The 144179-nt window shown below is 39.5% G+C and overlaps 3 protein-coding genes, 3 long non-coding RNA genes and 1 pseudogene across 6 annotated transcripts; 5 read left to right on the forward strand and 2 right to left on the reverse strand.

Moving 5' to 3' along the window:
• Positions 1 to 37279: 37279 nt before the first annotated feature.
• On the forward strand, positions 37280 to 39406 carry LOC126599608 (uncharacterized). Its single transcript, XR_007615207.1, has 3 exons — positions 37280 to 38166; positions 38272 to 38570; positions 39161 to 39406. It is a non-coding gene; the product is annotated as an uncharacterized LOC126599608 (long non-coding RNA).
• An 11884-nt stretch (positions 39407 to 51290) lies between these two features.
• LOC126599602 (uncharacterized) lies at positions 51291 to 55968 on the forward strand (annotated as a pseudogene).
• A 4982-nt stretch (positions 55969 to 60950) lies between these two features.
• Positions 60951 to 62446, forward strand: LOC126599609 (uncharacterized). Its single transcript, XR_007615208.1, has 3 exons — positions 60951 to 61149; positions 62130 to 62240; positions 62351 to 62446. It is a non-coding gene; the product is annotated as an uncharacterized LOC126599609 (long non-coding RNA).
• Positions 62447 to 67243: 4797 nt separating this feature from the next.
• LOC126599605 (uncharacterized) lies at positions 67244 to 72418 on the forward strand. Its single transcript, XM_050265995.1, has 2 exons — positions 67244 to 67800; positions 72274 to 72418. The coding sequence occupies exons 1-2, from the start codon at positions 67294 to 67296 to the stop codon at positions 72352 to 72354; spliced, it is 588 nt and encodes a 195-aa protein (XP_050121952.1). The 5' UTR covers positions 67244 to 67293; the 3' UTR covers positions 72355 to 72418.
• Positions 72419 to 76442: 4024 nt separating this feature from the next.
• Positions 76443 to 77838, reverse strand: LOC126599607 (uncharacterized). The gene is made up of 2 exons (XR_007615206.1): positions 77074 to 77838; positions 76443 to 76928 (listed from the first exon to the last, which is right to left on the reverse strand). It is a non-coding gene; the product is annotated as an uncharacterized LOC126599607 (long non-coding RNA).
• Positions 77839 to 89728: 11890 nt separating this feature from the next.
• On the reverse strand, positions 89729 to 92760 carry LOC126599603 (uncharacterized). The gene is made up of 3 exons (XM_050265994.1): positions 92570 to 92760; positions 91552 to 92229; positions 89729 to 91459 (listed from the first exon to the last, which is right to left on the reverse strand). Exons 2-3 carry the CDS (start codon positions 91865 to 91867, stop codon positions 90876 to 90878), a joined length of 900 nt encoding a protein of 299 aa, XP_050121951.1. The 5' UTR covers positions 91868 to 92229; positions 92570 to 92760; the 3' UTR covers positions 89729 to 90875.
• A 155-nt stretch (positions 92761 to 92915) lies between these two features.
• LOC126599601 (protein ROH1) lies at positions 92916 to 94639 on the forward strand. The gene has a single exon (XM_050265993.1). It carries the CDS (start codon positions 93082 to 93084, stop codon positions 94258 to 94260), a length of 1179 nt encoding a protein of 392 aa, XP_050121950.1. The 5' UTR covers positions 92916 to 93081; the 3' UTR covers positions 94261 to 94639.
• The last annotated feature ends 49540 nt before the right edge of the window (positions 94640 to 144179 follow it).

A 144179-nucleotide genomic window follows, 5' to 3' on the forward strand; every position in this document is an offset into this window, starting at 1 on the left:
CCTCTGTGCAAGATTCTTCCTCATTTTCCTGCTGGCTGGTAGAAACTTTCCCCTGCCACTCCTGCTCTTCTTTATCCAAGAGCTTTTCTTCCTGTCTTCTCCCCTTTCCATACACCAACAGTCTTTTAATCAGGGATCTGACTGCCATGACCTGATCTTTCTTCTTTTGTTCGATCATTGATGGTATAGAGAGTTTGGTATAAGACAGGGTCTCTCCCACTCCTCCTTGGTAAGGAGCATCCCTTGTTCTAGAAGCTTTCGGGCCGTCACCTTGGTAGGGCGGCCGTTCTCATCAGCTCCTAAACATTTCAAAATTCCCACGTTGGGATTGTAGAAATTTGCTTCTGCAACATTAGCTGAGGGGAGGAACTGCCGTGATTCAGCCTCTACCAACTCCCAAAAGCTTGATCCTTCAGTACTTGCCTCGTGGTATACAGCCACTTGTTGATGAAGAGTAGAAGGTATGGCTAAACTTTGATGAATCCAATCTCTTCCAAGTAGGGCCCCGTAAGTGGAAGTGCAGTCTACTACAAAGAACGCCAACATTATTTTCTTGGACCCCAGATCTACCTCCAAAGGTAATATCCCATGAGTCCTAGTGATGGCACCTGAAAAGCTCGAGACTGTAAGGTCTGTGGGAATAAGATCTTCAGTGCTTCTCCCCATCCTCTTCATCTGCTTGGCTGGCAATATGTTAACAGCCGCTCCTCCATCAATCAAAATTCTTTTGAAAGGTACACCTTCCAGATGAGCTGAAACGTATATAGGCTTCAGGTGGTTGGCCAACGAAATTCTTGGGCGGCTGAACACCATTTTATCTGTGTAAATCCGTAGGGGACCACCTTTAGGTACTTTTGAGGATTCAACCTTGCCTGAGTCTTCCTCTGTAACTACCTCCACATTGACGTGAGCCATCATCGGCTCAGTTGTTAAATAATCACCTTCCATGGTAGCGGGCTGGTCAGGCCTGGCGCCAAACATGGCGGATAATACATACGTCATGTTGATGTGGAAGTTGCTGGGTTCGAGCAAGTCCTCCTTCTTGCTCCCAATGTGATCCATGAACTCGTCTAACCAGGCCATTGCATCGGCTGGTAGTAAGGGCTCTGGTATCCCTTCCTGTTGTGGTTGATTCATGTCTCCGTACAGCGCTTGCTTTGGAACTTCACCAAACGGATCCAAAGGCAAAAAGGTTGGTCTCCTCTCAGATGCAACAGTTTCCTCATGGGTGGGCCCTGGCCTCCAACCAGGTGTTGGCATCATAGTCAGATCTTCCTGAGCCCTTCTTAAGATCCTATACTTGCCAGGATGTTGGCTTTGTGGCATATGATTCCCCATACCCTCCGTCTTGCCGTTGGTCCTTTCTACTTCCTTCTTACTTCGCCAACGAAGCTGACTACTACTTCCAGATGTTGCCCTCTCTGGCTTTTGATTTTTTGAGGCTTCAGAGGTGATGGGGGTCATCAGGGAATTCATGTAGGTTTTGTGTTGCCTTTGAACCCTTCTGACCATGGATGCTCCCATTGGTCTGGTGGGCTGCCCATCTTTTCCAACTACATACCATTTCCGCCCACGATATGCAGGAGTTGCTTTCTTAACAGGATTAGCTATCCCATCAGTTCTTCTGACTTCCTTCCCCTTTTGGCCATTTTGAAGCTACTCTGTACTTCTTTGGAGTTTGGCTTCCATGTCCTCTGCCTCGTCAGAAACCTCATAGTTTCGAAACTCGTCAGAAACTTCATAGTTTCGAAATACTTCTGACAACGCCTTGGGTTGGGAATCACCTCCTAAACGTTGAAAAACGCTTCGGGAAGTATTTTTTCTTGTTGCCTGCTTAAGCCTTTCGCGGGCTTCTCTTTTAATTAACTCGTGATCAATAAGGACTCCAGCTGGGGGAATCTCGAGTTCACATTCACACTGGCATTTACTACACATAACCAGCCCTTTGATTATGGCAGACTTTGGGTACTCGGATGGTTTGCCTATCCCTTCCGTAGGTCGTTTGGCTAGTTTCCCTTCTTCTTCTTCCCTTATAATTTTCCCTTTTCCTTTCTCTGCCCAGGTCATGTTGAGCATGTTTACCGGGGCTTCAGAAAAGGGCAACACAGGGTTGACTATGACTACCTCATCTGGTTGGGTAGTCCTGTGTCTTTCTCCTTTGGGAGGAGCCAAACCTGTCTCATTTCTAGAGCCTAGGGAGGCTTCATTCAGTCTCTGTAGCATTTGAAACAATGTATTCTGTAAATCTTCTGGCATGTTTATCTTTATCTTCAGATCAGAGGATCCCACCGGGCGTGCCAAAACTATGTTCGTCGCAGGAATCTCCTGGCGGACGAGCACACAGCTCCCCTGGGAGAATGGCGTCGGTTGAGGGTATCTGTCGTACTTCTGCTTTCTTCTTGGGCTCGCTCGGGCAAGCCTTTGTCGGGCAGATCTTGGTCGGGCAAGACACACTTCGGGCAAGGCTCCTCGGGCAGTTCTGAAAGAGAAGGACAAAGTTAATTTGAAAGGGTGCCTTTGTGGGGCCTTAGGTGTAGGCCTTAAGGCTCACAATCAAGATTAACTTTGTCGTGCTCAGGCGTGCCACTGCCATCTTCAGTATGGCAGATGTTGAATGGGTGTTAAGCTTTGATTGAATATGTATACGCCCGAGAAACCAAGTTAGATATAACAGGTGCCTTTGTGGGGCCTTAGGTATAGGCCTTGAGGCTTCCTGTCAAACTAAACCAGCGCTTGGATGTATCATATTTGGTCTTTTATGGTTGCCAGAGTCTTATCACTATTATACCTTTGATTATCTGAATCCAAGAGGTAGGACGAACCCAAATGAGTGCCTTTGTAGGGCCTTAGGTATAGGCCTTGAGGCTTTCTATCAGAATTCACTCCATGCTTAAGCATTTTCTACGAATCAAGATATAATAGCAACAAAACGGAGAAATAGATTGATTACTTGCGCCCCAAGTAACTTCGGACTTCTCGCTTATCAAGGATTGTCGTGGATGGGTTGAGTCCACATAGAGTTCTTTTTTATGCCTTGAGGCCAAGGACTTTTAAACTGATCTTTAAATTACAAGCCCGCCGGGCTTAAGACTTAGATCTGATTTGAACTCTGACGCGATTCAGATCGGATTCAAGTGCTGAAGACTCATTTTCATTATGACTTTGCTAGAAATAACTTGTATATAACTGGGAATATATAACATGTTATTGTGCTTTTAAAAGAAAGAAAAGACAAAGACAGAGCAGAGATAGTCGGGTAAGTTTGAACCTTATTGGCCAAGGCTGAACTTCTTACAAAATCTATCTTTGTGGCTCTGTCAGAGGTCTGAAAGCTTTTAGAGGGGTTGACGGGGGAGAAGAGGATACAAAATGAATCGATACCACCATGAACAAGGTAGCAGAGCTATTACAGGGGTTTGGGAAGGTTTATCCCGAATAGGATGAAGGCTTGTGCTGACTACAGCTTCGTTGAAGGCAAATCTGGCTTGAGCAGAGTTTTTTTGGCTTTTGTTTGTTTGTTTGAGTGTCCCTAATTCTGTCTTCTCTTCCTCCTTTTATAGACGACTTCAGCTTGGGTTCCTGTAGCAATAGCGGTGCCCGAATGCGGTTTGGTGATGACTCACTAGCTTTTTTACATGAATGCCACCAATAAAGTACTTTATTGGGCTGTGTAGTGACTGAATAGCCTACCCCCTGTGGTCTTTGAGCAGGTAAGCAGGTGGCCTTTGTAACTTGTGCCCAGCCGAAAGCCTCTTTCCTGCCTCCTAAGTTTTCCTCTGGGCCTTGGGTTTGGGCCGACTTTCTCTCTGGCCCAAAGTTCAGATTTTATCCCAAACATTATTGATGTCCAATATGTATATATAACAATGTGAACTTATGTATAGATCAAACCAAAATTATTCGCTCCCACTCATTTGGCCAAACTTAAAAACAATAATGTTAAGCTCAGTTAACAACAAATTCTTCTAACATTCACATTACTGGAACACAATGAGTAATAATTCAACCAATTGCTTGATCAAACCACAATTCAATTTATAAGCGTCAAAATGAATTATAACCTTACAAGAGACATGAACCAACTACAAAACTAAACTAAAATTTGTTTGCTACCACTCATCCATGCCAAACTCAGTATTTAAAAAAAAAAAAAAAAACTTAGTTCCAATCCTCTTATTATTCAAAGATAATGAATAACATGATCATCATTCAACCAATTGCTTAAACAATGAAAAAGATCCATAAGCAACACCAAGAATGATTATATTACAACTCCACCAACTGCCTTATCAAAACAGAAACTATATTAAAGCATCGTAAGACCATCTCTAATGGAGATGTCAAATTAAAATGGCAGTTTTTATTTTTATAGCTAATGTGGTAAAATAACATTTTGTAAAGTCTTCTATCCCAACTGAGATGTCAAATTAAAATGTTTTTCAGTTATTTATAAATCAAGTGGGTTAAAATTTAATAATTAAATAATCAACTAGTGAAAAAATAAAGAAATATGTAGGCACATCATTAAAAAAAAACTTTGGCCTTGCCTTCAAATTTGGCAGCAAAGTGGAGAATGTCAATCCATGTAGGATTTTGCATCTCCTTAGGAGCCAGAAAACCACATTTTTTGTCAAAATAGTCCACGTGGGATTTTTGACATTTCCTCTAGAAATACTCTAAGAATTATAATTGAAAACTAGCTGGCCTAAATGCCCTCATACTTATGCTCACATTCGAAAATTTGATTCTCTCACTTGAGCATAAGTTGTAGGTTCCACACAACCTAATGATAATGCATAATCTCAATTTGAAATAAACAAATCGCACACCACGATGCACACAATTTATGTATCAAAAGATAATCTCAATCCATTTGAAAAAAAATCTTATCTCACATAAATTCATAAACTCAAAATCACTAGTTTCAACGATCACTAGTAGAAAAAACAGCTTGCGCAACGACATTTTGTGCGATGAACAATAATTCGTTGCACAAGAGGCACTTGCACGACGTAAAAACTTATTCGTCGCGCAAAATAGAAAACATATTGAAAAAAAAAAATTGTGCGACGAAAGAAATTGTTGTCATCTCATAAAGTCAGCAAGAAAACGCGGGGTAAATTTTTTTGCATCGGGAAACTTGCGCGACGAAAAGTGCTTTTGCACGACCAATTTTTCTCGCGCAAGTTCCAGTCTGCTTTGACCATTTAATACAGGTGAATCAGATGACATTTAATACAGATGTTTGCGCGACAAAGCCTTCGTCTCGCAAAGATCTTAACTTTGCTATAAATAGGCGCTTCTATTGTCCTTATTCTTCACAATTCTGTTATCCTTATTCTTCATAATTCTATTCGTGCTAAGATAGCGGATAGAAAGAACGATAAGAGTGTGCGCGACGACAAACGCATGATTTGAGAATAATTGCCCCACTGCCGCATTTTGAGTTTGCTTATGTTATTGTTGTAGCTATGGGGAATAATTGCCCCACTGCTGAGTGGCCTTCTTGGAAAGATGTGCCTGGGAATTTGAAGATGGATCAATATTAGTAAGTATATTATTGATGGATCAATAATGAAGTTTGTGAAATTTTTAGTTATATGTTGGAATTAATTATTTGCATATATGTGTAACAGTGTAAGTATGTTTTTGATGATGAACCGAAAGAACAATTGATGTTGGTGGAGGATGCGTTGGAGGGAGGTTACAATCGGTGGCGTTATGAAGTCTTGCGGAATGGAGCAAGATCATCGAAATAGTAGTTTAAAATTTACGTTTTGTATGACAATATTTAAATTTCAGATTTTTTTTATTTTTATTTTATTTATAATTTATGTATTTGGACTTAATTAGGTTTCAATTCCTGTTGGGTTTTTTTATTGAGACCTAATGTAAGCACCATAGGTATCCTCAGTTTATATGTGCTTTAATCTTTAATGAATATCGTACTTATGTTGAAAATAATTGTATGGAGTAAACCATTAATTATTTGTAGAATACATATTTAAGGTATTAACTATTTATAGAATAATATTTTAGGTATTAATTATTTATAGAATAAATATTTAAAGTATTAATTAATTTTAGAATAGATATTTAAGGTATTAAATTGTTTGTGAATATTTGTTTGTAATTATAAAGTTTACGTAAACATAGATATCTAGGTTTATGTAAATTTTGTAATTACAGTTATAAGTATCGTCGCGCAATATATTGCGAGACGACACCTTCATGCTCAATATATCGTGCAACGATACTTCATCACGTAAGATATATTTGCGTGACGAACACATGTTTTTGTCGCCCAAAGCATGGTCAAATTGCGTTCAAACCAAGCAATTTATTGCGTATTTTTGACCCATTTTGCGCAACGAACTTAGAGGTTTGTGCGACGAATAGTTCATCGTGCAAAGGTGTACTACCGCTATATAATCATAGTTTCAGATGCGTAGTTTTCAAAATTTTTTTTGTTTAAAAAAGAATGGCCGATTCTGGAGAAGGTTATGGCAAAAAGAAAGTTGTTGTGTGATTAGAGAGGTATAGACGGAAGCAAGTGCCGTACTTTGAACGCAAAAATATGTCTGAGGCGTACGCCGAATTTAAGTATGACATTGGGAATTTGGTGTGGAGGGATTGTTCTGCCGAGTTTGAGTTGAAGAAGTCCATGCTGGGAGAGTTATCAGTAAGTTTGTGGTACATAATTAACAATTATTTTTGTTAAAACGTAATATTTTTTTAAATACTAATTTATTGTTATTGGCATTAATGCAGGTTTATTGGGATGTTGATGAAACCGATGAGAAGCAATGGATTTATGGGGATGGGCTTTTCAAGCAGAGTTTCCAACAGTTGAAGTTTGATGTGTTGTGGGCGAGGTAGGAGTGAAGTTAATGAGAGTTGTTTTTTATTTTTTTTAAATAAGATTTTGTGGACTGTATATTTAATTTAAGGGGAAACTTGATATAACTCCAATTTTTTGAGCCAATTGACACCCCCCGATCCTAGAATCAAGGTGTGTTGGCCGTCACATGGCTGTGACGTAACCAAAAGTGCGACGCGGAAGCAATAGATAAGAGAAATACGAAGGAATAAAAACCAACTACTAGCAATAATAACCAACTAGCATACTAGAGTGAATTTAAGTGTGAAACACACATATTCAGAGCATAAGTACTCGGTGCAGTCAAGTAGGAACATAACTAAATTACAACACCCGAAGGTGAGTCCTACATTTATGTAGCCTATCAGAACGCCGTGGGAATCCTCGTGAGCCACCACACCGCTAACTGGAACCTAGAAGGGCGCAAAACAAAATTGAGTGGGTCAGTAAAACAAAGCTTTTCGAAAACACTTCAATTAATAACATTTCTAACCCCTCGCTGTAAAAACTGTATACTTTCCCAGAAAATAACATAATATGCATATAAATCTTCAAATATCTCAAATCACCAATCTTTATCAAAAACCAGAAAGTATGCCATGCAATAAGTGTTAATAACAGAATAAGGGTGCAACATTATAACAAGTGAAATAAGGAATCAACCGGAGACCCTGCAGTTGGTCCTGTACGGTTAATTCAATAGCTCAATATCCAACCAACCGGAGTCACCACAGTGACCTGTACGGTGCTACTCTGCACATACATCAGAATTACCTTAAGTAGTCTGTACGATAAGAAAGGTGTAAGAATACGTTGTAGTGCTTCTCTCATCAACAGCTGTATAATAATATAAAATCATCTACAAGTCGGAACCACCTCTCATGGTCTGTACGACATGTCGGAACCCTCTAATGGTCTGTACGACATGCACCTACTTGGATTCAAGGTGAGCGTATGGTGTGGGGTGAATAATATAAGCACTAACACCAGGGGTGTAGGTTATGAGCTCTCAACACAATTCACATCACAATAATTTACATGACTAACATAAAACTCACATGATACTCACCTATGCGTCCACAGCACCATTTAACATATATATGCAACAATTATCAATTCATATAATGTATGCATGGCATTTTAGAACACATTTAATTTAATTTCAATTTCTGGGAAAAACCAATAATATATAGGTAAATAAAGAAAATATTGCCCACTCACTGGTATGTCAAAGGGTCATAACCCCAGTGACGTCCTTGAATGCGCTCGTCCTTGGGATAAGTATCACCTATATGCGAAACAACTATAAAAACGTTATTTAAAGCACATAATCGATAATATGTAATAACTTCTCATATGATGCTCAAATTGGGTATATGAATATACTACAGTGACCTACTCAACGTCACGGACGTCGAGGTATTTTTAGAATTATTTTTGGACCTGCCACGCACCCCCACGCGCCGGGATAGGCACGGATCCACGCGCCCCCCACGCACATCATCTCTTTCCTCCAGATGCCGGAAAACTCTTCGACGCCGAAAACTGGGCAGACCTGTAATCAACCTTTTCTCGTTCGATTCTCAACCATTTTCCATGAAATTTTCACCAAAACTTCACAAATTACGAGAGGAAGAAGGCTATACCTTTAAAAACTTCCAAATCCTTTGAAATCACGTTTGGAAATTTCACCCAAAACTGGCCACCTTGGAACCTTGTGATCTCGACGTCCAAAACCTTCAAACGAATGTCCCCGAGCTTCGTGAGAACCTCTTAAAGCTCACTGTGAGCTTAGATTGTCCTAAAAACCAACCATCACAAAGTTCGTGAACATTGCTCAATTAGGACCTTGAGGTTTCAACGTGAAATCGAAAGATTTCTTACCTGAAATGGGTATGGGTGAGTTCGCAGGGTCCTCACGAGTACAGTGGTGCCTTCAAAACCTTCAATCCATGTTTGGAGGTTCGATGGTGAGTGTGTCCGTACGGTTCGAAGGGAGAGAGAGAGAGTGAACTAAGATTGAAGAGAGAGACACGGGATAGGAGAGAGAGAGGTTTGCTTTATGTGTGTTGATGTCCTCCTAAGTCCCTAACCACACAATTACATACAATTTCAATCCCCATAATTTATTTTCCAAGAAATTAGGAGCGTATGCATTTATTCAAATAGCATGTCACACGTACCTTAGTAACCGATGAGGGTAATTCTGTCATTTCACATCCACTATAAATAAATTCCGGGACGGGCTGTGACAATCTCCCCTCCTTATAGAATTTCGTCCTCGAAATTCATACAACACTCAATCCACTAATATTCATAAAATAACCTTGGATACATCTCTCTCATTCGATCTTCCGTCTCCCAAGTAGCTTCTTCCACTGAGTGGTTCCTCAAAATACTTTTACCAAGCTCACTGTCTTATTCCTTAGAACGTTGTCTTTCCAATCTAAGATAGTCACTGGTTCCTCATCATATGTCAAATCCGGATTAATCTCGAAAGGTTGAGGAGGAATCACATGTGAAGGATGTGAAACATAATGTCGAAGCATCGAGACATGAAACACATTATGTACCTTAGATAATTCCGGAGGCAACTCCAATCTATAAGCAACTTCACCAATCCTTTCAGTGATCTAATAAGGTCCTTGTACCTAGGACTTAGCTTGCCTTTCTTTCCAAACCGTACTACACCTCTCCAAGTTGATAATTTCAAGAATACCAAATTACCCACATCATATACTCGATCAGTAGCATGTCTATCTGCTAAACTCTTTTGTCGATCCTGGGCCGCTTTCAGGTTAGACTTAATCACCTGAACATTTTGAGTAGTATCATCCACAATCTCTGGGCCCTCTAACACTCTTTCGCCAACCTCTGACCAACATAATGGCGTACGACAAGCTCTTCCATAAAGTGCCTCAAATGGTGACATACCAATGCTCGAATGGAAACTATTATTGTAGGCAAATTCCATCAAGTCTAGGCGATCATGCCAAGAATCACCAAACTGTAACACTGAAGATCTCAGCATATCCTCTAACGTCTGAATAGTCCTCTCTGATTGTCCATCTGTTTGAGGATTATAAGCAGTGCTGTAAAGCAGTTTCGTACCAAGAGCTTCCTGAAAAGCTATCCAAAACTTAGAAGTAAATCTTGGATCTCGATCAGAAATAATATTCACTGGAACTCCATGATACTTCACGATCTTTGTGATGAACAACTTAGCCAATTTATTCAGGGATACTTTTCCCTCATTGGAATGAAGTGTGCTGACTTGGTAAGCCGATCTATAACCACCCAAACGCCATCAAATCCATTATGTGTACGAGGAAGTTTATAAACAAAATCCATAGTTATATTTTCCCATTTCCACTGAGGAACTGGAAGTGGTTGCATCTGCCCAAAAGGTTTCTTTCTTTTAGCTTTGACTTGCTGGCAAACAATACACCTACGTACATATTCTGCAATTTCCCTTTTCATACTCGGCCAATAATAAAATGGTCGAATGGTATGATACATCTTAGTTCCTCCTGGATGCATTGCATAAGCCGAACAATGTGCTTCATCCAAAATTTCTTTCTTTAATTCCTCATTATTTGGCACATACATTCTGTTCTCTTGCATAAGCATGCCATTTGATTCACAAATCCTGAGGTCTTTCTTTTTCCATTAATTTCTTAGTTGGATCATTTCCTGGATCTCTTCATCCACCATCTGAGCTTCAAGTACACGATCGACTAAAACTGGCCTAACTTGGAAACTAGCAAGAAAAGCTTCTCTTCGTTCTTCTAACTCCAACTTTACTCCAGTAGCTCTCAAATCTGCAAGAAGAGGAACACGACAAGCATACAAAGCATTGAGTCGACCTTGAGGTTTCCTACTCAGTGCATTAGCTACCACATTTGCACGACCCGGATGATACTCAATAGTGCAGTCATAATCACTTAATAACTCCATCCACCTTCGTTGATGAAGATTAAGATCATGCTGAGTAAAAAGATAATGAAGACTCTTATGATCTGTGAAGATCTTACACTTCTCACCATAGAGATAATGCCTTCAAATCTTCAAAGCAAAGACCATGGCTGCCAACTCAAGATTGTGAGTAGGATAATTCCTTTCATGGATCTTCAACTGTCGAGAAGCATAGGCGATCACTCTATTATGCTACATTAAAACACATCCCAAACCATTCAAAGAAGCATCACTGTAAATCTCAAAGTTACTGCTATCATCAGGAAGTACCAATACTGGAGCATGAGTGGGGCAATATTTCAGCTGCTGGAAACTTTGCTCACAATTCTGGTCCCACTTGAACTTAACATCCTTCCTGGTTAACTTCGTTAGTGGTAAAGCAATCATAGAAAAATCTTGAACAAACCATCGATAATAACCTGCTAGACTAAGAAAACTCCGCACCTCAGTGACGGTTCGTGGCTATTCCCAATTCTCCACTGCTGCAATCTTTTGAGGATCTACTTGAATTCCTTGTGCCGATACTACATGTCCCAAAAATTCCATTTGATTCAACCAAAACTGGCATATGCTAAACTTAGCATACAACTGATGCTCCCTCAATTTCTTTAATACCAAGTTAAGATGTCGAATATGATCTGCTTTCGACCTAGAGTACACCAAAATATCATCGATAAAAACAATGACAAACCTATCAAGATATTGCTGTAATACTTCATTCATTAGCCTTATGAAAGCTGTTGGTGCATTAGTCAATCCAAATGGCATCACCAAAAACTCATAATGTCCATAACGGGTCCTGAAAGCCGTTTTAGGTACATCTTCATCTTTAATCTTCAACTGATAATAGCCAGATCTCAAATCAATCTTAGAGAACACACATGCACCCTTGAGTTGATCAAACAAATCATCGATACGAGGCAATGGATAACGGTTTTTAATCGTTACCCGATTCAATTGCCTGTAATCAATACATAATCTCAAAGTTCTATCTTTCTTTCTTACAAATAACACCGGAGCTCCCCAAGGTGAAGTACTAGGTTGAATGAAACCTTTATCAGTTAATTCTTGTAACTGAATTTTCAACTCTCTCAGTTTAGCTAGAGCCATTCTATATAGAGTCAAAGATATAGGATCCGTACCTGGAAGCAAATCAATCGAAAACTCCACATCTCTGTCTGGCGGCAATCTAGGCAAATCATCTAGGAATACATCAGGATAGTGCCGGACTACTCCAACTTCCTCCACACTGCTAGGAACAACATCATTTAACACCACATGTGCTAAGTATCCTTGACAACCTTTCGATAACAACTTCTTTGCTCTCATGGAAGAAATAACACCATGTCTCACCCCACTTCTTTCACCCACAAAAGTAACCTCTGGTAGTCCAGGACGATGAAAAGTAACTGATTTCCCGTAACAATCTATATGGGCACGATTATAATGCAACCAATCTGCCCCTAAAATCACATCAAAATCCACAATATCTAACGGGATAAGATTAGCTGGCATAACTACACCATCTACCATCACTGGACACCCTGGATAAACACTATCAACATAACATTTGTCCCCTTTAAGCATAGCAAACTCTAAATCAAATCCTAGAGGTGAAGGGTGAGGTTGTGTCATTTGAGCAAATGTATGAGAAATCACAGAATGGGTAGCACCACAATCAACTAAAACTCTAGCAAAATGACCAAGAATATTTAACGTACCCATAATCAAGTCTGGATGATTCTGAGCATCTTGCAGTGATATGTGATTAACACGTCCTTGAGCTTGCTGTCGTCCACCACGACCTTTGTTACCTTGGTTACCTCGTCCCTGAGAAGTACATCCCTGACCTGTCTGGCTAGACTGGCTAGACGATCCTGCACTACTAGCAGCAACCTCTTCCTGTCGGGGCTGACCTCCCTGATACCATTGAGATCCACTAGCTGGCATGGAAGGATATGAAATATACCCTCCAGGATCTTGGGAATACCCATTCTGAAAATAAGGATCCTGAGAATACTGATACAGTCCGGGAGCATAGGGAGCAGCATCACCCTGATAGTGGTAAGCACCACCACGACCCGTCTGACCATAACTGCCTGATCCAAAGTTCTCTTGAATCGGCACTGGAGGTGGCATAGCAGACTGCTGAGATCTTTGATGACTCTGGGGACACTGAGCAGCTCTATGTCCCATTTGTCCACAAGTGTAGCAACTACCACCACTTCTCCTACATTCTCCATAATGTCTGAAATTACAACGGCGGCACAACGGAGCACCAGAACCACCAACACCATCAAAGTCTCTCTGCCTCTGAAACCTGGGTCTACCAGTAAATCTTCTACCTCCCCTCGGACCTGTGACACTAAATCCTCCGCCGGAAGAACTCGAGCTCGCTCAACTTTTCTTGAAATTCTGTGTCTTACGAGGTCCCTGAGTGGAGATACCTTTACCTCTGTCGTCTTTCTTCTGATTATCATTCTTATCTTCATCTTCCTCACTATCACTATGCAGATTTTTGGAATCCTCCATCCGAACCAAAATCTCAGAAAACTCATGGTAAGTGGTGCAAGGAATCGCACTAGCAAAAGTTCGCCATTTCCTCTTAGTTCCCAGCTTAAAATGGCAAAGCATTTCTACCTGATTACCAGCTGTATCAGGATCATAATGAGATAAGTCTGTAAACTTCCTATAATACTCATGCACCGACATATTCTTTTGCTTCAATTGAGTGAACTTCTGCTTCTTACGATCAATGTACTCCGGGGGCACAAATCTTTTCTTAAAATACTCTTTGAATACTTCCTAATCGGATGCTGCTTCAGGTGCCATAAACTGAGTTTGATTTACCCACCAAGCTGCTGGCTCTCGTCCTAAAAACCAAGTAGTGGTTTCAACCCATCTACTAGCAGGAAGATTCCCTTGACTCTGCATCACCTAAAAAGTCTTCTCAATATGGTCTAACCACTTTTCTGCCCCTTCATGACCTTCATTACCCATGAAGCGGTCTAATTTCAGATTATACATAGTCTCCAGGGGTGTCCTCTGAGGAGGAGGATGACGGATTGCATTCTGAAAGGCATGGGCCATCGCTTCCCCTAATTAAGTTATGTCAGGGAAATTAGGTTCAGAAGTACGACGTGATTCCCTACGAGGCGGCATAGTTCTGACAGAAGACATCAAAAGATCATTAGAGCAATAATTATACAAGACTGCAAACCTAAGATCTGATACCAAACTAACACCCCCTGATCCTATAATCAAGGTGTGCTGGCCGTCACGTGGGTGTGACGTAACCAAAAGTAGGACGCGGAAGCAATAGATAAGAGAAATACGAAGGAATAAAAACCAACTACTAGCAATAATAACCAACTAGCATACTAGAGTGAGTTTAAGTGTGAAACACACATATTCAGAGCATAAGTACTAGGTGCAGTCAAGTAGGAACATAACTAAATTACAACACCCGAAGGTGAGTCCTACATTTATGTAGCCTGTTAGAACGCTGTGGGAATCCTCATGAGCCACCACACCGCTAACTAGAACCTGGAAGGGCGCAAAACAAAATTGAGTGGGTCAGTAAAACAAAGCTTTTTGAAAACACTTCAATTAATAATATTTCTAACCCCTCGATGTAAAACCTGTATACTTTCCCAGAAAATAACATAATATGCATATAAATCTTCAAATATCTCAAATCACCAATCTTTATCAAAAACTAGAAAGTATGCCATGCAATAAGCGTCAATAACATAATAAGGGTGCAACATTATAACAAGTGAAATAAGGAATCAACCGAAGACCCCGCAGTTGGTCCTGTACGGTTAATTCAATAGCTCAATATCCAACCAACCGGAGTCTCCACAGTGACCTGTACGGCGCTACTCTGCACATACATCGGAACTACCTGAAATAGTCTCTACGATAAGAAAGGTGTAAGAATACGCTCTAGTGCTTCTCTCATCGATAGTTGTATAATCATCTAAAATCACCTACAGGTCGGAACCACCTCTCATGGTCTGTACGACATGTCGGAACCCTCTAATGGTCTGTACGACATGCACCTACTTGGATCCAAGGTGAGCGTATGGTGCGGGGTGAATAATATAAGCACTAACACCAGGGGTGCAGGTTATGAGCTCTCAACACAATTCACATCACAATAATTTACATGACTAACATAAAACTCACCTGATACTCACATGTGCGTCCACAACACCATTTAACATATATATGCAACAATTATCAATTCATATAATGTATGCATGGCATTTTAGAACACATTTCATTTAATTTCAATTTCTGGGAAAAACCAATAGTATATAGGTAAATACATAAAATATTGCCTACTCACTGGTATGTCGAAGGGTCATAACCCCCGTGACGTCCTTGAATGTGCTCGTCCTCAGGATAGGTATCAACTATATGCAAAACAACTATAAAAACGTTATTTAAAGCACATAACCGATAATACGTAATAACTTCTCATACGATGCTCAAATTGGGTATATGATTATACTACAGTGACCTACTTGACGTCACGGACGTCGAGGTATTTTTAGAATAATTTTTGGACCTGCCACGCGCCCCCACTCGCCGGGATAGGCATCGGTCCACGCACCCCCCACGCGCGTCATCTCCTTCCTCCAGACGCCGAAAAACTCACCAGCGCTGGAAACTGGGTAGACCTATAATCGACCTTTTCTCGTTCAATTCTCAACCATTTTCCATAAAAATTTCACCAAAACTTCACAAATTACAAGAGGAAGAAGGCTATACCTTTAAAAACTTCCAAATCCTTCGAAATCACGTCGGGAAATTTCACCGAAAATCGGCCACCTTTGAACCTTGTGATCCCTACGTCCAAAACCTTCAAACGAACGTCCCGGAGCTTCGTGAGAACCTCCTAAAGCTCACTGTGAGCTTGGATTGTCCCAAAAACCAACCATTACAAAGTTCGTGAACAGTGCTCAATTGGGAAGATGATCCAAGACTTAGAAAAGAAGTCTGACATCAAGAAAGGAGATAACAAAAGAACGCCGGAGAAAGGAGATTCTATGGCGACATTTGTCAAAGTAGACAAGAAAAGTGACAATGTAAAAAGAAAAGAAGAAACCAAGGGGACGATGAGGCTTTCGCTTAAGGAAAGAAAAGAAGTTAAATATAGTTTCGATGATGAAGATGTTGGAACTATCTTCGATGAACTCCTTGCAGCAAAGATGATCACGCTTCCTGAACCAAAGTGTCCCGCTGAAGTAAATAAGACCGATGATCCAAAGTATTATCGGTATCATTGACTCATCAGCCATACGATAGAGGACTGTTATATCCTTAATGATATAATTCAAGAAAAAATCAACAAGCATGAGATCGAGGTGGATTAATCTTCAAAACATCAAACGGCAACGTCTAATATGATTGAAGGAAAATCAACACCCTCCTCTCCATTACCAGAAAGGGCAATCCCTGTAGGATTACATGTTGATAATGAAACCATAGTTGTCCATGCTTATCCTGACATGCCTCATTCCGGAAATCCAAAAATTCCAACTCTGTACGAGCTCATGACAGCACCAAGTTTTGACGTCTGGGAAGATTCGTCGGAGTCATCACTTGAGTTCGAAGACGAGTGGCAAATCGTCAGTGAAAAAAAGGTGAAAAAGATTGCTAAACGTCTTTCTTCTACAAAGCAATCAAAAGGAAAATTATGGAGTGGACGATCCTCGAAAGATGGAAAGAAAAAGAAGAAAAGTACTCAGAGAAGACCTAAGGTCTTTCAAAATGATGAGTACAAGCAGCCTTTCAGAGCACCAATAACCCTTGGAGACTACCTCCCTCCAAAACTTTTTAAGGGAAGCCAGGAAGAAATTGGAAATTATCGCACAACTTCATGTGAAATCCACAACGATGATGAGGTAGATGAAATAACTCTACACTCTAGCCAAATGATCCCGTCCGCGGACAAGAAAGAAAGAAAAGAAGTAGTTGATTCAGTCAAACATTTCGATCAATCAAGTGCAAGACAAGTTCCAGTCATTAGCACTGTAGAGCCTGCGATAGAAATTTCGGTCTCAACCACAAAAGCAAGTACCTCTAAGAGACATGCAAAAGATGTATTACAGTCCCAAGATGGCAAATATGACATTGTTGACCATCTTAAGCACATTCCATCTCTTCTCAGTGTGTACGATGCTCTGAAAATGTCAAAAGAGCTTAGGGAAGCACTCATTACGGCCTTGACAAATCCTGAAGTATTTGAAACAAACTTCAAATTTGCAGAAGTAGATACAACGTCGCCAAAGTATTGTGCTTGCTGCCTCGCAAGTATCACATTTGATGAAAATGACCTTATACTTGGAGACGAGTATCATAATCGACCTTTGTACGTCAGTGGACTGGTGGGGGATACATCGATAAATCGAATCTTGCTTGATTGTGGATCAGCAGTAAACCTGCTTCCTCTTCGAACCCTTCGAGCCTTGGGGATGAATGTTCGTTAACTAACACCTTCAATGCTAACTATTCAAGGCTTCAATCAAGTGGGACAAAAAGCAATGGGAACGATAGCCTTACAAATGGAGATAGGAGAGTTGTACTCCGACACCCTTTTCCATGTAATCGATGCTAACACATCTTACAATGTTTTATTAGGGTGTCCGTGGCTTCATACATATGGTGTTGTTCCTTCTACACTCCATCAGTGCTTCAAGTTTTTGATAAATGGCGAAGTCAAGACAGTTCTAGCGGATACTGACCCATTTAAGGGTGAAGAAGTGAATTATGCAGATGCAAAATTCTACAAATAGTCAAAGGTCACTTTTTCACAACCAACAAAAAATGAAGTAGTGCAGAAGGAATCACAATCACCAACTGTGGAAATGGCAAAACCGTCAAGGCTGGTCAAAATTACGAGTTCTATGACTCCAAAATCTAAAAAAGTAGTTCTCAATCGCTCGTTAAAAGATCAAAGAGAACCTAATGAGAAAGCAATGGAACAAATCCAAAATGTATTTGAAACACTCGTGACCAGCTACACAAAGCCTCTACGCAGAATTAACCAATCAATTCCTGGAAGCAATTTGATAGTCTCAACAAATTTAGAAGGGAATAATGGTCGACATGGTCGCATTGTTTCGTTCAAAAGAAATGAGTCCTCGTCAAAAGTTTCATTAAAGATAAAAACGAAAAGGCATAAAGCTAAAAAAAGTGCTATCAATGTCACAGTGCACCAAGGAAATGGAATGCTCAAAGCATTTGTCTCGGAAACCAAGAATCATGAGTTTGAAGGCTTTACTAATCTCGAGAAAGCAATGTTGACTGAAGAAGGGTCCAACAGCAAGCCACCTCGAGTCTCAGTCTTTCAACGACTTGGTAAAATCACCAACTCTCAGCCTAAGAAATCTCATAAAAGCAAAAAGTGGAGAGTTAAAAGCCAAAAGGTGAAGATAAACCAAGACAAAAATAATGATGCACAAGAGGAACAAGATGTTGTTCAAGTTAGCATGATCGATAGCAAAGAAAAAGGTAAGGAGTCTGATAACGAGCCAATTGAGCCTGCTAGGCAATTCCCCACCTGCTTTCCTGTCAAAAAGAAAAATGGGCAAAGTCGTGTTTGCGTAAGTTTCAGAACCCACAACAATGCATCGCCACTTCTAAGTGAAGCCTATAAAATGGATGAAGAATCAAGCACAGAAGAGGAGGTTCATAATGTTGCTCAAGTAAACTGCATCACCATTGAAGATAAAAAAGATAAGAATGGTGATAACTCAACCGAGTTTATTGACAACGCTCAACTGGCACCACCTCAAATAGAAAACGGGGGGCAAACCACTGTGGATGAACTCCGAGAAATTAATCTCGGAACAGATGACGAGCCAAAGCCTATATTTGTAAATGCCCTACTAACATCGGAAGAATTAGAAGACTATAAATGTCTTCTCCAAGATTACCACGATGTGTTTGCATGAGGCTATCAAGATATGCCTGGTTTAGACACTAAGGTGGCAGTTCATAAGCTGGCTGTATCAAAAGAAAGGCGTTATGTTAAACAGGCACCTCGATGTTTTCGACCTGAGCTTGAAGTACAAATTAAGGCTGAAATTGACAAACTGATAGACGTTGGGTTTATCAGGGAAGTACAGTACACTACATGGCTCGCCAGTATCATACCGGTAAAGAAGAAAAATGGACAAATTCGTGTCTGCATAGATTTCAGAGATCTTAATGATGCATGTCCAAAAGATGAGTTCCCACTTCCAATAACTGAATTATTGGTAGACGCCACAACTGGTTTTGAGGCTCTATCTTTCATGGATGGATTTTCAGGGTACAATCAAATTAAAATGGCACCTGAAGATGAAGAACTTACAACATTCCGCACTTCGAAAGGAATCTACTGCTACACTGTAATGCCGTTTGGACTAAAAAAAGCAGGGGCCACATACCAAAGAGCCATGACAATTATTTTGAGTGATATGTTACATAACACCATCGAATGTTATGTGGACGATCTTGTCATCAAAACAAGAAAACGGGAACATCATTTGAACGACTTAAAGAAAGTCTTTGACAGACTCTGAAAACATCAATTAAAGATGAATCCTTTGAAATGCGCATTTGGAGTGACATCTGGAAAATTTCTTAGCTTTGTGGTAAGGTACCGAGGAATTGAAGTCGACCCTTCAAAAATCAAGGCAATCATGGAAATGCCTCCTCCTCGAAACATGCGAGAGCTACGAGGTCTACAAGGAAGATTGGCGTACATCAGAAGATTCATCTCAAACTTATCTAGGAGATGTCAACCATTCACAAGGTTGATGAAAAAGGATGTGCCTTTCATATGGGATAACACATGTCAAAACGCTCTCAGTAGCATTAAAGAATATCTTTTGAAACCCCCAGTATTGATGGCTCCAATCAAAGGGAAACCTTTAATTTTGTATATCGCAGCACTTGAACGCTCACTGGGGGCAATGCTTGCACAAAATAATGAAGAAGGAAAAGAAAATGCGCTTTACTAATTAAGTCGAACGCTCGTAGGGGCAGAGCAAAATTACACCCCTATTGAGAAGGTTTGCTTGGCCTTAGTTTTCGCTGTGCAAAAATTACGACATTACTTACTGTCACATAGCATTACTTTGATATCTAAAGCGGACCCACTCAGATACTTGATGTCAAAGCCAGTGCCATCCGGTCGTCTTGCAAAATGGTCTTTGTTACTATCGAAATTTGAAATTAAGTATGTCTCTCGGAAAGCAATAAAGGGACAAGCACTAGCTGATTTCTTAGCAGCTCACCCTGTTCTCGACAACATGGAGTTACCGAGCGACTTGCCAGATGAGGAAGTATTCTCGACATACATTTCTCAATGGCAACTTTATTTCGACGGAGTAGTAAAGAAAAAAGGCGCGGGGGCAGGTATTGTTTTCATTACACCATGTGGAGGCCTAATCCTGTATTCATTTTCGCTTATAGAGTTATGTTCAAACAATGTGGCAGAATACGAGGCACTCATCATCAAACTTGAAATTGCACTCGAACTACATGTCGATTGCCTTCAAGCTTATGGTGATTCACAGCTAATCATCAAACAAATGAATGGTCAATATGTTGTGAAAAATGAAAATCTAACCTTGTATCATGAAAGAGCAAAACACTTGGTGTCACAATTCTAAGAAATCAACATTGCTCACATTCCAAGGTCTGAAAATAACAAAGTCGATGCACTAACAAAGCTCGTGGCATCTTTAACTCTCCCTGAGGAACGAGAAGTTAAAATTACAGTGGGAGAACGACATTTACTTCCTTCAACACTAGAGCGGATTGAAGAAAACCATGAAGTCAACGCGGTTACAGTCCTGGAAGTAGATGAATGTTCTGATTGGCGGCAATCTTTGATTGACTATCTTCAATATGGAAAACTACCAACTGATCCCAAAGGAAGAGTTGATGTACGAAGAAGGGCCAACCGATTTGTGTATATGAATGACACACTATACAAAAGATCGTTTGACGGCATATTGCTAAGGTGTTTATCAAAAGAAGAAGTGACCTATGCTCTCTCCGAAACTCATGCCGGTATTTGCGGAGCCCATCAATCTGGACCTAAGCTTGCAGCTCAATTGAAAAGACTTGGGTATTACTGGCCTACAATGGTTCAAGACGCGATGAAACATGTGAAGTCATGTCGGGCATGTCAAATACATGAAGACTTCAAGCACCAAAATCCATTGCCCCTTCATCCAACCATCTTGTCTTGGCCATTCAATGCATGGGGTTTAGATGTGATAGGCATGATAAACCCAAAATCATCCCTTCAACATCAGTACATCCTAGCAGGCACATACTATTTCTCAAAGTGGGCTGAGGCAATACCGTTAAAAGAAGTGAAAGCGGAAGATGTTGCAAATTTCATAAAGAAAAACATAATCTATCGCTATGGAGTCCCGTCCAAAATAATCGCGGACAACGCTTTCTACTTCAAGTGTAGGGCTATGGTCAATCTTTGCAATAAGTACAACATTCAACAAGCCTTCTCCGCAAGTTACAACCCAACCGCCAACGGTCAAGTAGAGGCTTTCAACAAAGTGTTGTGCAACATCCTTAAAAAGATGGTGGCAAAGAACAAAAGAGATTGGCATGAACGCCTTCCAGAAGCATTATGGGCCTGTAGGACCACCGTTCGTACATCCACCCAATGTACTCCATATAGTATGGTGTATGGATCAGAAATTGTGCTACCTTTGGAAATTCAACTACCTTCCTTAAGAGTAGCCACACAACTGACAAATCCCGAAGAAAATGTAAAAATCAGGTTAGCGGAACTTAAAACACTTGATGAAAAACGACTTGCAGTGCAACAAAGACTTGAAGTCTATCAAGCTCAAGTGGCAGGTGCATTCAACAAAAAGGTTAAGTTTAGATCGTTCTCTGTTGGAGATTTAGTCTTAACCGTCCGAAGACCCGTTGTCATCACCAGAAAGGTGCAAGGAAAATTTGAAGCCAAATGGGAAGGACCGTATGTCGTCACCAAAGTTTTCACCAAAGGTGCCTATGAACTCTCCAACGCTAATGGGAAATGCATATACCCATGCGTTAATGGGAAGCACATGAAGAAGTTCTACCCATAAACAATGTGAAGCGAACTCCGAGAGGGAAATAAGTGCAGAGGAAGCAAGTCAAGGAAACAATCCTTTCCTTTGAACTACGTATGACTTGATCCCTCAAAAAAGGGTACGTAGGCAGCCTATCATTAAAAATGGGTGCAGTCATAAAAAAATCAAAATCAAAATCAAATCCCGAAAATTAAGGGGTGAACTACGTTCGGCTTGATCCCTTCATAGGGTATGTTAATAGTCTAGCTTTATTACTAGATACAGCCGTAAAAATCATTTTCCCAAAATCAAGGGGTGAACTACGTTCGGCTTGATCCCTTCATGGGGTACGTAGGTAGTCTAGCTTTATTACTAGATACAGCCGTAACAATCACTTTCCCGAAATCAAGGGATGAACTATGTTTGGCTTGATCCCTTCACAGGGTACGTAGGCAATCTGATTCCCAAAATTAGATGCAGCCATAATTCATCAAAAATTATATTTTTCAACGGAATTAGCATTTATCTGAACTGCCACATGCTAACATTTTCAGTAATTCTCAAGGCCAAAAGCCACAAAAAACGATTTTAAATTGAGAATGGCAAAAACATTTGTTCAAATAGTCATATGCTAGAATTCATTTGAACTTTTCCCAAGCAAAAGTTTAAGGACAAAACAGAAAGTGATTTTCACTTATGTAGAGTGATAAAAAAAAAAGGGATGAACTACGTTTGGCTTGATCCCTTCATGGGGTACGTAGGCAATTTGATCCCAAAAATTAGATGCAGCCATAACTTATAAAAAATTATATATTCTTCCAATGGAATTAGCATTTGTTTGAACTGCCATATGCTAAACGTTCTCAATATTTATCAAGACAAAAGCCACTCAGGGTGATTTTTAATTGAGAACGGCAAAAGCATTCGTTTGAATCATCATGTGCTAGTATTTGTTTGAACTCTTTGCAAGCAAGAGTTTAAGGACAAGGCGTGGGTAAATTTTCACTTGTATAGTGATAAAAAAAAAAAAAAAAAAAAAAAAAAGAGTGGAGTGCATTGAAAAACAATAATTGACATGCATGCTTGACTATAAAGAAGCCAAGTCCAAATACCAAAACTATAAATTGCTCATGGGTACTGCACAACAGCGGTACATGGCTAACAAAGGGTAAAGCAGCAGCAGCAGCAACCTTGTCATTTCCTGGAATTCCGCCAACAAAAGGAATCCCTGAATTAGCATCATCATCATTGCAGCACCATCGCCGTTAACAAAGGGAAATACTGAGCACCAGTCAATGGCCCGCTGGACACAAATTTGGCCATCTGCATTCATTCTTTGAAATATAAAATGCAGCATTGGTCATAACCTCAGTATACGATGTGGTCATATCAAGCCTTATACGCTCAAAAATTTTTCACGCATAAGCTTGAGGGGGCAATCTGTTGAGCAAAAAAAAATAATAATAATAATAAATAAAAGGAGGTTGACTCCTCGAAATAGGCACAACAATTTCTTTTGTTCCTTGTGGTACAGTAGATCAATACTCATTGCTTCCTTCCATACAAGTATTGTTGAAACAAAAAATAACATACAAATAAAGATAAATGGAAGAAAGGTTGTACATCAAAACCAAAGAAACAAAAAGAGTCATGCTGTTTTGTACGAAGACATCAGGCAAGCCTTCAAAAGCAAGGGGTCACCACCAAAAGACACCTGCAACAAATCAAGAACAAAAAAAATATATAAAGTTACATGAAAAAATATGAAGCTTTACTTACCGTTCTTCTCTCCAAAAAAATAACGAACAACAAAAATGGTACAGGAGAAGCTTGTGCAGAAGAACTGATCGAAAGAAATTCAAAGAGGGTTTTGGGAGAATGCTAAAATAGGGGGATTTGAATTCCCTTCCCTATTAACTAGCATGAAGATAAACCCCTATACTAAAAAAAAAAAAGAGAAGAAGTTTGCGGCAAACAAACTCCTCAAAAGAAAATAGGAGTGCTGCCCACGTGGAAAGGTTTAGACTTGGGAATCCAAGTCCACAAGGAAACAGGAACCAAAGATAAACTAAAATAAAAAAAAGAGAAAAGAAAACACGTTTCTTCCTACAAAAGGGGAGAGAACGTGGAGCAAAACTCCCCATCTTCTGCAAAACGTGGAAGGTTTTCTGCAAGACATGGGAGGTTACACAGTTAGCGGGAGAGGGTGGCGAAAAATAGGGCCTCTATCTCCCCCACGTAAAAGCTCCAGAGGCTTCCTATGATGCCTATAAATAGGCATCAGTCGCAGAGAAAGGAAGAATAAAAAGGAAGGAGACCCTGCAGAAATTAGGAGATAAATTGAGAGATCTCGCCAGAGAAGAAGAACGAAGGAGGAGAGCAAAGCGAAAAAAGAAGGAAAAAGGAGACACGGCAAAGGAAAGAACCAAAACATTTAAAGGTACATATCTATCTTTCTAGATTTCTTTGTTTGGTTTCTCTCAGTTCTACAGGAAAAGAAAATGAAGCAGTTGGCTTCGCTCTCCATCACGGCGATTTCGAACTAGAGAATAAAGTCGTAGGCCTATGTCACCTTTCTTTCTCCATCAGTGAAGACACTTGTAGCACCATCACGGACGTCAAACGAAAGCCCAAAAGGATGTTGCAGCCATGCCGTGACCTCTCTACCCATCAAGTTCGTCTATGCCGAGTAGTAGTCCGGGCCGTTGTAGTTAATCCCATGAATTTCTTCGGGGTGGTCTAAACCACCCCGTGAAGTTCCAATCAAATTCAAGACGCTGCAATGGCTCTAACACCACCGTCGCTGCGTCTTCACTGTCATCAACAACCTGCAAAGCCTGTGTAAAAAACAAACAGCCGTGGTCACATCTTCAAGGACAAGCCCGCCTCCCGCATTCTAGAATTTATGGTGTTATGCACAACGTTCCAGCTGAGAAAGAGAGCCATAAGAACTTTCAAGGAATAAAAAAACGCTTACCACCGTCGTTGTCTTGAAGTGAAAAAAATGCCTTAGAAGGAAAGGACGTGCTGCTCACATAGAGTACCAAAAATGGTGTGAGCTGCTGTCTAAGTTGCCAGGAAAAAGAAACCGAAGTAGCTGCCGAAGTCAAAATGGATGCTACTTCAAAGTTAAGGACGTGCCACTGCAGTTATTCCCATAAATTTCTTCGGGGTAGTCTAAACCACCCCGTGAAGTTCCAATCAAATCTAAGTGATCTGCCACCGCCGCACCAACACCTCTGAAGCACTACAACTTTTCTAAGCTGCTCAAACGTGCCAAGGAAAATATGGCATCAAGGCTGACGATGGTAGCAGAACCATTGTGATCAAGCCCCTAGAGTTGCAGAGCCTCGAAGGCAGCCACAAGATCGTATTTGGAAGAGCCACAAGATCCTATTTTGGAAAAGAAGTCACACAAAAAAAAGAGAAGGATGCTTCCACCAAAAAAAAAAAAAAACAACAAAGAAACCCATCGCAGCCGTCGAGTGAAAAAGAAAAAAAGAAAAAAAGGCTGCTGACGATGAGAGGAAAGGGTAGCAAAGTTCCATTCGAACTTGGAAAGTTTAATTCACAAAAAAGGGGAGAATAAGGCTTGCTATCGACTTCCTTTGAGAAGACATTCTCGCGAAAGACAAAAGGGGAAGGCCATGGGATCCTAACCTTTCTCAAAATTTATTGGGCAAGACATTACAAAAGAAGGAAATGTTGCTGCCGCTTCATCCTTCGAAAAATGTTCCAGGAAAAAGAAGATAGTTTTATTCATCATGTAAAGTGTTGTAGCAAACTTCTAGGTGGAAAAGTCAAAAGAAAAAAGATGTTTTCCTACTATTAGAAAAGTCCCAACAAATGTACACTTACAATAATGAGGCTATTGGCTCTACAAGAAACAAGACAAAGATATGGGCAAGTGTGCTGGGGCGAAATCAAAGCTCCCTAATCCTTTCACGTGATGAAGAGCAAAACAAGTTGCGAATCCATGCAGGTGGTTCTCTAGAAAAAGGGACAAGTTTGCTACAGAACAAAAATTTGCCAGAGAACAATTGATATAGGATTTGAACCCCACCAAAGGAAAGTTGCGGCAAAGAGAAGAAAAAATAAAAAGAAGGGGTGGATAAAGCTTCCTGAAAATCACGAACCCACGTGGGAAGTTGTGAAAACTTAAAAGCATGAAAAAAGTAAAGTTTGTTTTGTGAAGGTTTGAAAATTCAAAGTAGGTTCAAAAGAAAAGTATGCATCTCACGTGGGGAAGAAGTGTGGTTATTGAAATGGGAAGTCAAATTATTGAAATTGGAAGACAAGTCCTATTGGAACTTGGAAAGCTCCGAAGCCACATCAAAATTCAAATGACATGAAGCCACACCAAATCCAAACAAAGTAACAAATCTTAACGAACTACGCCGGTTTGATTCCGTTAAGGATACGTAGGCAGTCTAATATCAAGTTTTAGACACAACAGTGAAACCGAAACGAATCCCTGGTTTATATAAACTAAATTTACTCCTACTATCAAATACCAAAATGGCACGAAGCCAAAGAAAAGTTTCAAAGGGCACGAAGCCGTATCAAAGTCTCAAATGGCACAAAGCCGAAAAAAAGTCTCAAATGGCATGAAGCCATATCAAATTTTCAAATGTTCCTTGCCCGCATGAGCTGAAACTGCATAAGGCACTATGCTCCTCACCTGCATGAGCTGAAACTGCATAAGGCATCAAAACCCAAACACCATGAACTACGAGTGACTTGATCCCTTAAGAGGGTACGTAGGCAATCTAGGGTTCGGCCTAGGTGCAGTCACAAAATCAAACAAACACCAAAATCCTCAAGTTACATTTTATTCGAATTGGAATCAAAGGGTATTTCTTTCCCAAAAGAAAGGTTGTAATTAATAGGAGCGTAGCCTAGAATGGGTCGAACTCGAATTAATAAAACCCTCTTCGAAAAAATGAATAAGGGTGAAATTGTGTCGAGTGAATTATTTGTTTACATATTATGTACAATTTTTGCTCAACACAACCTATATCACAGGTTAATTGTATTTATCCTATATGACAGATATTTTTTCATAGTTAACCTATCACAAATTAATGTGTCTTGCTTGTAGGTATATTATATTTTTTTTTCTGCCTTTTAGTTAGGTTTCATATGTCACTTATAGGTATAATATACATTCATATATTTGCTAATTGAGTTAGAGTAGAATGTTTTGCAGATAGATTTATGTTAGTATATTAAAAAAATTTTGTTTATAAGATATTAATTAGATATTTTAGAGTTGAAAAATGCATAATATTAAAAGATTTTAATTAATTTTTAATATTTTTAGAAAATATAAAAGGAGTATAAAAGAAATAAAAGCATATAATTAGATAACTGGAGTCACTCCTAAAAACACTCTATGTTTTTGGACCTGGATCTAAAAGCCCCTTAATTTAATGAATAAATATATGTTATGTGGATGAGTATTAATATTTGCATTAATTATAATTTCTATTTGGGATAGTAAATTAATTTTGTTAATTAATTTAATGTTTAATTAGGTTTGAGCTTTTGATTTATAATAAAATAAAATTTTACAATACATACAAATAAAAAAGAAAAACATAAAAAAATAAAAAAAAACAAATGGATTGCGCGACGAATGTTTGTCTTTCGTCGCGCAAAGATATCTTACACGACGAAATACGTAATTTATCTCACAAAATCGTTCGTCCTTTTTAATGTAGATTCAGCCATATGCAGAGGCAAACTACAAAGATATTGCAGATTGTGCCTCTGCACTCATCCCTTCGATTTTGCTCAATCCGGCATCCATCATTTCCATTTTTTCTCAATTTCATCATCTAATACTCCCTCCATCTTCTTCTCTAGGTTGATCGAGCTATCTCGGTGTGTCTACTAAGCATTTTTTGTCACTACGGTAAAAGTATTAATGTAAATTCATACTAACGCCATTAATTTCATTATCTATAGGGATATTGTGCATGATTAGCGATTGGTGGAGAACGATTGAGAAGGTATTTTGTTCATTTTATTTTTTAAACATATAAAATTAATTAAATTATGTTGAACTTAGATTATTATGTTTATATTGTGTTCTGAAATTATATTTATATTATGTCGTTAAATTTGTACGTAAGGTACAAATATGTGTTGTGATGTACGGAGTTAATTGAAATTAACTTCGCACTTGTTTTTTTATTTTTAGTAAAACTTAGTTTCGCGTTGAAGGATTAGTTCGATTTCTCGCACGGATGCCAAAGTATGACTACGGTCCAATTAATTCTTGAATTGTCCCATTATTTGGACATTTTGGGAATGCACAGTTATGACTCGTAGTTTATGGTTGAAGGATTAGGTTTCGGTTGTGGGGATTTCGGTGTCATCCTTGTAGGTTCTTCAGGTTGTACACCCGAAGAACTGTATTGAGATGCTGCCGAAATTCATGCACGTCGAAATCATTTAGTAAGGAATGGAATGATTGAGACATATAATACTTGGAACCATCATGGGGAACAATTAGACAATGCTTCGTCTTCAAACACCACAATAGTGGATAATGTTGAACCTATTGTGGATCTTAATGAACAAGTCATGGATATTATAAATGATGATTTTCCATTTGCATCGACAAACACCAATCATGAAGGGGAAGATGATGCGCCTACACCAATGGACAATGCAGAGTTCAAACAATATGAAAAACTATTAAAAAATGCCAACCAAGAGTTATACCTAGGGTATAAGAGCTTTTCTGTTCTCACGGCCATTGTGAAACTAATGCATGGAAAAATAAAGTATCGTATGTCGAACTAGAGTTTCGATTACTTTTTAGGGGTTTTCAAGAGAATGCTTCCGAAGGACAATTGTTTGCCGAAAGACCATAGACACGCACAAAAGGTGTTGAATGGTCTTGGATTGAGTTATGAAAAAATTCACACTTGCAAAAACAATTGTATTTTATTCTACTATGAGAATAAAGCATTGGATAAATGCCCTGTATGCAATGAATCGAGGTTCAAAATGACATCCCAGAATAGAACGACTAAGATACCACAAAAAGTTATGTGTTATCTGCCCTTGAAACCTAGGTTGCAGCAATTGTATATGTCGACGCATATTGCCACAGACATGAGATGGCATAAGGCAAAACGAGTAGACGACGATGTGATGCGGCATCCTGCAGATGGGGAGGCATGGAAAGAGTTCGATCGAACCTTCCCCGAGTTTGCTGCTGATTCTCGTAACGTTAGATTGGGACTTGCCACTGACGGATTTAATCTGTTTAGGGTTTTAAACCAACACCACAGTACTTGGCCAATTTTCGTATTTCCGTATAATTTGCCACCATGGAAATGTATGAAAAAAGAATACATGATGATGACTCTATTGATAACTGAAGATCCTGGTAGGTCAATTGATGTATACTTACTGCTGTTGGTGGATGAGCTAAAGATTTATGGACACACGGTGTGCGTACATACGATAAATGTACTGGCATGATGTTCATTTTGCGTACTGCAATGATGTGGACTGTGAATGATTTCCCCGCATATGCAATGGTTTCCAGGTGGAGCACTAGGGGTTATAAGGCATGCCCTGTATGCAAGGAAGACATAACATCTAGTTGGCACGCCAAAAAAGTTTGTTACCTTGGTCATCGAAGATGGGTTCCTTGGGACCACGAGTGGCGATAGAAGGATAAAGAGTTTGATGGGGAGAAAGAGCATCACCTCTGATCCAGACAATGGTCTAGTGCTCAGATTTTGGAACAGCTTAACCGTTTGGATTTTGCTCCTTTTAGGAACAATGTCAGTAAGACACGACCTTCTACACATATGAACTAGATGCACAAGTCTATGTTTTTTGAGCTCCCATATTGGTCCAAACTAAAATTGAGACACAACCTCGTTGTTATACATGTTGAGAAAAATGTATTTGACACATTGGTCAACACAATTCTAGATATTGAGGGCAAGACAAAGGACACGATCAAAGCTCATCTTGATTTGGAACGAATGGGATTATGACGGGGTTTATGGATGAATAGGGACAACGATAAAGCCAAAAGGGATCTTGCATTTTTTTCAATGAAACCGAATGACAAGAAAGAATTTTTAAAGTTTTTATCATCTGTAAAGTTTCCTGATGGGTATGCTTCAAATATCGCGCATTGCGTAAATGTTGAAGGGGGCAAATTAGCTGGCCTAAAGGGTCGTGACTGCCATGTGGTTCTGCAACGCCTACTTCCTGTGGGTATTCAACATCTCTTACCAGCCGATGTAGTGAAACCAATCATGTTGTTGTCCAGTTTTTTTTCACAATTGACGTAAGGAAAGTTGCGAAAAATGTACTTTAATTAATTGCGCCATGATATTGTGTAAGTTCTATGCAAGTTTGAGAAGATATTTCCTCCAGCTTTCTTCAAAAGTATGATACATGTGATGGTTCACTTACCAAATGAGGCATTGCTTGTTGGACCAGTCAACTTTCGATGGATGTATCCAATAGTAATATGTGTATCATATCGTTTTCTTTTGGCAGGCTTCTCGGAGACTTGAAGAAAAGTGTACGAAACAAAGCGAAGCCCAAAGGATCCATTAAACAAGCTTGAGTGGCATATGAGGTGCTTACATTTTGTGGAATGTATTTAAATGATGTTGAGACAACTTTCAATCGTCCTCCTCGCAATAATGATAGGGGTGTGAGAAAGGAGAAACTTTCAGTTTTTGTCCAAATCGCTCAACCATTCGGAGATCCGATTTATGGCAAGTCGTTTTCCAAGAAAGACATGGATGTAGCACATTGATTCGTACTCAACAATTGTGACTAGACACTGTCATACCTAGACGAGCATGAAAATATGATGAAGCAGGCACATCCTTCATATTTGTATGCCAAGAAACATCATGAATTGTTTCCGCAGTGGTTTCTCAAATATGTAAGTTTGAAGTGTTTTGTATTGGACATATATATTGTACCAATTAAGTTGCTTGAACTAACAAATTTAAATGTTTGTCTAATATTAGGTGAATCAACTGAAAACATCGAATTCCCCCACGTATAATGAAGAGTTATATAACTTGGCGTTCAAATCAATTCGCGTTGAATTGTACTCGGGTTGCCATGTGAACGGCATCAAGTTCTTAGCGGGTGCATGAGATGACAAGTTGTGTATGAAAAACAGCGGTGTTCATGTCCCCGGGGGAGGCGAAAGTACATACATTGAATTCTATGGTAAACTAACAACTGTCGTGCAATTGCTTTACAAAGACCGGTGCCAAGTGATCCTACTTAAGTGTCGATGGTTTGATACAAACCCAAATAGGCATGGAAGTGTGAAAAGAGATCATGGATTACTATCATTGAACACTATCAAAACTTGGTACGATGACGACCCTTACATCTTAGCAAGCATGGAAAAAGAAAGTGTATATCTAGATGACCCTAAAGCCGGGAGGGGTTGGAAAGTTTTTCAGACGATGGATCATAGGAACGTGTATGCTATACCAGAACAAGACCATACTGACGACGGCATTGACAATGTTGCTGACCAACGTCTTGAATCTTTGATGGAAAGTGGTGCGGAAACACTCCAAGATACTAACCTTATCCAAGAACCATTTTAGATAGAAGGAGTATCTTCAATCGAAATACCGATTCAGTCGATCACAATTGACCTCAATAATATTCCACGATACGATGGTCTAGTGCGCACAAATGACGATGGTGACGTACCTATCGATGATGAGGAATGGGACACTGAAAATGATGATAGCGACGAAAGTGAAAATTATTATAGTTCGGATGAAGATTAAGGCAATTTATTTGTAACTTTTTTTGTAAAACACATGAAATGGTTAATGCGTGATGGAAAAAATGGTATGAATGATTCCCATTTTATATGTGAATTACTTTCTAAATAAATTCGGTATGCTTGTATTTTATAATAAATTGTAAACAAAATAAAAAAAAATTAAAACCATTTTAAAACATAATTGCGTGACGCATAACAATTTTTGGTCGCGCATGCTAGGCCTGGCAATTCCTGACACGACCCGAGAACCCGACACGACAAGCAAAATATTAATTTTATAATTTTATAACCCTAAAAAAAATTACTATAATAATTATATATATTAATTTAACAATTTTATACCCCTAAAAACTATAATAATTATATATATATATGTATATATATATTAAATTAAATTAAAAAAAATTGGTGACCATTGGATCGGCTTAAATATACATACCATTCAACTTCTTAAGTGTTATACTTATACATACAAAATAAATAAATTTAACTCTACTTATTAAATATATATTGTATATGGTTCGAGATCACATACGCCAAAAATTGCAAAAAAAAAAAAAAAACATTCAGATACGAAGTAACGGGACAAAACTTTTCGATAGTTAGAAACGAAAAATCACTATTTAACGGTTATTTTAACTCCGATTTTGATTATTTTTTACAACTACACTCCTTGACCCTATATCAATACAATGAATGAATTCGATCTTCAATTTAAACTATTTACACTAGTGGATACCACAAAATCTTATGGTTCGAGATTCCATACGCTAAAAATCGCAAAAAGAAAAACATTCAGAGACGAAGTAACGGGACAAAACCGTTTGACAGTTAGAAACGAAAAATCACAATTTAATGGTTATTTTAACTCCAATTTTGATGATTTTTTTACAGCTACACTCCTTGACCCTATATGAATACAATGAATGAATTCGATTTTCAATTTAAACAGTTTACACCAGTGGATACCACAAAATCTTATGCTATACTTAATGAAAGTATAAATAAACTCTAAGTGTTAGTGAATCTATCTTTTTTATGGGATATGCATTCTACGAAACTAATTTGAACGTGATCCAACTATCAAACTTGTTTGTATATGGTTCGAGATCGTATACGCCAAAAATCACAAAAAAAAAACAAACATTTAGACATGAAGTAATGGGACAAAACTTTTCGACAGTTAGAAATGAAAAATCACGATTTAACGGTTATTTTAACTCCAATTTTGATGATTTTTTACAGCTACACTCCTTGACCCTATATGAATACAATGAATGAATTTGGTCTTCAATTTAAATTATTTACACTAGTGGATACCACAAAATCTTATGTTATACTTAATGAAAGTATAAATAAACTCTAAGTGTTAGTGAATCTATCTTTTTTATGGGATACGCATTTTACGAAATTAATTTGAATGATCCAACCATCAAACTTGTTTGTATATGGTTCAAGATCGCATACATAAAAAATCACAAAAAATAAACTGTGAACACGGAAAATTCCTGAAACGAAAGAGACAAGAACAACGTGCACAAACAAATATTTGTATTTGATGATTTTGGGTTACAATCTCTCACTATTTTGATCCTCTGATTCGATCTCCGTAAGGTGTTGATTAGTGGATGTTTCGTTGATCCAAGGGGCGTCGAGGCTTGATCTTGGATAAACAGTTGGAAGTTTCTTCAAAGGGCCGTGGGCTTGATCTTTGAAGGTGGATTTGAGCGGATCTTCAAGGGCTTTTGGGCTTGATCTTGAAGAACAGTGATGAACGGATCTTTAAGGGGTTTTGGGTCTGATCTTGAAGGACGGTTGGATGTGTGGATTTGTCGACGTTTAGTGATCCAGAGGGCTGTTGGGGCTTGATCTTGGAAGAACGATGAACGAAGAACACTTTCTTCAAGGGTCGTCGGGGCTTGATCTTGAAGGTGGATGATTGTTGATCTAAAGGGCCGTTGGGGCTTGATCTTGGATGAACGGATGATGAACGATGGTGCTTTCTTCAAGGGCCGTCGGGGCTTGATCTTGAAAGAGCGATGGACGAAGAACGAAGAATGAAGAGAGCTTTCTTGATTCTTCGGGAACTTGGATGCTTGAGAGCTTCGGAGTTTCAGAGCTTCAGAGCTTCAAGGTGTAATATGAATTGGTCCCTTTAAATGAATGAAATGGGCTTGTATTTATAGAATTTTCCAAGGCCTAATTTTGAATATAATATTCCAGATGAAATAAGTCGTTTCTGCCAGGTGTAGACACGTGTCCTATTTGATGACTTTTCCAACTCATTTCAATTTTCGTTGAGTCACACGCTACGTGTAAAATTTATGTAATACATGAGCGTTGACACTTTGATTTATCGGTCAACATTTATTTACGAAATTTCGATGTCTACAAATGCCCCCACTTCAAGGCACGTCGTATACATGTGCTTGTCACGTGTATGAGATGCGTTTTGAAGTCTCTTACTGTAGATGTCGATCCAAGGGCCGTCGAGGCTTGATCTTGAATTGGGCTGGAGATTTCTTCAAGGGCCGTTGAGGCTTGATCTTGAATTGGGCTTGAGATTTCTTCAAGGGCCGTTGAGGCTTGATCTTGAATTGTTGTTTGAAATTTCTTCAAGGGCCGTCGAGGCTTGATCTTGAAGGTTGAAATTGGACCACAAGGAGCTTCATGTGGTAGATGATCTTTGGCTTTGGTAGTGGGTGAATCGACACGTATTTTGTTGCGATTTGTTGACTTTCCACAGCTTTGATCTTGAACTGGGTTGAAGGATTTTCTAGATTCCTCCAATTGTTGATTTTCCACAGCTTATTCTTGAACTAGGTTTTGATTCAAGGGTGGTAGACACTTAATCTTGAATCGGACTTGTGATTTCTTCTAGGGCCGTCGAGGCTTGATTTTGAATTTGGCTGGAAGCTTCTTCAAGGGCCGTTGAGGCTTGATTCTTGAAGGTTGACTCGAACATATTGCAAGCAGGCACGAGGTGAAGGTGACGACTTGTTTGCTTTGTTCAATCTTTCTAATTCACACCTGAGCAGTTTGGTCAGCGGTATGATCTTCAAGATTGATGGGCTATTCTTCCAGTTGGTGACTTGATCTTTAAGGATTTGATTCAAGGGTGGTGAATCGGCACGTGCAGCCCACAACGCCTAGTAAGTTGACCCAAGAATTTGAGGGTCAAAACGAGTTCTTCATCTCAGACTCTTTCTGCCGAGTTGACTGTGCATGCTGCATTCTTCTCTGCTTGTTTCTTCAGGCAGATATGGCAGCTTCTCGAGTTCCTCAGTTCGGACTCCTTCCGCTGAGTTGACTGTGCAGACCGCATTCTTCTCTGCTTGTTCCTTCTGCACCTTGTCTCCACATGCTGCAAGGTATCATTTTCACTTGCCTTATCTGTTCTCCAGGCAGATGTGGCAGCTTCTTTGGAAGTACAGCAGCAATGGGAAACGAGTACTCGAGAGCAGTGCTAGGTAGGCAATCAGGGAAGGGTTCCAAGCAGTCGGTTCCTTACCCAAGTTTAAGTGGAAGTTCTGGCATATTGTTTTCTTTATCCTTGTCTTTGTAGGTAAGAACAAGGACAAAGGAAAGGACAGGGAGAACGCATGATATGAGATACTTTTGCTTTCTACCCTGGTGATATGAGATACTTTTGCTTTGGTGTCATTTGTTTGTTGAGGTACCCCAAGGAATAAGGAACACTGAGTGACTCGAGAGGTTTCGTTGGGAAGGCATTCTCGGAGATGAAGAAAGGTTCCGTATGTCTGCCTTGCTATGGAGGGCGAAGGTGGACAGTTATAGGGAGTTCCTTAATACCTGTAGAGGTACTGTTCTTTCACTCGTGTCAGTAGCCAATGCGTGATTGATCAGTATGGCTTCACGTGCTTTCTTCTTTATCAGCAATCTTCGACAAATTGTCCGTAATTTCCGCCAGGCTGAGTGTGCATGTGACAGGTGTTGACGTGGCTGAAGAAGACTGGCGCTTCTTCAATAACTGGGATCGGCGCTTCGACAAATTACCCGTGATTTCCGCAAAGCTGAGTTTGCGTGTGATGGGTGCTGATGTGTCTGGAAAAGACTGGCGTCTCCTCGATATCTAGGATCGGCGCTTCGACAAATCACCCGTGATTTCCGCAAAGCTGAGTTTGCGTGTGATGGGTGCTGATGTGTCTGGAAAAGACTGGCGTCTCCTCGATATCTGGGATCGGCGCTTCGACAAATCACCCGTGATTTCCGCAAAGCTGAGTTTGCGTGTGATGGGTGCTGACGCGTCTGGAAAAGCAAGATGCCTCTCCGATTTCTGAGCTTGCCTCTTCGATTTTTGAATTGGCCTCTTCGAATTCTGAGCTTGCCTCTTCGATCTCTGAAAGCCCGTTGAGTGCTGATTTTTATAGAGGCACGCAGTTCGTTTCAAAGCACACTTGAATTTTCGCTTGCAGAAACTCCCTTTTTGCACTTCTAAGATCTTGATCTGTCTGACCTCTTCTTTCTTCAACACCTTTGAAAATGTCTGGACCCTCCGACCGTCGTTTCGATTTGAACCTTGGTGAAGAGGCAGTCCCGCCTTCTCCTGACAACATATGGCGCCCATCATTCATATCCCCTACTGGTCCTCTTACCGTTGGGGATTCGGTGATGAAGAATGATATGACCGCTGCGGTGGTGGCCCGGAACCTTGTCACTCCTAAAGATAGCAGACTGCTTTCCAAGCGGTCTGATGAGTTGGCTGTTAAGGAGTCTCTGGCCCTTAGTGTGTAGTGTGCGGGTTCTGTGTCCAACATGGCCCAACGCCTATTTGCTCGAACCCGTCAAGTTGAATCGTTGGCGGCTGAAGTGATGAGTCTCAAACAAGAGATTAGAGGGCTCAAGCATGAGAATAAACAGTTGCACAGGCTCGCACACGACTATGCCACAAACATGAAGAGGAAAATTGACCAGATGCAGGAATCTGATGGTCAGATTTTACTTGATCATCGGAGGTTTGTGGGTTTGTTCCAACAGCATTTGCCTTCGTCTTCTGGGGCTGTACCGCGTAGCGAAGCTCTGAATGACCAACCTCCGATACCTCCTCCTTCTGTGGCCCCGCCGACTGCTGAGGCTCCGCCCGAGCAAACTTCGTGAAGGCTCTCTCTCGTTTGTTTATTTTTTGATTTATGTATATGTACATATTTGTAATTTATCGAAAACATTAATAAATGAGCTTTATTTCACTTAGCGTCTATATGTACATCTTTTCTTTATTTTTTATTTACTTTATTTTATTTTTTATTTTATTTATTTATTTATTTTATTTTACCAACTCTCTCTGTCTCTTGGCAGACAAAATGAACCGTAATCATAAATTTTTTTATTTTTTTATTTTTTTTTTTTATTATTTTTTTTTATCTCTTTTCCTTTTCCTTTTCACTTTTGCTTTGCACCTCTGCCTTTGCTTTTCTTCAGATTTCGAGCGTTTTGAGTGATGTCCGATCTCCCTTTGTCTGACCACTCAGAAAGTATGAACAGATAAGGGAAAATGGATGCATGACCTGAAAATGTATGCCATGGAGGTGGCGGACCCAGGAACAGCGCCAGCACACATCATTTGAATATGGCCTCTTCAACATACTTAATCTCTGTGTCGGTGAGCTTGGTGCCGTCACCGTCAGCATCATTCTTAAGCGACAGCGACGCCGTCAGCACGTCCACGTGCTTCTCGTTCGACTAAGATGGTGAGCGCCTTCTCGAACAGATGCTCCTCATGTCCATGTCGTAACAAAGAAGTATCTATGCTGTCGGTTTGTAGCTCATGCAGTATGGCCTTGCCTTGTGTATCGTCTGCTTGATCCTTGAATCTGGTTGTTTTGATCTTGTCGTCCGGATCAGAATAAGAGGCCACTGAGGCCAAAAGATCAACACACGATGTGCTGACACCAAGCGGCCATTAGATATCCGACGGTAGGAAGATGACCTACGTGGTGATTATTCCATCTCAAACATACAGCTAAAGCTGTATGTCTTTGTTTTTTCCCCAAATATGCTGCTTGCTGGCAGGTAAATATGGGCGTTTAAAGCTTTTCCAGCTTTAACAAAAGATTGCTGCATGTGAGTATCATCATTCGCGGCATGTGTTCTGTAATGTTGGTCTGTTTTGGGGTGTATAAGTAAGCCTTTCTGTAAGGCTTTTAGGCACCAAAGCTTGCAGCTTCGTATTTGCGCAGGTTTGCTTGCTTCTCTGAACACCCCAACTACGCAACAATTTCACGGCCGATTGTGCAGCTACTGCATGCTCGCTGCCTCTTACTGTTACTGCCGAGCCATTGCACAACCACCATCCTTGCCGCATCACCTTTGTCATCCTTGCCCTTATCATTGAGCACAGCCGCCATTCTCCAAGCACTCGCATCTGACTGAGCAGATCATCACTGGTTTGTTTGTTTTGTTTTTTTTTTTTTTTTTTTTACGTGCACTTGTTGAAGGACCATGGACCGTGCCCCCTTCCTCTTCCTCATTTTCATTTGAACTTTTTGCAGCCGCTGCTACTTTGAGCCACAGAGACCAGAGAGAGAAAGAGAAAACACCCATTGGAGACAACATCAAGTTTCTTCTGGTCCTCTCCTTGGATATTAACTGCACCCTGAACCCCAATCAAGTTGGAAATGTTGGCCCTCTGCAGCAGGGAGACGGTCGTGAGGACGACAGCGTGGATTCGTTTGAGTTGGTTTGGGTGCGCAGAGCAGGATTACAGGAGGGCGTGAGCATTGTTGCAGGCTGTTCTTGATCGAGATCCCCTTGTCACCTGGATCTCTGCATGCATATATATATATGGCTGGTACTTGGCCTGTCCCGTCGTTTGCATGCATATATATATATATATATATTTTATTTGCTTGCTTATATATATATATTTTTTATTTGCTTGCTTGTACATATATATATATTTTATTTGCTTGCTTGTCTTGTCATCCACATGCATGTATATATATATATATGCATTTGTTCTTTGATGCCGTCCATTGTATGCATATATATATATATATGTTTGCTTGTCCCATCACTTGTCATCCGCATGCTGACTTTCCATATGTACATGCATTTGTTCCTTTGGTGTGGCGTCCTCTGCATGCATATATATATATATATATACATATATATACATATATATATATATGTTTGCTTGTCCCATCCCTTGTCATCCGCATGCTGACTTTCCATATATATATATATGCATTTGTTCCTTTGGCTGGCGTGGAGTCCTTTGCATGCATATATATATATATATATATGTATTTGTTTCTATGTCCCGCCATCTGCATGCATATATATATATATATATATATTTGTTTGTCCCAGTCTGCACATATATAAAATTTCTCATAATGTGCGCTCCTTCACTGATGGATTTCTTTGTCGTAATGCTAGGGATCTTTAATTACGAAGCTTTCAGAGGCGTGGTATTTGGAGTGAGCAGGGTGTGAGCATATTTGTGCCTTCTGCTGCCTAGGGTTTGCACAAGGGACTGCAACGGGGTTTCGTTGTGTAGTGCCTTTTGCTGCCGCTTGGAAGGGCAGTCTCGTAGCTACCCGCTTTGCCATGTTGCTGCTGATTTATTTATTTATTTTTTTTTTCGAGGTCATGGTATTTTTTAAGTGCTTTAAGGGCGGCACCCTTACCATTCTTGCGCAGGCCGGTGACTTGCAAGACAGAGGAACGACGTTGAAGCTTTACGAGCCACTGACCGGTCCTAAAGCTCTTGCTCTTCCCGCGAAAGATAACTCCATGCATATTAAGTCGTGGTCTTCCGAAGTATCTTGGGATGTGGTGGATTCTGTCCAAGCATATACGAAGAAGAAGGCGCGCATCTCGAAGATTCTTATCTTGAATCCGTCGCACCATGCCGGTGACAATCATTCGGCCTCATTTAAGCTTCTTGGTGATCACATCCGCATCGGAGCCAAGGCTTGGAATGGTACCTTGTCTACTGCTGGAGAGGCCGTTTTTGATGAGTTTTATTGGGAGTGGCTCGAAGATGTCTTAAGCCAATCTAAGGATGTGCTCACTAAGGTGGACCTTTACCACGCTGTGTATGCGTCTTTGTTTAGTTACGATCGCCATCCTTCCGTTATTCGTGCGTTCTTAGAGTGTTGGTGTTCGGCCACCAACACACTTCACACAGCGCAAGGGGAGATGTCAATTTTACTTTGGGATCTTCACAGGATAGGAGGTTTGCCGATCCAAGGCAAGTTTTACGACGAGGTTGTTCCCAGCGCAGAGGACCTTTCTCTTTGCAATAACCGAGGATTGCCTGCCAGTTGCCGCTATTTGTTTTGGGCGTATCACAGGCTTTTCCAGGATGCTCGAGGTAAATCAGGCGTGAGGATTTCCTCATGGATCCGATTCTGGTACTGGGAGGCCATGAGGTATAAGAAGCCTTTGAAGAGAATTGGTCGTAACAAGACCACTAGGCCAAAGGGCGACTCAGACCCGTCCGGTGTTATTGGTGCAACCAGGCGTCGCTCTTCTGACGAGTTGAGAGCATTTGAGGATCTTGGCATAGCACCAGAGCATGTGGAGGAGTCTTACCTGGCTGCTTTCTTAGCTTGTTGGCTTTGTAAATTTGTTTTCCCCGCAGGCGACGTCAACTTAGTTCGTCCTGGAGTTTTCAAAGTTGCTAGCAAGATGGCTGCAGGTGAGTCTTTTAGCCTCGCTATTCCGGTCTTAGCCAACATTTACAATGGCTTGAGCATGGTTTCTGACGCGGCAAGCACTGAAGATCGTGTTGCGGTGCTTCCTTACCACTATGTGTATGGTTGGTTGGGTGAATATTTTGGCACTCATTTTTCTCTGTCGACTCTGGATAAGTCAAGACCTTCCTCATCGACTGGAGCCAAGCTAGGGCCTTTGATGACGAAGTATTCTGGTGTGCTCTCCGCGAAGAGCCTTGACAATTTGCAAGCGCGAGCGCTTTTTAAGAGTTGTGAAGACTTGAGGATGGACCCCTTAGCGAGAGTTGGCTCGGTGCGGCGAGGCATCGTAGACAACTCGCATCTCCGCTTCTCGGACTTGTCTTATCTTATAAGCCTTCGCTCGGGGTTTGTTTCTTTGCGGCAAGAAGACCGATGTATCATCCAGTCATATAGACCCCACCGTTTCAGCAGGCAATTTGGTTTTGTCCAAAGCGAGCCAGGCAAGTTGAAGGAAAGGAACCCATCGGTATCCCTGCAAGCCGTGTACATGCATTGGGAGTCTTGTACCCGTTCATGCACAAATGTTGTTATTACGCTGCCGGCCAATGATGAGTTCAGGAGTAATCCAGTGACCCGTGTTTACGCACGTTGGTGGTCAAAGACACATTATGAGAACTCGGGGACTGCAAGTGGCGCCAATTCTTCTCACTTAAGTGATGATACGTCGAGAGAGGGTTGTCCTGTGGTTTCTATGCGAATGGTACCCCTTGATCGCGCGAGTGCGGCTCCCTTACAAGATAGACCTGTAGCTTTAACTCTTCAACGTCCATGCTTGTCTCCTCGACATCCGGATGCTTCTGAAGAGGCGGGGGATGAAGGTGACTCGCACGAAGATGGATTTATTTTGCAGCAGCGTCCACAAGTTTCAAACAAGCGACCACTTGAGGATGCTCAGGCTGACAGTGATGTCAATTTTCGTCACAAGAAGAAAGAAGTGTTTAGAACTCCTCAATTCGATGGTCGTGAGCCATTTGAGAGAGATGTATATCCTTTATTTTCTCTCATGATTTCTTCTGCTTTTGTCGTTTTGGCGTTTATTTCTAACATCTTTCTTTGTCTTTTTTTTAGGTTGGGCCTTCCCGTCATTTTGATTTGGCAACTGCAGATGTTTATTCCTATACGGAGATGCTATTTGCAGGTAACCTACCTACAGACGGGGATATCGGGGATCCTCCTGGTGCAGAGCTTGTTCCGAATCCGTCGAACTTCCCGAGTTTGCCACGTGTGGGTGGGGGTATGCGAGAACCCGTCATGCGTCCAACGCCTTTGCCAGCTAGCTCTGAGATCTCTTTGAGAGGACCGAATCTTAGCGGTACTGAGCGACTCATCCATCGCATAAGTCTTGGTGCAGCAATGGAGATCAAGGGCCATATTGAGGCGAGGATTTCTAAGTGTCCACTGGAAGACCTCCCGTTGCTTAATGAGGATTTGTCGAAGTTTGTTTCAGTGATTGACAACCTTAACGTTGATTCCTCCTCCTTGAAGATCAAGATTGCCGAACTCATGGCCGCCTCGACTGAATATTCTTCCTTGCGTGCTATTTCCTTAGAGAAGTTGAGTCCAGATGTCAGAGCTCATCAGCTAACCATGATAGACTCATCACTGGCTCAAGTCCGGTCATTTCAGCAAGCTGTTTCAGGAGATTATCAAGTCACGAAGGCTTCGTTAACTTCTGTCCAAGGGCGTCTAGATGCATTGGCGTGAGAGCGAGAGCAGTTGATAGTCGAGGCATCACAACTTGAAAGTGTCCTCGCAGAGCAGGGAACTGCACTTTCTCAGTACCAAGAAGAGATTTCACGCCTAGAACGAGAGAAAAGCACGACTATTGAGTTACCCGTCTTGTCTCCCACTGAGGTAGAGACTTTGAAGACCTTAGAAGGCTCGCTTGGAGATCGCCTTCGTGGTTTTAGAGACATAGTTTTCAAGTAATATTTCTTGTAATAAGGCCTTGGAGCCAACTCCTTCTTTCAAAGAAATAAAGCATTTATGTTCTTGATTTTGCTCTTCGATCCTCAAAGTGTTTACTTATTATTATTATTATTTCTTTTAGATGGTGTGACTGTACTTGAAGTTTTGACACTTCGAGTTGCCTACGTACCCTTTGTTGAGGAGGGATCAAGTCATAACGTAGTTCAAAATACACTTTTTTTTTTTGTGTACGCAGTTTATGCTCTTACGGGCCAGGAGCTTTGGTTCATGCAGTTTAGGCTCGTGCAAATAAAGAGCGGTAATTTGTTGCCTTTCAAGGGTAGTAGCGCTTTAAGAATCTGCCGTTGATAGGGCCGATCTTCAAGCCGTCTTCCACCATGATTAAGTAGGCGCCGTTGGTGTAGACTTCTTGTACTACGTATGGTCCATCCCATTTTGACTTGAACTTGCTCTTTGTCTTGTGAGTTGTGATGATAGGCCTACGCAATGAAAGGACGAGATCTCCCATTTGAAAAGACCGAGGGAGAACTTTCTTGTTGAAGGCTTTAGAAAGTCGCGCTTGATAACACTCCAGGTGCTGCTGGGCTTCGAGTCTTTTCTCATCCAGTGCCTCCAGTTCTTGAAGACGCAGCTTTGCGTTCTCTTCGTCAGTCAAGCCTTCTTGTATAGCCATCCTTAGCGAGGGGATTTGACTTTCGAGTGGTAGAACAGCTTCTGCGGCATATACAAGAGAATAAGGTGTGGCTTGGGTAGGCGTTCTATATGTTGTCCTGTATGCCCATAAGGCTTCGCCTATTCTTTCATGCCAGTCTTTCTTTGTTTTACCGATTACCTTCTTCAGGAGGTTGCACAATGTCTTGTTGAATGCTTCTGCAAGACCGTTGGCCGGAGCATGATACATGGAGGATTTGCGCTGCTTGAACTTGTACTTCTCGCAGAGCTCGTCCATGAGTCGGTTTGAGAACTGCTTTCCGTTGTCGGTGACAATGTAGCGAGGCACCCCATATCGATGGATGATATGTCCCTTGATGAAACGGACGACAGTTTCCTTCTTGACTTCCTTCAGGGGTATGGCCTCAGCCCACTTAGAGAAGTAATCCGTTGCAGCCAGGATGTAAGCCTCCCCTGTTGATGACTTTGGCGCAATTGGTCCTACGACATCCAATCCCCATGCATCGAACGGCCATGAAGTAGCTGTGGGGTGTAATGGTTCAGGCGGTTGGTGTATGAAGTTGGCATGAAATTGGCAGGCTTGGCACCTTTTGGCGTATTCTAAGCAGTCATTTACCATGCTTGGCCAGTAATAACCCATTCTTTTGAGCTGGAAATGAAGCTTTGGTCCGGACTGGTGCGCTCCACATATTCCTGAGTGTGCTTCTTCCATGGCTTGATTGGCTTCTTCCTCGCCTAGGCATCTCAGAAGTACCCCTTCAAAAGATCGCCGGTAGAGTGTCCCTTTGTAATAGAGGAAGCGATGTGCTCGTCGACGTACTTCAGAGCGGTGTTTCGGATCATCTGGAAGCATTCCATGCTCCAAGTAGTTGATCAGAGGCTGTCTCCATTCTTCAACGTTGACCGGAAGTATTGAAATAACGTTTGTATCACTTAGTACTATTTCAGTGACAAGTGGGATTACCCATCTTTGGCAGACTGGCACGTTTGTAGCTTCGTCTTCTCCTAATGTCATGCTCGAGGCTAGGTTGGCGAGAGCGTCTGCCATTTGATTCTCTTTTCTTGGCACGTGTTCTAGTGTTACGGCCTCAAACCTTTGTAGCAACTGCGTTGCCAGCCGGAAGTATGGGACAAGGTCGTCTTTCCTCACCTCATATTCCGTCAGGAGTTGATTGATTATGAGCTTGGAGTCGCCGTATATGTCAAGGGCTGCGATTTCCATGTTGATTGCCAATTGGAGTCCGAGGATCAGTGCTTGGTACTCAGCGACGTTGTTGGTGCATAGTTCGCTTAGCTGGAATGAATAAGGTAGTACTTGCCTTCGTGGCGACATGAATACTACTCCTGCCCCCGCTCCGTCTGCTCGTGCAGATCCGTCAAAGAACATCGTCCATGTCGGGAATATGTCGATGCAGAACACTTCTTCGTCGGGCAGGTCGTCTGCGATTTTCCAATCGGCTGGGATTGGATGGTCGGCAAGGAAGTCTGCTAGCGCTTGTCCTTTGACGGCTTTAGCTGGGACGTAGATGATCTCGTATTGATTGAGAAGTAATGCCCATTTAGCTAGTCGCCCTGTCAAAACTGGCTTAGACATGACGTATTTGACCGGGTCAGCTTTAGCAACCAAGTGGATGGTGTAAGCATGCATGTAATGTCTGAGCTTCTGGATGGCAAACATCAAGGACATGCACATTTTTTCTATTGGGGAGTAGTTCAATTCAGCGCCGATAAGCGTTCGGCTGAGGTAGTAGAGCGCTCATTCTTTCTGGGCCTCGTTTTCCTATGCCAAGAGTGCTCAAACTGAACTTTCCTGAGCAGCAATGTACAATATGAGCGGTTTCCCTGGTACAGGTGCCCCCAGGACAGGTGGACTTGATAAATACTTCTTTATGCTTTCAAAAGCGTTGTTGCATGCTTTGTCCCATACGAACGGAACATCTTTCTTCATGAGTCGACTGAACGGTTGACAACGCCCTGCAAGGTTAGAGATGAAGCGTCTAATGAAGGCTAGCCGACCTTGTAGACTTTTCAACTCGTGCAGGTTTCTTGGCTCGGGCATGCTTTGAATGGCCTTGATCTTTGATTGGTCTACTTCAATGCCCCGATGCTTGACAATGAAGCTAAGGAACTTTCCAGATGTGACGCCAAATGCACATTTTAACGGGTTCATCTTGAGGTTGTATTTTCGCAACCTTTCGAACACTACTCGCAAATCCTTCAAGTGATTTGATCTTTTCTTTGTCTTGACCACCACATCGTCCACATAACATTCTACGTTCTTGTGTAGCATGTCATTGAAGATCTTCTGCATCGCGCGTTGATATGTAGCTCCAGCATTCTTCAGACCAAAGGGCATCACCTTATAGCAGTAAATACCTTTCGGAGTGCGGAAGGCTGTTAGTTCCTCATCTTCAAGAGCCATGCGAATTTGATTGTATCCAGAAGAGCCGTCCATGAATGACAGTGCCTCATGGCCAGTGGTTACGTCCACCATGATTTCGATGATTGGCAAGGGGAAGTCATCCTTTGGGCAAGCATTATTGAGGTCTCGGAAGTCCACGCAGACACGTATTTGTCCAGATTTTTTAAGGACTATGACGATGTTGGAGATCCACTTGGGGTATTGCACCTCTCGAATGAAGCCTGCTTCGATCAACTTGTCGATCTCGACCTCGATTTGTGGGATGAGCTCGGATCGATAGCGTCTTTGAGTTTGCTTTATTGGTCGCGTTCCAGGCTTGACTGCAAGATGATGCACCGCAATGATAGGGTCGAGGCCGGGCATTTCCTTGTAGATCCAAGCAAAGACGTCCTTGTACTCTAATAGCAGCTGGTAATACTTCTCTATCTCGTCCGCACCTAATAATGCACTCACGAAGATGGGCTTCGGTTCCTCACTTGTGCCTAAGTTGAGTTCTTTGAGATCGTCAACCGTGGCTTGCCCCCCATCTTCGAGTTGTGACGGTGCCGCCATGACATCTTCCTCGAGGATTTCTTCTTCACCTTCTTGGATTGTGATGTGGAAGACGTCTTGGGCTTCTTCTTTGGTGTTATCCTCTCGAGCTAGTTGGCATGAAGATTGTCCAGTGCGAATGATGGTGCGCCTTTTCACTTTTAGTGGTCCGACTGTGTTAACCTCCAAAATTGCTTGGCGCTTCATTCTTGAAGGAATGGAACTTCGGACGTCATCCTTTTCCACCAGGCGATCGATCTCTTCTGCTTCTGGTGTCGTCTTTCTCCTTTTGGAAGGCTCTTTGGCTTCTCCAAGTCTTTCCATAACTGACTGTCGTGGAGGGGAGCTAGTCTTATTGCTTTGCTTTTTAGGTTTCGATAACCTTTTAAAAACAGAGCCTCGAGATGCTGACGTTTTGAGCTTTTTGAAGACGGAAGTTTTGTTTTGACCGCTCATGAGTTTAGGTGCCGAAACTCTGGCATTTGAACAGTTCATTCTATCGAATACTGATGTTCGGGGGGCAGGTTGAGGCTCCTCTTTATCTTGTATAATGCTTACGCTGATGTGTTGAGCGCTAGCATTTTTTGCCTTGCTGGAGATCTTCACCGGTGCATTTGGTGTGAAGCCAAGTCCAGCTTTGTTGTTGCTAACCCCGTAACCATGCTTCTCCAACTTCTTCTGAGTTTTAGTGAGATCACGTTCGTTGTCTTTGACGGTGTTCAAGTCATTCTTTCCCAAATTTGCAGAGGAGGTGAAGTTATACCCAGCTTTCGACATAAGTTTGTAGGCGTTTGGATCAAAACCTTCTTCGGTCCTTTTGGTTGGGAGAAAGCTTGGTTCTACCCCCTTTGGCAGGCCTTTTATGAAGCCCTGTGATGGTTTTGCAACCTTGGCGTCGCCTAGCTGGGTCAGAGGCAAGACTGCATTCGTTTTGAGCAACTTTACATTATTTATGTGCCGCCGTGCATTGGCTTTGCTCGCTGCAGTTTCAAACAGGGATTGACCATTCTTTCTTCTCGACGTCGGGATGTACCGGAAGACGGGTACGCTTGGTCCATTTGAGGTCGTCCTACTTCCTCTGGTCGTTGCAGGTTTAGAAAGCTCATCGTCGTTTTTGCTTGAAGATGACATAGCTTCTTCTTCTTGCTTCTTGGGCATAGCCTGCCACTCCTGTTTTTTAGGCGCTGCTTTGCTCATGGATTTAATCTCTTTTGGAAGAGTTTCGGGCACCGTGTCTTCATTCATGTAGAACTTGGCGTCTGCGAAATGTGATTCGGCTTCGGTGAATGGCTTGGTGTCGCCATAGATCACCTTCACTCGTTCTTGGTAAAATTTTAAACATTGGTGAAGGGTGGACGATACCACTCCGTTCGCATGGATCCAAGGCCTTCCTAAGAGCAGACCGTAGGAAGTTCTTGCATCAATCACGTGGAACATCACGCTTGACTTGAGTTCACCAATGGTCATCTCCACTCGGATCATGCCCATCGCTTTTTGTCCTCCTTGGTTAAAACCTTGGATTAGCAGACGGCTTAGGGATAGTTCATCCACCTTGATGCCAATTGCGGTCATTGTTGACTTTGGCATGATATTTATGGCTGACCCGCCGTCCACAAGCATGCGGCTGACTTTATGCTCCCTTACGTACCCAGAGACGAAGAGAGGTCGGTTGTGAGGCTTGGATCCTAACAACAAGTCTTCGTCGGCGAAGTGGATTGTGTCCTCGGTGGCACAGCATGTGGCACACTCGTGTGGCCGAGGCCTCAAGCCTTCGTTCTTGCTTTCTTGCACTTCGTGGTCGTTTGGACTCGCTAAAACCGTTGCCAATGCCCTTCGTATCTTCTTTGGCAATTGTAGCGCTTCCTCGATGCTAAAGTGTATTGGCAGACCTTCTTCAGGTGTCGGAGTATTTTCTCCCTCAGCGGCGACAATTTTGCCCTTTGAGGGTTCTTCCATTTTTACTTCGACCACGTGACATGCGGTGATAGTGCAATGTTGGAAAAAGTCCTCCGGGAAGTACTCGTGCAATGAGACGGGAATGCGTGGCTTTTGCTCCGCAGGTTCCCCAGCATATATTGGCTTAGCAGCTCTTATGTTTCTCTTAGGCTTCCTATTACCGCGACGGCGGTGCTTTCTCCCTTGTTCCCCCTTTTGCTTTATAGCTTGCGGTTTTGGTTTCCTCGTCCTCTTATAGGTCACCAATGTCCATCCTTTGTCATCGTCAGTAGGTGCGTCCTGGTTGCTTGCCCCCAGTGACGGTGGTGCAGAATGTGCAGTGTGGTTTGAGTATTGCCGAGCATGGTCAGGCATTTCTTGAAGAAACACGGGATCAAAGGATCCGAACATGACCGTAGTGGTGTGCGTCACAGCTGTGTCTTCTAGGTCGAGCTCAATCCGTCCTTGTTGTGCCAACTTCATGATGAGTTCTTTTAGGATGAAACATTTGCCCACATGATGACCCACGATACGATGGTACTTGCAGTACTTGGGATCATTGATGCGATTCATTTCTTCAGGGCGTTTGCATTCGGGTAACTCAATCACCTTCTTCTCCAGTAGGTCGTCCAGCATTGCGTCCATGTCGGAGTCCGGAAAAGGGTATACCTTCTGCTCCAATTCCCTCAAGGTGTTTTTGTACCTATCTTGGGTGTGGGAAGGCTCACCTTTTTTTATCTCCCTTGCTTTATTGAAAGAGATTTTGACGGGCGCGGACGAGGTCTTGATAGGGGTGGTATTGGTGGTAAAAGCTTCTTTGGCGGGCTTTTTCCCATGATTGTCTGCTCTTGAAGTGAACACCTTATCCCTTTTGAAATCGGTGATTGGCTCCTTCTTTCCATGGTGGGCGAGGCTCAACTCCATGTCGTGGGCACGGGTGGCTAATTCTTCAAAAGTTCGTGGTTTGATACCTTGAAGGATGTATTGTAAACCCCATTGCATGCCCTGGATGCACATCTCGATTGAAGAAATCTCGGAGAGTCTGTCCTTACAGTCGAGGCTTAGATTACGCCATCGGTTGATGTAGTCCATGACTGGCTCGTCCTTCCACTGCTTTGTGCTTGTTAGCTCTAGCATGCTCACAGTGCGGCGGATGCTGTAGAAGCGATTGAGGAATTCCCGCTCCAGTTGCTCCCAACTGTTGATGGACTCAGGCTCCAGATCCGTGTACCACTCAAAGGCGTTTCCTTTCAGCGAGCGCACAAACTGCTTGGCGAGGTAGTCCCCTTCGGTTCCTGCGTTGTTGCAAGTTTCAACGAAGTGGGCGACGTGCTGTTTCGGGTTTCCCTTTCCATCAAATTGCATGAACTTTGGTGGTTGATAACCTCTCGGCATCCTTAAGGCGTCGATCTTCTTTGAATACGGCTTTGAATACAACCCGGAGGTATATGAGCTCCCTTCGTACTGTGCCTTGATGGTGTTGGTAATCATCTCTTGCAGCTGCTGGATAGAAAGGGATCCCATGAGTGCCGCTGCTTGGTCTGGTTTCGGCTTCCCATCGATTTTCTTCACCGGGGGTTCTTCGTCTCCGCCAGCTCCTCCCTTTAGCGGATCATCCTCTGGGTCGGGTTTCTCACTGTCCTGCGCCTCCAGTCGGTTGACTAATGCCGCGATTTGCAAGTCTTTTTCTTCCACAGTTCGAGTTAGTCTTGCGATTGCTTCATTCATTTGAGCAAGCTGTTCCTCGACTGAAGTTGCTCCAGCGGTCATGACTTGCATGGCTGAACTGCCGCTTGAATCGTCATCGGAGAGCATGGATTCGGAGTATTCCCTTGGTCTTTCCTCCTTTGGTGCCCTTAGTGAGGCTAAAGTGATCACAGGCTCATGCCTCGGGTACTCTCGTTCCCCTGGCAGAGTTGATACAGAGGTGAAAGAGGTGGCAGAATTAGCTTTTGCTTTGCTTCGAGTCGTGACACCCAACGTGACACCACTTGAGACAAGGGCGCCTTTGTTCTTTGCGCCGGTTATGGGAACAGCTTGAGCCTTCCTTGACGTCATTGATTTTGGAAGTGTGCTTATATTCCTTGAACGGAGGAAGAGATGAGAGGTAGAGATATCCCACCGGGCGTGCCAATTTGTGAACACGGAAAATTCCTGAAACGAAAGAGACAAGAACAACGTGCACAAACAAATATTTGTATTTGATGATTTTGGGTTACAATCTCTCACTATTTTGATCCTCTGATTCGATCTCCGTAAGGTGTTGATTAGTGGATGTTTCGTTGATCCAAGGGGCGTCGAGGCTTGATCTTGGATAAACAGTTGGAAGTTTCTTCAAAGGGCCGTGGGCTTGATCTTTGAAGGTGGATTTGAGCGGATCTTCAAGGGCTTTTGGGCTTGATCTTGAAGAACAGTGATGAACGGATCTTTAAGGGGTTTTGGGTCTGATCTTGAAGGACGGTTGGATGTGTGGATTTGTCGACGTTTGTTGATCCAGAGGGCCGTTGGGGCTTGATCTTGGAAGAACGATGAACGAAGAACACTTTCTTCAAGGGCCGTCGGGGCTTGATCTTGAAGGTGGATGATTGTTGATCCAAAGGGCCGTTGGGGCTTGATCTTGGATGAACGGATGATGAACGATGGTGCTTTCTTCAAGGGCCGTCGGGGCTTGATCTTGAAAGAGCGATGGACGAAGAACGAAGAACGAAGAGAGCTTTCTTGATTCTTCGGGAACTTGGATGCTTGAGAGCTTCGGAGTTTCAGAGCTTCAGAGCTTCAAGGTGTAATATGAATTGGTCCCTTTAAATGAATGAAATGGGCTTGTATTTATAGAATTTTCCAAGGCCTAATTTTGAATATAATATTCCAGATGAAATAAGTCGTTTCTGCCAGGTGTAGACACGTGTCCTATTTGATGACTTTTCCAACTCATTTCAATTTTCGTTGAGTCACACGCTACGTGTAAAATTTATGTAATACATGAGCGTTGACACTTTGATTTATCGGTCAACATTTATTTACGAAATTTCGATGTCTACATAAACATTCAGAGATGAAGTAACAGGACAAAACTTTTCAACGATGAGAAACAAAAAAGCACGATTTAACGGTTATTTTAACTTTACAGGGGAATATTGCGCGATGAACACATATTTTGTCGCACAAAGTATATTTGTGCGACAAAATATTGTATTTGTCCCGCAAGTGTTTGAAATTTCAATTAAGGCATTTTTTTTCAGCGGAAATTTTAAAAAACTTGCGCGACGATTTTTAGCCTTGTGAGACAAAGGCTCTGTCGCGCATATTCTATATTTTAACCCCAACTCTCCTTCTTCCCCTCACTTCCCTCTTCTTCCTTTTTTCCTGCTTGATACCCTCTTTCTCCTTCCTCTGTATCTCCATCTGTCTCTCCGGCCGTTGCGACTTCGTCTCCAAGAGGTAATTTCCTCTTTAGTTTTCATTTTCAATTTTCTTTATTTACAAATTGGGGGTTCGAATTAGGGTTTTTTTGGTTTTTTTTTTTTTTTTTTTTCAAATTGGGGGTTAGAATTAGGGCAGTCGGGTTAGATTTAGAGTTCGTAAATTGCGGGTTACATTTAGGTTCTTAAATTAGAGTTTTTAGGGTTCTTAATTGGGGTTAGATTTAGGTTTTAAATTAGGAGAATGATTTTGGGCAGTGAGGTTAGATTAGGTTTTCTTAATTTGGGGGTTAGATTTAGGATGCTTCACTGGGGGTTAGATTAGGGTTATTAAATTAGGGGTTTTTTAGTTTCAAGTACAGGGTTCGAATTAGGGTTTTTTTTTTTAATTTAAGTATAGGGTTCTTAAATTAGGGATTTGTTAATGTTTTCCTATGTTCTATGCATCCACAACATTGCACTTACACTTTTCCATATGCAACAATCCTTTTATTTATTTATCTTTATATTGTATAATTCACCTTTTTAATTATCTTTTTATTACGATTAAATGAAATATATTTATGTTTGTGGTTTGTATGTTGGAATTTAAGATATTGTAGGATGTGTTCTCAATTGTAGGTTTGAAAGAAAAAAATTGAATTACACTGTACATTTGTGGAATAAGTTTTTAGAGATTTGCATTGTAGACTGCCACGATTTCTTGATATATAATGGGGTATTAGCCTTTGTTGTTGCCTTATTAATATGATAGACGGTTGCGTTGCTTGTTGAATTCGGCCTCCCAATTTTGAAGTTACATTTTTAGGAATGTCATGAATGGATTCTTTCCTGGGTCTGGCTATACTTAATTCACCAAGAAGGACAAAAAATGGGAAATTTATATGTAAAATATGTTTTCAGCCATATAGGGCAATGTCATGGTGATTGGGTATAACAAACCAATAGGAACACATTAAATCAAATGAAATCTGTTTGTGAACTCCATTATGATTATTATTCAAAGATATGGGAACCCACATGATATAAGCAAATATGGATTTTACTAGTAAATAATGATATGCTCTCTCTCACATTATTAGTTTGTTATGAGGTCGTTATTTAAACATAAGGTAGTAAGGATATCCAAGGCACCTCACGTTTGTTTGGTTTTAGGTAGTAAACTTGTAAGGATGTCCTTTATGCTAGTTTCTTCTTATAAGTTATAATTGTTGGGTCTATATCCTATCTGAATTGATTAGTTTGTGTATAGTATATCAATTTTAAGTTTAGTTTCTGCTAAACTTGAATTGGGTTTAGAATTAGGGTTTTTAAATTTCGTTTTAAATTTAAGTTTAAATTATTAGCATGTGTACGACAAGTTAAATCTTTGTGTACGAAACAAATTGATTTCTAATTTTGTAGATGTCACACCTCATTAGAACCCAAAGGGCGATGACTTATACACTTAGTCCAACGGCTACACCTAGTCCGTCGACTACACCTACTACTGCCGCCACTACTCCAGCAGAGATGGACCATAGACCGGTCAATCCGATTGACCCAGTTGGTCCTCTAATCCCACAAGCGCAGGCATCGTTGACTTCTTCAGTGGCGTTGCCTGTTAGTGCCTGACTTACTCACCAGCGCCCCCGCAGTACGGACCAGATGTCGCCATCGGGATCCACAACCGATGCCTTAGGTACACAGTCAGGTATACAATCCTAATTCACTCCCTCATTCCCATGTTAACTCAATTTTGTTATTTTAGGTTCAATTTGTTATGTCATGTCATGTAAGGATTAAAAAGTTTCCATTGTTTTCTCTTTTTTTGTTCGTAATTTCTTCGCTTTCAGAAATGGGTTTTGTCATGAAATCGAAATTGTGTGTATTTCATAATTCATGTTTGTTAATTTTTATGGTTTTGCAATTTTTTTTTTGTTAATTTATGTGTCATTTCTTAGTTACTCAAATGGGTTTCTCACGGAATTGAAACGATAGTGTTGTGGAAGAGATTTGACGCTGAGGAAATGACAAAAATGTTTAACTGGGAAATGAAAACCTTGGTAATTATCTTGAAGCAAAGTTTTTAGAGTCGTAGAAGTTTCGATTGTGACTGTCAGAGTCTTACAAATGTCAATGTGGAAGAGGTTATATGGAACTGTTTGCTATAGCAGCTTAGAATTCTTTGCCAAGCCTGTTGCCAGCAATGTTTTCAAGCCTGTGTATACAAGCTCGAAAATTGGCTGTCTTGGATGGCAGTTGTCGCCATTTTTAGAAGTTTGTTGTGGTATTTCAAAACGCTTAAATTGGAAATCATATATACTTAAACTCAGTTTTGGAGCATTGTGGATGACCAGTGGTCTTACGTTTTTGCCCTTCTATTTTTGCTTTGTTTGCCTTGTTGTTTTCTGTTTGCTGCAGTGAAAAGTCGATTTTGCCCATTCGCTCCGCACGTCCGTCATCCTTGATTTGTTCCCTTCATTTGTGAAGTTTCTTTTCGGCTTAATCCTCTGCTTCTGCTGCTCTCTCTTTCTCTTATCCCTTCTTTATTCTCCCTGCTTATCTCCAATTTTTTGCTATTCTTAAATATTATGTTGATTGCCTCGAAAAATATTAGGGGGAAACTTCCTGATTTTCATCTTTTAAGCTATCTTATTTATGCTATCTGACTTGAGGAGGGTTTTACACCTAGTATGTTCTAATTAGGAGAAAGGAAATAGTGGCCTTAACCAAAGAAGTAGCTGTGATGCTCAATAAGTAACTTTCAGGAGAAATAGAGGAAGAAAATGTATGCGAATGTTAACTGATCAATTTTGTTATTTTAGGTTCAATTTGTTAAGTTATGTCATGTAAGGATTAAAAAGTTGTCATCGTTTTGAACCTTTTGTTAAATTGTTGTGATCAGTGTGTTGGATACGTATATTGTTTATGTTATTTTCAAGGTTTTGGTAAATATTTTAAGTATAGGGGAGGCTATGCTGAAATTTTAGTAGGATTTGTTATTAGTTTTGGGTTAATGATTTTTTTTTTCATCTCTTTGCAGCAAAGAAAAACATCCAGAGACCTTGCCGGCAATTGAAGACAGCGAAGGTCACCCGGGTGACCAACGATCGTATCCCAATCGGATACAATGAGCGACATCGGGTAGCACCAATGGTAGAGTAGCATAGTGCATTGGCCCACGACATTGGGCATGTCGTGCGGACCTTTTTCCCTATGCGGTGGAAGTCTTGGAAGGCGATTCCGGAGGAGATGAAGAACACGGTGCGCAACCAATTGTCTGTAAGCAGCGTCGCCTTTAATGCTTTTCATGTAAAATTTATATATTTCTATTTATTGCTGTCTTTTATTACTAATACTTTCAAAATATTTGTTACATTGCAGACAAACTACAATTTGGTGGACATGGACGATGACATGTTCGCGTACCTCAATCGGCTCTTCTCAGAAGGCTACAAGCAATGGAAGAGTGACCTGCACCAATGTTTCCAGCAATTTGATGATCCGTAGGTTGCTCTAGAGGAGGGTTGTTCGAAGGAGTTGGAGGACCGACACGACAATTGGGTTTGGCTTTGCGGTCATTTTCAGGAGCCGAGCTATGTGGTGCATTTTTAATTACGACTTATTTCATATTTTACTCTTTTTAATTTCTACAAATGTTTATTATTATTTTTTTAATTTTCTTTGAGTATTACAACTAATACATTTATTTTTTTTATAACAGAAGAAGGCGAAGACGAACAAGATAAATCGGGAGAAAAAGACTATTCTCCACCATTCGGGTTTGAAGCCTTTCTCCTATAGGATGGAGGCGCGACGGAAGGTAAATATTACATCTTTCACTTCCAATTTTAAAATGTCACTAATATTTTTTTTTTCTTACTAACATTTTCCTTTATCTTTTTCAATTTCAGGAGGGTTCAAAATTTCCGGAGATCGACGTCTTTTGCTGACGTTTATGTTCGGCCTGGGAATGAGTTGACTGAGTCCCTTCATGTAAGTAATTTCTTATGCATTCAACATTTATACTAATTATTTCAAATTGTTTTCTATTAATAATCCTTTTTTTTTTCATAGGCCACTATGGTGGAGAATAGTCAGTCGGTGCTTCAAGTGTCTGCCTCCCAGCTTCCCTCGGACATGTCGATTGAGTCTGTGGATCCTCTTGAGGATGCAGGGTTTCACATCATCACAGAGACGTTGGACCAGACTTTCGGTCGGAAGCCAGAGACTTATTGTCGGGGGATGGGAAATGCCAGGAGGTAGGAGAGTAAAGCCTCGTCATCCTTGCAGTCAAAGGGTCAGGTTACGGCTTTGGCGCAAGAAGTCACTGGCCTGAGGAGTGAGCTGGCATCGTATAAGTCTCAAATGTCGATGCTTGTACAAGCCCTCAGTTCCTCCAGAATACATCTCCCTGGTTTTTTTGCACCATTGCCCTCACAACCCTTCCACATCGAGCAAGCACAGCAATCAGGCCCGTCAACCTTTGACCCCGTCCCCGACCAACACCAAGATCATTCGAACGACACTCCTATAGATTTTTCCGCCTTTTTTTCATAGTTTTGTTCCTGCTTTCTTTGATAACTTCATATTTGTACGTACATTTTTATTTATATTATAAATAAAAATTGTTTTTTATTCATTAATTTGCTTTTTTTTTTGTCATTAGTATGAAATCTTTTTTTTTTTAATTTTCCTTGTATTCTATTTATTTATTTTTAATTAAAATTACACTTGCGTAACGTCGACTAGTTGTCGCGCAAAATTAAGCACGTCTTATAACTTCGTCATGCATTACCATGAGCCTGTTATATTTTTCGTCGCTCACACTTTTCGAGATGAATTAGTCACAAAGAGCACTTGTACCCCTTTATATCGTACGACGAAAATTTTCGTCCATATTACTTTAGCGAGACGAATAGTAAAGCGTCGTGCAATTTTTTTTTGCATGACGAGTTTGAAATTGTTCATCGCGCAATGTCTTTTTTTACGACCTTTCCGCGACAAAATACGTGCAATAATTTTCCGGTCGCCATAGTTTTTGTGCGACCTAATATTGATTTGCGTGATAAAATCTCCATTGTCACGCAAACTGTTTAATTTAGTAGTGGATGACCAAAATCAGAATAGCAAACACAATATTTTTGTATTCAATTTAATCACAACTGCCCAAATCACCAGTTTTAACAGAATAGCAAACAAAATATTTATGCATTCAATTTGATCCTAACTGGTTCATTATCTTTCGAACAAGAACAACCAAATTTTGATAATGTCTAGATATCACAACAATATGTCTTGAAGAAGATGAGAAACCAAGACCACTAATTCTTCTGCAAAACTCAAAATTCATCTTCCTCTTAATTTGAAATTTCAATCGAAACAAAAAGCGGAAGCATGCATCATATAAATTGAAATGCCTAATTATTTATTTTCATATATACACCGTGAATGATATATGCCAATACTAAATCATAATCCATTGATTATGGAAAGCAAACTCATATACGAGTTGAATTCGTAATGCCTCGTATTGACGTGCGTTAAAGCCTGTAAGCATGTATATGTTAGCTCTCAAGCCCAAGGGAAGAGCCCAACTCAAAAGACTAGCCTGATAGGTGAGAGGACCCCTAGGACTTAAGAACCACTACACCATTTCTGGTGTAGCCGATGTGAGATCATAACATTAAACCACCCTTCGGAAGTCGACGCCCACGACGGCCCTTACTCTGGTGACTTTCACTCTTAACGGCGGCGCACCCTTTGGTTGTCCCGTTAAGGTAGCCATTTCCAGATCGCCCCCTCCGCAGCGTCGAGAACCTAGGCTCTGATACCAATATTAAGATCTTGCTCTACGTCTTCCTTGGTTCCATAGAGAGAATACTAACAAACATTTATATATTTCATAACTACCTTCCTTTTGATACAAGCTGACTATTTGTAGTCGGTTCTCTACTAACCTCCTAACTAACCAACTTCTTACAACAATTACCAATCAAAAGATGGCACCTATCAAAGCATCCTAACAGTATATAGCAGCAAAAGAAAAATTGTGCTTAAGAATATATATGCCTATATATTATGTTAAACATCATATTTCACAACAAACTGATTGATGTATATGAAACAATATGCATAAATATGAATATTAAAAGGTCCGGTTCAATCCATACATATCAAACCCTAAATTTATAATGAAAAATCATAAAAGTTCACATCATGGCTCAGATACCACATGTTAGAAATATATCAAAACTTTAAAAACAACAAACAAGATGAAGTGGTAGCTAACTTCAATAATAAACTTCTCCTCTCTTGCAAAAACAATATATTTGACTTACAATAGGTCTAAGTCCAATAATGAACGTGCTATTTTGTGAGAGCAGTGGCTTATATTAAAATATATGTTATGATTTCCCTATTAAAACCCATGTGAGAAACTGACACAATTCCAAACTAACTATGAGTGCTTAATATCAAATCATTTAATGTTTCAAATCCAAACCGACTAAGAAAACTTTAAACTCTTTAATAAAACATTTATAAACCAATATGAACCACTATGACCGATTCCAAATTCTCATTATGATACTCACATTCTAACAATGACTTCTTCAACCGTCCAAGGAACTAATGTTAATTATTATATGGAGTTATGCATGTTTACAATAGTAGATATGAGTACAAATTAAAACAAGAAGAGCTACTTAATCCTACTTGCTAATTGGCTACTGGATTGGTATCTAATAGTTATGATTTATTTAGTGAAAATTTGCTTGCCTGACATGGACATATGGGTCAATTTCAACTCCCAAAAAATTCAGGCGAAGACTCGATATATAAGCAACTGGTGGTGCTTGGCATGACTGATCGGATCCACATTCAGTGATATTTTTTGAATTTAATTTTTAATACAAGTGATATTTTTCTTTTAAACTAGTATAAAGGGAGGAAAAGATTATTTAAATCCAAAACAAAATGGGTTAAAAAGAAAGATTCTAACCACTATAGTTAATAAGAATTTCTGATATAAAAAAAGAGAGATTATGACGGTTAGTGAGTTGCTCATTAGTTAATTAATTAACGTTATAATTTTTTTAAATGCTAAAATCAAACGGCCGTTAATTTCAAATTAATCTAACTCAATTTCAACTAGTCTGCATAAAACATTTAGTGAGAAGTATCTCAATGCGTTAGGTGCTAGTTTGGCGGCGGGTAAAGCCCTAGTGCCTAAGCACCTAGGCAGAAGCAGGGGGCTATAGGCGGTTTTTTTTTCTGTTTTTAAGTTGACTAAATTTATTATAAATAAATGTCAGCTTATAGTTAACAAAATATAGTTGTATTTGAATACATGAATTCAAAAGAGAATGACATAGAAATTATAAAGTATTGGAACATATTGAAACATATAAAACAAGCATATAATAAGTGTTCTTCCAAGTATCCAACAAGTCTCTTACAATTTATTGAAAAAAATAATGTCAAATTGAAATTATCTATTTTCTAGCTAAGTGAGAGTCACGACTTAGGTAGTCTAGACGGGGCACCTAACACCTACGCCCGGTCCAGGCGCTCTTTATTATTATTTTTAAATGTCTAGAGATTAATTGTGGCGATGACTAACTGTCTAACACCTCGACGGGTCCTAAGGAGGATTAACCAGAAAATTTTAAAACAGCGGTTAATCTTTTAAAGTTCCAATATTAATATTAATCACTTTTGAGAGAGAGAGAGAGAGAGAGAGAGAGAGAGAGAGAGAGAGAGATTCTAAGGTCACGGTCCACAACCACGAAATCACTTTGATTTTCATGTTAGCGGATAATAATTTCTTTTAGAGCAAGTCCACTTCTAACAACCCTCATGTGCAATAGTCAATTCAATCCACCTAAATTAATAGTAATTGATTGCAATAAATAGTAAATATCTAAGTACATCTTCACCTCTAAACTGAACATCCAGGTTAATTCAAATTAAAATATTATTAAATTTTTTTATGAATTAAAATATTATTAAATTTTTTTATAAAAATAAAAAATAATTTTATTTTTTTTCTTTTCGGATATGATTTTTAACCAATCTTGTCACGCTTTGTATCATTACCCGAAAATACAATTTTTGTGGATAGATTTTTAAGTAGCATTTTAACCAATTCTGTAACTCCAGATGTCATGATTCTGTAAGATTTTATGGATAGATTTATGATAAGATTTTGGACCAATCCCATCATGCCACCTGACATTATCTACTACCTCATCCTTTTTTTTTTTGTCCATATAAATCCTACATCCATCCTAAGTCATTCTTCATGGTTTATAAATCTTGAGTTCTTACAATGTCTTCTTCAAGGAGATTGTTAGAAATTGATGAGCAAGAGAAAAAATTGTTTGAGGAAGATGAAGAATTGTTAAATCTTAAGGATGGTGTAGATGAGGTGTTCGTAATGGAAGTGGAAGAGGATCATGAACTTAGAAAGTAGAGAGCTTCGTCGTGTCATGCAAGTTATGAGTGAGATTTCCAAACCCAGGCGTTCCGCAAACTTAGATGGAAAGAGGGGAAAACAAGGTAAGAATCTCTTGGAAGATTTTATTTTATCCCAACAATGTATTCCCTGTCGATGCTTTTAGATGTCGTTTTAGAATGCAACGAAGTTTGTTCAACAAAATCATGATTGCTGTTTGCAACCATGATCCATACTTTGTGCAAAAAAAAAAAAAAGGTTGTTTTTCATGTTATAGGTCTCCTTCTTGAGCAAAAAATTACTGCTGCCCTACGGATCTTGTATATAGTGCACCTGTAGACCAAGTGGATGAGATTACGAGGATGGGAAAATTAATTTTTCTAGAGTCCTTGATGAGGTTTGCTATGCAATCGAAGCTATCTAAACCAATGAGTACCTCCGTAAACCCACGCCAATGGACCGATGAAGGTTTATGAAGAAGGGTGAGTGCGAGGCTTTCCTGGCATGATTAGAAGCATTGACTGTATGCACTGGACCTATAAAAACTGCTCAAGTGCATGGCAATGAGCTTATGGTGACATAAAAGGAACCAAAAGTATCATTTTGTAAGCAGTGGCATCATTTGATACATGGATTTAGCACGTTTTTTCGGTGTTCTAGGAGTTCAAAATGACCACAATGTCCTTACCCAATCTTCGGTGGTCAACGAGGTACTACAAGGAAAAACACTAAATGTTACATATTGGATCAACGGAACTAAGTATGAGGGAGCATACTACTTAATAGACGGTGTTTACCTAAGGTTCACATCGTTTGTCAAAACAGTGACATGTCCACAAAATGAAAAAGAAAACACTTTGCAAGATGTCAATAGGGGTGTAGGAAGTAGGGGTGGGTTGGAAAAATCGAAAATCGAATCGAGGCCGAAAAAATCGAACCGAGTAATCTGTTAAACCGAACCAAACCAAATCTGGTTAGGTCGGTTTCGTTTTATGGGGTCCAAAAACCGAACCGAAGTTCTTCAAAACAACGTCGTTTTGTAATTATTTTATTAATTAATAATTCTATTCTAGAAACAACATCGTTCTCCCCCAAGTGTAACCCTAAAGCCTTTGTGTATTCCTCTCTCCCATTTTCCCAGTTTGCACAACCTGATCCTCCCCTCTCTCAGTCTTCAATCACTCTCTCAGACCCTCAGTCTCTCATTCCCAGCGGTGACCTGCTACCATTGTCACTCTCAATCTCTCACACCTCGCCATCAGTCTCTCATCTCGCCCTCAGCTTCTTCTTGCCGTTTCAAGTCTTGACATCAAAAGGTTAGTATCACACTCTCACTTCTCTGCGTTTAAATTTTTGTTCTATTTTTCTATTCAAATTGGTTCTGATTGGACAAATAGTGGCATTTACAGATTTTCAATTATTAATTTGCATTTTCAGTCGATAAAGATTAGATATGTATTCATACTTTGCATTTTCCATCAATCTGCCGATTTTTTGGGTTTCTTTATTCAACAATATATTATATGTGTAGTGTGGTCTTGAGAATTTGAGATATTTTGATATATTGTAATTTTAGATTTTTCTGGGAGGGTTTTAGTATTTTGCTCACTGCCAAAATTAAAAGGTAAACCTTTTGGCCGTACTGGGTTGGTTTGCATGCCATCCAACTATATATCTGTAACTTTGTAGATTGTAGATAAGGGGAGAGAGAGAGAGTGTGTGCGCGAGAGAGGGAGGGAGGTCCTTGGAATGTATTCTTTTCTGCAACTATATGTATCTCCAACTTGTTTTCAAATGTATTGAGTTTGGAAATGAGTCCAGAGACATTAGGTTTCAGCAAATGAATGGACAATGTTACAGATTGAAAGCTGTACTAATGTTTTCCTATAATTTGATGCAATATAATGAGAAGCAAACGTTATCTTTGATGCAATATATTGAGGCATGTGTTGGCATAATGCTTCCTCTTTTCATCGATAGTATGTCTTAGTACCTACACATGCTTATATCAGTGTGTTATAATAATCTATTAGCATCAGGTTTTCTCTCACTTCCTCTTTATCTGTATGCATTGCATAATCAAAGAATAATTTTTTTTTTGTGGTTATACGGTGTAGCTAACTCATTATGCAAGTTCGGATTATCATATTGTTGTTATTGTTTTGGTGTTATTAGAGTGAATGTTACAGTTTGCAATCAAGATAGTGAATGTTACAGTTTTAATTAACATTCACTTTTGTATAAGTTTGTAGTACTAATTACTATCCTCTTAATATTTTGTGTGAATTAAATGAAGTCAAAGGCGTCAAAGACCTCAAGGGCCTCAAGCTCAAGTTCAAACTTAATGAGATCAAAATCAAATAGCCCTCATGATCAAACAAACTCATCTTCAAGTATACCAACAGAAGTAAGTAGTCATATATTTCTATTACTTTAGCCCTTATGTTTAATAATTAATTCATTAATTGTAATGATTCTCTTATTTGAATAATTAATTGTATGATTCTCTTATTTTAGATGGACATTGTTGGTGTATCAACTCCACCTCAAAACACAGTGGTAGCACCTCGACAAACTCCTAGTTCTCTTGGTGGATCTGGAAATCTCTCCATTGCAACTCCTAAAGAAGGTGACTCAAGTGACCTAGTAAGTAAAGAAGAAGCTCTTTTGGAATCATTAAAAAGTCATGAAAGGTCTACGGTTTGGGATCACTTTGAAAGAAAAATTGAGGGTAGTAAAGTTAAAGGGTTGTGTAAGTATTGCACTGAATCATATATGGCCGACCCGGATAAAAATAGTACAATTAATTTAAGAAACCATTTAGCAAGATGTAGAAACTATGGTCCTAATAGGAAATAATTGCCACAAATAGGCAAAAGATCTTAACTTTTGCCGGTAAGAAAGATAAGTTGGAAGCTATAGGCTTTACTTAAGAGGAAGGTTTTCGCTTGTGTTGAGATGATCATTATAGATGAGTTGCCTTGTACTTTTTCCAGTAAGAAAGATAAGTTGGAAGCTATAGGCTTTACTCAAGAAGAAGTTAAGGCTTATGTTGAGATGATAATTATAGATGAGTTGCCTTGTACTTTTGTTAAGGGAAAAGGTTTTCGCTATTTTTGCAAGCAAGCATGTCCTATGTGGAGAGTGCCTAGTCGTAAGACAATTGCTAAGAATGTATTTAGCTTGTTTTATTCTGAAAATGATCAATTGAAGACATTAAGGGTGTGTCTAACAACGGATACATAGACTTCTATTCAACAAACCAATTACATGGTTCTCACCACACATTTTATTGATGTTGATTGGATGTTACATAAAAAGATTTTGTACTTTTGTGTCATTCGAAATCATAAAGGAGAATCCATTGCTCAACTTTTGGAGGAATGTTTAGTGGAGTGGGGTATAGAGAAGGTGTTAACTATTACGGTTGACAATGTTTTCAAAAATAATTCCAGTTTAAGGGACTTGGTGCACCGAATAAGTGGGTGAGGGATTCCTAATGCACTATTGCATGATGGAAAATATTTACATATGAGGTGTGTTGCTCATATCCTCAATTTGGTTGTGAATGATGGGATAAAATTGTTGAACAAGGCTACACAAAGCATTTGTAATGCAGTTAGGTATGTAAGATCTTCCCCTCAAAGCTTGGAAAGCTTTAAAAGGTGTGTTGAGAAAGTGAGACAATCACGGTAATATGAGGGAGGGGCCACCTTCGATGGATGATTGGAGTGAGGCGGGGATATTTACAATTTTTTTTAGACCTTTTTATGAAGTCACTTTAAAAGTATGTTGTTCTAATACTTCAACAATTCATACTACTTTTGGTGATTTATTTAAGATCAAGAGTCTCTTGCATGAAAACAAAAATAATGAATTTGTCTATGATCTCCATGTTGATGCAAGAAAAATATGACAAGTATTGGGGTTCAATTGAGGACATGAATCAATATATATTTATTGCAGTTGTGCTTGGTCCTCCTCACAAATTGGAGAAAGTTGATTATTTTGATATACTATTTGGTGAGGATGAAGAAAAAGTTGAAAGTGCCACAAATGCGGTGAATGACTTGTTGATTGATCTTTACAAGATTCATGAAGATATGTCTTTTGGTACACAACAAAGTATGAGTAGTGGTGGTAGTTCTCAAACGACAAGTGGAGACACTTCATCAAGCATGACCGAAATAGAAAGAAAGTTGAAAGAAAAAGGTGAAATGAGAAAAGCAAAGAGAGCCCGGGTTGTGCATAATGATGTGGACAAGTATCTTTTGATTCTAATGAAGGAGAAGAAGAGAACTTTGATATATTAAATTGGTGGAGGGTGAATGCGGTTTCCAAGTACCTTATTTTGGCATGTGTTGCAAGAGAGATCCTAGTTATTCCCGTATCAACCATTGCTTTGGAATCCTCTTTTAGCACAAGTGGATGGATAATTGATCCATATCGTAGTTCTTTAAGTCCAAAAATGGAGGCTCTAATATGTACTCAAAATTGGCTTAGAACTATCCATGTTGCATTACATCGTGAGCCAACCATTGAGGAGATTGAGTTTTGTGAGGAAGTTGAGAAAGATAATTTTATTTATTGCATTTGATTTTGTTAGATTATTTTCAATAACATTTTAATTAGTATCCTTTCTTTTATTATTTGTATGTAGAAATGACAACTGGAAGTTCAAAAGAAAGGTGCCATGTTGCCCTTTAGGCCGCCCAAGCTTTAGCAAGTAAATTGTCATTCAAACTTGAAATGGTTAAGCGTTGATCTTGAGAACTTGAAGAAGTATGTGCAAGGCATCGAACTTTGGATGTTTACTTGAATTTATGATCTTAGTTGTAATGGTTATAACTCCGCCATGTAAGTTTATCTTACATTGCCAGTCCCAAGCCCGGATAAAGGAGGAGGGGGAGGGCGTCAGGTAGTCGACAGCCGGCACTCCATGATCACGTCGAATCCTTATGAAAATGAATCCAGAACGAAATCGCGCTAAAGCTAGGGCGTCACCCGTAAGTGGCGCGCTGTGTGGCCTGAGCACAGTGATAAGTGAGCAAGGGTCGCTGTATCTCCATCGGCACCCGGATGCAGTGTTAAATGAGCAAGGGGGCTATAGAAACTTCTTTTCGAACGACTCCACTCAAAGTTGTTTGGGAGCATATGCTCCTATCAACTTTACACGGGACACACAAAAGAAGTACTTTGATCCTATTAGACGGGGAAGGGTGAAGAAGCTAGGACAGAAGGGTAGAGTTCAAGAGAGCAAAATGCGTTTAGGAACGTGGAATATAGGAACCTTGACGGGAAAATCTATGGAAGTAGTAGAAGTTATGGTGAGGAGAAGGATAAATATTATGTGCCTACAAGAAACTAAGTGGGTTGGTCGTAAGGCAAAGGATCTAGAAAACTCAGGGTTTAAACTATGGTATTCGGGCACAAATAGAACGAGAAACGGTGTTGGCATCATCGTGGACAAGACCCTGACACAAGATGTTGTAGATGTCAAGAGGGTAGGAGATAGAATCATGGCAATCAAGATTGTAATAGGACAAGAACTTATCAATGTGATTAGTGCGTACGCACCTCAAGTAGGGTTGGATACGAGTTCGAAGGAGAAATTTTGGGAAGACCTTGGAGACTTGGTGCAAGGAATTGCTCAGACGGAGAAGTTATTTATAGGAGAAGATTTAAATGGACACGTGGGCAGGGAGACAGGCAACTATGGAGGTTTTCATGGTGGCCATGGTTTTGGGGAGAGAAACGAGGATGGGGAAGCTATCTTGGATTTTGCAATGGCATATGATCTCTTCTTAGCCAACACCTTCTTTAAAAAGAGAGAAGAACATGTGATCACCTACAAGAGTGGGTCGTCAAAAACACAAATAGATTTTCTTCTAATGAGGAAAGGGGATCGTATAACTTGTAAGGATTGCAAAGTTATACCAGGAGAGAGCGTGGCTAATCAACATCGCTTGTTGGTGATGGATGTACATATCAAAAGAGTGAGAAAAAAGAACAAGACTTGGAAGTGCCCAAGGACTAGATGGTGGAATCTAAAAGAAGAAAAACAAGCCATTTTCAAAGAGAAAGTAATCACCCAGTGTGTGTGGGATAGAGAGGGGGAAGCTAACCAAATGTGGGATTCCATGGCTAGTTGTATCCGAAAAGTAGCAAAAGAGGTATTAGGAGAGTCCAAGGGCTTTGCCCCACACCAAAAGGAATCTTGGTGGTGGAATGAGGAGGTACAAGCAAAGGTGAAGGCTAAGAAGGAATGTTGTAAAGCCTTATACAAGGATAGGACCGATGAAAATGGTGAAAGGTATAGAAAAGCGAAGCAAGAGGCGAAGAAAGCTGTGAGAGAAGCTAAGTTAGCGGCTTATGACGATATGTATAAGCGACTAGATACCAAAGAAGGAGAGTTGGATATCTATAAACTAGCTAGAGTAAGGGAAAAGAAGACAAGGGACCTAAACCAAGTGAGGTGCATCAAGGATGAGGATGGAAAGGTTCTTGCTACAGAGAACGCGGTTAAAGACAGATGGAAAGGTTATTTTCATAATCTTTTCAATGAAGGACATGAAAGGAGTGCTTCTTTAGGGGAGTTGAGTAACTCAGAAGAGTGTAGAAACTACTCTTTTTATCGTAGAATCCGGAAGGAAGAAGTGGGTGTAGCTTTGAAGAAGATGAAGCATAGAAAAGCAGTAGGCCCAGACGATATACCAATCGAAGTGTGGAAAGTTTTGGGAGAGACAGGTATAACATGGCTCACTGACATTTTCAATAGGATTTTGAAAACGAAGAAGATGTCGAATGAGTGGCGAATGAGCACTTTGGTGCCTATCTACAAGAATAAGGGCGATGTACAAAATTGCATGAACTATAGGGGTATTAAGCTAATGAGTCATACAATGAAGCTCTGGGAGAGAGTCATTGAGCATAGATTGAGGCAAGAGACACCGGTTTCGGACAACCAATTCGGGTTCATGCCAGGGCGCTCAACCATGGAGGCAATCTATCTCTTACGAAGATTGATGGAAAGATATAGAGATGGGAAACAGGATTTACACATGGTCTTTATAGATTTGGAAAAAGCGTATGATAGGGTCCCAAGAGACATTCTTTGGAGGATTTTAGAGAAGAAAGGAGCACGAGTAGCATATATCCAAGCTATACAGGATATGTATGAAGGAGCAAAGACTGCCGTAAGAACTCATGACGGACAAACCGAAAGCTTTCCCATAACTGTAGGTTTACATCAAGGCTCATCCTTAAGTCCTTACCTTTTTGCGTTGGTAATGGATGAGTTAACAGGACATATTCAAGGTGATATTCCTTGGTGTATGCTTTTCGCAGACGATATAGTGTTGATAGATGAAACTCAGGAAGGGGTAAATGCAAAGCTTAACCTTTGGAGAGAAGTGTTGGAATCTAAAGGTCTTCGCCTAAGCCGATCAAAGACAGAATATATGGAGTGCAAGTTCAGTGCAAATGGAGGCCAAAACGAGTTAGGGGTGAGGATCGGAGATCAAGAAATACCAAAGAGCGACCGTTTTCGTTACCTAGGATCTATCTTGCAAAAGAACGGAGAATTAGATGGAGATCTCAACCATAGAATACAAGCTGGATGGATGAAGTGGAAGAGTGCATCCGGCGTGTTGTGTGACCGCCGTATGCCACTGAAGCTCAAGGGAAAATTTTATAGGACGGCAATAAGGTCGGCGATGCTGTATGGCACAGAATATTGGGCGGTGAAGCATCAACACGTACACAAAATGGGTGTAGCGGAGATGAGGATGCTTCGTTGGATGTGTGGGCACGCGAGAAAGGATAAGATTAGGAATGAGGATATCCGGGGTAAAGTAGGAGTAGCCGAAATTGAAGGAAAGATGAGAGAAAATCGGTTACGGTGGTTTGGACATGTGCAAAGAAGGCCCACTGACGCTCCGATTAGAAGATGCGACTATGGGACAGAGGTTCAGGGCCGAAGGGGCAGAGGAAGACCTAGGAAAACTTTGGAAGAGACCCTAAGAAAAGACTTAGAGTACTTGGATCTAACGGAGGACATGACACAGGACAGAACACAATGGCGTTCGAAGATTCATATAGCAGATCCCACTCAGTGACTTGGATTTTCCAAGTCTCCAACCGAGAAGTTTTCCTCACTTGGGAAATTAAGGGAACACTACCTCAACCTATATGCTCCACTCACAAAGCTTCAACATACAAGCTTCAACAAAAGAAAATTCAAAGAACTTAGCGAAGAAGGCTTTGGTGTATTTAACACAATACGTTGAAATGAAGGAAAGCTTATTTATTGATATCCCCGATAAGTTACAAATATGTACATATACTTGAGTCAAAATAAACAAACAAGAGGGAGCCTTCACAAAGGTTGCTTAGGGGAAGTCTCAGCAGTCGGTAGAGCCCCAGAAAGAGAAGGCACCGGAGGGGGATCATTCGGAGCCTCAGTACTGGACAAAACCCTAGAAGGAGGAGGCATCAGAGGTTGATCATTTGGAGCTTCATTACGCGATACAGCCCCAGAAGACGAAGGCAATAAATGCCTTTGAAACAAACCCACAAATCTCTGATGATCAAGTAAAACCTGACCATCAGATTCCTTCATCTGGTCAAGCTTCCTTTTCATGTTTGTAGCATAGTCATGTGCGAGCCGGTGCAACTGTTTATTCTCATGCTTGAGCCCTCTAATCTCCTGTTTGAGACTCATCACTTCAGCCGCCAATGATTCAACTTGGCGGGTTCGAGCAAATAGGCGTTGGGCCATATTAGACACAGAACCTGCACACTGAACACTGAGAGCCAGAGAATCCTTAACAGCAAACTCATCAGACCGTTTGGAAAGTAGTCTGTTATCTTTGGGAGTGAGAAGGTTCCTGGCCACTACCGCAGCGGTCATATCATTCTTCATCACGGAATCCCCAACGGTAAGAGGACCAGTAGGGGAGACGAAGGATGGGCGCCATATGTTGTCTGGAGAAGGCGGGGCTGCCTCTTCAACAAGGTTCAAGTCAAAACGACGGTCGGAGGGGCCAGACATTTTCAAAGGTGTTGAAGAGAGAAGAGGTCGGATAAATCAAGATCTTAGAAGTGCAAGAATGGAGCTTCTATTGGTGGATATTCAAGTGTGCTTTGGAACTTAATGTCAGCCCTTATAAAAATTTGCACTCGACGAAGCTTCAGAAATCGAAGAGGCGCCTGCTCAGAAATCGAAGAGGCGTTTGCTTTCTCAAAAGCTGGGCTGCTCAGAGACCACGAGGGTCGATCTCAGAAATCGAAGAGGCGTTTGCTTTCTCAAAAGCTGGGCTGCTCAAAGACCACGAAGGCCGATCTCAGAAATCGAAGAGGCTTGCTTTCTCAAAAGCTGGGCTGCTCAGAGACCACGAGGGCCGATCTCATAAATCGAAGAGGCACCTACTTTTCCAGCCTTGTCAGCACCTGTCACACGCACACTCAGCTTTGCGGAAATTATGGACATTCTGTCGAAGATTTCTGGCGAAGTAGAAAGCACATGAATCGTACTGTTTAATCACCCACTTCCCACACGCAACAGTAGCTCATGGGTACCACAGATAACTTTGCCAAAGTTCTCTGACAAAGTTGAGACACGTGAAGCTTGCAGCTCCCACTACATCGCTCTGACCAAGAAGGGTAAAAGAATTGCAAAGAAACAACACTAACAAAGTTTAGACACATAAATTTTGAAGGTCTAGCTACCATATTATTACCCACAAGGGTAAAGGAATAGTACCACTGCTGGATAATTGGAAAGTCCCGGTGTGTCAACCTCTGTGCTTCGTGGCAAGGTAGACTAGCAAACATGCCCAACCTTTACTCACATTCGAGAAAACACTCCCAACAAGATTGCTTGCTCCAAAATCGAAGAGGCACCGCCCTCCGAATCTCGAGAGCCAGACTCCCAACATGATTACTTTCTCAAAAATCGAAGAGAAGGTAAAGGAACAGTACCACTGCTGGATAATTGGAAAGTCCCTGTGTGTCAACCTCTGTGCTTCGTGGCAAGGTAGACTAGCAAACATGCCCAACCTTTACTCACATTCGAGAAAACACTCCCAACAAGATTGCTTGCTCCAAAATCGAAGAGGCACCGCCCTCCGAATCTCGAGAGCCAAACTCCCAACATGATTACTTTCTCAAAAATCGAAGAGAGGGTAAAGGAACAGTACCACTGCTGGATAATTGGAAAGTCCCTGTGTGTCAACCTCTGTGCCTCGTGGCAAGGTAGACTAGCAAACATGCCCAACCTTTACTCACATTCGAGAAAACACTCCCAACAAGATTGCTTGCTCCAAAATCGAAGAGGCACCGCCCTCCGAATCTCGAGAGCCAGACTCCCAACATGATTACTTTCTCAAAAATCGAAGAGACACCGCTCTCCGAATCTCGAGAGCCAGACCCCCAGCAGGATTGCTTTCTCAAAAATCAAAGAGGCATCGTTCTCCGAATCTCGAGAGCCAGATCCCCGACAGGATTGCTTGTTCGAAAACCGAAGAGGCACCACTTTCCCAACTTCAAGAGCTGGATCTCCTTGGATAAAGCTTGTCTGTAATCTTCACACACAACATCAGCTTTCCAAATACCACATACCACTTTTTCAAAGTGCTCTGACAGAGTTAAAACATGTGATAAGCTGGCAGCTCCCACTACCGTGCTATAACCAAGCAGGGTAAAGGAATAGCATTATTACTTGATGTTAGGGAGACTCCTATATATGTCGACCTCCATCCCTAACGGATAGGCAGACCTGCAAAAATGCTCAACCCTTTCTCTTATCTGAGAGGGCACTCCCAACGAAGCCTTTCGAAATATTCAGCTTTCTTTCCCCCCGATAATACCTCTATAAACAAGCTATACTAGAGCAAGAATATCTCATATCATCAGGGTTAAAAGCAAGTGTATCCCATATCATGTTTTTTCCCTGTCTTTTCCTTTGGCCTTGTTCTTACCTGCAAGACAAGGAGAAAGAGAGCAATCAGTCAGCACTTGGAATCAAGCTTCCAGCCAGGAACTGACTGCAGGGAACCCCTTACCTGATTACTTACCTGGCATTGCTCTCGAGTACTCATCTTCAACATCTTATGCTTCCAGGAAAGATACCGCATCTGCCTGAGGAACAGATAGGGCAAATGAGAAGGATACAAGGAAGCATGTGGAGACAAGCGTAACAGCACACGTGCCGATACATCCACTACTCTGTTAAAAGCAAAAGTATCCCATATCAGCAAGGTCGAACGTACTCTAGATTTGATGGACTTGTTTTGACCCTCAAATTCTTCAGTCGGCCTTATACTCTGGAGGAAACCAGAAAACCCTCCAGCCCAGTTCAAGAATAAGCCTGTGGAAAGTTACTTCTTCAAAAGCAAAAGTATCCCATATCATCTCTCCTCATTTTTCTTCTCTTTATCCTTCATGCTGCCTGCAAGATAGGGAGAATGTGAACAATCAGTCGGAGCTCTGATTGCTTACCTTGTCTGTCACCTCTTTCAGCAGATCCCCTAGCTCGGCGACTTGGGGGACTCCTACTACATGGTTTGTATCGCGCTTGACCAAGCATGAAACTACAAGTAAGCTTCAAGTGAAATTGATACATTACCTTGTGCATCTCCACCAGTTACAGATACCACCCCTGGATGGAGGAAGAGTACTTCCAGAGAAGATGCCACATCTACCTATGAGACAGATAAGGCAGGTCAAGACGATACCACACTCCGGTACTTAGAAGTTTCGTGGCTACGAGATCATTCTCCCACAATATTTCCTAATGTCATTTGTACTAAATCATTCACTTGTACTCACTAAAGGAGAGCTTGAACCTATGTACTTGTGTAAACCTTTCACAATTAATGAGAACTCCTCTATTCCGTGGACGTAGCCAATCTGGGTGAACCACGTACATCTTGTGTTTGCTTTCCTATCTCTATCCATTTATATACTTATCCACACTAATGACCGGAGCAATCTAGCGAAGATCACAAAAAGTGACCGTTTTCGCTACCTAGGATCTATCTTGCAAGAGAACGGAGAATTAGATGGAGATCTCAACCATAGAATACAAGCTGGATGGATAAAGTGTAAGAGTGCATCCGGCGTGTTGTGTGACCGTCGTAGGCCACTGAAGCTCAAGGGAAAATTTTATAGGACGGCAATAAGGCCAGCGATGTTGTATGTCACAGAATGTTGGGCGGTGAACCATCAACGTACACAAAATGGGTGTAGCGGAGATGAGGATGCTTCGTGGGATGTATGGGCACACGAGAAAGGATAAGATTGGGACTGAGGATATCCGAGGTAAAGTAGGAGTAGCCAAAATTGAAGGAAATATGAGAGAAAATCGGTTCCGGTGGTTTGGACATGTGCAAAGAAGGCCTACTGACGCTCCGGTTCGAAAATGTGACTACGGGACAGAGGTTCAGGGCCGAAGGGGTAGAGGAAGACCTAGGAAAACTTTGGAAGAGACCCTAAGAAAAGACTTGAGTACTTGGATCTAACGGAGGACATGACACAAAACCGAGCGCAATGGCGTTCTAGGATTCATATAAAAGCCGACCCCACTTAGTGGGAAAAGGTTTTGTTGTTGTTGTAGTTGTAATGGTTATTTTAAGTCGAATGTTTATTTAAAGTTTGGACTTTGGAATCTTTACTTTAGGTGTGGAAAATTTGAACTTTGATGTTTATTTTAAGTTTGGACTTTTGGAAGATTTGGACTTTGATGTTTATTTTAAGTCGAATGCTTATTTTATCGATTATGTTGAAATGGGACTTTGACTTTATTTATACTCCTTTGGAAGATGTATTACAAAATGGCTACAAACTTTGTTTTCTTAGGAAATTTTTTGCTATTGAAAAAAAAAACGAACCGGGTTGAAATTGAACCAGAAAAAACCAAATAGAAGACAAATTGACAGAAAATTAAACCGAACCGAACCGAACAATAATTTTGGTTCAATTTCCGATTTTGGAAAAAAATCGAACCGAACAAAACTGTATCCACCCCTAGTAGGAAGGATGTGGAGTGTTGTTTTGGTATCCTTAAAGCTCATTGGGCGATTGTCAGGGGTGCTGGTAGATTGTTTAATGTAAAGATGCTTCGATCCATCATGATGACATGTATCATTATCCACAACATGATTGTGGAAGATAGGTATGATTATGATGCCATCGATGAATTTGAATCGGACACGCTCAACAATTCTAGAACACGTATATATTATGCTTATGACAACACCAAAGACCCCGTGAAACGCTAGCCATTGGAAAGGGATGGATGTTACAATTAAAGGGTCATTAAACAGTATACTTCAATGCAAGCTCCATACATGCACTTAAGCCGTCAAAGTGACTTGATTGAGCACTTGTGGGGATTGAAACAAGGTGAGGAAACTTAAAACAAGCTTGTGGTGGAAGAATAAAGTTCTTAGTTTATTTGGTGTGTTTTTTTAAGTTTATTTGGTGTTTTTTTTTTTAAAAAAAAGTTTACTTGGTGTGTTTTTGTAATTTTATTTTATTTTATTTTATTTAAGTTAAGCCACTAATATTGCTTGCATAGTCGCAGCTTTAGCCTCATCTCTAACCGCCTCCCGCGCCAAGTTTAGTTCACCTTGGCGAGCAAGTTCTTCCATATATTTTGTATATTCGTTCCTGGAAGAACTCATGTTTTCTTTACAGCCTTTTTACCTTGAGGCCTTAGGGACTGACGAGTCGATTCTGACACTCCTTCAGGGATTGCTTCAGGCACTTCAAATGTGTCGTCTTCTTGTTGGTGCGGGTCTACTTCTGGCGGAGAGTGTTGAGGGATACCGTGCATGACAACTCTTGGACTGACTGTCACAATTATGTATTTGGGACAATCTTTGACAACATTCCAACATTCCCAGGGGTTGAATGATTTGTTTTTATTTTTTGCATTGTACCAAGCTTATGCTTGAAGTGTCTATAAAATGCGGGAGAAGACAATATTATAATCAAACTAATTAATGTCAATTTGGGTGTAATACAAATAATTAAATAAAAATATTGTCAACTAATATGCTAAACTTTTGCCACTACTCTGATTAGAAATAACTTTGGCGAGGGCATTTTTCCAACTAGTAAGCAATTGGTTAAGGTTCTTCCAACGACCTTGAAGAGCTTGTTCCGTTCTTTTGCCGCCACACTTCTCGCACAACAAAGTACAAACCATATTCCAAACTTCTCGCAAGTGCATCTCATTACCCATAGTCGGGTCATGAGTAGCTTGAACCCAACATTCACACAACGTAACATCTTTGATGACCTACCAATTCGAACGTGCTTCATTAGCCTTTTTTTTTTTCTTTTTGCAAACAAAAGTATATGAAAACTTTGGTTGAAAGTATTGAAAATATTGAAATGTGGTGTAAGGTGGAAGATGATGGTTAGGTATTTAGTAGGGTTGGCAAACAGGTCGTGTTTGCTATATTCGTGTCGTTTTCATGTAACACATGTTATCTTAATGGGTCGTGTCTTGTCACACCCATTATCTTAATGAGTTCTTAATAGGTTGAGTCATTTTACCTAACAGGTGAAATGACCCCGCCCGTTATGACCAATTAAGAAAAACATTTTTTTTCTTCTAAATTTGCACATACTACATTGCCACATAAATATTACTTCAAAAACTAATTCGAAACGAAAATCTCCAAATTGAATAAATGAAACCAATCTTAATTTGAAAACTAATTTGAAGAAAAACCCTATATTTTGAAAGTAATTCAAAATAATCAATAATTACCTCGATTAGAGTTCGAGATTTGCTCGATCCAGAGAGAGAATTGGAGACAAAGATAGCAGATCAACTGGTGGTGGGTTACTAGGCCGCTATATGGTGCCATTGGTGTGGTGGAGGGAGATTGGAGAGGGTGCTCATGGACTCATGGCTGGCCGGAGTTGAGGTTCGAGACTGGGATTCGAAAGTTTAGTTTGAGAGAGTGAGAACATCTACTTCTATTTAAGCCTTCGAGAATGAGTTAGTATTTGATTTAGGGCTAAGAAAAACATTGGACGGCCGAGATTAAATCTCAGCCATTCATCAATTTTCTCTCTCTATATATATATATATATATATAAACTTTCAGTTCAATTCGGGATTAAATCCTACTGTTGTTAATTATAGTATTTCTTTTTAGTAGTATAAAATTATTAAATTAATATTTTTCTTATCATGTAATGTGTTGCCCACGTGTATACATAGATTGACCCATTATCTTAACATGTGCTTATCGGATTACCCGATAACGACCCGATTTGTTATCATGTCTATCCAAAAACCTATTAATTTCGTGTCATGTCGTGTCATGCCGGGTTAACAGGTCATGTCAGAAATTGTCAGGCCTAGTATTTATAGAAAAAAAAAATTAATTTTTCTTTTTATTTTTTCTGTATTTTTAAACAATTTTTATAATTTTTTTTATAAATTTTTATTAAGTTAATTAATCTAGACCGTTGGATTTCAAAAAGATTGAAATCCAATAGCCCAAAATTGGACACTTGACCAGCGGTAAGATTTTTGATATATTTTTTAGGCCGAAAAACCTGGATCGTTGATCTGGAAATCGAAAAGTCCAGATTTTGCACACCACTGGTTGGATTTGAATTTCAAAAATAGGTTGGAGTGGAGTGCGTTGAAGACGATTGGAACACTTTTTCCATGTGATTTTGGTCATCTTATACTTAGTCAAATGACCATTTGAATTTTGTGATTTGTAGCAATGTAGGAGATTGCCACCCGTGATTTAAAGAAGATTGCTACAATTTTTCCATGTGATTTTATCTTATTCTTAGTCAAATCAGGAACCTCCGATACTATTATGCGACTCTTAACTGATTATTATGTGTTGGTGAAGATACTTGAAGTTTCACTATAAAAACCCTCATTACGTGTGGTGGGTTTCTAAGCCTAATATGTGGACAATACAACTTGAGTGACGTGAAGCACATGTGACTGTTGGGCTTCACACGTGGGACAACCTGCTTTGATACCATGAAGACGGTTGAGGTTCCACCATCAAGCCAATTAGAAATATGAGGAGTTGCCCAACCTCTTATAAGTTCATGCAAGGTCCCTCCTCTCATCAATATGTGAGATTCATTCTCAACATTTGGATCATTAGAGACCGATTCTTCTCTAGATCCGCTAATTGTTCTCCATTAGTTATTATTTCCTTTTATGGTTTTAGGGTTTGGTTATGCTAAATTTTTTTATACAACGATATAATACTATACTGTGTTGGGTCTAATTAGTGGCGCCGTTGCTGGGGATTGTTGTAATTAATTTGTGTTTATCTTATTCTTAGTTAATTATTATTTTACATACATATATATTTTTTATTTAATTGCTGATTTTATTTTTCAAGTTGGTCTGTTGATTTTGGGAGAAATTCAACAATGGGGTGGGAACTACCACCACCAGGAGGACCACCTATATGGGTTTCTTTCGCAAAACAGGGTTTTTATGGATTTATACCTACAGTTTGTGCCTTTTGTTGTTCAAATACCCAAGAAATTTTGCAATGCCTTGATGAGAAATATTTTCTAGACTATGTGAAGGCACATATTAATATGAGGAACAACTCAAAAAGGCATTGGGATGATCCCACTTTTGATTACTACGCTCCAGATTTGAAAAAGCATCCTAGTTTTAGATGGGCAGGTACTAAACAGCCTTTTGAGCATCCTAATGTGCCACAAGATTTAGAGGAATGGTGTGTAATTCAAACACCCCAATGTGCAATGAGTTATGACTATATGCAGGAAGACGCCATAATTGAAGAATCACCAGGCAATGACTCTAGCCCAATGGAGGAAGTTACTGATCCTGCAATTTCAACAGAATTTGCCGCTACCCAAGTCTATATACCACACATTCTCTTTCAAGAGGCTGCAATGAAACCCACAAAGTTGCGGGAAAGCTTTGAAACTGACAGTGCACCAGCAAAGCCAATCATAATTGCAGAAATAGAGTGCAAGTCCATCGAGCAGGCTACATTCTACAACGGGAAGAAGAAAAAGCTTAACGGTAGCCCAATCCTTCGTCCAGACATTCGACCTATACATAAATTATGGGTATTACATACAAGATTGAAGTCAGCTCAAGGGAAACACAAGCATCAATGGAGGGGACCCTATTTGATCACAAAGATTCATTCACATATAAGGGCAATTATGAAGAATTCAACCAACTCGTTATGTACCTACTATTGTCGTATGATGCTATCAAGGAGTGATTGATTTTGAAGGAACAAGTGACGTTATCATCAGCCTCATTCACATCTATCTAGTTATAGACGTTAACTAAAGCACTAATTGGGAGGCAACCAATTTTTCGAAACTCTTTTCTTTTTATTTCCGTTCATTTCATTTTATTTTTCGAAGCACAATTTGGATTTGTGCACCCGTGCCAATTCTATGTTTGCGCCTCTTCTTCTAACCACGAATGGGATCTGCATCAAACCCAACTCACATGCATGAGGAGTCCAGAATCTTTTTCAGAATAAATAAAGCACTGAGAACATATAGTGAACCAAAGAAAGATCGTGTACCTTTTTTTTTTTTTTTTTTTTTTTTTTTTTGAGAATCGGTGAGCTGGGGCTGCGGATATGGCTTCGAAGTTCTGGGTTTCATTTCTCAAATCCGAAGTTTGGGGGTTGCAGGTTGTAGCTTGAATATGAGATACGAATTTGGACAAAATGGCTATGGTGGCACGACTAGAAAGTAGAGATGGGATGAAGGTTAGAGATAAGGAGTTTTGACGGCTCTGGACTCGAGGCGAAATGCTGGAGGGTGTGAAAAATGAGGCAATGAGCAATGGAATGCTGAAAAGGATAAATAGGGTTTCTCTCAACACGTGTGGCTTCGTCAGTGTTGTCCGTGCGTGTTCCGTGTGTGCCAGCAAGCTGGCAGGTTGCGGGTTCGACTCTCCAAAGCACTGAGATGGTCATTTCTTTTTCATTATTTTTCTACCGCATATTCTCCCTGCACCAGGTCACCGCTTCGAATCCAGGTGCCTCTGTTTTCTTTTCTTTCTTTACTTTTCTGTTTTATAATTTCTTATTTGCTTGTTTTCTTTCTTTTTGTTTGCTTATTTATTTTTAGTTTTTATTAGTTTTCTTTGGTAGTCTTATTCATTTGAGTTATTTTTATAGTCTTATTTTATTTTTGTCATGTTTATTTTATTTTCCACACCTTGAGGACAATGTGTGATTTAAGTTTATATTGGGAAATAGAATTTCAGATTTTTAATTTTTGAGTCAATAAAAAAAATTTCATTCTTTTGAAGTTAATATCCATAGATTATTTTAAACATTAGAACAAATGGACATGGTGAAGATTAATCCGACAGTAGAGTCTCTTCTATTTATCGTTGCTTAGACACTAATCCATGAGTTATACTTTGAAAATTTTCACGTTCACACCAACATGGTTTGTGGGGGAGTGAGTTTGAAACACTTACTTGTAGTCTAAGTGTATTTTAATTTTTGTTCTTAGTAAAGTAAAGTTTAGTATGTGTTACTAATAAAGTAATAATTGTTCCACCCAAGGCCTTACTTAGAGTCAGTCATGCCTGATCAATAGTGATTCTCACTTCAAATGGTGTAGTTTTGGCATGGGGCAGTGTGGTTAGTTGGTTTTGTAGCCTTTTTAGCTCAAGTTAGTAAGTCCTTAGGGGTGTTCTACACCGATGCCCTAAAGCCTTATGGTTTGGGAGTCACTGACCTAAAGCTCGCTACATAGGTTGGATATAAAGCTTAAGGAAACTGGCATTGCACAACCACCGCTATTACTAAAAAAGAAATTAAAAAAATATAAAAAAAAGGAAAAAAAACGTATGAGATGTTAATATGTGTGAAGTATTAAATAAGGAAGACGAGTGGTAAGGGTTTTAGTCGAGTCTCCTTAATTATGTTGGTTTACTTTACACCGAAGGAAGTTTGTGAATTCTTTTCTAATTGATTCTAAATGGCTTAGACTTAGTGGTGGGATTGGTTGGAACTTTTGAAAATATGTTCTAAATTTTAACGTTTTCTGTGGATTGCAACTTGAAAGTGAAAATTGTCTTAGTTAAGTTTTGTTTAAGTTTTTAGTTTGTTAGCTTTTGTTTTTGTTTTCTAGTTTTGTTTTGCTTGAGGACAAGCAAAAAGCTAAGTTTGGGGGTATTTGATGAGGTGATATTATACCATATATTTTACTCTATTCTTAGTTATAGTTTATTGGTTATTTTGATACTTTATTATGTAATTTCAATGTAGGACATTCGACTTCCTCCAGAGAAAAACGTGATCAAACAGATGAATTTTGGAGTGATTATAATTGGAGGATGTTCTTGATTCTTTCAAGATGATTGTTCAAAATTCTAGATTTTTCTACCAAGCCGTTTGACTGTGGCGATGAAATAAAGGCCCAGTGCGTAGCTTTCCCAAATTAACGTTTCTAGAAGTTTTGAGTATTTTAGAGGTCAAGATGGCATATTTTGAGGAAGATTCCTTCTTAGGATTTGTTAGGGACGTCTTAAGCTTTAAAATGAGACATTTTGGGACCAAATCAACTAATTTGGTCGGTCAAAAATCTGATTTTGTGAGAAGTCTGAATTTTAGTTTAAATAGGAAACCTTTTATTTCCTAGTTATCTTATTCTATTATGTTTCCTAGTTTTTAGAAGACCTTTTCTAAGTAGGATTTTATTTTGTAGTAGAATAAAAAAGGCTATTTAGCCATTAGAAAAGGGGAGCATGCATCAATTTGGAGAACTTAGCTAGACTTTGACGATTTGTATTTCAAGGTGCTTTCTATCATTTTTCTATTTCAATAAAATTCCTTTTGTTTTATGGTTGTTCGTAACTAATTTCCGTTTGCTAGGGCGATGACTTGAGATTTAGCATGAATATATAGTCTTTAATTAATTGCTTATCATATTATGAATGCATACTTTGAATTATTAATCACTGTGTTTAAACTGTCTCTATATCTTAATGCTTAGCTACCATTAGGATGCTTAGATAAGTAATCAGATGCAATTCGATCGGAATGCCATCGGAGGATTAAGTATTGCTTCTTGTGATTGATAGTTGTAAGTTCACCAAGGGCGAATGCCACGTCTTAGGGGTTGCTTCAAAGAGTTTTTACAAAGCGTAATGAGTCAAGCATGTTTATATTTGATCTGAATGCCATAGACGGATTGCATGTTTGATATACGTTCTAGCTTGAATGGCACAAGTAGAATATGCATGTGTAATTCACAAGTAATTGGTAAAATTGAATAAGATTGTTAAGTGGACGGCGAAACCCTAGTATTATTTTATCACTATTCTCTAAGATTGTTCTCTTTTAAATTGGTTTCTTTAATTGATTTAATTTAAAAATCGTTTTTAATATTCTAGGTCATAAAATCAATTTTTCCGAAACTTTGTTTTAAATAGTTAATAAAGAATTAGTTTAAATACAAATTATTCAAACAATCCCTGCAGAAAACGACTTTACTTGAGTTGTTATACTATGACTACCTTGTAATCTTGTAAGTATTTTTAAGTGTTTTTATCCTTATTTTTGCAGGTGTTAAAAATCTCTATCAATTAGCATTGGACCATATTGCACTCCGCCAATCCTCTCTGTCACCATCAAATCATGGCTAATTGCCTTTGGAGTCAGTCGTGATAAGCTAATTAAGGTTGTGTGAAGTCTGTTCCACTGCTGCTGTGAAGAAGTCCCAGTGCAGATTAACCTCTGAAGTTGATAAGTCGTAGTGTAGTTCAAACTCTCTTTGATAATATTGTTCAGTATTTATGTTTATCATGCACTCTATTAAACTCACGTATATAATCTGCTATATTTGTAATCCTTCTCGAAGGTATTCGTATGATAATATACAGACAGAACCACACACTCGCGAGTTACCAACACAGTTCAAGATAATTCCATTTTTTTTTTTCTGCCATGGCATCCTCTGGTTCTTCGTCTTCTTCTTTAATCAACGTCTCCAGCTAAATACAAAGTCAACTTGATTGTACATAATTCAAACATCAATACACAGCAAAACCTAATGGCTATTTTGCAACTTCCTTCTCTTATGCAGTCTCTTTTTGTGCAATTTCATCAGCAAGTGCAGTCTCTCTTTTTCTGCAATTTCTTCTCTTGCTGATGAGACGCGAGGATGGTTTGGCGTTTAATTATTAGTTTTTTTTTTTAATCAGAAAAAGGGAAAAACATATGATATTTATTTGGATAAATGACAAGTCTCTGAAAATATATCAAAATTCACAAAAGAAATCCATCACAATCCTCAAAAGTTCATTTTGATTCTACAAATCCCATCAAATCTACCGCTTACAAGTGTCTTTTAAAATCGTGCTAAAACCTAATTTGGCTAAACATGGCTTCTACAGGATTTTGGGGAGTAAATTGATTACAAACTCATTATTCTCGATATTCAAATCTAAAAACTCTTACTTAGTAACGAAGAAAAACAACACCAAACCATATAATAGAGTGGCATGTGATGGGAATTTTAACCCTTAACCCTAAACCCAAGTCCTTTCGGTTTTATTATTTAATTTGTTTATCACCCACATTGGTTTTCTTAACTTTCCTTCTCATTTTACGCCACAATTAACGATTCATTGTCATTCACATCAAATATCGTCATGATGGAGATGGGGCAACCCCCTATCCTAATCTCTTTTATCCAAGATAATTGAGTTGAATAAATCTATGGCAATGAGGCCCTCTCTCTCTCTCTCTCTCTCTCTCTCTCTCTCTCTCTCTCTCTCTCTCTCTCTCTCTCTCTCTCTCTCTCTCTCTCTCTCAAACGTGGTGCCCAATAAGAGCAGCTCCAGTATAGGAAATGCCCCTAGGGCAACTGCCTATTGAATCCCCTTCAGTGAACAGTAACTGTCCTTAATGAACAGTAATTGTCTTTTACATCTTCACCCCTAAATTGAATAGTCATGGCAATATTCAATAAAATATTAGTATTTTTTATTTTAAAAAATAATTAAAAGTAATTTTATTTCAAATTTCGGATATGATTTTTAATCGGTCTCGTTGTACCACGTTTCATTAAATAAGAAATTACAACCCAAAATATTTGAGAAAATATAAAATGGTGGTGTAAGGTGGAAGATAATGATAAGATATTTATACAAAAATTAAATCTTTTTTTTTTTAATTTTTAAAATTTTTAGGATTTTTTATTAATTGTTTACATTTTATTAATTTTGCACATTTTTTTATTAATTTATAATGTGGCTGACGTCTCATCCTGACGTCAACCTTGCATCAGCTTGCCCTAAGGCACTCAAGCCTGAGATTCGAGCCCGCCCTCTCACTTGAACCCCCCCCTCAGCCCAATCGCCCTGGTCCACCGAGCTATCCACAACGGTGGAGCTGATCTAAAATACGCTTATTTCTTGACATGTTCCCTTTTGGCAACTGGACATAAGCCCTAAAGAAAATGAAAGATTATATAAAAATATTATGAGGGCCACGAAACTCCAATGATATCTACAACTAGGATTTATAAGATAATTCTTGATAAGTTTATGTCAAACTAAAGCTACTTTTATGTTGGGTTTAAGCTTGTTGGAATTGTCACTTTTATACAAAGTTGATAAGAAAACTAGAAGAAAATCATGTGTGTCGTCGAGTATATTCCACTATGTCTTTATGAGTCATGAACAATAGCATACAACTTAGAATTATCAGAGAGATGGGTCAAAGATCCACTTTCAACAGTGTTGATATTATCCTTAACTTGTTAATTACTATCTGCATAGTCTAACGAGTGTGAGGTTTCACACAAAAGATCTCGGTGTTAGTTGGAGTGGAGTTGGGATATTTAAACTCTTCTTTTCTCAAAGATACAACGTGGGACCCAATTAATAGGTCACACGTAGGAGATCCATACATTGTCAAGGAGACTCACCCTACATGTAGATGGCCAAAGGGACCCACCCTGGCTCTCTCTACGGGCCCTCTCCCTGGCTCTTTTGATACCATGTAAAATTATCATAGAGACGGGTCGAATGCCGACTACCAACAACACCATTAATTGCCACTTGCACAGTTCGATGAGTGTGGAGTTTTATCACAAAAAGTCTCAGTGTTAGTTAGAGTGGAGTTAAGATATTTAAACTTTTCTATTCTTAAAGATACGATCGATGTAGAATATTTTAATAAAAATTTGTTGGTATACATTATTAATCAACATATTAATTCAATAATTAATCATCAAAAAGATTATGGGAAACCTACACTTATAAAGCAAAACCAACAAAAACCATACTAAACAAATCCAAATAAATCTAGATATTGCGGCAAAATAAAAGGTGGCGAAAGCGAAGGAGGGAACAGATGTGGATCGTGCTGAAGCGTCGTAGGGTATCGCAAAGGGATCGCTTGTCTAAAAGCCAAAGCAGAGACAGAGAGGGAGGAAAAGCAAGACCCGGTCAAGGCTGGCTAGGGCTTTTACTTTTTCCTTTTTTATTCGGACAAAACCATGACCGTCTATTTGTCACAGAACAAGGATCGAACCGCGTACATCTCCATCTCTATCGCTTCTCCTAGTTCTTATTTCCTCTACGTGATTACATCACTCAACCTTCTTCGTACCCTTCGTTTGCAAGTAAATCTCCAAACTGCCATTACACAAGTATATACGTGGAATTTGCATTTCTCTAATGAAAATTGAGGATTATTGCAAATTCTTTTCCCACATACTTAACATTAACAATCTGGATGACATAACGTGTTGAAGAACAAACTAATTACCTAGGAGAGATAATAGCTCAAGCTTAGCCCACGAACATGCTCTAGACTCGAACTCTAGAGATGTTGCCTTCCCAGCCTGTGTCTTCCACCAAGATATCCTTGTACTAGTCCGTATCGTGTTTAGGTAAATCCGTGATGTAAGCACTCCACAAAAGACTACACCTGGACTGGAAGAAGTAAAGGGTACCTGAGCCCCTCCTCATAAGAAGTAAAGACTACACCTCGACAAATTGGTGCTTTCATTGAGAGCTAATTCAAAATACTCGAAAAAGCCTCTTGCATTAGTTTCTTGAATTTTTTGTTACATTGAATTTCTTACACGTCATATCAATTAATTTTTCCTAGAGAAGTTTCTTGATCAATCCCTAGAGAAAGGATACAATGGTAGGAAATTCAAAACTACAACGAACAAAACCTCCTACGTGCAAGGATTTGGACCAGAGAGTGGAGACTAGGACATAGCCCTACAACGGAGGTCCTTAAGGCTCAACACGACACCAGGAGGAGCCCCACCGCCGTGGAGCCATGCCACCACTATCACCACCGTGACCCAGCAGCCACGGCAAGGCCATCAGGCCACGGCTCCACTCACACCACCACTGCCACTGTAGTGCCACACCCTACCAAACCCTAGGCAGAAGGCCCAGGTCCATTTCCAAGCCCATGGCAGGAAACCCAAAATGTAGCAGCTGCTGCTAGCCAGGCAACTCAGCTGGCCCAAGCCTACGCCATACAGCCAGCAAGTCGAGATGTGGCAGATCAACAACCAGGAGGGCCCACGGCTATGCAAATCTAAGGCAAACAGGCGCCGACCCAACGCGCTTAGCAACCCACTCCGATGACTCGGCCCGTGGCCCTATCCATTCCAAGGCCACCTCCAGTGATCCAGATTCCGACCATAGGTCCTGCGATAGATTCAGGGTTACTTACACCCTCACCTTTCTGCAGGAATGCCCGCTTTGGGCTCAAGCTTTGTACCTGCAGTCCATTATACTTACACCACACTTGGAGAAGCCCATTTTCCATGCTTTTCCAATCTAAACGGTGAGCACCACCTGCCCCAGCAGGTAGCCATTTAGACGAACACCCTCACGCAGCAGACTACCTTGGTGAACCAACTCCTTGAGCGCATCAAGATGCAGTGCGCCCCAAATGAGGTGTCCTGAAGCAGGACAAGGGCGGAATAACGTGACTTATTCCAGCTGCGTCCCGGCAAAGAGCCGCTCAGCCCACCATGAACCTTACGTTCGGGTAATGTGCACTCTTGTTTGGACCCTCGGGGAAACGTCTTCTCCTGCCTAAATGCACAAAGAAGCGTTTATTCCTGAGTCAACTCACGAGTCGGTGTGCATTTGAAGTTGGGTTTACACTCCGACTAGCACTCATGACATTCCAGGAGAAACGTCTACACGAGGCTAGGCCCACAAGGAGATCATTTTATAAAGCAACGGAGTATGCAGCCGCATGACACCCCAAAGGAGAGCACGAGAGCAATCTAACTTGAGTTCCACTGGCGGCCCTCGCCAAGCACGATGGCGAGCAGCACAACATGAACCGTACTGCAACCGCAGCATAGACGAGCAAGACATGCCGAAAAGTAACGTGGATTGGTAGGTCAGCACTAGGGGCAGCTGGAGGCTCCGCTGCCCTACCAGGCTCAAAATCCAAAAAGAAGTCTTTCGCCCCAGTAGTAGCAGCTGAAGTGCAAAATGACGACTATACCTCTGCTAAATAGCAATTACAGCAGGCAGGTCAAGAAGATGGTGTCAAGATCGACAATGCCCTGGAAGATGAATCAAGATGGGAACCCGAAGAAGACGCCAAACATATCTTCCTTGACGCTATGAAGCGATCAGACTACACCGAATAGGCATCCAAAAAAGATCTAAGCGATCCTGGATATGAAGTCCCTCACCACTTTGAAGGAGATCGAAAGTCTGACCTGACATTACCTCCTCTATTATCCAAGCCAGAGGCTGCGAAGGATCTATGCATCTATATGGCGGTATCTGAAGCAGCAATAAGCTTTAACCTCATACGAGAAGAGTTGGGGGCCGACCACCTGTATTACACAGTTCAAAAGCTCTCATTGATGCGGAAGCCAAATACCCTAAAATCAAAACTTTGATTTTGACGCTAGTTGTTGCAACCCGAAAGCTCAAGTCGTACCTTCAGAAGTATACAGTCATCATCATGACACGATATTCCACACAACCTAGACGCACGACGTTAAAGGCGTGAAAACTAGTAGACATTCCGACGAGTGCAGCAAGTCAACCTTGAAACGCCCCAGAGGCAGCCGAGTACACCATAGCCATACTAGCCCTACTTGCAAGAAATTTCTGACACTTACACATCGATGTATCATCCAACTACCAGGGATCGGGAGCAGGCCTAGTTCTCACTACCCCGGACAGTTTAATGCTCGAGCAGGCAATCACTCTAAACTTCAAGGCGTTAAACAATGAAGTAAAGTATAAAGCTCTTCTAGCAGGTCTCCGATTGACGAAAGACCTAGCGGTGAAAAAGCTCGCGATCTATTCTGATTCCTAGGTAATCACTAACCAAACCTCAGGGGAGTACGCATCAAAGCATCCAAGGATGGCCCGATTCTTCGAGAAGGTACGAGAGCATCTATTAACGTTACAAGCGTACACACTTACTCAGGTTTCAAGAGAAGAAAATGCCCACGCAGACGCATTATCAAGCATAGGCTCCGCACTGGACCATCAGCTCAGGCGCTGCATTCCAGTCGAGTACTTGGAAAGGCCAAGCATAGATGAGGAACTAGCAATGGAGGTAGCGCAGATCAGCACAACCCCGAGTTGGCAAGATCTCATCATCAACTAAATAGTCAATGGAACGCTTCCCGCAAGTAGACTGGAGTCCAGAAAGCTCCAAATGAAGGCAGCATGCTACTACATGTGGAGCGGCATACTTGTTCAAAGATCATTCTCAAGACAACATCTCCGCTGCTTATCATCTCCCGACGACATGAAGATTCTTCGCTCAATCCATGAAGGCGTCTATAGAAACCACTATGAATACCGCTCCCTGGGGCAAAAAGCTCTCAACACTAGTTATTACTGACCAACCATGCATCAATACGCCCAGGTGTATGTACAAAAGTACGACAGCTACCAGTGCTTCAAGCCCGTGCCCGCACTACCTTCCAACGAACTTCACCCGCAGACGAGCCTTTGGCCTTTCATGCAGTGGGCGATCGACTTGGTAGGACCAATGCCGCCTGCCACTAGGGGCAGATGCATGATGATTGTAGCAACTGACTACTTCACAAACTGGGTCGAAGTCGAGCCCATGACTACTACTACCCAGACGGACATAGAACGCTTCATATGGAAGAACATCATCTGCCGCCTCAGCATCCTACACTCCATCGTCACCGACAATGGTCTGTAGTTCGTGGACAAAGACTTGGTGAAGTTCATCATAAAATATGGCATCAAGCAGCACATGTCCATGCCCCAGTATCCGCAGGGCAACTAGCAGGCCGATGCATCCAACAAGATCATCATTGACTGCCTTAAGAAGAACCTTTCAGACAAGAAGGGTATGTGGCCAGATGAGCAACTGACGAAACTCCATTCTCCCTGGCTTATGGTTCTGAGGCGATCATCCCTCCCAACGTCATGGTGCCAAGCATCCATACTGTATTACCGAATTTTGAGCAAAACGAAAAGGAGATGGCCACCAACTTAGACCTGGCAGAGGAAGAGCAGGATAAAGTTATCAGCCGCATTATGGTCTATCAGTAATAGCTCATCTCCAACTATAACAAGAGGGTAAAAATCAGGTAGTTCCAGCCAGGAGACTTAGTCCTCATAAAATCCTTCATGACCACTTGATTAAAAGGCTCTAAAAAGATGGCTCTCATCTAGGAAGGTCCGTACAAAATCAGCCAAGTAGGCGGAAGGGGCAGCTACACCCTCACCACTATTAGTGACAAAGAAATTAATAAGCAATGGAATGCCTACAACTTAAGAAAGTACGTGTGACCTCCTACTGTTCCTTGGACCCCGTTCAAGATGAAAAAAGTTCGAAGATTCAAGCAGCTCAACGAACAAGACCTCGTATACCGAGAATTATCAATTCTTATGCCATTACTACCTATGAACAAAGCTAATAAAAGCCTCTATTTTCAATGAAGATTGAAGGAATTATTCACAAGCCTAGGCCAATGCATAAACAAACTGACCAACCTTGTGATAAGCAGAAGACGCCCGATGCGCCGCAGACATGGCGTAAGCTCTCCAGCTCAAAAGGGTAAACTAATTCCCCAACACCCATCTGGGTAAGCTTTCCAATGCGAGAGGGTCAACTAATTCCCCAACACCCATATGGGTAAGCTCTCTAGCGCGAGAAGGTAAACTAATTCCCCGACACCCATCTAGGGTTTACTCTCCAGTGTGAAAGGGTAAACTATTCCAGAATATCCAGACGTGGATAGGTTGTACAACTGCTCAGTTCCCCCTGAATGCATTGACTACCTACACTGGACGACTCCCAAAATTGGCCATGATAGCTTTTCCCCTGGAATAGATTAGCCAACAGAAAGATTTAATTCTGTGGGATCCCAGGTCTCTAACCGAAAGAGACGCTAAGTGCAAGACCCCTGCCTATGAAAGAATTTGCATGACAAGATGGTCCATCCTCGACGTAAAAATCTTCATAAAGCGGCTTGGTTTTAAAGTGTTACAATACTAGTTAAGCGACCTACGGAACCAAAGCTGCGACTCGGAAGGATATGACCTCTCAGGACCGACTTTGCCTACACTTCACACCAAAAAAGGCTTCCAAGAGCCAGGGATGAAGCCTGAAGTGATTACGCAGTTCATATGCTTCTGTAAGTAAGACACCTGGCTGACAACTAGAAGGCTAAAAGCCCAAGGCAGCTCGTAAGCCAAAACTTACACCTTCTATGACTACGCGAACTCGCTTGCTTATTTACAAGCAGTACTTCCGGTCGACGATCTATGGTTTAAGTTTTGCTGGGACAAAGTCGAGTGTCACGACTATAGCAGCTAGTGGACTTCCTCTGCTTCCTATGAGAAGCACGAGTCCGACTGACGGCTCTATAAGTAAAAAATCTGGCAACATGCCCCGGGAGGGCCAAAGCTCAAGAAGCCACTAAAGTCGAGTGTTACGACTATAGCAGCTATGCGGGCCTCCTCTGCTTCCTACGAAAAGCATGAGTTTGGCCAATGACTCTATAAGTTAAAAATCTAGCAACATGCCCCAGGAGGGTCAAAGCTCAAAAAGCCACTAAAGTCGAGTGTCACGACTATAGCAACTACGCGAACCTCATTTACTTCCTATTAGAAGCATGAGTCCGACCGACGGCTCTATAAATTAAAAATCTCGCCACACACCCCGGGAGAGCCAAAGCTCAAGAAGCTACTAAAGTTGAGTGTCAACACTATAGCAGCTACGTGGACCTCTTCTGCTTCCGACGAGAAGCATGAGTCCAACCGACGACTTTATAAGTTAAAAATTTAGCAACATGCCCCGGGAGGGCTAAAGCTCAAGAAGGCACTTGAAAGCCGAAATACAACCATAGTGGCCAAAAGAACTCCTCTGCTTTCTATGCAAAGCACGTGTTCGATCGCCGGCCCTATAGGTTAAAAAAATTTCACAATAGCCTCAGGAGGGCTAAAGCTCATGAAGCTACCCAAAACCGAGATTCATAGCTATAGTTGAACACAACGAGTTTGGCTGTCGACTCTATAAGTTGGAAATCTCGCATTTCTTCCTTTTGCACGTAAAACTATAGAAGCCCCAAAGCCAAAACTGAAGCCTAAAGTGATCGCGTGAGTCAACTGCTCCATTGAAGTAGCCAACTCAACTGCCCGTCCTACGGTAAAGTTTTGCCAGATGCCTCAAGCATGCAAGGCTCCCGAAGCTGAAACTAAAACCTAAGTGAAGACGTGGGATCAACTGCTTCGTTGAAGCAGCTCACCCAGCTTATCGTCTTACTGTAAAGTTTTGCTAAAGACATGGCGAAATAAAAGGATGAAGCAAAAACAAGGAAAGTTGTTTATTAAATTTCTAGCAAATTGATAAACCGGCTTGAAGGCCAGCAAAGTTCAAATAAAGCTGAACAAAAAGGAAAATAAGAAAACTCCTAAGTTTAAGCAAAAAGACTACTCCTTAATAGCTTGCACAACCACAGGTTCCTCGACTGCCACGCATTCAGCAGTTGTGCCATTCCCAGCAGCCAAAACTTCCATCTGCTCATCCTCAGCCGTCTCTGCCTAGACTGCCTGACCCTCAACTGCCCCACCAAAGGCAGCCTCAAATAAGAAATCAAGCAGATCAACTAGAGAAATGGAAAAATTATCGAAGTCCTTCTCGGAAAACTCATAATCCGACAGCCTACCTTGAAGATGGTCTACATAGCCAAGCTTGTAGAAATCTGCCTGACAAGAAGCAAGTGCCACTTCATGACCAACTTTCTCATTCTTCAGCTGCGCATTCTCATCAACAAGCCCAGTGTGAGCACCCTGCAACTTATCCAGTTCCTTTTTTCAGGTTCTCGCTAGTAGACAACGCACCTTGCAGATCCATCTCCTTGGACTTAAGCTTACTGGCAACCTTTTTAAGACAAGACACTTCAACATGTTTAAAGACAAGCTCATCGTCCTTAACAAAGCAAGCAGATCGTAGCTCTGAATTGACTCGCTCAAGGTCCTCGACCACTGGAGAAACACGACGAATTTCCTTATCTGCAGCTTCTAACATCGCTTAAGTCGCACTAAGCCTAGCATTCAAATGGGCCACCTTGTGATGAGCGATCTTCAGCTATAAAGAAGTAGGGGTAGAAACATTAGACCCTTTCAAAACTGCGAGTTCAGATTCGAGCTTATAGATATTTTCGGCAGTCGAGCGAAGTTAAGCCACCAACGCCACTTCGGTTTCTTTAGCACACTTGACAGCATCCTGATCAACGTGCATAGACTTGGTTGCCAGGATCAAAGTCTTATGCATTGTAGCAATCAAGGGAGACTTTCCCGAGTAGGCAGGACGCTTCGCAAAAGAGTCTTAGTGGACGACAACTTTCCCAACACTGTCAACAAACTTGGTGCATGCATCAACGTCCTCAAGTAGGTCAACCTTCAGCAGTGCACAAACCTTGGGAAACTCTCCAGCCTCAGACTCAGTGAATCTCTAACAACTGCCCGTGTAAGCAGATTTCCTCTTCTCAGCAGACGATTCAGTCATGGTAGAAGGAGGAGCAGGCCCAGACGCCACTTTCGCACAAAATCCATCTTCCCGCTCTTTATAGCAGTGAACCTCTCAAAAGCCGATTGAGACTTAGTTTCCGATGGACGCTTCGATACAAACCCGAACACCGAAGACGTCACTGAACCCTTCCGCTCGGCAAGTCTCTTAGCAATGGATGCGGTCACCTTCGGAGCAGCAGGTTTCACAGGCTTAGGCTCAACAATCTTCTTTGTCCCTTTGAGGGAAATTAGATCAATGACAAACTTCTTGGCAGAAGACGAGCTCCCACGAGTAGCAAAAGAAGTGTTTGGCTTCTTCTCAGCCGAAGTCTTACAAGTAGGTGAGGAAGACCTTTTCTTTCCACGATCATTGGCAGCAGGCTTTATAGTAGCGATCGGGCAAGCCAACTTCTCGTTCTTTATTCGCTTTATCTCTTCCTTCGGAGGCAGGCCACCTTTCTCCCGACGAAAACGGCTGAGCAGCCAGCACCACTCACAGTACTCAGCAGGAATGCTCAAGGCGACATGCACTTTTTTCATAACTGGTGAAGTCCTTAAAGTTGAGCCAAACTCTGAATCTAAGCAAAGTAAGAAAGACGATCAATAAATAGAAGTCATAAAGCAATTTAAGAAAAATTCAAGCAGGACAAGAATGAAGCAGTTCACTTACGATTGATAAAGGTAGTCAGGACATGCAGCTCAGGAGAATAGTCAGACTCCCACTCTTCGCTCACCTCAAAGGTATCTCTCACCCACTCATAATCACCTTTGCTAGAAGCATCAAGTAGCCTATGGTGAGACCTCAGCTGCCCTACACCTTCCTTGTGGCCAATCTCAAAGAAGTACCATAACTCATGTATAGTCAAGCCAAGATCAAAGAACTTGCTCAAGTTCGAGAACCCCATCATTGCACGAACTGCATTTGGGGAACATTGAGTAGGCGCGCATTTCATGGAGCAGATCACCTCCTGGAAAAGATGTGGCATGGTGGGAGGCAAGCGTCTCCTTCCCCTCTTTGTTCCACGCCCAGCGCCTCCTAGGCAGGCCCAAGCCTCTTGGCCCAAGTTGCACACGCAAGAAAGCTGGCCCACGTCGATCTCTTTCCCTCTCTTCTTGCCTTCACGAGCCCGTGTCCAGCAGCCTTGAAGACCAAGCCCAAGCCGATCTCCCCGTGCCCCAGCTCGTCGATCCCCTCGACCTGGCCCAAATATTCTAGAGGCGACACGTGAAATTTTATTCAAAGAAGACAAGATTGCCCTCAATAAATGGGCAGGCTCCTCAGATGCTTCCACGCGCAGCTCACACCCCTAGAGGCCGTAACAGCTAAACACAACTGCCCACAGCTCACCTACCCTTGGTAAAGAATTAATTATAAGGATTAATTACCCAAATTATATCTTTAATACATTCCTAATTGAAGATTGACTCCAATTAAGTAAGTAATCTTAATTTAAATCAATTAGGGATAATTACCCCATTATCTCAAGATATTATCTCCTATTAAATATCTTGGAAATATTTATAGAATATATCTCTATTAAACACTATATGGCCGGCCCTAACCCTATAAATACCCCATATTCTACCAAATTTTCAAAGCTTTTGCAACCCTAAAAAAGCCCTAAACACTTTACTCTCTCAGAGAAACTAACTTAGGCATAGGAGATCCGTTGACCTAACCCCCCTACCTCGTGGGCGAGTGAGGCGTAGATCTTTGATCAAAGGTGTTGATTGTTTTGTAGGTACATTTCGTCAAGACTGAAGACGATGAAAATTTACATCGACAATAACGTAATATCAAACTCACTATATATATATAAGATCGTTCTCGCATGCATATGAGCAAAACTTCATATCTCTTTCAACGAAATGCAGCTACACCAACTGATCATATTTGAAACATGTTTATTGTTTTGCATTGGGTTTGCAATTAAGAGGGAAGATGAAGGCTAAACTTGGAACAAAATCCCCCAGTCAGCGTCCACAAAAAGGAACGAGAAACGGTCTCATCCCCGACAATCCATGACCCCATTTATTTCGCAGCGTATGTAACTGCCAAAAACCACCCGACTCCCCTTATCTTTCGACACTACTCTCTCTCTCCTCCTTCGCTTTCTCTCTCTCTCCATCTGCTTCCCATTTCTCTCTTCTTCTAACTCTTCAATCTCAGGAGAAACAAACAAAATCGAAAATCCAGAAAATGGGCGCAACAGATAATCAGGGTTCGTTTCTGAACCGAATCAGTATCCGACGAAACCAGGTGGTTTCCATGGACGGAAACCACGAACAGGAACTCGAAGACCTCGAACACTTCCAGAAGCACGTGGCGGATCGTTTCTCCGACCTCCTATCTCCGCCGGAGGACTGCCCGTCCGACCCAATTTTATCCATCGCTTGGGTCCGGAAGCTCCTCGACGTCTTCCTCTGCTGCGAGGCCGAGTTCAAGGCCGTTCTGCTGATGGGTCGGGACCCATCACAGATTTCCAAGGCACCGCTCGACCGGCTTGTCCCTGAATTCTTGGACCGCGTTGTCAAAGCTCTGGACATTTGCAACGCGGTCTCCCATGGGATCGAGTCGGTCAGGCATTTTCAGAAGCTGGCCGAGATTGCAGTCTCTGCTTTGGAACAGAGGCCGCTTGGGGATGGCCAGGTTCGGAGGGCTAAGAGGGCGTTGCATTCGCTGGTAACAGGGATGGCGGTGGAGGACAAGGAAGGAGGTGGAAACAAAGCCACCGAGAGAACCTGGTCTTTCGGCCGCAGACAGGGCATTTCCGCCCCGAGTAAAGACCGAGCTGTCGGGCATTTTCGGGCCTTGTCGTGGGGTATGTCTAAAGGCTGGTCCGCCGCAAAGCAAATTCAAGCGATGTCGAGCAACTTGGTGGCGCCGAAAGGCAATGAGGCTTCTGGATTGGCTCAGCCAGTTTATATAATGAGCACGATTATGGTGTTTGTGATGTGGATGTTGGTGGCGGCAATTCCGTGTCAAGAGAGGACCGGGTTGATGACTCACCTTCCGGTTCCGAGGAATTTATCTTGGGCGCAGTCCATGATCGGGATTCAGGAGAAGATCGCCGAGGAGTGGAAGAAGAAAGAGAAGAAGGGGTCCGCTGGTTTGCTTGAGGAGATGCAGAGGATGGAGAAATTGGGGCAGTCTTTGATTGAATTTTCGGACTCGTTTCAGTTCCCCGCAGAGGCGGAGAAGCTGGAGGAGGTGGCCGCGCAGGTGGCAGAGCTGGTGGAGAGCTGTAGGAGGATGGAGGAGGGTTTGGTGCCTTTGCAGATGCAGATCAGAGAGTTGTTTCATAGGGTGGTGAGGAGCAGGACTGAGGTGCTTGAGGTGTTGGACCAAGGCGGTAAACCCTCAGCGCCCATCATGTAATAATACTTGGGCACTCACCAGTCACAAATTCTCTTTCACTGGCGTCATATTGCTCAATGAGCCATGAAGAATTGGAAGATGGTTTTTTTGGTTTTTTTTTTCGATCTTGGAAAGTGGATTAGTATAGTTACTAGAAGCGTTCCTTTTCGTAGGAGTATATAGCTAATAGCCTAATGGCTTCAGTCTATAAGGTTGTGCTGAAGTATATGCATTGCTTATCTACTCTGTTCCCCCCCCCTCTTCATTTTTGGTGTTAATTTTTGTTTATTTGAGTACAGAAACTCTAATTGAAAAGAGAAAATGTACATACCCAATTCAGTTGGTGTTTTCTCTTTTCTGTTTGGTTAAACTTTAAATGATCAGACCCAGTAGTTCTTCAGTTCTCTTATTCTCTTTTTCTGTGTCAATATCTGTTCTTGCAAAATTTTCATAAATCTAGCATTGGATTTAAGATGAGAATGTTGTTAGCATCTGTTGGAAAGTTGAGGATATTTCTCCATATGTGTATTGTGTTCCGACGGTTGTTTGATGAACAGGTTGTGTTCCTATCGCAATTCAAAATTCCTCAATAACGAAAAAGATATACTCTGGTAGCAGTTGTGTGACGGAAAAAATGGAAAGAGATATTTTATGGATCTTTCCTTTCAAAATCCAGACATCAAGTGATTCAGATACTTGAAATTTGATTTAAAGGCTAAAAACAGAGAAATTAATAAAAACTTTTAAAAGTTATAATAATTTTTTACCGTTTGATCAAATTTTAAATAACGGAATCACTTAATCTTGAATTTTGAAGGAAAAGATCCAAATAAAATCTATTTTCGGAAAAGATATGTTCTGCAGCTTCTGCTTGGCTTTCGAGCTTCAACTTACTCTAATGGACACATCACATCCAAAGTTTTTATTGTATTATTATTGAAATCACATCCATAGTTTAAAAGTGTTAAACGATAGGATGCCTTTAACTACCAACCGAAAGTGTAAATTTATAACCGCAATTGGGGCAAGGGCAACCTCAATGATTAGTTTGATTGGCAGTCATGTGTGCCACTTGTTTTGCAATAGTTCCTAATTCTAAAACCATTTACCTATTTTTTTTTTCCACTAACTAAAGTTAGAATAAATTAAGATATTATTGGTTGTTTTTATTTAAACCCTATAATTTGTTGACAACACTTCACATTCAAAATTTCTTCTTTCAATTCCAGTTTTACTCTTCGTATTGTTGAATTCACCTCACCTCCACCAACAAACAATAAAATCCCACAACTACCCACCCCACAACCACAACAACAACTTCGCCGATGACCCCATTCAATCTTAATTTTCTTTCTTTCATAGTTATGCTTTTGTTTGGCATCTGACATAGGATTGAGGGGAATGATCACACATGCATTGGGCTATTGCGATTATGGATGAAAATGAAGCCTATAAAACTATTAAAAACCCATTTTCATCATTTCCATGATAGACTGTTTGGATGTTGAAATGAAATTTTTATCTTTCCCTGATAAGCTAGTTTAGATTTATAAAGTGTATAGCTAACTGCATGAAATTTCAATTTTGTGTTTTGGCTAGGTTGAATGGAATCACGGGAGAAGGGTGGTGGTGGTGGGTGGGTGGCTGTGTTAGATTTTTTGTATTTGGGAGGTGGGGTGAATTCAACAAAAGGAAGGGTAAAGTTGGAATTGTAGGGAAAAAATTTAATTATGGGATGTTTTCAACAAATTATGGGGTGTGAATAAAAAACGCCATATTATTTTGTGTAGATTATGATAAATTTTGTTTAAAATATGTTCAATGCGTATAGGATCGTATTTGGTTTCATTCCTACTTTGAGGATGTGTTATAATTTTATCTTATAGTAATTGAAATGTTTAGATTCTTTATCATTATTTAAAAATTATGCCTATAAAATGTTTATTTTAATTTGGAGACGACTAGCAATTCATAAATACAAAATAAATCGATGATTATGATTATATGTAATATCTTCATGACTAATTATTAACATGTTTAACTCAAATGAATGGCTAAGTGCTCCAAATCGATTAATTTTTTTTCTAGAAATGATCTTCAAATGATGAAAGTAGAATATTATTCGAATTAAGAGGTTTATACGATGAAAAAAATAATGCATGATCGTGTGTGCTTTATAACATTGAGATTTGAGGTTGGCAAAAAGTATATGCCTCATTTAGAAATGTTTTTGGAATGATTGAAAACACTTTTGGTAAAATTGATTTTGGATTCCAAGGCCACTTTAACTATTGTTTTGGAAGAAGCACCAGATATGTGCTTCTGGTGCTTCTTGCAGGAAACATTTCAAGTGTTTTTTTTTTATTTTTTATGATCCACTTGATTTTTTACTAAGTATTAGTTTCTAAAACATTTTCACTAAAAACATTTTCAGTTATTTTAAAAACACTTCAAAACGAGCTAATAATATCACATGGAAGATTGCTGAAATGCATACCTACAATTTATCCTAAAGGGGAACCAAGATACCACATAAGACCATGTGCAATGGTGCAGAATAAAGCTTAACAACTTAAGTCAAAATTTATTAAGCCATATCATGGGCGCATAGCTGGGGCCCGCCCACTATCTTGGCTTAAATTTTGGAGGGAACTTGGTCCAAAATTATTTTTTTCTCCCCAAAACTTATTATAACCCAATGATTAGAAATGGCTTGGCGGGTTTTAAAGCTTCAAATTTAAGCTAAACCCTCAACTTTGCAAATGGTCTAAAGAAGCCAAATGGGTTATTAAACACGAATATGACTTTGTTTTTGGCTAACAAAAGGACAATTGTGTGATTTTTGAAGCTTCTTGAGGGTGGTTGTTGATTACACTTTCACATTTCCCATGTGATCCACCAATTATGCTCCTTTTTTTATCATTCGTCAATGGAAGTTTTAAAGTCTTCACTATAACAAAGGGAATAAAGCTAGTAGCATGAGAGATTTTTTTCTAGTGTGGGGTATTCAAGCGGTGCTGCATCAATGTGATTATCTCTTTTATCACGTGAATTCATATGTATTATTTGAAATCATATCAATATAGGAATTATTTGTGAGTAAGTTCAACTCCTATGAGAAGTAAGGTCTGTAACTTTGTAATTCCACTTATGCTCATGTATTTTCTATTGATATTGTGCTTATATCCAGACTGATTATGTTGAAGGCTTAAGGTCAAACCAAATTTGTTATATATAGCGTCACTTTGCCCATCTCTTACCAAAAATAAAAAACAGATATCAATAAGTTCTTGACTTAGTAGTATTAATACATGAGTAAACAACAACGTTTTACGAAATTTACTGGTTTCTAAATTCCTATGAATGCTTCAAATCGTACCCAAAACGTTTGATGAGTTCCCCGAAAAAAGCTGATAAACATCTACTTTGCCCTTTAAAAAAAGGACTTATGTCCCCTGTGATACAAAATATCTCATTGTTTGTCTAAACTTGCAAGTGTGCAGCTTTGCACCTTCGCTTTTATTTTGCGCCGATGTCACTCCATTTTTTTAAGTTAATCAAGTAATCGTAAACTTGGCTAACGTGAAATTAATGTTTTGCTCGAAATTGGTATTTTTTTTGTCTGACTAGCAAAAAGATTTAGCTAAAGGCATGGGCGGCCATAAATAAAAATATGGCCTGCTAAGAGGCCTATCCATTTTTATTTATGCAAAAGTAACACGACTTCGGTCTAATAACTTCGAAGCTAAACTTGGGCTCGAACGATCATCTCATTTCTCTTTAACTTGCCCGGGGCTCATACACGGTTCTCTTTGTATGTTTGCCACTCAAACGACCAGAGCATAGGAATATTTTGTTTCCTTCAATGAATACACACACGTCATCTGATATAGTGAGGTCACTACTACAATTGTGCAAATTACCTCAAGGCACAACTTAAGGCCACCTACCAAAAATTATAGTCTCTCTGGATGCAAATTCCAGCCGTCTTCTCCTTTGATGAAAATGCACTTACAAAATAATAACACCAAAGATTAAGGCCAAAAGCCTCACGCGCCCATGATGATTTTTTTGGTGGGGGGGGGGGGAGGGGCCTTTGCCGTAGAATCTCCAATACCAAAGTTAGAATTTGAAAGAGAAAGTGTTTAGGAATTTGTGGGTAGAGAATGACTTAGCTTTAATAGGAAAACATGGCTATTTATTGGGGAGTGACCGGCCCTATTTGGAGAATAGGGGCTGGCCACATATGGTCACATTGTGAGTATAATTGCAAGATGTTATGTGAAATAATAACTTGGCAATTAATCTTAAATGGAATAGGAAAATTGCGAGTTACCTTTTGAGCAAGGATTTGATGAGGAGTGATGAGAGAGATTTGAATAAATACCATTTTGATCATACCTTTAACCCTTCCTTGACTGAACCGTTATTGTCTGTTGCATGCTTGTGGGAATCCCGTTGTGCGTAGAGGATAATTTGATCATTTTCATCCAAAAGTACACGTGTCACCTCCATAATTTTCTTGATTATTTTTTGCTCCACAAATGCCCCCACACATGTTGGGCTACTCGCAGGAAATGACAATAGGTGTAGAGATCTTCCCTTGCTTTAGGAAACATAAGATTGTTTCCTACTTTGATGTAGATTCTCACATTAATTGGAAATTAGATCATTCTAGGAAAGGGAAATAAATCACTTCCAAAGTCTATTTAAGTCTACCTTAAGTAGATGATTAAATCAACTTCAAAGAGCAATTTATTCTACCCTACAAGAGAAAGAGAAGGCTAGAGGATATTTGTTCCCCTCCCCTAGCAATCTTCTATACTTGCCCGTGCAAAGGACCGTCTTTTGTTGCTTTCTTCGTCTTCACGCTACACTAAGGTAAGAAAAAATTAATTTTTCATTGTCTTCGTAATTTTTGGGAGCTTCGAGGCTTGAAATTTGGCTCAACAGAGGTCGAGGATGTGTGAAAAGATGGCTTGGAAAGGCCATGGCACTATTGTCGTGGGTGTCATGGTGTAGCGATGCTCGGCTTGGGCCGAAGGCTGATGGCGCGAGCCTAGGGCTCGGCGCGTGTCTGGCTTAGGCTAGGGTGCTGGGGCGCTTGGGTCTGGGCAGTTGTGCTTGGGCCCGTGTTGGAGAGAGGAAGGGAGGCTTATACCTCATTCCTGGGCTACTTGTGGATGGCTGGGCTTCAGCCCATGTGAGAAGTGAAAGAGTAAGAGAGGGATACGCTGGGGCGTCATCCCCCCTCCAATTGAATTGGGCCATAAAGCCTACGGGCCAATAGAGGATTGGACCAGGTTGTGGGGCCTGGATCGGTTGTTGGGCTTCTGCGATCTCGGGTTGTGGGGCCTGATGGGCTGACCTCTTTTTCTTTTTTCTTTTTTTAACGATTTGTTCTCGCAACTTTGTAAAATTTCTTTAAGCATATCTTCTTCAAGCCACAAAAGTGATGAAGGTGTGCTGCCGTTGTATCATCAAGGTGGTTCTTTGAGTAAAGTGGGCTACTTCAAGGCTGCTCACTTCAAAATTAATTCTGATGACTCATTCAAAGACTTCCTCGAAGCGTATAGGCATAAGCAATTCTGTCGGGGGTGCGTGTGAAATGTGCCAAGGAAAGTAGCAGCCGTGAGCCATGTAGTAGGGCTCGAAAAGCCATTAAGTTTCACCCTTACTACTTCGTGTTAGGATTTACTTTCCCATGTCATGCTTTTTCCAAGAAGTGCTTTGCTCGATGAAGTGTGCTCCGGCTCAATGTTCTCCAAATGCGGTTCGTGTGATGTTGGGGTTCCTCAATCTAAGCCAATTCTTTGACTTGGATCTAACCGTCAACAATTTTGGTATTTCTTTGACATAGGCCACATTGATGGAGTTAGGCAATTGCGATCCCGCTATAAGCTCTTCGATCATTTGAGCAAGGGAGATCATGACTGGGCCAATGAGACTTTAAAGATAAGTGGAGAGTGGGAGTCGGAATCTTCCCCTGAGCTGCGCATTTCAATGATTTTCATCACCAGTAAGTAGATTGCTTAGTCTCTAGGCTGCTTTATGCATTTGCTGAGCTGCTATTTGATTTGTTGATTGTCTTCCTCTGCTTATGCAGATTCGAAATTCGGCTCAACTCCCAAGACTTCTCTAGATATGAAGAATGTGGATGTTGCTTTATGTATCCATGTTGAGTACTGTGAATGGCGCTGGTTGCTTAGTCATTTTCGCGAGGAGAAAGGTGGGATGCCCCCAAGAGAGGAGATAAAGCGGATCAAGGCAAAGGCATTGGCTTGTTTTATCACTGTCGTAGAGCCTACTGTGAATAAAGGTGGAAAGAAAAGATCTTCCCCGCCTACTCAAGAAATGTCGGCTAAGAAAAAACTGAAGACTTTCTCCATTGTTTGTGAAGGTTCGCCTGCTGTCGATAGGCTTGTGATTGACTTGGCTTCTTCTAAGGGGAAGAAAGATGGGGCTACTAGATCCGAGCCGATGATGCCTACCATGCCAAAGGTGGCTAGTATGATTGCTGATAGGATTGCTCAACGTAGAGGTTCTATCGTGCCCCTAGTGCCAAAATCTATGCCAACACATCCGTTGAGAGCTAAGTCTAGTTTACCTTTGGAGAGGCTTGCTGCTAAGAAGAGTGATAAGGTGGACTCTGCTGCTAAAGTGGCGCCAAGGCCTACTCCCCTTGCTACTGAGACTAATTCACTTGCTGAGAAAGAGAACACTGCTTGCTTGGGCAATTGTGAGAAAGCTACCAAGCCTGTTTCTAGGGAGGTTGCTGAGATTTGTGCGCTTTTGAAACCAGATTTACTTGAAGACATGGACGCGTGTGCCAAGCTTGTCGATGGCGTTAGAGGAGTTATTTACCCAAGTTCCTTTGTGAAGCATACGACCGAATATAAAATGATTGATCTGCTTGCTATGATTCAGGAAACGGTGATTCTAGTAACGTAGTCTATACTCATTGATCAAAAGGATACCAAAGTTGCCAATGAAGTGGCAAAAACTATAGCAGCTGAAGCTTATTCCTCTACCGAGAAGATCAAGAGGTTGGAGCCTGATCTCTTCGCTTTGAAGGGGTCTAATATCTCTACCCCCACTTCTCTACAGGTAGAGACCGCTCGTCAAGAAGTCGTTGACTTAAAGACTAGGTTTGACGCGATCCAAGTTAAGTATGAAAGTGTAAAGTAGGAGAATGAATGTTACATACCTTAGATTCAAGATCTTAAACGTGTGGTTTCTGACCTTCGTTGTGCTGTTTACACAAAGGATGAAGAGTTGATTATTTCTTATAATCAAGTGATCCACTTCAAGAAGATCATCGATAGGCTTGAACCCCAAGAGTTGGAACTCCAAGATGTACTGAAGATCAACGAAAGTTTGAAGAAGGAAATGGACGAGCTGCAGTGCATCCATGTTGGTATGCTTGAGGAAAACGAGCAACTAAAAGGTGAGAAAGTTAGGCTCGAGGCTTCATTTGTTCAGAGCCAGGCCGATTTCTACAAGCTGGGTTATATAGATCATCTCTTTGGTATGCCGTCTGACTTTGAGTTTGTTGTGAAATATTTCGAGACCTTCTCTATTTCTTCATAAGACTTGCTTGCCTTTACTTTTAAGGCTTCCATTAGTGAAGTAATAAGAGAAATTGGTGCCAAAGTTAAGGCAGCCATAGGTGAAGCATTGGATGATGCCACTGTTAAGGATGTCGCGGCTGCTGAAAATGTGATGGCTGAGTAGTCGTAGGATTTTCTTTGTTTTCCTTGTTGTTTTTACTTTGCTTGAACTCCTTCGATCTTTGCTATTTGTTTATCAATTTTGCTAGAAAATTTAATAAACTTGTTTCCTTCACTTTTCTTCATTTTCGCTTCTTTTGTTTACACCTTACACTTGACCTTTAGACCAGCGGCATATGTGATGCTTTTCTATAAACAAGCAGGCCCGCGTAGCCTATGCAGCTGTAAGTGTTGTTGTAAAACTTTTGCAAAGTTGTTAGCCACAGAGTCGGCAGTTGGACGCCTTACTTACAAAAGCAGACGAATTCGTGTGACCACTTAGCTGTTAACCTTGGCTTTCTTTAATCCTTTGAGCTGCGTGGCCTACATCACAACATACTAAAGATTTTTGGGTCATGAAATTCACTACCCTTTCTTTAATCCTTTGAGTTGTATGGAATTTCATCAGCAAAGGTCCAAGAGAACTTATTGCTATTTATGTAACCAATTATGTGGGTTGAGTAGCATGTATCACAACACTTTAGAAATTAGTCTAAATCTAAACGATCATTCAGCGCTTGTCAGATGTGAAGCTTATCAACCGCGTAGCATGTTGGCAGTGGATAAAGCTTCGTAGGCAGTCTTCTAGAAACCATAGGCTACCTTAGTGCACTCGGTAGTAGGTTTAGGGTTCCAAGGTAGCAGTTCATAGGGTGTACTGCGTAATGTGCCTCCTCCATCTTTGAGGCCCGGTTCCCCACGGATGAGGCCAAGAGACCCAAAATCCTTCAGTAAGAATCTCGGAACAAGCCATCGTGCACCTAGTTATACCAAGGCAGCTCGACTCATCCACGTCTGGATATTCAGAGTGTATAGTTTATCCTCTCAAATCGGAGAGCAAACCAATGTGGGTGTCGAGAAATTGGTTTAGCCTCTCGAACTAGAGAGTATGTTTAGTCCCCAGTGAGGTGCATTTCCTACGATAAGTCTCTCAGAAGGGCGCGGTCTTCTATTGAAGTGTAAAAGTGATTAGTTGTTGTAAGCATGCAGCCATACAAAGTTGTAAATCACTTTTTAATTCCTCATTGAAAAACGATTGAAATGAATGAAAACTTAGTTGTAAGGTAGGAACTGCATAACAACTGGATAGTCATCGGTTTGCGAAGTGGTGACCGTTGAGCTGCTTGAGTCTTTGGACTTTAATGTAATGGGAGGTCACGTATGGTACTTGCTAAGATTGTAGGCGTTCCACTATTTTTCGATCTCTTTGTTGTTCATGGTGGTGAGGGTGTAATTACCCTTGCCGCCAACTCTGTTGATCTTGTACGGACCTTCCCAGGTAGTGATAAAGGCCATTTTATGTGACGATGGATTGAGGGATGCCAAATCAGAAAATAATGTTCCTCCATATAAAGCGCTCTATGTCCATTTGAGTTATGGTTGTCATGGGTTCTGCTTCCATCAATTTGGTGAAATAGTCAGTTACCACGATCATCATGCCTTTGCCCCTAATACTGGGCGGCATTGGCCGTACCAAGTCGATTGCCCACTACATGAACGGCCAAGGACTCGTCTACGGGTATAGTTCGCTAGCAGGCAGTGCTGATACCAGCTTGTAGAGTTGGCAGTGGCCACACTTTTGTACTTACTCTTTGACGTCTTGATGCATAGTAGGTTAGTAGTAGGTTGCGTTAAGAGCCTTCTGTGCTGAGGATCGGCCTCCAGAGTGATTTCCACAAACACCTTCGTGGATTGAGCTTAGAACCTTTAGGTCGTCGGGAAGCACTAGGAAGCAGAGATGTGGTTCTATATAGGATATTCGGACGAGAATGTCATTCTACATGTAGTAGCTATGGATGCAAATTTCTTCCTCCTTGTTTTTGGACAAAATTGCAACTACAAAACAAATAGCACCTTAGGTCAAGGCCAAAAGCCTCACGTGCCCACGATGAATTGGGGGGGCTTTGGCCGAAGAACCTGCCGAAGTTAGAATTTTGAAGGACAAGTGTATGGACAATTGATGCGAAATATATAAGCACACAAATTAAACCCTCTTTTTATCAATTGTAGCAAAGTATGTAAGTAGGGATCGTTCTAAGCCGAGGATTAAGAGGGATTGCTAAAACACTTAAAACTGACTCAAAAACATAAAACAAAGTTTAAAACACTAAACTAGACTCAAAGAATGCAAAACTAAACTAGAAAACACTAAAACAACTCAAAACACTCAAAACAGCCTAAAAACACTCAAATCGGCCTAAAAACACAAATTGGACAGATTCGAACTCTAACATTCCTTTGGACGAATTTTTTGGTTTTCTTCACTCAAAACACTTAAAAACACAATCTAAAACATATTCTAACTAGTTAGACACTCTAAAGTAAAGGGGGTTTGGTTTTGGACGAAAATTAAATGAAATTAAACAAGAAAGACTTAAACAGATTTTAATGAAATTTGGTGGATTAGATGGATGATTGGCTAGCTAGGAGGTTCTTCTCCACACATGTCACACTTGCATACAAAACGATTTCCAATTGCTTTTCAATAAACCATGAATTCTCAACGCCCCAGATTAACCGTGAATTGCACTAATTAACCCTCAGATTTTCCTAAAGTTATTAAATTGGATGATTGCATACGAAAAACCCAAAGCATTCCCCACAAGTTCCCTACATGAATTTCATAATAGAGATACAAGCAAGAATCATTAAGTTCTATGAAAATCATAAGCATTGACGAGGCACTTGTTACTATGAATTGCATGAAACTTATGCCAAGAATTTACTTAACGCGATTGTGATTAGCAACCTTTACTACTCATGAATATAAGTTCGTAACAATTAGGTGAAACTCCCTTATACCCTAGCATCAGATTTATGCATGAAAATTAAGCGTGCACTCTCAACCAACACACACAATTCAGTTTTAATTCATATAGATAAGCAAATTGAATTCACAATTTATGAAACGCAACTGAAAGTAATCAAATTATATAGCAAGCATGAACATGTTTTCGAATTCCCCCTAGCCAAGGGGGGTTTAGTTCCTCTTACGCACAAAGCAAAGATAAATAAATTTAGACATTGAAATCCAAAGAAAGAGAACACCTAGACACTCCAACTTGGACAGCAGGTGCATCCACGATTTCCTCCTTCCTCCTTGCTGCGGTACAAAGCTTGGGGACAGGTTTTGGGGGTTATGAATGGTGTGGAATGGATAGTGGATGGTATGGTGGTGTTTAGGATGGATGGGTGGTGCGGCAAGGGTGGTTTTGGTCAGGAATTATGGAAGAGTGGTGATAGTGGTTGCGGCAGAGAGCAAGGATGAATTTCTGGCGTGTAAGATGTATATGGGAGGTGGTAGTTCGGCCAAGGGCTAAATAAGAGTATATATAGGCACATAAAACCCTAAGGAAATCAGATATGGACTTGTAAAATCCAAATCCATAAGGAAAAAGGCTTAAACAATCAGAATCCCCAAGGGAAAAGGGCTAAGAGGTGCGGCTGATATAGGTAAGAAAGGATAAGGCTTCTAGAAAGCCTTGCAAGGCAAGGAAAATAGGTTTCCTTGCTGAAATTGGTGCAGCAGGTATGGGGAAGTGCTCTAGAACCTTCATTTGTGTCCAAAAATGCTTAGGAACCCTTCAATGTTGCTGAAACTTAAGGCCATTTAGGTTTAGGAAAGATCAACCCAAAATAGCAAACTTTAGGCTTAACTTTCCTACTTCAAGTAGGAAACCTTGTTTGAGTAGGAATCCTCATCTTTCTAGGAATCCATCTTTGACTAGGACTCCTCCATTGATTAGGAATCCTTCTTCAATTAGGACTCCTTCATTCTCCTCCATTCCTTTCTTTCCAAGCATGTGATATCCATTCCAAGCTCCATTTTGCTCCAAAAGGCTCCAAAATGCACTACTTAGCATACTTTGCCCTTAAAACCTGAAAACACATGAAAATAGCTTAAAAGACTAATTTAACTAAGAAAACACAACGTAATTGCACAGGAACAAGCTCACTAAGTTGCATAAATATGCTCCTATCAAATTCCCCCACACTTAGCTTTTGCTAGTCCTCGAGCAAAACAAAGAAACAAAAGAAAACAAAACGAAACAAAACAAACAACAAAACCTAAACCTTCCAACGTTTGCTTCAGGGATTTCCAATGCACATGATATGTTAAAAATCATCATCCCCACAGAATTGAGTCATCTTCACACTTGAGCACATACTTAATCAGAGTCACCACTTACTAGTTCACAATTAACCAATTAAAACAATGTTTTGAAAGTAGTAACATGCCTTAGAGAATTTGCTCAATTCCTTACAAGATATGCACTCAATTTTCACTTAGATTTTCTAACTACACACCCTATACTAGTTACATGTGAGAAGATTGATGTAGACATGAAAACGAACGCTCACATATATGTATAACAAAGAAAGCAATTTCTAGAGTTAATAAGCATTTAGATATGATCTCATGAACAGAATTCTACTACTTAGATGCGAGAACCAATGACACCATATGCTCATACCAAATTCAAACTCCACAAATTGAAACACATAACACTCAAAATAGAAGTCAAGGGTTGTAACTGGGCTAAGGGTAATGGCTAACAAAAAAAGATAGGGATAACAAACGTTCTTAAAGCAATAGCAAGCAAAGTAATGAAATCGCAACTTAGAATTCACTTTAGAATGCAGAAATCAACTTTTAAACACAAAGGGAAGAGTCATACAACACTTAGGGCCGAATTGAATGTTTTGGACCCTATCTTCAACAATCACACTTTAGAGCTTGTTTTCACATCTTTTTCACTCTTTTCCATACTTTTCACACTTTTCTTTTCTTCTTCCTATTTTCCACGAATTTTTTCTTTTTTTTTTCTTTTTTTTTTCCACCCGTGCCACATTAAAGACTTTGGCACACACATACATCCCTTCCCCCACACTTGTTTTCTGCAATACCTTGATCAAAAGGAATTCATCTTGAGTCATGCTTTACTATGCTTCAAGAACAAGGGTATGGATGGTCCTAATCTAGGCTAGGTGAGGATATTGTGGGTTAACAAAGAACATAGGCTACACAAGGCTCAACGGGGTTAAACTTAAACATATAATGAATTAGGGTTCACGGCAATTTGGCTTTTTGGTGGTGGTCACTACATAACTTCATCTTGAATATGTGTTATGCAAATCAATAGCATGCTTTGAATGAAATGGGCATGAGTTATAGAATTTGGAACTAAATGATGAAACGCCTTCTAAGTAGTAACCAAGCAAAGACTAATGAGATCATGCAACAACTTTAGAAAACAACAATGCACAGATTATTAACTCTCCAAATAAACGTTTAGGCTCAAGTCTCACAAGGTTGTAGCGTTAGTTTGAGTTCCTTCCTTCAAGCATGTTACAAAAACTGATTTTTCCTTTGTGATTACATGTGAATTCATAAGTTATAACCACAACCAAGCATAAACCAAAGAGTAAATCAAACTTCCATCCATGTTTATAACTCTCTTTAACAGTCATGCAATTAAAAACCGAATCCTCATCATTGTGTTGGAAGGTACCCTAAGACACAAACAAATACACAAAAACAAATCAAAAAACTCTTTTTGGTTTTTTTTTCAAAACAATTTGTCAATTTTTTTCTGGGATTTTCGGATTTTTATGTAAAACACACTAAAATGCATCAAAACAGCTTAAAAATCACTTAAAAACAGCAAGGAACAACATTGGACGTTATGGGTGATAAAATCCTATAAATTTGCATCAAAAGCATTTAGTTACCCCCCCCCCCCACACTTAAATCAAACATTGTCCTCAATGTTTCAAGCATAAACTCACACAAACAAAACATAAATAAGCACAAACAGCAACGAAAACACACTAAACATGGCAGAAACAAAACAACAACGAAGAGAAGGGTTTGAGGAACGCAAATCTGGAATTGGAGTGCTTTCTTGGTCTTCCTTTGTTGAATGCATGAGTTGTCTCCCAAGAAGCGCTTGCTTTAATGTCGTGCAACCAGACGAAGAACACATTCATTCCCCATTGGAGCCCACGGTATTCAGGGGGATGTCATCCATGGCATGCTCCACAAAATTGTCATAGTATGGCTTCAATCGATGCCGATTGACCTTGAATTCGTGTCCCGTTTTCAAGCTTTGGATTTGGACTGCACCATGAACAAAAACATTAGTAATAACAAACGGTCCAATCCACTTACAATATAACTTACCGGGAAATAAACGTAAACGGGAATTGAACAATAACATTTTCTGCCCGATGGAGAATGTTTTGCCACGAATCATTTTATCATGAAAAGCTTTGGTCTTCTCCTTGTAAATGCTAGCATTCTCGTATGCCTTATGCCTTATCTCATCAAGTTCATTTAATTGGAATTTTCTATGACTTCCCACTACATCTAGATTCATGTTGAACTTCTTGACGGCCCAATGAGCTTTGTGCTCCAATTCAACGGGGAGATGGCATGACTTGCCATAAATGAGCCTAAATGGGGACATCCCAATGGGTGTTTTGTACGCTGTACGATATGCCCATAGTGCGTCATCTAAGCGTAAGCTCCAATCCTTCCTTGTTGGCCCAACAGTCTTCTCTAGGATTTGCTTGATCTCTCGGTTAGACACCTCGGCTTGGCCATTTGTTTGAGGATGGTAAGGTGTAGAAACCTTATGGTTGACATTGTATTTCCTCAATAACACCTCAATGGTCCGGTTGCAAAAATGAGACCCTCCATCACTTATGATTACACGTGGCATGCCAAACCTTGCAAATATGTTAGTTCTAATAAAATCTGCAACCACTTTAGAATCATTAGTCCGGGTGGCTTTTGCATCCACCCACTTCGACACATAATCCACCGCAAACAAAATATACATGAAACCATGCGAGGAAGGGAAGGGACCCATAAAATCAATACCTCAAACATAAAAAATTTCAACATTAAGGATAGAAACTTGCGGCATTTGATCCCTAGCACCTATGTTACCCATTCTTTGGCATTTATCACATGTTAAGCAAAAAGTTCTAGCATCCTTAAAAATACTAGGCCAGTAGAATCCACATTATAACACCTTAAGTGCTGTTCTTTATGTGCCAAAGTGCCCACCACATGCATATGTATGACAAAAGCTTAGAATAGAATGAAATTCAGAATCATGCACACATCGACGTACAATCTGATCAGGGCAAAATTTCCATAAATAGGGATCATCCCATACATAAAACCGTGCATCATGCCTTAACTTATCACGTTGGTGCCTAGTGAAAGTGCTAGGAATTCGTTTTGACACCAAAAAATTTACCAAATCGGCATACCAAGGCTTACTTACCTTTATGGACAACAATTGTTCGTCGGGGAATGTCTCGGCAATGGGTAGGGACTCCTTATTATGCACCATTCGGCTTAGGTGGTCAGCCACCACATTTTCACTTCCCTTCTTGTCTCGAATCTCAATGTCGAACTCTTGAAGTAGCAACATCCAACGAATTAGCCGTGGCTTGGCATCCTTTTTAGTGAGCAAGTACTTCAGAGCTGCATGATCATTGAAAACAATTAGTTTAGTACCAATTAGATATGATCTAAATTTATCTAAAGCAAAAACAACGGCAAGAAGTATTTTTTCCGTAGTGGAATAGTTCAATTGCGCATCATTCAACGTCCATGAGGCATAGTAGATGACATGCGGCCTCTTGTCTTTCCTTTGTCCTAAAACAGCCCCTAACGCGTAATCGGACGCATCACACATAAGCTCGAAAGGTAGGCTCCAATCAAGTGGAACAATGATTGGTGCCGTGGTCAATAACTCCTTGAGTTGGTTGAATGATGCCGTGTATTCCTCATTAAAATCAAACGCCACATCTTTTTGTAGGAGTCGGCAAAGAGGTTGGGCAACCTTTGAGAAGTCTTTGATGAACCTACGATAGAAACTTGCATGGCCAAGAAAAGAACGCACCTCTCTAACCGAAGTAGGAGAGGGTAAGTGACGCACAAGATCTATCTTTGACTTATCAACCTCAATGCCGTTTTCAGAGATGATATGACCTAAAACTATGCCTTGTTTAACCATGAAATGACATTTTTCCCAATTAAGAACAAGGTTAGTTTCAACGCATCGTTTTAAGATCAAACTGAGATTATGCAAACAACCATCAAATGAATCACCAAAAACGCTGAAATCATCCATAAAAAACTTCAATAATTTTCTCAACATAATCAGAAAATATGCTCATCATGCATCTTTGAAATGTGGCAGGTGCATCACATAAACCAAAAGGCATGCGACGATAAGCAAATGTACCAAAAGGGCATGTGAATGTGGTTTTTTCTTGGTCCTCGGGTGCTATGACAATTTGATTATAACCAGAATAACCATCAAGAAAACAATAGAAAGCATAACCGGCTAACCTCTCAAGCATTTGATCAATGAATGGCAAGGGGAAGTGATCCTTCCTTGTGGTGGCGTTTAGCTTCCTATAGTCGATACACACCCTCCAAACGGTTTGAATGCGAGTAGGCATAAGCTCTTTTTCGGCATTTTCTATCACTGTCACTCCAGATTTCTTTGGCACGCATTGAACTGGCGAAACCCACCTACTATCCAAGATTGGATAGATTACTCCATAATCTAAAAGCTTGATGATCTCCTTCTTCATAACTTCCATCATAGGAGGGTTGAGTCGGCGTTGAGCCTCTCGAGATGTTTTAGACCCCTCATCCAAAAGTATGCGATGCATGCATGTAGTAGGGCTAATTCCTTTTATGTCGGCCAATGTCCATCCAATTACCGTTTTATATTCCTTTAGCACCCTCGCCAACTTACCCTCTTCTTGTGCCGTGAGTGAGCATGAGATGATGACGGGCAATGTCTCATCATCCCCCAAGAACACGTACTTCAAATGACTAGGCAATGGCTTAAGTTCAAGTGTAAGTGGCTGCACAACTCAGGGAAGCATCTTATTAGCCAAAACTGAACTTAAAATTGGGTCCAACAACTTACCAGATTGTGGTGGCAATGATTCAAGGGCAGCCACCATCTTAATGACACCATCACTAGGGGGCACGGCCAAGGAGATTTCATGCATGCCGTGGGTGTGCATGGTTGCTGCTTCCATGTTTTGCATGTCCATTCCTCGTGCAATGACCAATTCAAGTGCATCGTCCTTCAATTTGTCAAAATTGTCCTGTGCCAAAGAGTCAATTACATCAATAGCAAAACATGAATGATTCTCACTTGGATACTTCATAGAATCAGAAAGATTGAAATTAATAACTTCCCCATGACCTTGATTCCCTGGCTTGAGCTATCGCCCCATTAGTGTCATAGTGTCAGTACACTAGATACACTTTCTGGTTGGAACCGAATAGAGAGTTAATAAATGAACTTTCCCATCCAAACAACATTGTTGTAAGCTTCTATATGGCAATATATTTTGCATTCATAATGGAACACACTAAAGTCATTACTTTTAATGTTTCCATCCAAATATCTCTTTAGTCATAATAAAGAGATATCTGATTATCTCTTCATTCATAATGAAGAAACATCCAATGATGGATTAGATTCATAATCTAATACATTTACGCTTCCTTTACGTTACTCTAATTCTTCCTCATTCTTTGAGGAATCTATCCTTTAGTATTTCTTAAATACTTAAGGACTCACTTGACAGTTGCCATGGTTCTGATCCTGGGCTTGCACTGATATCGTCTTGTACTGTTCTAGGTACAACTCATATCAATGTTTTTCATACAATATGAAATACATAAATCACCTTTATGTGTATGCATAAAGGATTCTATTTTAGCATTATTTCTTTGGGAGTCAAAGAGTACGTTCTCTTTGAGAAGAGCAACTTCTTAGTCTCACTAGAGTTGTCCTTCTAATTGAAGTTTATCATCATATGAGAAACTTCCTAGCATCTATTGTCTATTATTAGGGATTGATATAATCCAATTATATCATGAAATATATCATTATAGATTTCCATCCCATGTATATAGACTATATCTCCCATATACATTCTATCTTCATATAATGTTTTAAAGTCATAACTTTAACGAAGAAGAATTCTTTTCATTTCCAAAATTAATATATCAAATATATATTTAAATTTTAGGAACATGATTAACTCCCACTAATCTTTTGTAAACCTAGTAAACAAAAGATTCATTTACATTTTATGAGAAATCGAACGTTTTGATCTTTCTCTCATAAGACGTTTACAGCTCCCACTAGCTTGCTAAGATCCATGATGGTTGGATCTCTACAACTTACATGTCTTGTGATTCATAGTTTTAGACATATATTATCAAGACTATCTTAATAATGGTTTCGGAAACCCATATTATGTCCAAACATTGAATCACCATTTAGTTGTAGCTAGCAATCTTCGAATTAATTGAAACTAAGACTACGTCAAAGATGGTTTCTTCAAAGTCAACCATTCTCTTTGATTGTAGTCACCTTAAGCTACCAATTAGCTATAAAGGTTTCATTATTTCAGGTCAAATGGTACTTTACCATTTCCTTGAGAATATATCGTATATACACTCAATGTAGTCATAAGGATTTTCATTCTTATTTCTTTCGAATTAAGAGGTGCAACTCTATGACATAGTCATAAAGTTCAAACCATTCAACTTTGACGGTTTATAAATCCTTCTCGACTACCTTGGAGCTTTTGGTATAGGAACTAGGTTGTTTATATTTGTTGATTACTTTCTTGTCTCTCAAAGAACCCATTCTTTGAGTTCTATCTCTCGTTCATTTGCTTTTAGGCAAATCACATTGTAGGATTACAATGAACTACCCAACAAAACAACATTTGTTAATTGGTTTATAGAAGCGATATCCAAAAGTTAATTTAAGGATATCCCACAAGATTGTTATCAAACAAATATTGCTTATTAGCTCACAACCCCAAATCTTAACATGCTTGAGATTTGTCTTTCTTTCCAACTACATCTTATGGAGTCATGAAAAATTTGGAAGATCTTCTAATTGACAATCATATTGTTTTTAGAAGTATATATCCTATATATGGGTAATAGATAACATCTAACGAACTAAATCTTATTCAAGTTCGTTCTTCTCCTAATGGAGAAATCCATTATCTTTTGATGCTTCTTTCCTTGATATTATTCAAGGAAACTGTTCTAAAGTGTTATCTTTCCTTGGATGAAATCTAAGGAGGCAAATACTTTAGACGTCTTACTCATCAACTTACATTTCTTGAATTCTTTGAAACCTTTTGCAAAGTATTCGGACTTGTGTTTATTCAAAATAAACTATAGTCCAACCGAGAGTGATCTTCGGTGAATGTCATATAACATGAGTAGTATTATGTTGTGGACAAGTGCCACTAACATCTAAGTGAAGTAACCTCAATAACTTTGTGATTCTTTCTTCTTTCCAAAAGAATAAAGATTCGAACATTTCGCCTCTATACAATTTAAAAGGAAGTTATTGGATCCGGATCTAACGATCCAAAGCATCCTCTTTCACTAACTCGTAATTTATGTTTTAGAGGTATCACAACTTTAGTTGGGATTAGTCACTACCTTGCAACCTTTTGGGTTTTAAGCATCGTTATTTTCTAAACAGTTAACACTACCATATCATCTCTACTATAGAGACAATCAATTAGATTACTATAATCCAATCATTGATTAATAAAGAACAATGTTTTGTCAAACAAAACATTCATCCATCTCTACTATAGTGACAGAATTAAGTTCCTTAAAATTGGAATGTAAAGACAATCTTTGGTTTTTCCAATTTCTTTGGTAGTTCATATGAGGAAGTAAGTACTATCTGCTTTCGCAAAGATCTTTATTTTATTCACGTTCCGAATGTGAAGTACCTTTTTCTTCTCTCATATATCTTCTACTTCTTATTAGTCACATTTTTACAACGATTGTAAAACATAGTTACTAATACGGAATCAAGCATTCAAGTAGAAGAACCAACTGTTTTGAACTATTCAAGAACAATTTACAACACCTTCGAAAGGTGTGTTCTTGACACTTGCAAGACATTTCTTGCAAATACCCCTTCCAATGTCCATCCTTTCATAAAGAAAGTTTGTTCCCTTGGAGTTATTTTTATCTTCTTTATTTGACTTTCACCTTTGACTACATTAGTCATGGTCCCTAAACTCCCACTATCTCTCTTGAAACTTATTTCAATTGTGTTATACACATCAAACATTTTGAAGAGTATATGTTTATTGTTCACTATATAGTTTACAATAAACTTAGTGAACCATTAGGATAGGGACATAAAGGTGAAGTCCTTGCCTAGTTTCCGTCTCGTTAAGTGGTTTATCACTTCAACACTCAATGATTCAAAATCATCATAAGTCCATGTTGATGGACTATTTTTGTCAACCAACCATTATGTTCTAAACATAATTACAAACTTTCAAGAGTTGTACAAGGCAACTCTCATTTCTTCATACAACAATTTGTAAGTGAAGAATCATGGCACATTAATTGTCCATGCCTTTGTGCTTTCTTCTAAAGTTCCTTGTTCATGTAACAAAGAAACAAGCACTAGTGTTTGCATTGACTAAGGGTTGTTCAAAGCAACTCTTATTTCTTCATACAACAATTTGTAAGTGAAGAACTAACAACACTAAAAGTGTCCTTGTCGTTATGCTAATCTTCGTAAGTTCCTTTGTTCATATAACGAAGGAATAAGCATTGGTTGTTTGTGTTGTCCTTTTTCATGATAGACTTATCTAACATGTTCTTCCAATGATACATTACCAATAGGAAGAATTTGAGGATTAGACTACTTAGGTACATATACAATCCATTTAAGACAATCTTTGGGATTTTTGTACCAAGTCCGGAAACTAAAGCATTCGGCTTTTATTTGTCAAGTTTTGGATAGCGTTTGCAAATATATTGGTAAGTAAATACATAACGAATATAAATTGATTGATTTTAAGCCATTTGATTCGGGTCTTTAAATCAAATAGCACCACCCACTATTTTTGGCAAATTCCATATCCCTCATTGGAATTCGAGAGTTTTGGATGAAACTCTTAGTAAGGTATGGGAGACTCACTACTACCAAGCCCACCTCACAATGATATGATGTTGGCTAGCATTAATAATAATGAGAGAGTACGCTTACTCATTTGCATCACTTGCAAGTACCCATCTTATTTGGCCTCTAGAGAATGTCACCTCACAATGATATGATGTTGGCTCCATTGCACTTAGTTAAGTCATTCCCACCATGCTTAGTTTGTGAAAGGGTTCAAGAATAGCCTCACAATGATATGATGTTGGCCATTCTCGTTGCCTACACTCACCTCATCAAGTATGTATATAGACTCCTCCTGAGTATAAGCATGCACTTTGCACTCCCCATGATAGGGTGAAGGAGGTGTACAAGTCATAAACGATTGGAGCTACCATGGTGGAAGGCCACGAAAGAGTGTTCAAAGCACTCTCACGCTTATCAACTTAATAATGGTTTGGTTGAGGGTTTTAGGTCTCATCACATATAAACATACATTTTAATCTAATTAAAACAATTTTGGTCCTATTACAACTATTGGTCCATTTGATTGTTTTAGTTGTATATAATACTCCCACTATGCTTATAAAACGGTTTTTAAAGCAAGAGTATATGATACTACTAACATAAACTTTGCATTCATTTGATGGACTATATAGTTGCCTTAGGACCTTAGGATGATTATGAACCTTTTAATTAGATCCAACACGAGCCTTATGTTGAATCTCGGTCTAGGGATGGTGATTGATTTTAGTTACGCGTTTAATCACATTAAGGTGTGTTGTCTTAGGGGTGTTGGACCCAACTACTTCATTTTCATGCATATCAAATAAAGCAAGAAAGAAGTACTTCAAAGTAAAGGTGAGCTTATGCTCATTACAACATTTGCATAAATCAAATTACTTTAAAGTAAAGAAGAGCTTATGCTCTTTTACAACATTTGATCAAATCAAATTACAACCAAAATCTAATCTACACATTCCCATGGTTCAAACAAATTTGAAACGGCCTTTCACATAGCTCAATTATTGTAGGCTTAGGTTCATAATCACCCTTTAATTAATTAACACTTTAACTAATTAAATTGAATGCAACATTTTCATTTGGTTTTTGTATCCATAAAATTGATTTAAATGGAGCTAAATGAAATGAAAATCAAATTCTCATTTAAAGAGACAAAACAATTTTGTTCTCAACCTAATTTGGGCCATCATGCAATAACCACAACTTTTTGGGCTATATTGCGAAAACACAAACTTTTGGGGTCACTTTGTAAAAACACAAAAGTCCACTACTTCATGTAATTACAACTAGAACCCAAAATTTAAACAATGCAAAAACTTCATTAAAGGAGCAAAACAATTTGTCCTTTAGCGTTTTTGGACCTAAACGTAAAAACACAAAAGTATCAAAACTTTATGTAATTGCATAAAAGCCCCAAAAGTACTCCCACTTGAGGGAGGGCCGGTTTTGGAGAAGGATTAGAGTGATGTGTGTGTTGATTTGTGAGTTTTGACATAAAGCATGCAAGTGGTGTGTGTGAAAGGGAATTAATCCTTTCACACCCACCATTATTTCTACCACCATTTAAACAAATATCTAACACATTAAATCATTTGAAAAACATAAAACATAAACTTTATGAAATAAATCAAAACTTTGAATCAAAACACAAAACTTTTTGTTCTTGGCAAAAATGTCAAGAACAATGAAGAACATTCATGAAAAACCCAAAAAAATTTCCATGAACATTTTTACTCCAAAAAAAAACATCCCAAAACCATTCAAACTTTAGGGAAATAACATATAACCAAACTAGGGTACATAGGGGTTCCAAAAGTTACTTGAAAACACTTTTAACAAGTCAAACAAGAACCAAAAAATCCACCCTTTGGATTTGGCCGAAAATTCCCAAAAACATGGCACCAAATTTTAGCTCCAATATTCATGCTCATAAGAACTACATCTACAACATTTGAGATGGCAAATTTTCTAACAAAATTTACATTCAAAAAAACAAGAATAAAGCTTGTAACATATTACAACTTTTAGATCACAAACTATGAACCACAAAACCCAAAAGGATTCACCAACTACTAGACCTAGACTCTGATACCACTTGAAGGATGATTTTGTGAAAACATGTTCATTTGAATAACATCTATAGCATGCATTTAACAATTAAAAGGCGGAATCATGCTTGCATGCATTCAAAAACAAAACATTACCCATGAAATTCAAAGCCTAGTAGATTGGTGAACCAAGACTCAACTCAAATCAAAGTGAGTTGAGAAATTTATACCTTTGTAGATTCCTCTTTGCATAAGCAAAGGCTAATCACCCAAGGAGAGGGCCTTCATTCCTTGCTTCTTAGATCCATGGATTTGGATGGAAGAATATGGTTCTCCAAGTTCCCAAAAATTGAGAACCTCTAAGTGTCTACACCAAGGTTAGATTGGAGAAGAAATGAGTGACCTTGGAGGAGTGGGATTGCCAGCTAATCCCTCCAAGGGGGCCGGCCTCCTAGAGAGAAAAGGGAGAGACATGTTCTCTCCAATTTTCTCCAAAAGAACCCTTGATGAATTTTAGGCTATAAAGTTCTTTATATAGTCACTTCTTTAAATGACTTAAGAACCAAAAACCCTAATTCAACACACATGGCCGGCCACATAAGGGATTTGGGCTTTTGGGCCTTTGTGAATCTTTATTCATTAAATTGTCATACAACTTAAGTCAATGGGCTTGACGTTCGAAGCCCATTGGGCCTTAAGGTCCAAAACTATCCCAAGGTCTTTAACGAACTTATTCGTTTGATTAATTAACATATTAATTAATCCTTGCCATAAATAATTAAACCATTTAATTGTTCTTACTCATCTCCATTGTTTCTTCAATCTCCACCTTACACGGTGTACGATCCATTAGGTTCCTTTTAGCGAGGCAGTGGGCGATTAAACTCTTTCAAATCGATTGTGAATTGAAACTTACTTTCAATTCTCCCTTTAGTGTTTATACACGTTTAGGGCTTCCACAAACCAAGAGTGACACCTAGCAGCATATCATGGTTACCCAAGCTAATCAGAAGAGGTAGAGAACCTATTCAGTTTAGGATTACAAATGCAATACGGTTTTTCTCTAATACAATACTCTTGACCACATTGTTTGGTTTGATAGTTTATTCATGTCTACTATCCAATTTGATTCGTGTGCTTATATGATTACCTTGAATGTGATTTGGAACGACTTTCCTAAATCTCATTCATACTCTGGCCAGAGATTCTTAATCATATCATAGAGTATTCTCCCTCAAACAGTTTGAAGGTTAGAGATCCCTTGTTGCGCATTCACTTGCCTCCATGGCTAAGTGGCTTAACCCCAACTATGCCGTGGACACCCTCCTTTTGGAGTGACTTTTGACATAATCAAAGATCAAGGACTTAACCACAAGATAACTATGATGCCTCAGGTCAAAGGACTACTTTGCATTATCCCAACCATGAGTTCTCATGTGACATGAATATGAGAACTCTTCGTTGATCGTGTTCAGTGAACTCATTCTCTATTGAGCACCTACGTGATAGACGCATATTTATGCGACTTAGTTAACTAGTTTTCTTGCATTTACGTTATTAGTTCTTAGTTATTTTAGTACTTTAAGCCATTTTCGTGTGTTTGTAGGTCCAAAGGGCTAAGGTAGCAAGAAAGTGCATTTTGGTGCATTTTGGAGCAGTTTTGAGCTTGTAATGGATTACATATGATATGAGCAAGATGGATGGACGAATTTGAAGACAAAAGAGGCTAGGAACATGCTAAAAATCTGGTGAAACAAATACAAGTTGCAAGAAGGGATAAATTTCTAGAAGGATTGGCCAAAACTTCACTCAAAACCATGCATACCCCATAAAATTCATCAATGCCGTGGCCTTCCCTTTGTTTTACTTCCACCAGATTTTTTAGTGATGATGCAATGCCTATCTCACTATGACATTTGAGTGGATGATGTAATGCTTAACTCACCATGACATTTGAGTGGATGATGCAATGCTTAACTCACCATGACATGTGAGTGGATGACTCAAAACCTACCCTCACCAACAATTCTCCACCTTGCCATGCCTTACCTACTTCATTCCACCAGATTTTTGCATTAAACATGTCCATCCTCTTCCTATAAATACCATGGCAGCAACCTCATTCAAATCATCCAGAAATTAACCATTCTCCAAGCCTTTCCTTGCCTCTCCTACATATCTAAACCCCTTCCCATCCATTCCTCCAAATAACCAACCCTTCAACATCATTCCAACCTTGTTGTGGCGGCAAGGAGAAGGAGAAAAGTCCTTGGACGCGCTTGCTATCCAACATGGATCGTTGGAACGTTTAGGTGCTTTCTTCCCTTTGTTTTTCAATGGTTAAATTTGTTTATCTTTGTTTTGTAATAATGAGGAACTAAACCCCCCTTGGCTAGGGGGGATTCAAAACCATGTTTATGCTTGCTATATGATTTGATTACTTCCAATTGCGTTTCTTGAATTGTGAATTCAATTTACTTATCCGTTCGTATAAAAACTAATTTGTGTATGTTGGTTGAGAGTGCACGCTTAATTTTCATGCATGAATTTGACGCTAGAATATAAGGGAGTTTCACCTAATCGTTATGAACTTATATTCACAAGTAGTGAAGGTTGCTAGTCACAATCACGTTAAGTAAATTCTTGGCATAAGTTTCATGCAAATCATAGTAACGAGTGCCTCGTCAATGCTTATGTTTTTCATAGAACTTAATGATTCTTGCTTGTATCTCTATTATGCAATTCATGTAGGGAACTTGTAGGGAATGTTTTGGGTTGTCGTATGCAATCATCCAATCTAATAACTTGTTGAAAAACTGAGAGTTAATTAGTGCAATTCACGGTAATTTGGGGCGTTGAGTATTCATAACTTATCGAAGAGCAATTGGAAATCATTTTGTATGCAAGCAAGACATGTGTGGAGAAGAACCCCTTAGCTAGCCTTCCATTATCCATTCAACCCAAATTTGTTTAAAATCTATTTAAGTTTTTAGTTTATTCGTTTTTACTTTCAACTTCACCAAACTCAAATCCCCCTTTTACTTTCTTGTTTTAAAATCTTTTGTTTACATTTTTAACTTTGTTTCTTTTTGTTTTTGAGTCAGTTTAGAGGTTTTAGCAAGCCCTCCTAATCCCCGGTTTAGAACGATCCCTACTTACATACTTTGCTACAATTGTCAAAAAGAGGGTTTAATTTGTGTGTCAAGTAATTTTTTCGCACCACTACATACTTGTCTTGATGTCACACACACCAATGACTCGAGACTAGTCACTCTCCCTGAGAGAAGACACAGCACGTACTGATCTTAACGGACTGTCAATGCCCAATTGGCAATCCTATGATCAGGAACATTTAGGATGTGTCTACGAAAGAATGGTCTCATGAATCTAACTTCTTTAGATTGCATTCTCCCAATCACATATTCCTTGGACTTATCGTTTAAGCATATAACATTTATATGAGACGGCTCAAACAATAATGTTTGCCCTTGATATTAAACTAGATTAGTTTCACATGTGAAATGTCTGTAAAGTATCATCATATGATTGGTTTTAGGGCACATTTCCAACAACAAGTTGAAGTTGTTTAGTTACCACCAGAGCCAAAAAGCCTTACCTTTTGCATATGTATTGTAGGTTTAACCCCTTTGAGCCTTATTTAGCCTATTTTCTTTTTTAGCCACATTATCCTTACCTAGCCTAGAATAGGATTATCCATACCCTTGTTCTTGAAGTATAGTGGAGCATGACTTGTTGGAAATGTGCCCTAAAACCAATCATATGATGATACTTTACGGACATTTCACATGTTAAACTAATCTAGTTTAATATCAAGGGCATAGATTATTGTTTTAAGCCACCTCATATAAATGTTATATGCTTAAACGATAAGTCCAAGGAATATGTGATTGGGAGAATACGATCTAAAGAAGTTAGATTCATGAGACCATTCTTTCGTAGACACATCCTAAACGTTCCTGATCATAGGATTGCCAATTGGGCATTGACAGTCCGTTAAGATCAGTACGTGCTGTGTCTTCTCTCAGGGAGAGTGACTAGTCTCGAGTCATTGGTGTGTGTGACATCAAGACAAGTACGTAGGTGCTCAATAGAGAATGAGTTCACTGAACACGATCAACGAAGAGTTCTCATATTCATGTCACATGAGAACTCATGGTTGGGATAATGCAAAGTAGTCCTTTGACCTGAGGCATCACAGCTGTCTTGTGGTTAAGTCCTTGATCTTTGATTATGTCAAAGTCACCCCAATCGCGGGTGTCCACGGCATCGTTGGGGTTAAGCTACTTAGCCATGGAGGCAAGTGAATGCGCAACAAGGGATCTCTAACCTTCAAACCGTTTGAGGGAGAATACTCTATGATATGATTAAAAATCTTTGGCCAAAGTATGAATGAGATTTAGGAAGGCGTTCCAAATCACATTCAAGGTAATCATATAAGCACACGAATCACATTGGATAGTAGACATGAATAAACTATCAAACCAAACAATGTGGTCAAGAGTATTGTATTAGAGAAAGACCGTATTGCATTTGTAATCCTAAACTGAATAGGTTCTCCACCTTTTCTGATTAGCTTGGATAACCATGATATGCTGCTAGGTGTCACTCATGGTTTGTGGAAGCCCTAAACGTGTATAATCACTAAAGGGAGAATTGAAAGTAAGTTTCAATTCACAATCGATTTGAAAGAGTTTTAATCGCCCACTGCCTCGCTAAAAGGAGCCTAATGGATCGTACACCGTGTAAGGTGGAGATTGAAGAAACAATGGAGATGAGTAAGAATAATTAAAAGGTTTAATTATTTATGGCAAGGATTAATTAATATGTTAATTAATTAAACGAATAAGTTCGTTAAAGACCTCGGGATAGTTTTGGACCTTAAGGCCCAATGGGCTTCGAACGTCAAGCCCATTGACTGAAGTTGTATGACAATTTAATGAATAAATATTCACAAAGGCCCAAAAGCCCAAATCCCTAATGTGGCCGGCCATATGTGTTGAATTAGGGTTTTTTTGGTTCTTTAGGTCATTTATAGAAGTGACTATATAAAGAACTTTATAGCCTAAAATTCAAAAAGGGTTCTTTTGGAGAAAATTGGTGAGAACATGTCTCTCCTTTTTCTCTCTAGGAGGAAGGCCCCCTTGGAGGGTGTATCTAGCCATACTACTACTCCAAGGTCACTCATTTCTTCTCCAATCTCTCCTTGGTGAAGAGACTTAAAGGTTCTCAATTTTGGGAACTTGGAGAAACCTATTCTTCCATCCAAATCCATAGATTTAAGATGCAAGGAATGAAGGCCCTCTCTTTGGGTGATTAGCCTTTGCTTATGCAAAGAGGAATCTACAAAGGTATAAATTTCAACTCACTTTGTTTTGAGTTGATTCATGGTTCACCAATCTACTAGGCTTTGAATTTCATGGGTAATGTTTTGTTTTTGAATGCATGCAAGCATGATTCCGCCTTTTAATTGTTAAATGCATGTTATAGATGTTATTCAAATGAACATGTTTTCACAAAATCATCCTTCAAGTGGTATCAGAGCCTAGGTCTAGTAGTTGGTGAATCCTTTTGGGTTTTGTAGTTCATAGTTTGTGATTTAAAAGTTGTAATATGTTACAAGCTTTATTCTTGTTTCTTTGAATGTAAATTTTGTTAGAAAATTTGCCATCTCAAATGTTGTAGATGTAGTTCTTATGAGCATGAATATTGGAGCTAAAATTTGGTGCCATGTTTTTGGGAATTTTCGGCCAAATACATAGGGTGATTTTTTGGGTTCTTGTTTGACTTGTTAAAAGTGTTTTAAAGTGACTTTTGGAACCCCTATGTACCCTAGTTTGGTTATATGTTATTTCCCTAACGTTTGAATGGTTTTGGAATGTTTTTTGGGTGAAAAATGTTCTGGAAATTTTTTGAGTTTTTCATAAATGTTCTTCATTGTTCTTGACATTTTAGCCAAGAACAAAAAGTTTTGTGTTTTGATTCCAAGTTTTGATTTATTTCATAAAGCTTATGTTTTATGATTTTCAAATGTTTAAATGTTTTAGATATTTGTTTAAATGGTGTAAGAGATATTGGTGGGTGTGTAAGGATTAATTTCCTTTCACACACACCACTTGCACCACTTGATTGCTTTATGTCAAAACTCACAAATCAACACACACATCACTCCATTTCTTCTTCCAAAACCGGCCACCCCCTAGTGGGGGTACTTTTGGGGTCTTTTATGCAATTACATAAAGTTTTGATACTTTTGTGTATTTGCACTTTGGCCCAAAAGTTTACGTTTTTACGTTTAGGTCCAAAAACGCTAAAGGACAAATTGTTTTGCTCCTTTAATGAAGTTTTTACATTGTTTAAATTTTGGGTTCTAGTGTAATTACATGAAGTAGTGGACTTTTGTGTTCTTACAAAGTGACCCCAAAAGTTTATGTTTTTGCAATATTGCCCAAAGGTTGTGGTAATTGCATTTTGGCCAAAATTAGGTAGAGAACAAAATTGTTTTGTCTCTTTAAATGAGAATTGGATTTTCATTTCATTTAGCTCCATTTAAATCAATTTTACGGATACAAAAACCAAATGAAAATGTTGCATTCAATTTAATTAGTTAAAGTGTTAATTAATTAAAGGATGATTATGAACCTAAGCCTAATATAATTGAGCTATGTGAAAGGCCGTTTCAAGTTTGTTTGAACCATGGGAATGTGTAGATTAGATTTTGGTTGTAATTTGATTTGATCAAATGTTGTAAAAGGGCATAAGCCCTTCTTTACTTTAAGGTAATTTGTTTTATACAAATGTTGTAATGAGCATAAGCTCACCTTTACTTTGAAGTACTTCTTTCTTGCTTTATTTGATATGCATGAAAATGAAGTAGTTGGGTCCAACGCCCCTAAGACAACACGCTTTAATGTGATTAAACGCGTAACTAAAATCAATCTCCATCCCTAGACCGAGATTCAACACAAGGCTCGTGTTGAATCTAAACAAAGGTTCATAGTCATCCTAAGGCCCTAAGGCAACTATATAGTCCATCAAATGAATGCAAAGTTTATGTTAGTAGTATCATATACTCTTGCTTTAAAAACCGTTTTATAAGCATAGTGGGAGTATTATATACAACTAAAACAATCATATGGACCAATAGTTGTAATAGGACCAAAATTGTTTTAATAAAGATTAAAATGAATATTTATATGTGATGAGACCTAAAACCCTCAACCAAACCATTATTAAGTTGATAAGCGTGAGAGTGCTTTGAACACTCTTTCGTGGCCTTCCACCATGGTAGCTCCAATCGTTTATGACTTGTACACCACCTTCACCCTATCATGGGGGAGTGCAAAGTGCATGCTTATACTCAGGAGGAGTCTATATACATACTTGATGAGGTGAGTGTAGGCAACGAGGATGGCCGATATCATATCATTGTGAGGCTATTCTTGAACCCCTTCATGAACTAAGCATGGTGGGAATGACTTAACTAAGTGCAATGGAACCAATATCATATCATTGTGAGGTTACATTCTCTAGAGGCCAAATAAGATGGGTACTTGCAAGAGATGCAAATGAGTAAGCGTACTCTCTCATTATTATTAATGCTAGCAAATATCATATCATTGTGAGGTGGGCTTGGTAGTAGTGAGTCTCTCATACCCTACTAAGAGTTTCATCCAAAACTCTCGAATTCCAATGAGGGATATGGAATTTGCCAAAAATAGTGGGTGGTGCTATTTGATTTAAAGACCCGGATCAAATGGCTTAAAATCAATCAATTTATATTCGTTATGTATTTGTTTACCAATATATTTGCAAACGCTATCCAAAACTTGACAAAGAAAAGCCGAATGCTTTAGTTTCCGGACTTGGTACAAAAATCCCAAAGATTGTCTTAAATGGATTGTATATGTACCTAAGTAGTCTCATCCTCACAATCTTCCTATTAATAATGTATCATTAGAAGAATATGTTAGAAAAGGTCTATCATAAAGAGGACAACACTTTTAATGTCATAATTCTTCAATTACAAATTGTTGTATGAAGAAATAAGAGTTGCTTTGAACAACCCTTAATCAATACAAACATTAGTGCTTGTTTCTTTGTTACAAGAACAAGGAACTTTAGAAGAAAGCACAAGGGCATGGACACTTAATGTGCCATGATTCTTCACTTACAAATTGTTGTATGAAGAAATGAGAGTTGCCTTGTACAACTCTTGAAAGTTTGTAATTATGTTTAGAACATAATGGTTGGTTGACAAAAATAGTCCATCAACATGGACTTATGATGATTTTGAATCATTGAGTGTTGAAGTGTTAAAACCACTTAACGAGACGGAAACTAGGCAAGGACTTCACCTTTGTTTCCTTATCCTAATGGTTCACTAAGTTTATTGTAAACTATGTAGTGAACAATAACCACATGCTCTCCAAAATGTTTGATGTGTATAACACAATTGAAATAAGTTTCAAGAGAGATAGTGGGAGTTTAGGGACCATGACTAATGTAGTCAAAGGTGAAAGTCAAATAAAGAAGATAAAAATAACTCCAAGGGAACAAACTTTCTTTATGAAAGGATGGACATTGGAAGGGGTATTTGCAAGAAATGTCTTGCAAGTGTCAAGAACACACCTTTCGAATGTGTTGTAAATTGTTCTTGAATAGTTCAAAACAGTTGGTTCTTCTACTTGAATGCTTGATTCCGTATTAGTAACTATGTTTTACAATCGTTGTAAAAATGTGACTAATAAGAAGTAGAAGATATATGAGAGAAGAAAAGGTGCTTCACATTCGGAACGTGAATAAAATATAGATCTCTGCGAAAGCAGATAGTACTTACTTCCTCATATGAACTACCAAAGAAATTGGAAAAACCAAAGATAGTCTTTACATTCCAATTTTAAGGAACTTAATTCTGTCACTATAGTAGAGATGGATGAATGCTTTGTTTGACAAAACATTGTTCTTTATTAATCAATGATTGGATTATAGTAATCTAATTGATTGTCTCTATAGTAGAGATGATATGGTAGTGTTAACTGTTTAGAATATAATGATGCTTAAAACCCAAAAGGTTGCAAGGTAGTGACTAATCCCAACTGAGTTGTGATACCTCTAAAACATAAGTTATGAGTTGGTGAAAGATGGATGCTTTGGATTGTTAGATCCGGATCCAATACCTTCTTATTAAAATTGTATAGAGGTGAAATGTTTGAATCTTTATTCTTTTGGAAAGAAGAAAGAATCACAAAGTTGTTGAGGTTAATTCACTTAGATGTTAGTGGCACTTGTCCACAACATAATACTACTCATGTTATATGACATTCACCGAAGATCACTCTCGGTTGGACTATAGTTTATTTTAATAAACACAAGTCCGAATACTTTGCAAAAGGTTTCAAAGAATTCAAGAAATGTAAGTTAATGAGTAAGACGTCTAAAGTATTTACCTCCTTAGATTTGATCCAAGGAAAAGTAACACTTTAGATGAGTTTCCTTGAAAGATATCAAGGAAAGAAGCATCATAAGATAATGAATTTCTCCATTAGGAGAAGAACGAACTTGAATAAGATTTAGTTCGTTAGATGTTATCTATTACCCATATATAGGATATATACTTCTAAAACAATATGATTGTAAATTAGAAGATCTTTCCAAAAAATTTCATGACTCCATAAGATGTAGTTGGAAAGAAAGACAAATCTTAAGCATGTTAAGATTTGGGGTTGTGTGCTAATTAGCAATATTTGTTTGATAACAATCTTGTGGGATATCCTTAAATTAACTTTTGGATATCGCTTCTATAAACCAACTAACAAATGTTGTTTTGTTGGGTAGTTCATTGTAATCCTACAATGTGATTTGCCTAAGAGCTAATGAACGAGAGATAGAACTCAAAGGATGGGTTCTTTGAGAGACAAGAAAGTAATCAACAAATATAACAACCTAGTTCCTATACCAAAGGCTCCAAGGTAGTCAAGAAGGATTTATAAACCGTCTCAGTTGAATGGTTTGAACTTTATGACTATGTCATAGAGTTACACCTCTTAATTCGAAAGAAATAAGAATGAAAATCCTTATGACTACATTGAGTGTATATATGATATATACTCAAGGAAATGGTAAAGTACCATTTGACCCGAAATAATGAAACCTTCATAAGCTAATTGGTAGCTTAAGGTGACTACAATCAAAGAGAATGGTTGACTTTGAAGAAACCATCTTTGAGATAGTCTAGGTTTCAATTAATTCGAAGATTGCTAGCTACAACTAAATTGTGATTCAATGTTTGGACATTATATGGGTTTCCGAAACCATTATTAAGATAGTCTTGATAATATATATGTCTAAAACTATGAATTACAAGACATATAAGTTGCAGAGATCCAACCATCATGAATCTTAGCAAGCTAGTGGGAGCTATAAGCATCTTGTGAGAAAATGATCAAATCGTTTGATTTCTTATAAAGATATAAATGAATCTTTTGTTTACTAGGTTTACAAAAGGTTAGTGGGAGTTAATCATGTTCCTAAAATTTAAATATATATGATATATTAATTTTGGAAATGAAAAGAATACTTCTTCATTAAGTTATAACTTTAAAACTTTATATGAAGATAGAATGTATATGGGAGTTAATAATGTTCCTAAAATTTAAATATATATGATATATTAATTTTGGAAATGAAAAGAATACTTCTTCTTTAAAGTTATGACTTTAAAACATTATATGAAGATAAAATGTATATGGGAGACATAGTATATATACATGGGATGGAAATCTATATTGATAGATTTTAGGATAAAATTGGATTATATCAAGCCCTAAATATAGACAAAAGATGATAGGAAGTTTCTCATATGATGATGAACTTCAATCAAATGGACAACTCTAGTAAGACTAAGGAGTTTCTCTTCTCAAAGAGAACGTACTCTTTGACTCCCAAAGAAATAATGCGTATATAGAATCCTTTATGCTTACGTAGAAAGGTGATTTATGTATTTCATATTGTATGAAAAACATTGATATGAGTTGTACCTAGAAAGGTGCAAGACGATATCAGTGCAAGCCCAGGATCAGAACCATGGCAACTGTCAAGTCAGTCCTTAAGTATTTAAAAAATACTAAAGGATAAATTCCTCAAAGATCGAGGAAGAATTAGAGTAACGTAATGGAAGCGTAAATGTATTAGATTATGAATCTAATCCATCATTGGATGTTTCTTCATTATGAATGAAGAGATAAACAAATATCTCTTTATTATGACTAAAGAGATTTGGATGGAAACATTAAAGTAATGACTTTACTGTGTTCCATTATGAATGCAAAATATATTGCCATATAGAAGTTTACAACAATGTTGTTTGGATGGGAAAGTTCATTTTTGAACTCTCTATTCGGTTGTAACCAGAAAGTGTATGACACTAATGGGGCGATAGCTCAAGCCAGGGAATCAAGGTCTCATCAAGGTCCGAACTCAAATGAGAGACTGAACCACATGATTGAGAATCATGTATAATGGTGACGTCGTTATTCTCAAGGTTGCTTCTTTGGATAACATATAGATATCCATTGTCTAGGCCTACTACTCAGCCATTTATGAAATGACTACAGAAGAGGTATCATCACTGATGAACAAGCTGATTAGCTTTAGTGCAAGTGGGAGATTGTTGGAAATGTACCCTAAAACCAATCATATGATGATACTTTACGGACATTTCACATGTTAAACTAATCTAGTTTAATATCAAGGGCATAGATTATTGTTTTAAGCCGTCTCATATAAATGTTATATGCTTAAACGATAAGTCCAAGGAATATGTGATTGGGAGAATACGATCTAAAGAAGTTAGATTCATGAGACCATTCTTTCGTAGACACATCCTAAACGTTCCTGATCATAGGATTGCCAATTGGGCATTGACAATCCGTTAAGATCAGTACGTGCTGTGTCTTCTCTCAGGGAGAGTGACTAGTCTTGAGTCATTGGTGTGTGTGACATCAAGACAAGTACGTAGGTGCTCAATAGAGAATGAGTTCACTGAACACGATCAACGAAGAGTTCTCATATTCATGTCACATGAGAACTCATGGTTGGGATAATGCAAAGTAGTCCTTTGACCTGAGGCATCACAGCTATCTTGTGGTTAAGTCCTTGATCTTTGATTATGTCAAAGTCACCCCATCCGCGGGTGTCCACGGCATCGTTGGGGTTAAGCTACTTAGCCATGGAGGCAAGTGAATGCGCAACAAGGGATCTCTAACCTTCAAACCGTTTGAGGGAGAATACTCTATGATATGATTAAGAATCTTTGGCCAAAGTATGAATGAGATTTAGGAAGGCGTTCCAAATCACATTCAAGGTAATCATATAAGCACACGAATCACATTGGATAGTAGACATGAATAAACTATCAAACCAAACAATGTGGTCAAGAGTATTGTATTAGAGAAATACCGTATTGCATTTGTAATCCTAAACTGAATAGGTTCTCCACCTCTTCTGATTAGCTTGGGTAACCATGATATGCTGCTAGGTGTCACTCATGGCTTGTGGAAGCCCTAAACGTGTATAATCACTAAAGGGAGAATTGAAAGTAAGTTTCAATTCACAATCGATTTGAAAGAGTTTTAATCGCCCACTGCCTCGCTAAAAGGAACCTAATGGATCGTACACCGTATAAGGTGGAGATTGAAGAAACAATGGAGATGAGTAAGAATAATTAAAAGGTTTAATTATTTATGGCAAGGATTAATTGATATGTTAATTAATCAAACGAATAAGTTCGTTAAAGACCTCGGGATAGTTTTGGACCTTAAGGCCCAATGGGCTTCGAACGTCAAGCCCATTGACTTAAGTTGTATGACAATTTAATGAATAAAGATTCACAAAGGCCCAAAAGCCCAAATCCCTAATGTGGCCGGCCATATGTGTTGAATTAGGGTTTTTTTGGTTCTTTAGGTCATTTATAGAAGTGACTATATAAAGAACTTTATAGCCTAAAATTCAAAAAGGGTTCTTTTGGAGAAAATTGGTGAGAACATGTCTCTCCTTTTTCTCTCTAGGAGGAAGGGCCCGTTGGAGGGTGTATCTAGCCATACTACTACTCCAAGGTCACTCATTTCTTCTCCAATCTCTCCTTGGTGAAGAGACTTAGAGGTTCTCAATTTTGGGAACTTGGAGAAACCTATTCTTCCATCCAAATCCATAGATTTAAGATGCAAGGAATGAAGGCCCTCTCTTTGGGTGATTAGCCTTTGCTTATGCAAAGAGGAATCTACAAAGGTATAAATTTCAACTCACTTTGTTTTGAGTTGATTCATGGTTCACCAATCTACTAGGCTTTGAATTTCATGGGTAATGTTTTGTTTTTGAATGCATGCAAGCATGATTCCGCCTTTTAATTGTTAAATACATGCTATAGATGTTATTCAAATGAACATGTTTTCACAAAATCATCCTTCAAGACTTAGAGGGAATTCCTTTTTATCAAACATATTGTAGAAAAACAAGTGTGGGGGAAGGTTATTTCCAAAAGAAAAAAAAATCGTGAAAAAAAAAATCATGAAAAAGAAAAGAAAAAGAAAGGAAAATAGTTCAAAATAAGTGAGAATGAGCTCACAAGTATTGGGTGTTGAAGAAAGGGTTCAAAAGTTTGAATCTGGCCCTAAGTATTGTGTGAATCTCCCCTTCGTGTTTGAAGTTAGTTGCTGCATTCAAAAGTGAATTCTAAGTGTCAATTTCATTACTTTGCTTACTATAGCTTTAAGTACCTTTGTTTATCCTTAACCTTTCTTTGTTAGCCAATACCTTGAGCCCCATTACAACCCTTTGACTTCTATCTTGGTTGTTGTGTGTTTCAATATGTGGAGTTTGAAATTGGTACGAGCATATGGAATCCCTGGTTCTCTCTTCTAAGTAGTGGCATTCCGTTCATGAGATCATATATATACACGCATTAATAATTCCAGAAAATGCCTTCTTTGATTTTAACATATGTGAGTGTTAGTCTACATGTTTACATCAATCTTCTCACATATACTTAGTGTAGTGAGTGTAGTTAGAAATTTTGTGTGAAAATAGAGAGTATATCCAGTGAGGAATTGAGGGAATTCTCTAAGGCATGTTACTACCATCAAAACCACCATGTTTTAAATTGATTAAATGCAAGCTAGTGAGTAGTGACTACGATTAAGTATGCACTCGAGGGTAGGGATGGCTAATCTATGTGAGTATTGATTTTTAACATGTCATGTTTTATTGGAAATCTCTGAGGCAATTGTTGGAATGTATAGGTTATGTTTTGTTTGTTTTGTTTTCTTTGTTTTGCTCAAGGACTAGCAAAAGCTAAGTGTGGGGGAATTTGATAGGAGCATATTTATGCGACTTAGTTAGCTTGTTTTCTTGCATTTTCATAGCTAGTTCCTATTTATTATAGTGATTTAAGCTATTTTCGTGTGTTTGTAGGTCCAAATGACAAAGTTGGCAAGAAAGTGCAATTTGGAGCATTTTGGAGCAGTTTTGGGCCAAGAATGGATAGCACATGCATGAAGCAAGGTGGATGGACATTTTTGAAGTTCAAAAGGCTAGGAATATGCTAATGAGATGAAGAAAATAAATTCAAGACAAAGAAGATAAGGAATCAGCTTAAAAGAAGGAACATTATCCAAAACTTTATCCAACCTTATCTTATCCAAACTAACCTTATCTTAACTTATCCTAACCTAATCTTATCATACCTTAAATCTAGCTGCAAGGGAACCTAAATATCTAATTTCTAGAAGGTTTATCCCTACCCTAGACTTATGCCACACCACCCCTTCTAGAACCCCTAGAAAGGTTGCGCCTCTCCCTCTTTTAGAAGCTTAGGAATTTGCCAAGGAATCCCTAAAAGAGTGCCGCACCCTTGTTCTTCTAGAAGTCCTAAAATCTGCTAAAAACCCTAATTCTTTTCCCTCTTGGATTGAGCCGTGCCTTTCCTTGTTCTCCAAGATGTTGGTGCCGTAAAACCCTAGCCCTATATATACATGTTTATGCCGCATAATTCACACCCCCACCCCCCATATAATTCTACACCACAATTCACGTCATATACACAGAAACTCATCAAGTGCCGCAGCAAGGAACGAAGAGAGAAGATGAGCCTTGTGCCGTGCCACCATCTAAGGGTTGTGCCGCAAGTCACCTGCAACCATTGGAGATTTTCAGATTTCTTTCTTCCCTCGTTTCGTTTCCATGTTTATTTTATTTTGCTTTTCAATTATTATGAACATGAGGAACTAATTCCTTTTTAGTTAGAGGTGAATTCGAAGCCATGGACATATGTTTAATATCAATTGTTACCTTCAATAATTGTTTCGTAAAACATGAATGTGATTTATTTATCTGTGTTATTGAGAACTTATTCTTGAGTGTTTATTAAGGATGCATACTTAGTTTGCATGCAGGGATTTGATGCTAAATTATAAGGGAATTTCACCTAATCGTTATGAGCTTATAATTATAAGTAGTGGAGATTGCTAGTCACAATTGTGTGAAGTAAATTCTTGGCAAAAGTATCATGCAGTACATAGTTACGAATGCCTTGTCAATGCTTATGATTTTCATAGAACTTAATGATCCTTGATATGTATCTCTATCATGCTATTCATATAAGGAACTTGAGAAGAATAATTTGGTTGCGATGCGCTGTCCATTCAACTCAATGAACTTAGGAAAATCTGAAAGTTAATTAGTGCATTCACAATTGATTTGGGGCATTGTCATTCATGGTTGAAAGAAACAATACTGGAAATCAATTTGTATGCATATGTTTCATGTGTGGAGAAGGACCTTCTGGCTAAGTTTTCACCATTCAAATCACCTAATTTACTTTGTTTTGCAATCTGTTTAGTTTAGTTAAATTTCGTCCAAATCAATTCCCCATTTAATTAAGTGTGTTAGATTAGTTAGAAACGTGTTCAAATTTGTCCAATTAAGTGTTTTGAGTCTTACTAGTCTTAAATTCGTCCAAATAACTCCCTAGAGTCTGTTTTGAGTCTAATTGCTAATATTGTGCTGTTTTAAGTCAGTTTGTTTAGTTTTGAGTCATAAGAGTCTAGTTTTGTGTTTTTTAGTCTAGTTTAGTGTTTTAGAGTTTAATTTGTATAGATTAGCAGGTCTTCTAATCCCCAACCTAAAACGATCCCTACTTTCATATACTACAATCATAGGGTTTTAATTTGAGTGTTAGAATATTTCACATCAATAGTTGGATGTATCTTTTGGTTTTTCCATGCAATTGACACCTTGCATAATTAGTGACTAAGCTTTTAAGTTGGAAGGATTGAGGTGGAGGTGTCATTAAGGTTTCATACAATAGACAAGTGTGTTTGTGACTCGTACTTTTACAAGTATAAGTTGTCAAAGTAACAGGAAAGGTTATCCAATATGGAGTTTATGCCGCCCATTTTATCCAATGAGAAAGAAGAGATTTCATATTACTTTACTTATAAATAGGAGCAGCACCACCTTAGTTTCAAGTGCAGCAATTATATAGTTGAGAATTCGCTGAGCTTAATGTATGATAATGGCATACAATTCATGGAATTGTTCACATAGAGAGAGATTATAAATAAAAGAGAGTAGAAGAAATATATGGTGTTAGAATTGATTAAGGAGCTTCCTCAAGTACGTGGAGCTTAACTATTCTGGTAGTGATGTAGATCTTTGTTTTAGCTTTGGAATCGAGGTATTGGTGAGGAATATTGCTTGCTTAGCTTAAAGACCAGGTAAGGGATCCTCACTTACCCTTGTTATGAAATTTTGTGCATGTATGTATATGTAAACATACAAATGCCTGTGAAAGTTGCATAGATTTTGTTGTGATAGAACCATGAGGAAAATGGTTATGTTTTATATCATATCATGATATGCATGTTGTTTTATGCTACAAATTAAAGTGATGACTTGAGAGTGAAGGGGGCATAGCGACTGCCTTGGGTTTCGATCCCTTAAACCTCTGGAGGGGCTACTACGAAGGGATTAGTACCGCTACCTTTCTAAGAGAGGTACTAGGATATCTAAGGGTAGAGCATTAAAGGACACTCTTGCTACACCTTACCATAAGTATGTTCGTTCGGAGTTGGTCCAGGTAAGGTGGTAGTTGGTCAATAGACCGGTCATCAGGCATGTAGCGATTTATTGGAATCCCTGTTTTCTTTTTAAAAGGAAATTGTGTGAGCATACAATCTATATTCAAAACTAAACAAAGCTTTTTTTGTGCATCAATCATTTTCCTATAGTATATATAGTGTTGTATACTATTTTTAAACCTAGCTGGGGTGGATTCCCTGAGAGGGAGCGATGAACGTTTGTGATGCTCACCCCTACTTTATTGCAGAATCGATCACCTACAAATAGATGATCTAGACTAAAGTTAGGATAAGTGTTGTTTGTTACTTGTCAACTTCTTAATTGCTCATTGACTTTCCACAGGTTTTTTGTTTGTACATATGCTTGATTCCCTCCTTCTTGAAGGAATCGTTTGAAGCTAAACTTAGCACTTTGTACTCCCCAAAATCGTACCTAAGAGTTGGTTTAGTATGTTTACTTACTTTAAACTTTTTGGTTTTGTTGTAAGTTGTAAACTTCGTCTGTGATGTAAAAAAATTATCCAAATTCCGTTGCCCTTTTATTCTTCGTTTTACCAAAATGATTTCCGCTTCCATACTACTTAAAAATAAATTATTTTACTTCCCCTCAAATAGCCTTACGTTCTATTGGGAATGTAAAGTTATACTATTGGAATTTAACATTATAATATTGCATTGTTAATAGAGCATGGCACTGTTAGGTGCCCCTTTTTGGAGCGTGACAGAAAAATGGTGTCAGAGCAACGGTTGATCTACTTCAATAGAGTTTAGTTGTCTCTCTTTGCCTTGTCCTTTGTATTCTAACTTATAATTCATTCGTTGTCGAGTCAAGTCTTGAAAGAGTTGTTGATTCAATCTCTTTCATTTCAGTTACTACTATGTTGACAAGATGCCTCGTCCTCCGACAAGTCCGAAAGAAAATAGCACACCATTTGATGCACAACAAATAGCTAAGATGTTTCGGGTTTTCCAAGCATCGATGAATGCTGATTTGCACACTAATGAAGAACATATACATGATTGAAAGATGTCTTATCTCGATTGTTTTATGAAAAATAAGCCGCTCAAGTTTTGGGGAGTGCCTGAAGCTTAAAAAGCTGAAAGTTGGTTGGAACATATTAAGAAGAAAATGAGAACTCTCCATGTACCACCAGAAATTCAAGCTAATCTAGCTTCACATGTCTTTGAAGGTGAAGCAGATTTATGGTGGGGTATTATATGTGCTCAATATAACATTGAAGAGATGAATTTTGAAGATTTTGAGCAACTCTTTCTCAAGCGTTACTTTCCTAATGCAATGAAGCACACTAAGATTCAAGAATTTCTTGATCTTAAGCAAGAGAATATGATTGTGGCTGAGTATGTTGCCAAATTTACTAAGTTGAGTAAGTATTCTGATGGTATTGCTAATGATCAGAAAACAAAGGCAATTGAGTTCAAACAAGGGCTTAGAGACTATTCGAAGGCACATTTTAGGTCAATGACCTAAAACTTATCATGAAATTATGGAAGCAGCCTACGAGTTAGAGCAAGATTATCTGTTCACTCAGAAGAATCAAAATCAGTATAAAGGATTAGGATTGATAAAAGTGACTAAGAAGTCTATGAAGAGCAAACAAGGGAGTAGTAGTGGCAGTGGTGGATATGGATTTAGAAAGCCAGGGCCTATTGAGTGTTAACATTGCCATGAATTTAGACATACTAAAGATAAATGCCTAAAGAGAAAAGCTTCAGGATCTATTGCAACTCCACCAAATCGCTTTCAACAACCAAATAGGATGGAAATTGTACAACAATCTAATCGTCCTCAACCAGGACAACAAAAACAACAACAACGTATCCCACAAAGACAAAATCAAGGAAATCGAGGCCGTATAGCTGAGGCTCGTGCATCTGGAAGCGGTGGTAGGGTGTTTGCTGTGTCAGGTAATAATGTTGGAGAAAATACTAATAGAGCACTTAATGGTATGCTTTTAATATCTAGTATTGAAGCTCATGTTTTGTTTGATACTGGTTCATCTCATTCATTCGTATCTTTCTGGTTTGCATACATTTTAGGATTTCAATCTGAGACACTAATGAGACCTTTGTATGTAAGTGTTCCATTAGGATATGAGGACGTTGTTAATCGAACTTATCACTCGTGTCACCTTCTGGTTAATAATCAAAGGTTAACTGCTGACTTGTATCCTTTGGAACTGAAAAAGTATGATCTAATTTTAGGAATGGATTGGTTAAGAAAGCATTATGCTATCATAGATTGTAAGGAAAGAAAATTAAAGGTGTGTACCTTTAAAGGATATGAGGTTATTATAAAATTGGATGAAAAGATTATGTCCCCAAGTTCATTGTTAAAAGTTAGTTTACAAAACAAAATAGCATCATTGTGTTATACACTCATAGAGAAGTTGAATTTAAGATTGACTTGATACCCGGAACGTAACCAATTTCGATAACAGCTTATTGTATAGCGCCAGCTGAACTAGTGGAACTTAGGAAGCAGTTGGATGATTTACTTAGAAAAGGTTTCATATGAGAAAGCATTTCACCTTGGGGAGCACCAGTGTTATTCGCTAAAAAGCATGATTTCACATTACGATTATGTTTTCATTATCGGAAGTTAAACCTTGTGACTATCAAGAATAAGTACCCTTTGCCAAGGATTGATGAGTTGTTTGATCAATTATTTAGGGTGAAGTACTTCTCAAAAATTGATTTACGATCTGGCTTTCATCAATTACGAGTATGGGAAGAGGATATACCAAAGACTGCTATTCGCACTCATTATGGACACTTTGAGTTTGTAGTCATGCCATTTGGCTTAACAAATGCACCAGCGGCATTTATAAATCTTATGAATCGAGTATTCCAACCGTACTTGGATAAGTTTGTTATTATTTTCATTGATGATATCCTTATTTATTCTAAGACTAGGGAGGATCATGAAATGCATCTCCATATCGTCTTACAGGTTTTAATGGACAACCAGTTGTATGCTAAGAAGTCGAAATGTGATTTCTGGCTAACACAAGTACAATTCCTTAGACATGTAATATCTAGAGATGGAATTTATATGGACCCTAGTAAGATAGAAATGGTATTGAACTGGGAGCAGCCTAAGAGTGTCTATGAGATACGAAGTTTTCTTGGATTGGCTGGCTATTATAGAAGATTCATTCAGGATTTCTCAAAGATTGCAACTCCACTAAACCAAATCACAAGAAAGGGAGTAAGATTTGAATGGGATGATAAGTGTGACTCATCATTTGAGGAATTGAAAACAAGACTTACCACAGCGTCGGTGTTAGTATTGCCTAATAACCAAGATCCATTTGAGATATACACAGATGCATCTGCACAAGGACTCAGATGTATGCTAATGCAAAATGGAAGAGTTGTAGCCTATGTTTCAAGACAGTTAAAGAATTATGAGAGGAATTATCCAACACATGACTTGGAGCTAGCTGCCGTAGTACATGCATTGAAGATTTGGAGATGTTATTTGTACAGCAATAAGTTCAATGTTTACTCAGATCACAAAAGTCTTAGGTATATATTTACTTAACGTGATTTGAATTTGAGGCAAATAAGATGGGTGGAGTACATAAAGGATTATGATTTTGAATTGTCCTATCATCCTGGGAAAGCAAATGTAGTTGTTGATGCTTTAAGTAGAAAGACCAAGAGCACTTTGTCTTGTCTAATGTTGGCGAATAAAAATATGTTTGATACAATACAAGATTATGATCTAGAAGTACAACATGATGACATAAGTGCTTATGTGGTGAATCTTAATCTAGCACCTCAGTTGGAGCAATATATAGTGCAGAAACAACATGAAGATCATGAACTACAAAAAGTAAGGCAGAAGATAGTTTCAGTAGAAGCACTTAATGAATGGAAGCTTCATGAAAATGGTAGTGTCAGGTACAAAGACCGAATGGTTGTACCTGAAAACGAAGAAGTCAGAAAGAAAGTATTAGATGAAGCTCATAGAATGCAGTTTGCTATGCATCCTGGAAGTATTAAAATGCTTAAGGATTTGAAAAGGCAATATTGGTGGAAAGGTACGAAACGTGATGTTACTATTTACATTAGCTGATGTGTAGTGTGCCAACAAGTAAAGGCATAACACTAGAAGCCGTTTGGAATGCTACAATCACTACTGATCCCAGAATGGAAATAGGACAACATCATGATGGATTTTATTACCGGCTTACCAAGATCAAAGAAATAACACAATGGTATTTGGGTGATAGTTGATAAACTTACTAAGGTAGCTCAGTTTCTACCTATGAAGATGGATTTGTCTATCAATTATTTTGTCAAATTGTATATTGAATGGATTGTTCAATTACAAGGAATTCCAAAGACAATAGTCTCAGATAGAGATATAAGATTCACATCACGACTTTGGAATAAGTTACAAGATGAGCTTGGAACTCACCTTTATTTAAGTACAGCTTATCATCCACAGACTGATGGACAGTCAGAGCAAGTAATTCAAGTATTGGAAGATATGTTTAGTACATGCATACTTGATTTTAGTGGAAAATGGCACAAGTACCTACCACTTGCTGAATTCGTTTATAACAATAGTTATCAAAGTAGCATTAGTATGGCACCATATGGAACACTTTACGGACAACCTTGTTGATCACCATTATGTTCGGCCGAGCATGAAGATCAAATTACTCTTGGCCCAAAAATCATTAAAGAAACGATTGAAAAGATTAAGGTTGTTCAAGATAGACTAAGAATTGCCCAAAGTAGGCAAAAGTCTTATGTTGATAAGGGAAGACAACCTCTTGAGTTCCAAGTTGGTAATTTTGTATTTCTGAAGGTTTGTCCTCAAAAAGGAGTGAACCGGTTCGGGGTGAAAGGGAGGTTAGCACCTAGATACATAGGTCTGTTTAAGATTAGTGAATGCATTAGACCTACTGCTTATAGATTGGATTTGCCACCAAAGTTATCATACATACACAATGTTTTTCATATATCTCAATTAAAGAAGAATGCACCTAATATCCAACAAATTATGCCTTGGGTTAATCTGCCACTGGAGCAGACTGTGTCCTATGAAGAATGACCGATTTGTATACTTGATCGAGAAATGAAAAAGCTTAGGAATTGGGAAGTGCCTCTAGTGAAGGTTAAGTGGCAACATCATGGGACTGAAGAAGCCACATGGGAACTAGAGTCCGAAATGAAAAAGAAGTATCCCTATCTTTTTTTATAGCATTGTAAATTTCGAGGATGAAATTTCTTTTAAGGAGGGTAGATTGTGAGATCCCATATTTTTATAACATTATTTGGAGATATTAGAGTGAATTGTAGATGTTTACTACATTTCAATCATGTTTTCCGTTATGCATGTTGCAAGCTAACTAATTTCATGCTTACAATTACATGACTCAGCTTTATAGCTTAGCCAAATGGAGAGGAGATGGATTTGGATTTGCTTACAAAGGACATATGTGTATGTGACTCATGAAATTTAAGCAAGAGGTGGCCATTTGTGATAAGACAAAAGTGCTTAGTGAGCACACTACGTAGTGACTATGTAAAGCTACATAGGTGGATGTATCTTCTGGTTTTTCCATGCAATTGACACCTTGCATAATTAGTGACTAAGCTTTTAAGTTGGAAAAATTATGGTGGAAGTGTCATTAAGGTTTCATACAATAGACAAGTGTGTTTGTGACTCATACTTTTACAAGTATAAGTTGTCAAAGTAACAGGAAAGGTTATCCAATATGGAGTTTATGCTGCCCATTTCATCCAATGAGAAAGAAGAGATTTCATATTACTTCACCTATAAATCGAAGCAGCACCTCCTTAGTTTCAACTACAGCAATTGTATAGTTGAGAATTAGGTAAGCTTAATGTATGATAATGGCATACAATGCATGGAATTGTTCACGTAGAGAGAGAATAGAAAATAAAAGAGAGTAGAAGAAATATATGGTGTTAGAAGCGATCAAGGAGCTTCCTCAAGTACATGAAGCTTAACTATACTGGTAGTGATATAGATCTTTGTTTTACCTTTGGAATCGACGTATTGGTGAGAAATATTGCTTTCTTGGCTTGGAGACCAAGTAGGGGGATCCTCACTTACCCTAGTTATGAAATTTTGTGCATGTATGTATATGTAGATATACGAATGCCTGTGAAAGCTGCATAGATTTTGTTGTGATAGAACCATGAAGAAAATGGTTTTGTTTTATATCATGAAATGCATGTTGTTTTAAGCTACAAATTAAAGTGATGACTAGAGAGTGAAGGGAGCATAGCGACTCCCTTGGGTTTCGATCCCCTAAACCTCTGAATGGGCTACTACGAAGGGATTAGTACCACTACCTTTCTGGGAGAGGTACTAGGATATGTAAGGATAGAGCATTAAAGGACACTCTCGCTACACCTTACCATAAGTATTTTCATTCGGAGTTGGTCCAGGTAAGGGGGTAGTTGGTCATTGGACCGGTCATCAAGCATGTAGCGATTTATTGGGATCCCTATTTTCTTTTGAAAAGGAAATTATGTGAGCATACAATCTATTTTCGAAACTAAAGCTTTTGTTGTGCATCAATCATTTTCCTATAGTATACATAGTGTCGTATGCTATTTTCAAACCTAGTTGGGGTGGATTCCCTGAGGGGGAGCGATGAACGTTTGTGATGCTCACCCCTACTTTATTACAGGACCGGTGCACCTACAAATAGATGATATGGACTAAAGTTGGGACGAGCGTTGTTTGTTACTTGTCAATTTCTTAGTCGCTCATTGACTATCCACATGTTTTTGGTTCGTACATATGCTTGATTTCCCTTATTGTCTTGAAGGAATCTTTTGTAGCCAAACTTAGCTCTTTGTACTTTCCAAATTGTACTAAAGAGTTGGTTTAGTATGATAATTACTTTAAACTCTTTGGTTTTGTTGTAGATTGTGAAGTTCTTTTCCTATGTAAATATTTTGTCCAAATTCAATTGCCCTTCTATTTTTCATTTTATCAAAATGATTTCTGCTTCTGTACTGCTTAAAAATATATATTATTTTATTCCCCTCAATAGCCTTACATTCTATTAGGAATGTAGTGTTATAGTGTTGGATTTTAACATTATAGTATTATGTTACTAATAAAGTGTGGCACTATTTAGGGCATGACATGCGTAACCTATGCAGCCGTAGGTGTTGGTGTAGAACTTTGCAAAGTTGTTAGTCATAGGGTTGGTAGCCGGATGCCTTACTTACAGAAGCAGACAAGTGCACGTAACAATTAGGCTGTTAACCTTGGCTTTCTCATATTCCGTAGGTTGCGTAGCAAGTACCACAACACTTTAGGATTTGGTGTAGGTTGTTCAGCACTTAGCAATGGTGAAGCTTATCAACTACGTAACATGTCGGCAGTGGATAAGGCTTCGTATATGCACGCTAGCTTGTTTAACCTTTCACACAAATATGCTATTGTATAAGTCTAACGCGGCTTTACTGCTCGAAGGGCAAGCCGTAGGTAGTCTTCTGGAAACCATAGGCTACCTAAGTGCACTCGGTAGCAGCTTTAGGTTTCCAAGGCAACTGTCCATAGGACGTACTGCGTAATGTGCCCCCTCCATCTCTAGGGCCCGTTTCCCCACGAATTAGACCAAGAGACCCAAAATCCTTTAGTTAGCTAAGCCTTGAAAATGACCATTGTGGCTACTTTTAGGAATCTCGGCACATGCCATCGTGCATCTAGTTATACTAGGGCAGCCTGGCTTATCCACGTATTAGATATTCGGAATGTAGAGTTTATCCTCCTTATGTGGAGAGCAAACCCATGTGGGTGTCGGGAAATTGGTTTATTCTCTCGCACTAGAGAGCATGGTTAGTCCCTTGGGAGGTGTAATTACTGCAATGAGTCCTTAAGAAGAGAGCGATCTTCTTTTAAAGTGCAGGAGAGATAAGTTGTTGTAGACATGTAGTCGAGCCAAGTTGTAAATTACTTTTGAATTCCTCATTGAAAAACAAGTGAAACGAAAGAATAACTTAACTGTAAAGACTGCATAACAACTAGATAGTCCAAGTCTTGCGAGGTGGTGCCCGTTGAGCTGCTTGAGTCTTTAGGTCTTGATATAGCAAGAGGTCACACATGGTACTTCCTCAAATTGTAGGCGTTCCATTGCTTCTCAATCTCTTTGTCATTCATGGTGGTGAATGTGTAATTACCCTTACCGTCTACTCTACTAATCTTGTATGGACCTTCCCAAATGGGATCCATCTTTTTAGAGCCTTCTCTGTGAGCAGTGATGAAGGCTTTTCTTAGGACTAGATCTCCAGGTTGGAACTGCCAAATCTTGGCCCTTTTATTGTAGCTGGAGATGAGCTACTGCTAGTAGGCTGCGACGCGGATGATGGTCTGCTTACGCTTCTCCTCTACCAGATCTAAACTTATGGTTATCTCCTTACTATTCTACTCAATGCTTGGCAGTAGAGTGTTGATGCTTGGCACAATAATGTTGGGATGAATGATTATTTCCGAACTAAATGCCAAAGAGAAAAAAGTCTCACCGGTTGTTCGTCTTTTGATGGTACGATATGCCCATAAACATTTAGGGAGTTCATCTGGCCATTTTCCCTTCTTGTTAACAAGGGATTTCTTGAGGCAGTTGAAGATCATCTTGTTGGATGCTTTGGCCTACCCAATGCCTTGAAGATATCTTGGCGTGGACATATGCTGCTTAATGGCATACTTTTGGAAGAACTTCACCAAGTTTTTGCCCATAAATTATGGACCGTTATCGGTGACGATGGACAGAGGGATGCCAAATCGGCAAATGATGTTCCTCCATATGAAGCGCTCTATTTCCATCTAAGTTGTGGTCGTCATGGGCTTTACTTCTACTCATTTGGTGAAGTAATCGGTTTCCACAATCATTATGTTTCTGCCCCCAGTAGTAGGCGGCATAGGTCCTACCAGGTCGATTGCCCACTGCATGAATGGCCAAGGACTCATCTGCGGGTGTAGTTCATAGTTCACTGGCAGGCAATGATGGTCCTGGCTTGTAGCGTTGGCAGCAGTTGCACTTTTGTACTAACTCCTTAGCATCTTGGTGCATGGTAGGCCAATAGTAACCTACATTAAGAGCCTTATGTTCTAAGGATAGGCCTTCATAGTGGTTTCCACAAACGCCTTCGTGGATTGAGCTTAGAACCTTCAAGTTATCAAGAGGTGTTAGCCAGCAAAAATGTGGTCCATTGTAAGATATTCGGATGAGAATGCCATTCCACATGTAGTAGCATGCTGCCTTTATTTGGAGCATTCTAGACTCCAATCTTTTCGTAGGGAATGTGTCGTTAACCAGGTAGTCTATAATAGAACTTTGCCAATTATGAGTTATACTAACTTGTGACACCTCGATTGCCGGCTCCGTCTCTATGATTGGCTTATCTAGATACTTCACCAGAATCAAGCGTTTGAGTTAGCAGTCGAGGGCGGAAGCTAAGTCGGCTAGCGTATCCATGTTGGCGTTGTTTGCCCGCCGAACTTGAGTGAAAGTGTAAGTCTGAAATACCTCAAGCTGCTCGTGTACCTTATCTAGGTATTGTGTCATCCTTGCATGTTTCGTAGTGTACTCCCCAATAGTCTAGCTGGTGATTAGCTAGGAATCGAAAGAATTGCCAGCTTCTTAACCTTCAAGTCTTTTGCCATACAGAGGCCTACTAGTAGGGCCTCGTACTCTGCTTCATTGTTGGATGCTTTAAAGCCTAGAGTGATTGCCTACTTGAGCATTGAACCATCTGGGTTGACAAGGACCACGCCTGCTCTTAAGCCTTTGTAGTTGGATGCACCGTTGACATGCAAATGCCAAAAGTCTCCATCGAATGGAGCAGGCGCAGCTAAGGTGTGCTCGGCTGCTTTTAGGGCATCATTGGGTTGCTCTGTTGCGTCGCCTAGGCTAGGCGTGA

This window comes from Malus sylvestris, chromosome 14 (genome assembly GCF_916048215.2).
Source record: "Malus sylvestris chromosome 14, drMalSylv7.2, whole genome shotgun sequence".
NCBI classification, from domain to species: Eukaryota; Viridiplantae; Streptophyta; class Magnoliopsida; order Rosales; family Rosaceae; genus Malus; species Malus sylvestris.

Coding starts and splice junctions, on each gene's coding strand:
- LOC126599605 (XM_050265995.1), top strand. CDS start 67,294: ATGGAGTGCAAGTTCAGTGCAAATGGAGGCCAAAACGAGTTAGGGGTG. Junction 67,801..72,273: donor GATGCGACTATGGGACAGAG/GTTCAGGGCCGA, acceptor TACGGGACAGAG/GTTCAGGGCCGAAGGGGTAG.
- LOC126599603 (XM_050265994.1), bottom strand. CDS start 91,867: ATGCCACATCTTTTCCAGGAGGTGATCTGCTCCATGAAATGCGCGCCT. Junction 91,460..91,551: donor CCTGACTACCTTTATCAATC/GTAAGTGAACTG, acceptor TACTTTGCTTAG/ATTCAGAGTTTGGCTCAACT.
- LOC126599601 (XM_050265993.1), top strand. CDS start 93,082: ATGGGCGCAACAGATAATCAGGGTTCGTTTCTGAACCGAATCAGTATC.